Raw genomic sequence first — 144179 nt, forward strand, 5'->3', positions numbered from 1 at the left:
GACAGAGAAAGTTATGTTGAAGAAAGAAACAAAGCCAAACAGATAATTGCAGCATCCAAGAAGAAATCGTGGGAAGACTTTGGAAACAGGTTGGAGACTATAGGTCAAGCTGCTGGAAAACCATTTTGTAGTGTAATTAGCAGTCTTCGAAATGGAGGTAAGAAAGAAATGACAAGTATTTTGGACAGGTCAGGAAAACTGCTGGTGAATCCTGTCGATGCCTTGGGCAGATGGAGGGAGTATTTTGAAGATTTGCTCAATGTAGGTGAAAATGCGATCAGTAATGTTTCAGATTTCGAGGTAGAATGGGATAGGAATGAGGATGGAAATAGGATCACATTTGAGGAAGTGGTGAAAATGGTCAATAGATTGCAGTGCAATAAAGCGGCTGGGTTGGATGAAATTAAGTCGGAACTCATCAAATACAGTGGAATGTCAGGTCTTAAATGGCTACACACGATAATTGACATGGCCTGGGAGTCGGGACAGGTTCCATCAGACTGGACAAAAGCAGTAATCACACCAATCTTTAAACATGGAAACAGAAAAGAGTGTAACAACTACAGAGGTATCTCTTTAATCAGCGTTTTGGGTAAAATCTTCGCAGGTATTGTTGAAAGGAAAGTACGACTATTAGTTGAGGACCAATTGGATGAAAATCAGTGTGGGTTTAGGCCTCTTAGAGGTTGTCAGGACCAGATCTTTAGCTTACGGCAAATAATGGAGAAGTGTTACGAGTGGAACTGGGAATTGTATCTATGCTTTATAGATCTAGAAAAGGCATATGACCGGGTTCCTAGGAGGAAGTTATTGTCTGTTCTACAAGATTATGGAATAGGAGGCAAACTTTTGCAAGCAATTAAAGGTCTTTACATGGGTAGTCAGGCAGCAGTTAGAGTTGATGGTAAATTGAGTTCATGGTTCAGAGTAGTTTCAGGGGTAAGACAAGGCTGCAATCTGTCTCCACTGTTGTTCATATTATTTATGGATCATATGTTGAAAACAATAGACTGGCTGGGTGGGATTAAGGTATGTGAATACAAAATAAGCAATCTTGCATATGCGGATGATTTAGTTGTGATGGCAGATTCGATTGAAAGTTTTCAAAGTAATATTTCAGAGCTAGATCAGAAATGTAAGGACTATGGTATGAAGATTAGAATCTCCAAAACGAAAGTAATGTCAGTGGGAAAGAAATATAAACGGATTGAGTGCCAAATAGGAGGAACAAAGTTAGAACAGGTGGACGGCTTCAAGTACTTAGGATGCATATTCTCACAGGATGGCAACATAGTGAAAGAACTGGAAGCGAGGTGTAGCAAAGCTAATGCAGTGAGCGCTCAGCTACGATCTACTCTTTTCTGCAAGAAGGAAGTCAGTACCAAGACCAAGTTATCTGTGCACCGTTCAATCTTTCGACCAACTTTGTTGTATGGGAGCGAAAGCTGGGCGGATTCAGGACATCTTATCAATAAGGTTGAATTAACTGATATGAAAGTAGCTAGGATGATTGGAGGTACTAGTAGGTGGGATTAATGGCAGGAGGGTGTCCACAATGAGGAAATAAAAGAAAAACTGGGAGTGAACTCTATAGATGTAGCAGTCAGGGCGAACAGGCTTAGATGGTGGGGTCATGTTACACGCATGGGAGAAGCAAGGTTACACAAGAGACTCATGGGTTCAGCAGTAGAGGATAGGAGGAGTCGGGGCAGACCGAGGAGAAGGTACCTGGATTCAGTTACGAATGATTTTGAAGTAATAGGTTTAACATCAGAAGAGGCACCAATGTTAGCACTGAATAGAGGATCATGGAGGAACTGTATAAGGGGGGCTATGCTCCAGACTGAACGCTGAAAGGCATAATCAGTCTTAAATGATGATGATGATGATGATGATGCAGGCCCCTATGATCAGAGGTTGACAAGTAAGAATAATTAACATCAAGAAGTAAAACAACTCAAATAAAATTTCAGGAAATGTTATGAACTGCAAGCCGTCATTGCCCCCTTTTTTTATTGGTTTTATTCCTAAATTTTCACTCTTCGTACTTGACAAGCCCTGATCATGGAAGCCAGCATATTTTGTAATATATACGGTGACGTGCTCTGACAGCATATTTTCATTGGACAACTGTCACATCAATTTGTTATTTGGTGTTTTTCTAAAGTGGAACTTTGGTACATCAGGTTCCTTTCCATCCAGAAGGCTGTTACACTCAGCGACTGTTATATTGACTTGTAAATAATAGATTTCAGCTATCAGTCACCAATTTTAACTTTTTTTATTGGCAGATCTACATTTCCGATAGAAATTAGCCCTTCTCAATGCTAAGAATACAAGAGGTACATAGTTAGATAATGTCATAAAAAGTTGCAATTAATGGCTTAATTCATATGGTTTGTGTATTGCATACCACTATCATTTTTGATCAAGGCATGTAATGCCTGTTGGTTGGACTTTATCCACAGTTCATTGAATGCTAATGTTTGTGGAAGGCAGGGTGTATGGAGATCACATCGGTTGGATGCATGGCTCCATCTATGTGAACTACGTATAAACCTCAAAAGAAGTAAACCACTTCAAATTTAACTGCACAAAATGAAACATAAATAAAATTCCTAAATTGTCCTCCGACTTATTTCATATTTATCATAAAGTAATAAAATTTCCATGTTCACTCCTTGTGAGTCCGTTATTGCTATTAAAACGTTTTAATTACGTCAGGTGGATGAACCTTTTTTAAATTAAAAAAAATTTTAATTTATAAAACACTACAAGACACGTGCTGTATACACCTATTAGTTGATATAGTTTAAATATATTTCTCTTTAGATTATGTCTCCCTTTATTAAAACACAATAAGTATATTGTTCATCATATTTACTAAATATTTCATAGGTGGTGCCACTTATCAGTCAGATGCATGGTTATTACAATTTGGCTATTCCGCTATAGATATAGAGGGTGCTAAACTCTTTCTCCCGATTTCCCTTGTAAATGCAAACCAACCAAAATAATGAATTGCTGTTAATAATATTGTTTATACATCTGACCTATCATATTATGGAAGAAGTTCTGTTGGTTCATCATCTAACTATGTACCTCTTGTATTTGTACCATTGAAAATGGCTAGTTTCTAGCTGAAATCGAGATCTGCCAATAAAAATGTTAAAAAGGATAACTGATAGCTGAAATCTATTATTATCTTAGGTACAGGTTTTCCTGAAGGAATAACATTCATCGAAACCATGGTAAAAGACTGAATAAAACCATGTTTCGCTACAACTGGTTGGCTGCTTTGGTTCATTCACTGATTTATAACCGTTGTTTAAGTGCAGTCATGTTCAAAATATTTCTTAAAAATATTAAAATATTCTCGATCGTAATAATACATAAATTTACAATTTCTTGTTTTTGGTTACTAGACTACCATCTTCAGATCTGTAAAAATAACAAGGAACAGAAAATTGTCCTTAAATGAATCTTCAAGTTTTCCCAGATAATATATTGTATATAGTCTGCACGGGTTTGCCGCCGATGAGATAGTGCATATCCCACAATATTTCCTCGGAGCAACTGTCTGGCATCTTCTGCAGGTGTCAACTCTCTGGCATCTTCTGAATGTGTCAGACAGTCACTCCGAAGAAATGTTGTGGAATTTGCACATCCTCATCCGGCAGCAAACTCATGAAGACTATTTATAATTTCCCTTAAGTTAAAATTAAAGTGCATTATTATAGCACACATGTAATTTCGAAGTGATGAACCGTAAAAGAGTGAACCAAATCGATCTTACTACTGACTCAGTATATATATACATAAAGGATAAAACTGTGTTGTCAGTAGGTGCACCTCAGAACTACGTGCAGAAACGGAATATTCCTATCAGTTAAAGAGAACAGTTAATCTCTAAGACAAACATTAGTTAATTGGTATTACAGCGTAAAAATAGTAAAAACGTGCGATGCTATACAAAGAATCAAGCTTTAAATACACTTTCGCTATTGGACACTGCGGAGAGAAGCTGAAAATCATCTTTCAGTAAAGGTAAAAAATTAACCACCTTTAAAAATCAACCATTTATAAAAGCATCAATATATGAAAAAGCGAAATACAATATATATAAACAATGGTTGCCAAGAACTGTTTCCTCGAGAACAATAACGAACAGACGGCATAGAAGTACACACAGTTACAGTTTTCGGAAACAAATACAATACACATTAGCGCAATGATTACTTTATAAAAAAATTGAGATAATAAGAAACTGTACATCAAAAATGCTTACCATATACACAGCAAATTCACAATAGCTTTGCTAAGAATATGCAAATTCAAACAGTAACTATCAGAAGGGAACTATTGTATTAAACAAGAATTAAAACCAAAAACTGTAATACCCATAGGTTAAATCAAATCAGTTCTAGTAAGGAAGTGCTGTACTCCAATATTAACCCAATAGTGGGGTTTCCTAGAATTTTTAGGCTAGTAAGAAGTAGCACACCTCATCTAGTCTTTATATACTTCGAATCGTTTTTAACACGGAGCTTAGTGATTTAATCAACTGCAAGTCATTACTACAGGTTAACCTTATTGTATATTATTAATATACAATGACAACAATACTACGGAATTTTATTTATTTATTATTAGTAACACAGAAGTTAAAAATACTGAGTCACAGAACACTTAATTAATGTTTCCCGTCTGTAACTATTGTACTGAAATAACGGAGGTTAGTCAGCAAATTAATATCAAAGTATAGACAGTACCACAATACATTCACTACACAAAAAAGATTCTAATGATTTATTGTTCAATTTCTCCATAATGACAATTCTTTTCTCCGTTGCGTCGTTGAATCTTTTCCCAGATAATATTCATTCTTCTCATCTCCTTCCGGTACTAACGTGTCGCGATCATTGACAATAACAGCATCTTCTTGATTTACAACATTAGAATCAACTGACTGTTTATCAAGTGCATCATCAATGGATGCTCACTCTTTGGTCACTTCACGCCCATAAGGATCCTGCACTAGGAATATTGGCTCTCAACTGTATAATCAAATATAAATTCTTGTGTAAAAACACGCGCAAAAATTCAATGAATCTTGATGTTTTCGTATTGCAGCAGGAGAGTGGTTTGTCAGGGTTTCACCAACCCAGCAAGTCAAAACTTGTTTCAACATCACTAACTCCTAAGCACAAATAATATTAAAATCACTCGCCTGTACCATCGTCTGAAATCACGTAGCAGCTACCTGGAACTAAAAGGTAATGTGACATGTCATTAAGCAATTATATAAATCAGTTATAAGGAGGGTAATATAAGAAGGGTTAATATAGCGGCCACTGTCACCTCCCATCGTGCGTATGCGTGCACACCATGGTCCATGAGGAAGACGGCTGTTCCATGTTGGCAATTCTCTGTGCAGAACACATTCATATACCAGTCGATCGGTAACATTGCACTTCTGAAACAGCCATGGAAAATATTAAGATAACACTTCTGGTTAAATTCGCGTTTCTCATTGATTATTTGTTCAGCATATTTCTTTCTCCTTTCTACTAAAAATTTCTGTTTCTTCTGGTACCAGTATATCCAGCAACGTCCCCTTGGGTGCAGTACGCAATACCTCCCAACTAAGTCTAATATTATCTTGCACAACTTTGCAGCAATCTGCATAATGGAAGCTATCGTATCCTGGGAATAAGTGTGCTCCCTCAGACTTGTAGCGGCCCATCTACCCAATATAATACTGGTCACAGTCATTGGACTTAAGTTTTCAAACTACTGAAATAATAAATCTTTTGCATTTGGCACCAATTTTATACCGCAAACGTGATTGTCAAGTGTTTGTCGTTTGGAATCATATTTTGACGTTAGCTTTGTGAAATGTTTCTCAGTTTTGACTGATGTATGTGGCAGAAACATACTTTGTTTATAGCTTTCCTTTACTGTCTTACTCAAGGGACTATTAACATTTTTAGAGAGCTTCTGTCTTTAAGTGAATTTAGTAATAAGAACTGTAAATTAAGTAATTTAAGATATTATTGTGATCACAACAAAAAATGTTAATTTTGTTAACGAAATAAATAAAACTCTGAAGTTATTCTGCAGCGATTTTGACACTTTACGACTAATATTGTACATATCCCTTAATGTGTTTTTAATCTTCTTCTCACATATTTCTGATACTGATACCATGAGATACCAAATTGAAAACTTGCGGAACGATGTTCGTTGGCAGTTCATGTCCTGCTTCAATGAGGATCTTCCTGCCACTAATACTAAACCAGATTTCACGAGTCCTCAATATTAAATCCGATGACATCACTACCCGAAGCATGTCACAGACGTAATGAGTAAAAAATGCTTTCAGTCATTTAGATGGCACTATTCATGAGTTTACTTGATTTTTTTTAGACTATAAGTAAAATATGGACAACACATTCGCAATGTTGCCTTCCTGAATTTTATATTTCACATTATTTTTCTGCCTATATACAACAAAGGACACAAACAAAGCATTGCAAGAATAAGAAGAAATAGTTCTGAAACAATGTCTCTGGAGTTGCCAAACAAAACACAATTGTCGAGACTCTTGCAACCTTCCCATTTCATCGTGTATACAATATAATCAACAGTAATAAATGTAACGTAATTCGACGGAAAGCCCTTGTTTCAGGAGCAAATTGAATGGAATGAAGTGAAAATGTGTTTAAATCATCTATATGGAACTGAATAAACTGTCTTAATAAAAGCCGAGTGTAAATTCATGTAATTATAAAGATAAATTTACAGTGGTTAATGGAATTCAGTATTAGTTAAATTTAGCATTTTAGTGAAATTCCTATCATGGAATGAAACAACCAGTCGTCAGTCCTGAATCGGACAGTTTATTTATAAAACCAATTGATTATAGCACATTTTAGTTTGCATAACAATCAGTAAAACGCGTATTAATGATGCTGGTCATCACTTGTGCACGAGTAAATCTTCGTATTAAAGCGATCACAAAATTTTTAAGTCAAAAATTCATGCTGAAACTTTAGAATTATGTGCACAAATGATAAGAGGAATGAAATCTAAAAGGATCGGAGTAGGACATGACATAATAACAATCATGGAGCGTAACATCACTACAGTCTTCACTATTAAGAATTATGATAGATCAACTTTTACAAATACTTGAAACTCACTCTCAGTATTGCTTCACTTTAACTTCAATCACGTCAAAGTGACAATAAAAGATAGTGGTCACACTCGTAAACGGCAGATAATACATCGATGCAGAAAAGAAACCAAAATCACAGAAAGTCAATAAATACCGTTACACAAAAACTACAAAAAGCACTATAATTTGCAAGATTCAGTGCCTTCAACAGTTATCTTAAATGTTATCTTCAAATGGTAGTCATTACGTTGTGGCTCAAACTTTATTTAATGACTTCAGCTGATCAGCAACATTATGAACGTTGTAACTCAAGAAAAACTGTGTTTGACTTTCTGTCAAAAGTATTATTTTCAAATTATTATTCTCAATCACACTGCTTCACTCGCAACATGGGACAACATGACTTGGGTCCTGTTGCTGTTAATTAACAGTTACATTTTGCGAATAACTCAAAATGCTCTCTAGACTTTTGCAAAGCTGAAAATCTGTAGTGCTTCGATCGTGGAGTTTGGGATGCTGTAGGCCTGAAATAGTAGCTCAGCGGCATCCATGTTTCATAATTCCAATGTATATCTTATATCCTGACGCAGATTCTCATACATCTAGTGGCCTTACGTAGCTCTTGAAGCCTCTTTATAAGCACTGGTAACTAATGTACTACATGCCCATCCAACTTACCGTTGCCTGTCGAAGGAGCGGCACATTGCTGTACACATATTAACTGCGCCTTAACCACTTCAAATGGGAAAAAAATCACTTGTGTCCTTAAGTACTCGCATCTACAATGGTTCTCCTCGTAAGACCAGCTGCCGTCAAAGGCACCCCACATTCCCATAAATTTTGTTTCAATCACTCACACAGCTACAGCTCCGCTACTAACTGCACATAGCAGCTATAATTAGGAACATAGCGTTCATCGTACATCGCCAGCAGTGAGACTAACGTGGCCTACACAGAAGAGCTTGTACCACAACGAATATCTTCAGTTACGTAACCTTTCCATTCTTATGAATAATGAACCCAGCTAATCATCGCGTGCAGTTCGTGTTATAGAAGGAGGACACCGGTCACCAAACATCTTCTCCTTGCTTCCCATGGTACAGCTCTACAGAGACAAAGATTCGAAACAACACAAAGTTCCTTGCTTTACTAATATTTCTGCTTCAAAAATTTTTCAGAATACGTTATTGGATCTTTCAGATAATATTTCATTTGTGAAAAATGCATTTCTCATATTTAGCATACAATAGTGAAACTCATCATACCTAAGGTAGAAAGAAGAAAAGCGATCATAGTCGTGAAAGGAATACTGTTAACTGTAATGCTGTGATAGAGTGGGGCTTAATGTATTGTAGTTTCACACTCAGAGTAGCTATTTTTATGTAATCAGTAGGTCCCCTTCATGTACGAAGAACATTATACAACCATATATTCGTTTTCTCTTCGCTACTGACATCACGACCAAATCAAAAATCCTACGAACTAGAAGACCTACAGCAAATATCAGCTTTTTCCCTGTGCGTCATTCAGAGAGAAGACGTTTGGAGGAAGCTCCGCTCTACCGAGCAGAATATCTCAATTTACAGTGTGAGCAACACTGTTCTGTATGCAAGTAGTTAAAATTCCATATCAGCTAATTTCTCCACAGTCGCAGTTACCCTGTGGAGAGGGGAAACATCAGATTGCTTCCCCGTTTTGTGCAGCAGGTCCTGGTGTTTCATACGGCAGTTAGCAGGAACAATCATACACACACACAAACTCTCACACAAAAAACACACACACTTTACGTTACGATGAAATTTGCTGCGGTCACAGCGCACGCTCTGTTAGTGCGAGATGCGGCCAGATTTAATCGCGATTTGCGAAATGGTACAACGGGAAACTTTTGCAGGAAGTGCACGTCGCCCGTCCGCTGAAATTCATTTTCTCTTGTCCGAGTATCTTTCATCTCACTTCATGTACCCTCGCCCCACCCTCAACATCCTTTCATTTCTTCTACTCTCTTTCTCTCTCTCTCTCTCTCTCTCTCTCTCTCTCTCTCTCTCTAAAACCGTCTCTTTCTGTCAGCACAACTTCTTCCGTCCCCATCGTACACATTCCTCTGTACCTGTGAATGCACCCACACATCTCTAGGTAAGTGGCAGAGTGCGCTGGGGAAGCGATGGCTTTTGTAAGAGGGAGGAATGTATGGGTGGGCTGGGATAGTCGGAATAGTGGAAGCAGTGGAATCATTTCCTTGGATGGGAGAGCGAGTAGGGAAGCGTATTGTGAACAACAGTGCACACACACACACACACACACACACACACACACACACACACACACACAAACACACACACATGCACGCACGCACAGACACAGACACACGATAACAAAAGAGGTGAGGATCTCTGTTCTTTATTCCTACGCAGACGCGGATGAATATTCATCAGTGGCTTAATATGCGTTCGGCGACGGTTAAAAATTAATTATAAGACTTATTCAATGAATATAAAACGACCCCGCTTTAAAATCCATTTTGGGTAACGTGTGGGCGAAATGAACGAAACGCGCGTTGTATCTAAACCTAGCAAAAACTCTGCCGCTTTAATGTTGCTGTCGGAAGTTGGACGACGAGTCAAACACGAATATTTAAGACGTAAGTGCTCACAATGCCACGTGAAGTCAAAATTAAACTCCTTCTCATTTCATTTCATGGGAGAAAGCAGTAGACAGCTTTCGCAATTCTAGTGGCACAACTACTTTAGAGTAAAATTACAGATACAAAAATAGGAAAACACTCGCACAAACTCATTGGCGATACGAAATAAAGCGATCACCAAGATCATATGCAACAGTATTTATTCCTGATTATCGGTTTCAACAGTTAAGATTTTCACTTATGATTATCAAAAAAATTTTGCTTTTAATATCAGAATATGACAGTCATAACTGTTGAAAGCCGTTATCTGGAATAAATACTACTGAATGCGATCATGTCTAGTGAAAGTTTCATCAAAGGCAATACAGGTCGCTCATTCCCACCTCTAATTATAATAAAATGTCAATCCAACAATGATTCAGAAGCGATATTTTTACTCCAACCAAAAGAGAACCTGAACAGTAGCACTGCTTAAAGACTGGACTGGTTCATGAAAAACTCATGCTTCAAAATAAAACGACTTTATCGCTTGTAAAATGACTCATTTCTGAATTAGTCATTTTGAGGTATGTGTGAAAAGTAGTAAAGGTTAGTGGAAATTACAAAACAGAATCAAAATAGTGAAATACGAGAGCAAATTTGAGTTGCACACTTACCTACTTCAGGCAAAAATATACATAGAACAACAAGCTGCACGTACATATGAATGTTACAAGACGCGTACGTAGCAACCATAATCAGATTAGTGAAAAAAATCTTAACGTGAAACTTAGACGTGAACCTTGGAGATACTTAGCAGTATAGATGGTGGCGTCATGTTTCGTTGTAATTGACAACATAGGAGAAAAAAATTAATCATAAAACTACAATAGTGAAATATACTTGATAAAATTACGACAGTAAGAATAATTGCAAGAAAATGTCTGACTTTAAAAGAAGAACGAGAAAAATTAAAGCCGCATGGCTATCGTCAGGTAGTAAAGTAGTACTAGATGTGGCACCTACGCAGTCTATACTGATAGTTACTTCTAATTTATGAAGAACAATAGACACCATAACATAATAAAATTTCAACAACAAAATACTTACAATATTTAAAACTTGAAATAGAAACCTACAAACGAAGCCGTAAGACTGCCATCAGGTGGCCGAATAGTAGCACCATTTGCTGCGTTGATCATCGCAACGGACAAATGTATATAACAAAAACTAAACAATAAAATAATATACAATTACGATGAAAATAGGAAATGTAAACTCCGTTCAAACAGGCCTTGGAAGACCCAACGGTACCGACAGGCCGCCGTGTTATCCTCAGCCCACAGGCGTCACTCGATACGGATATAGAGGGGCACGTGGTCAGCACACCGCTCTCCCGGCCGTATGTCAGTTTACGAGACCGGAGCCGCTACTTCTCAATCAAGTAGCTCCTCCGTTTGCCTCACAATGGCTGAGTGCATCCCGCTTCACAACAACGCTCGGCAGATTGGATGGTCACCCATCCAACTGCTAGCCCAGCCCGACAGCGCTTAATTTCGGTGGTCAGACGGGAACCGGTGTTACCACGGCGGCAAGGTCGTTGGCTACGAAATGTGAAGCTTTTATTATATCTACTGTCAATTCCGACAAGGCACGGCACCAATGGTGCTACTATTCTGCATGTGATGGTACCCATGAAGCATGCTGATTTTTTCTTTGCTGTTCTTGTATTAAACTAAAAATATTTTGCAGTCTTTCTCACGGTTATAATTATATCATGTGCATTTCACTACTGTATTTTTATGAATTTGCATTTTGGACTATGTTGTCAATTATGACAAAAGTATGGCGCCATCATCACTACCTTACTGCTGTCTGGCGTCAATTTTCACCTCTAAGCTTCATGTTAAGGTTTTTTCTCTAGTCTGTTTACGACTGTTATGCACACATCTTGTAACTTTTAACTCTACGTGCAGCAAGTGGCTCCTAGGTATGTTTTCGCCTGTAGTACCTTGTGTGTAAAACTGAGAGTTGCTCTTGTATTTCAGATTGTTTTGTGCCGACCATTGTAGCCGAGCGGTTCTAGGCGCTTCAGTCTGGAACCGCGCTGCTACTACGGTCACAGGTTCGAATCCTGCCTCGGGCATGGATGTGTGTGATGTCCTTAGGTTTAAGCAGTTCTCAGTCTAGGGGACTGATGACCTCAGATGTTGAGTCCCATAGTGCCTAGAGCCATTCTGCTTTGTAGTTTCCACGTGTCTTTACTACTTGGTAACAGGTATCTGAAGATGGCTAAGACCGAAAGGCATCATATTACGAGTAACAGTGTCATTCTATTTTTGAAGCATGACTTTTCGATTAGCGACGATTCCAGCCTTTATGCAGTACTACTGTGCATTTTTATCGTGGTAAGCTGCCTCCTATGCGACTTCATGTCGCAACTGTGTTGCAAAATCGAAACGTCTAGCTAATGCATAAAAACACTGTAATATAATTTGCCCTTAAATAAAATTAGCACGCCTAAGAAGTAAAATCAGACCCGCCAGGATAGCCGCGCGCGTTGTTCAGCCACTTCCGGGGTTTAGGAAGTCGCGCCGGACCCGCATCGAATTTGCACGGGCGTACTGACGAAGAGTGCCAACATGCACGTCAGCCTGGATGAAGTTTTTAGGCTGTTGCTGTTCAAATGTGTGTGAATTTCTAAGGGACCAAACTGCTGAGGTCATCTGTCCCTAGACTTACACACTACTTAAACTACACTCCTGGAAATGGAAAAAAGAACACATTGACACCGGTGTGTCAGACCCATCATACTTGCTCCGGACACTGCTAGAGGGCTGTACAAGCAATGATCACACCCACGGCACAGCGGACACACCAGGAACCGCGGTGTTGGCCGTCGAATGGCGCTAGCTGCGCAGCATTTGTGCACCGCCGCCGTCAGTGTCAGCCAGTTTGCCGTGGCATACGGAGCTCCATCGCAGTCTTTAACACTGGTAGCATGCCGCGACAGCGTGGACGTGAACCGTATGTGCAGTTGACGGACTTTGAGCGAGGGCGTATAGTGGGCATGCGGGAGGCCGGGTGGACGTACCGCCGAATTGCTCAACACGTGGGGCGTGAGGTCTCCACAGTACATCGATGTTGTCGCCAGTGGTCGGCGTAAGGTGCACGTGCCCGTCGACCTGGGACCGGACCGCAGCGACGCACGGATGCACGCCAAGACCGTAGGATCCTACGCAGTGCCGTAGGGGACCGCACCGCCACTTCCCAGCAAATTAGGGACACTGTTGCTCCTGGGGTATCGGCGAGGACCATTCGCAACCGTCTCCATGAAGCTGGGCTACGGTCCCGCACACCGTTAGGCCGTCTTCCGCTCACGCCCCAACATCGTGCAGCCCGCCTCCAGTGGTGTCGCGACAGGCGTGAATGGAGGGACGAATGGAGACGTGTCGTCTTCAGCGATGAGAGTCGCTTCTGCCTTGGTGCCAGTGATGGTCGTATGCGTGTTTGGCGCCGTGCAGGTGAGCGCCACAATCAGGACTGCATACGACCGAGGCACACAGGGCCAACACCCGGCATCATGGTGTGGGGAGCGATCTCCTACACTGGCCGTACACCACTGGTGATCGTCGATGGGACACTGAATAGTGCACGGTACATCCAAACCGTCATCGAACCCATCGTTCTACCATTCCTAGACCGGCAAGGGAACTTGCTGTTCCAACAGGACAATGCACGTCCGCATGTATCCCGTGCCACCCAACGTGCTCTAGAAGGTGTAAGTCAACTACCCTGGCCAGCAAGATCTCCGGATCTGTCCCCCATTGAGCATGTTTGGGACTGGATGAAGCGTCGTCTCACGCGGTCTGCACGTCCAGCACGAACGCTGGTCCAACAGAGGCGCCAGGTGGAAATGGCATGGCAAGCCGTTCCACAGGACTACATCCAGCATCTCTACGATCGTCTCCATGGGAGAATAGCAGCCTGCATTGCTGCGAAAGGTGGATATACACTGTACTAGTGCCGATATTGTGCATGCTCTGTTGCCTGTGTCTATGTGCCTGTGGTTCTGTCAGTGTGATCATGTGATGTATCTGACCCCAGGAACGTGTCAATAAAGTTTCCCCTTCCTGGGACAATGAATTCACGGTGTTCTTATTTCAATTTCCAGGAGTGTATATTAAACTAACCTATGCTACGAAAAACACACCCACCCATGCTCGACGGAGGACTCGAACCTGCGGCGGGAGCGGCCGCGCAATCCGTGACACTGCGCCTCTAACAGAGCGGCTACTCCGCACGGCTAAGCGGTTGCTCACATCCGTCTCTAAGTCAATACCGAACTGGTTATCCATGTCGCGTCTCGGTTATAAAATTCGCAGACGTTTCCCAAAAGTTCTCTCACATGGGAAAACGCTACAGACAAGCGGATGAGTTACTCAGATTCTTTTCTGGGCAGAAAGGGCAGAAAGGAGTGGCGACAGGAAGGCCTTCGACCACACCCTACCAACAACTTTGCTAAGTCCAGATGAACACGCTAGCACCATGAAAATACGAGATAATAAGGAGAAGAAGAAGAACGAGAAGAAAAGAGTACCTCACAGTAAATTATTAATAGTCTGTCTTTTCGAAAATGGACAAGCCAACCACTGTTATCACGATAACCGCGGCACAATTATAGCAACTCGTACATCATGTTCAATGTGGAAAAATGAAAGATACGTTGAGATGATGATGGCGGTTCATTGTATTCGAACCCAGTAGTAATTGTTCGTCATTACGAACATGGCTTTCCTGATTTATCTTTTTGTGGTTTGGCCTTATTTTTTCCACTCTGAACATTGTTTCATTATTTTTTCAAGTAATTACTGAATTAAAGAGAATTCTCTGAACATTTGGAACATAAGACAACGAAAGAAAATTAGCAGTTTATTTAACTAAGCAATAGGAAAAGCACTAGCGCGACTATGTCTGTCAGATTTCATTTTAGCATGATTGATTCCTGATGATCTGCAACATCTTTGACATTTTGAGAGACACTAGTTAATGAAACATTCTTCTTATTTTACTGTAATTTGATAGAGATGCCAGCAAAACAATATACGGTTTGCAATTTACGTTTTATTGCGGATGAATGTAATGATCGGTATAAATTGATAACGTTTGTAACACAAATACAGTTTGCGAAAGAGTTTGGAACAGTTCTTTCCCTTCGCAAGGCAGACGTACTGCTTGCGTTTTATGCTCTTACAGTTCTTATATTCCAAAGCTGATACTGATATGTTGGTGGGACAAAACTCATCCTCTGTGGGTCAGTTATCAGATCCCCTGTGTAGCTTTTACAGACCCGAATTATAATGAGGTTCGTATATTTTTGCCTTTTTAGGCTTTTGTAAGTTCTCTTTTAAGGGTGACTCCTACTTTTTTTTCATTTTTGCGAACTGAACATTGGCCAGGTGTGAGTAGGACTAGCGCACTAAGGGTTTCATACAACCTTAATTATGTACATAGAGAGTTCATCTATCCCAGTAATCGAGAGCCTCTACGATTTGTTCCTGTTGTCCCCGGAATTCCAATACTTTCGAGAATGTTTTAATTTCAACTGTGAAGTCGCATAACAAAGAAAAAAAATTATTTTTTTGACCGATTTTATCAGAAATTAACAATTTTTTGGTTTTTTCTTTACTTATATTGTGAAAACTAGCTTCTCGCTGAATTTCGTGATTCTAGGTCAACGGGAAGTTGACCTAGATGATGTTTTGATGAGTGAATTTGGGAGTATCAAAAAATTTGACATAGATGACCGTAAATTCTGATTGCATTGACTTAGAAGTCTAACGTTTTTACACCACCAAGAGACCATTGACTTCAGTGTGTGACGTAGATTTTAGCTCGATACGTCAACCCGTCCCTGAGAAAAAGGGATTTAAATAGTCATAGTGACAGACAGGCAGACATACGGCCAACAAAGTGATCGTGTAAGGCTTTCGTTTTTACCGAATGAGGTACAAAATTCAAATAACTACTCAAATATGTGTGTGGCTATCGCCATTTCCAATATGATTTTTTTTTAAATCAGTTGACTCGGAAGGTATGATACACGGCGAAAGAATCTAACAACATGTTGCACCCTGGGAAGAAAAGTGACCCAAGTAACGGAAAAATACGTGAAATGTCTCAACGTACACGAAAAACGTCACATCTCTATTTCACAGTCTGTCCACTCGACAGCAGTTGTGTCAGTTTCGTTGTAGTCTACTTTATTTCGCCACCGTTAGAACAGTGGCACTTCAGTTTTGCTGTTGGGATGTGTGCATGACTCATTCAAGAAGAGCCGCACGTCTGAATTGTGGACCTTTTCGTGTACAAGGTAGGTTGAATCTAATTTTTAGTACCATTGATTATTACAATATCCGTGTATATAATTTGTCTATATCTCAGAGTACAGCGTCCTTCAGACATCCGTGCATATGTAAAGGGACGGACACTGTTTTCAGTATTATAGCTGTTCTAAATATCACGAAATGTCGTGCGTTGCTACAGACAAGAAAAAAACAGGAAAGGAAACTTCTGCTATTAATAAAGTTTTTATTAAATCGCTTTTGTCGGCGAAAAGTATTCTTGCTCTACATACTCCCATTTACGATTCCATGTTTCCATAAATTGTGTTCCTTAAATTGTACCTGCTTGATGTTTCTCATTAAATTGTACTAACTTTTGCATTTGAATTTTTCTAATACTTCACTTGCAGCTTGTTTTCCATTTTTTATTTTAACTTGCGGGCTAATTTTGAGCGATGGAGGTTAAAACGTCGTATTACAGCAAGTATAACGAATATATATAATGTGAGGTGGAAAAAATGGAAAAATATTACATGATGGGTCTTAAAAAACAGTTCTTAGTAAATAAAAAAAGTAATACAACTCAAAGAACTAATTAACAATTACCTGATAACACTGCACAATCGATAAGCACACAACGACAACACTTCACAATCGATAAGTACAGAACGACATGTCCATATTACTGCTGAAAAAACTATAACAAAATTTTCTACAACTACTTACTTGAAATATAAAGCACTGTTTACACCATTTACATATAAGATTTACGGAATTCTTTAAGTCGCTCTATCTCAAGTACTGCATTTCTGAGTTGAGTCACTGTTCTTGCCGGGATGCGATGTTATATTTAGAAATAACTTGTAAGTCTGTCATAGCTGTGCCTGTATGTGACTGATAGTCAGGCTCCTCCTCAAGCTTCCTTTTCATGAAATTGGTGAGCAGCGCGCAACGTCCATGGTCTGAGAGGAGCAAAATGAAAATACTTGAGACTGAAACTCAAGTGTTCCCTTCGATGTTAAAGAGAAAACCAGATGGAGTCGCGAATAAATATTGCTCGCTGATGCGGAAAGAAAGCAGGCAAACTCCTTTTCCTCCACTTGTTGGCTCTTCCGTACTGTGCAGCATCTGGGACGTCTTTGAGTGGCTGCAAATGGTAAGTTCCACTGTTTGCACTGGAACAGCGAAATTTTCTCTCCCCGTCTGCTTGCTTGCAAAATCGCTATTTACAGGCGAAAGAAAGCAATTCACGCGTATTGGTTTGGAAGCTACAATCGTGTCGTAAGACAATTTCTCATATCATTTGCTTGATTGAATACATCATTCCGAGAGGTAATTCTTCTCTTGTAGTTCTCTGTCTTCACTGGAGGAAGTTTCCACTAACACAGAGTTATTTGCTTACGTTTCACAGTTACAGTTTTCCTTACATAGATCTAATGGATATTAATAATAGCTATACCGACTTGCTACCCACATTCCTGTCTGATATTTCAGGGGAAGGTAATGGCAACTTGCAGTGTCTTCTGTCTTCTGACCAACAGAGTGTGCGCCACTCCAAAGCTATTCGTATTACCTGATGGAAACAAAAATGTGTGAGACGAGGGTTTTGCCCCAAATAATATTGACTGATAGTTTTACCCGTGGTCTAGGGGTCAGTTGGTCTTCAGCTGTGGTGAGGCGCACACGCCTTGTTTGTGTCTCTCCTGTTGTGCTGCTTGCGAATTTAGTTACTTCCGCGTAGAGAGTCCGTCTTCGTTAACCATCATGGCGTTTTCTAACCGGTACGCCACAATTAAATTACTTTTCCATTAGATCACGAACGACCGAAGGAGTAAGAAATTGAACGTTTTATACTGGATGAAATGCGTCTCCCGCCACAAGACATTCTCGGAATACATTTTTCAGCCCTACTTTGTACACAAGGCTCGCGAATGACGATCTGTGCTCCGGCGTTGTGTGGCACCACGCTAACGACATCAAGTTTCGATACTTTGACGGACATATAGGGACTGTCGTGGTTGATTACGCTGGTTTTGCCCTCCGAACGTTGCGGGTTTTCGAACGGTCTGAAATACTGTCGGTCACTGTGGTGGCCCTGTTAAACCTTACGACAACGTCGTCAGTCACGTGTCTCAAACGTGGAAGATGTTTGAAACATACCATGTCCTCAGTGTAGTCCACCAGAAGAACACTGAACTACGGAAACACGTACATATTTATTGCAGGCTGCAGGGCTGTAGCCATGTACGATGGTCAGCCTCACACCTGTTGAGGTTGTGGCCAGGAAGGCCGTTCTGAATACCTCCGACGTAGACTAGTTCAGACGCTGATCGGAGACGTCACTCCTCCTACAGGCACTCACTGTGTTACCTCTGCCTTAAGCGTATGCGGCGGTGATGCCTGCTACGCCCCCTCTGAATCAGTCGGTACCCATGTCGGCTCCTCTCGACGACGCGATAGACATTTCGCCTGTGTCTCCTACTCCCCTGCCGAAGAGGACGACCGTCACATCGTGCAACCTGTGTGTCCCGACCCCACGGTTGTAGATAACGGAGCTGTACCTACCTCTGCCTTTCTGCCATCTGGTCCCATGTCGGACGATAACCGCTCTCCCTCCCCTCCCCCCCCCCCCACCCCCCGTCACCCATCCGACACCGAACAGCGTGTTAGGAAGCTACAGCTACGGTCTCCGAAGAAACGGAAGAGACCACACCGAACCTCTTCTGATGACTGAGTCGATGAGATGTGTGCACAGGATGACGAGCTTGCTAGTGATGGGGTGCTGTCCTCTGACGCCCTGACATCTCACGACGCGACGTCCTTCCCTGCCTACTTCTCAAGTCAGCGTCCGCCTGCGTCTGATGCGGTTGCATCACTTTCTATGTCTGACGCTACCTGTGCGCGCGCCTCTGATAATGATTCATTGAACCTGCTCGGTGACACGTATGTCTCCTGGGCGGACGACATGGATGCTAAGGATGGACATTCTAGAGGTGTGCAGAACGATGGACCCCTCTTGGGGGGGGGGGCGGGTAGGCTGCAGTGATGTACTCTTCCGTGTGGGCCTAACAGGGAGTTCCTTGTGCTTTCCCCGTGTCTGAATCGCCCGTCCTCCTCGCGAAGGCAGCTTTCCAGACTTATCGCATAGCCACAGTCAATGTCATCAATATTCACGTCCGCCACAAACTGGCTTTACTCCATGACATGCTGTATGCCGCGGACGTAGACGTATCTCTCCTTTAGGAGCTGCATGTTGCAGCGATCTGAGCTTCCCATGGTATTAAAGCACATGTCTCTCATGCTTTCCCTACTCGTAATGGGGTGGCGATTCTCTTACGTGACGGTATCCTCACTGATGCAGTTGCCTATCTCCGTGATGCCAGAGGTATGGCTCTCACGCTTAGTGGCGTCAGGATCGTTAATGTCTACGCATCATCTGGTTCGGGTAGCCGCCGTCAACATTCCATCTTATTCTCAGAGACAGTCGCGCCTGTCCTCCTGTGTTGGCAGAATGCACTGATCATGGGAGGTGATTTCAACTGCACCCAGGCTCCCAAAGACCAACAACCACGCAACTCTCCGTGCGCGGCGCTAGCGACAATTCTCTTGCACCTCAGCCTAGTGGATTCTTGGGAACATATTCATGGCGATCGTCTAGGGTTTACACATTTCACTAGCCATTCTTCCAGCCGACTCGACATCTCGCGCGACATTGGCAGTGGGGTGCAGGCTGCTGAAGTCCGACTCACTGCGTTCTCTGACCATGACGCACATACCTGCGCCTTCAATCTCTGCTAACAAAGACTTTACAGAAGTCTAACAAAAACTTTACAGAAGTTTGGAAGGTAGGAGACGAGGTTCAAAAATGGTTCAAATGGCTCTGAGCACTATGGGACTCAACATCTTAGGTCATAAGTCCCCTAGAACTTAGAACTACTTAAATCTAACTAACCTAAGGACATCACACACACCCATGCCCAAGGCAGGATTCGAACCTGCGACCGTAGCAGTCCCGCGGTTCCGGACTGCAGCGCCAGAACCGCTTTTTTTTTCAAAAGAAAACAAAGACTCCAATTATACTGGTTTCTCCTTCCAGTAAACAAAAATGAGTCTCCTTCGTCTTGTTGGCGAAGAAGCAATCTTGTGGAACAAAAAAAGTTTCTCAAATTCAAAATCAAATTTCTTGTTCCTTTAAGAACAAACTATGAAGAATAAATAAGAAAAGGCGTTTTAAGTCGTCGTGCGACTTGTAGTTAAAGTCCAGTTCTTACAGGAGCTCCTGAAGTGTATCCGCCTACAGCATGCCAGCTCGTCCAAACGTGTCTTCTCATGGCGTAGGCGTGGGTTATGGGTAGCAGATCTATTCAGGTCGGTTCGTTTTATACAGTTTTCAGCTTCTCATGGCTTGGACGTTCCAGCTACGAGGTGGGTCATCGAAAGTGCTCCGTAAGAAATTGGAAAAATATTGTTTATAGCGTGGGTTGCTTATCAGGACGCAGTGTCGTTCGTTGAGATAAGTCCAATATCCTAGCGTAGACTTGTCGCCAGAAGTAAAAAGATAGCGGATCGTGTGGCCACAGATCCAATTCACAGAGTTAGTTTTGGCGGAGGGGTAGAAAGTCTTATCGGGGTGCAAAAGCATGTGGACGTCGATCTGAGCCGGTGTCTGGCGAGTAAGAAACGCCAAAATTCGCCGCGCAAGTGTCCAGACGTCTAGCGCTGTGCCACAGTAGAACCGGTGGACATCCGTGTCATCTACTCCAGAGTGGGTGCAGAGGGATGAATCGGCGAGATGGATGCGGTGCAGACGATCTCGGTTAACTTGTTTGCCATTCACGGTGATGTACCACGCTGATTGAACGTCTGATTCGAGAAAACGCGCATGGATCGCCTTCCATATGTGTCTCCACACGTACTGTGGATACTTACGTTCGATGGGGTTGGACGGGCGGCACTGTTGTAACAATTCGGAGACTGTTTTCGTGAGGTACAAACGTGTAAGTGGTAAGGACCGGTAGATATAACTGAACTCCAGGAAAAATCGTTGGATGTAATAAAAGGGGGTTGGAATGGTCGATACCAGTACTGGGGCGGACAAGGAGGCTGGTGCAAAGTTGTGAAGCAGGAGGCTAGTAAGGCTCTGCGGGCAACGATGCCAAAGTTTTAGTTGGGAGCTGACGTATAGTGCCTTGACACGAGTCGGCACGTGGATGAGTCCCAAACCGCCACGATCTCGTGGCAGTGCAAGGGATTCATACTGCACCTTGAATAACATCCCCGAGCTGACGAAGGAGCCGAAAGCCATCAACAGTCGTCGCGCCAGGAGATTTGGGACTGGTAGTACTTGAGCCACGTGTGGTATACGGGAAGCATGATACATGTTCACGTATTGCGCGCGTTGGATAATGTCGAGAGCTCGTAGCCGGTGATCTGCGAGATTTGCTCTGATTGTCTGTAGCAAGCGTCTACCATTGATAGTCGCTGAGCGGCGCAGGTCTGCTGTGAAATCAAGTCCAAGACACCGTATGGTGGCGGAGACACTAAGCGGGGCAGCGCATCTCTCCGGCAAGCCCTCACCAATGAGCAGGACCTTGGATTTTGACACGTTGAGGCAGCTCCCCGACGCTTCGCCGTAAGTCGCCACCCATGCCAGTGCTGCTCGTACTTCATCTTCACTGCGCAGATATAGTACTATGTCGTCTGCGTAGGCTGTACAACAAAAACGGTGGCCTTGCACAGCCATGCCTTCCAAACGTTGGCGCATGCCCTGGAGCAGGGGTTCCAAGGCGAAAGCATACAAAATCGTGGAAAGAGGGCATCTTTGTCGTACTGATCGTGCGATGACCAGGGACGGTGTAAGACGACCATTGTACATGATTTTGGAGGTTGCACTACTCAACAGGCGCATAATCACCGTTACAATACCGCCAGGAAAACCCATATGCTGAAGAACTGTCCGTAAATAGAAGTGGTCAACACGGTCGAAAGCCTGGCTAAAGTCCAGTGAAGCCAAGGCGCCAGGGAGACGCTGATGATGCGCTAATGCTATCATGTCTCTGTAACGGCAAAGGGCCGTACGGATGTTGTTGTCGCCTCCTAGGGAAGTCTGGTCGCAGGATGTGACGTAACGTGCCACCTTCTTGAGACGCGATGCCAGTAGCCGTGTGAATATTTTCATGTCGCTGTTGAGCAAAGTAATTGGTCGATAGTCCTGGACCCTCGATAACCCACGCGGTTTATGTACGGGGATAATAATTCCTTCTAGAAAGGCGCTCGGGACCACTGTCATCGGTGACATCAGCTCTTGTGCGATTGCCGTCCACGTGGAAGCCAACAAATAGTGAAAACTTTTATAAAATTCGATGGGGATACCGTCAGGTCCAGGAGATCTGTTATCGGAACCCGCCTTGATAGCGTCTAGCACTTCATCGGTGGTTACGTCGTCTTGGAGGTCATGCACTGCATCCTCTGGAAGAGTGTTCGTAGTAAGCTGAGCGACTTCGGTGATCAGTGCTGCAGAATGCGGTACGGCTGCGTATAGCCCGGCAAAATGAGCATGGAGAGCACGACCGATGCTTTGTTGGGTGTCGTGCCGGCGCCCTTCCACATCAGTGAGGACTTGGATCAGAGCTCGTCGTCGTCGTTGTCTTTCCTGAAGGAGGTGGTACATCGACGGACGCTCTTGAGGGATTCGATTAGAAGCTCGAGAACGGACTACAGTGCCTTCCAAGTTACGCCGCATGATCATGGAGATCTGCGCCTTCGTGCGATGGACCATCGACTGCCGGGCTGGCGAGAAAGGCATCGTCGTACAGTCACGTAGAATGGTGTAGTAGAAGTGCAGGGTATTAGTTTGCCACGCCTTTAATTCCTTCCCATAACTCATCAGAGTCTTCCGGAGGGTCGGCTTTGCACAGGAGATCCACCATGATAAGGTGGAGGCATAGGCTTCGCGACGATGGTGGCAGCGTGCCCACGCTTCTGCGACCATACGGCGACAGTCTGAGGAGGTCAGGTGAGCGACATTGAGTTTCCACAGACCACGACTATGCCACACTTGCTGTCGGGCGAGAGTGACGTCACAGATGTACGCATCATGGTCTGAAAAGGCCAAGGGCCAGATTTCCGCATGACGTGTGCCATCAGCAAGGGAGCGGGTAACGTAGATGCGATCTATGCGGCTTGACGAGTGAGAGGTGTAGAATGTATAGCCCGGTTGAAGTCCGTGGAGCTTCCGCCATGTGTCAACAAGTCGGAGACGGTCGATGACCACTGAGAGAGATGCACAAGGGGAATGTCGCGGGAGTTGGTCCGCGGGCTCCTGTGTCGAGTTAAAATCCCCACCGAGTACCAAATCGTCCTGCGGACCAGTGAAAAGGGGCGTGACGCTTTCGGCAAAAAAAGTTTGTCGGTCATGACGGCGGCCAGTGCCGGACGGAGCGTAGATATTAATAATACGCACGCCGAACAGTGTGAGGGCCATACCTCGCGCAGTGGGGAGGTAGATGTCCTCTGCAGGGAGGCCGTCGCGTAGCAGGATGGCGACGCCGCTACCGGTATCGGATGCGGGGGAAACATGGGCGTTGTATCCGGTGGGAACTAGGAAGTCAGCCACAAACACCTCTTGTAAGAGTGCTATATCCACATCCGCAGAGTAAATAGTCTCTCTGAACATGGCCAGTTTATGGGGGGCACGAATGGTGGCAAGATTCATCGTGGCGATACGATATTTCTGTGTGCGGCCATCCTCAGTATTTGCAGAACGTGCGGTAGAAGTAGCCGGCAGGTGGAGACCCGCCGGTGGTCCCGCAGTGGTGATAATTACTGGCGGGGTGCCAGCCCCAGTGTCGCCGAGGTGGACTCCTGTGCAGACACGCTGGCAGTCTGTTCCGCTTCTTCGTCAACGTCATCGGCCCAGGAAGCTGACTACGTGGACATGTGACGGTCACGTACTTCCGGAACGGGTGTTGTGGATTCCGCAACATGAGTGGCAGGGGGATCGCCGTCATCATTCGTTGACAACGGCGAGGACACGTCCCTGGCCGGGAGAGTAGGCGTCACAGGAGGGGCGCCTGTTGCTGCCACATCGCGTGACTGGACGCAATGTGGGAGATCACCGTCAGACATCAGGTCGACATCTCGTGGGGCCGTCTGAGAGAGGGCGTCATCGGAAGGCGTTCGTCGTCGTTTCCTGTGTTTGCGAGGCGACCGCTGTTTCCTGATGTGGCCTTCTGAATCAGAATGTGGTCGCCCGTCGTCTGACGCCGAACCCGTCTGGACAAAGGCAGACGTCGGCACGACACCGAGGTCGACGTCCATGGTTCCAACAGGAACATCGGTTTCGGTCTGCAAACCGGACGGTCCTGAAGCGAGCACTGGAGGCGACGCCGTGCTTGTGTCCTCGGCGCGTTGTGCTGCGGCGGGTGGCGTTGACGAAGCTGCTGGCGCAATCGAGATTGGTACGACGGGGTCCTGTGCAACCTTGGCGTAGGTGATGGGTAAGGACGTGACCGTCGAAGCCTGGGTCTCTTCACGTAACGGCGTCTGTATTAAACGGCGGTGTAAGCATTCGGAACGTACATGTCCCTCCTGGCCACATCCTGCGCACGTTCGTGGCTGTCCATCATACATGACGATGGCCCTCACACCGCCAATCAGCAGGTACGATGGGACATGTTTCGTCAGCTCAATTTTTATTTGCCGGACGCCATTTAATACGGGGTAGGTCGTAAATGTTTGCCACTTCTCCGCGACGTGACCTAAGACGGTGCCATATGGTTGGAAAGCGGCAATGACCACATCCTGCGGCACCTCGAACGGGAGCTCAAACACCCGCAATGTCCGGAGACCGAATCCAGCATGAGCCACTGTCACAGCACCCATATGTCCATCAGAGTGTTTGAATTTTTGTCCGGTGGCATGACGGTGAATTATGTCATTGCAAATTTCCTCCGTCGACATCTTAATGTAGACAACACTTCCAGTGATGGAAAAATGTATGCCGATTACGTCCTGGGGGTTCAAACGTAGATCCTCACGTATAAACTGTTCGACTTCGAAAGCCTTGGGTCGTGGATGTTCGGCCTGAAACGTTACTTTGATCGTTGCACGGCGGTACGAGTGCGCCATGGTGTACGTTAGTACTGGACTCGATAGACACAAACACCGCGACGCGGAAGTAAACACCACCGAGAGCGGAGCGTCGGACGGCGCGCGGAGCAGCTCCGCACGCTAGCACGGCTGAGAGCCGACTGTGCCGACTGTGAACCGCTAGACCACCGCGGCCGGCGGAGACGAGGTACTGACAGAAGTAAAGCTGTGAGTACCGGGCGTGAGTCGTGCTTCGGTAGCTCAGATGGTAGAGCATTTGCCCGCGAAATGCAAAGGTCCCGACTTCGAGTCTCGGTCGGGCACACAGTTTTAATCTGCCAGGAAGTTTCATATCAGCGCACACTCCGCTGCAGAGTAAAAATCTCGTTCTGAAAAGCAATGGTGGTAACATTAAGAGTGCAACGGCAATTCCATTGTTACACGCAGAGGAGAGAGCGGATAGGTAGAAGGAGTATACAGAAGGCCCACATTAGGGGAACATTTTCCTGACGTGGTAAAAGAAGCAGGGGTCCATTTAGAAGAGATAGCTGATCCAGAATTAGAATCAACATTTAAGAGAGCTTTGGAGGACTTAACATCAAATAAGGCAGAAAGGATAGATAAAATTCGATCAAAATTTCTAAAATCATTAGGGAAAGTGACAACAAAACGGCTATTCACGTTGATGTGTAGAATGTATGCGTCTTGCAATATACCATCAGTCTGTCGGAAAAATATCATGCACACAATTACGAAGACAGCAAAAACAGAAAAGTACGAGAATTATAATACAATCAGCTTAACAGCTTATACATCCAAGTTACTGACAAGAAAATTATACAGAGGAATATAAGAGAGAATTGAGGATGTGCTAAAAAAACGATCAGCTTGACTTTAGGAAAGGTAAAGGCACGAGAGAAACGATTCTGACGTCGCCGTTGATAATGGAAGAAAGACTAAAGAAAAATCAAGAGACGTTCATAGGATTTGTCGAAGTGGAAAAAGCGATCGACAATGTAAAAGGTGCAAGATGTTCGAAATTCTGAGAAAAATAGGGCTGATCTATAGGGAAAGACGGGTAGTACACAATATGTACAAGAATCTACTCTGAGTTGAAGTGGTTGGCACAGAAATTCGTGGCGGACCGCATGAAACCAGTCAGAAGACTGATGACTAAAAAAATAAACGGGACTGAGTTATAACATAGACAGAGCGAAATATGTAAGGAAGTGGTCGTATCCAGTATTATTATCTATTGTAACATTCCCAGAACTTAACAACGGACAGTTAAAAAATTTTATGATGATTTGCGTCTACGCATTGCAGAAGCCACAACACAGTGTGTCAGGATGGAAAGTACACGCTTTGATGAGGGCAGTATTAGCGATTCCGAACAAGAAACGTCATATAAACGCACGTCCTTTTCTTCACAGTTTACGAGGAAACTAATTTAAACACCGGTGAAGAGGACGAAAGAAAGTGACTTTAAATGAAACATTTCGATCTAATGTTTCGTTTAATTGTTTACATTTCCTCACCAGACTTGGCAAAAAAGTACACCGTAAACTGCAATGTAGGTATTTTGCTGGTCTTGTAGACAGGTGCTGTGTTGGTGATACGAGCTCATTCATACAGTCGTACAGTCCTTTATGTGAGCATACGCATGTCAGATCTGAGCGAGAAGTGCACACTGAAATATTCAGTAAAAATTGTGCTAAAGAAAATCCTACGTAGCCGAACGTCGCATTTGTTGCAGTTGCATGTGAGTGGTGGTGAAGAACGACATGCAAATGACGCCCGTGATTTTCGAACAGCTGTATGTCGGATACGGTTAACAAAATGCCATATGTTGATTTCAAGTTCTTTGTTCAGAATGAGTCACCAATCTGTCACCCCACGAATCATGTACCATTCCTACTAAATCAACCCGTAAATCACGGTGGAGTGCGCATCCCACCAAAACCATCGATTTCCTCTCCTATTCCACTTGCATACTGAGTTATGGGTGTCTCTACATCACTTTACGTGCCCTAATTTCTCTTCATTCTCGAGATCCCAGCGTTAGAATACAGATTCTCTAAATTTAACGAACAGGGTTTTGTGAGAAGTACGTTATCTTCCCTGCAAGAATTCCACTAAAGTTCACCAAGCACCTATGTTACACTTTGGTATTGGCTATAACGATTTATTAGATTCCATCAGAGCATCATTGACTTCGTTCGATGTCTGTCGTGATGTCTACGTGTTAAGGACTCCAAAGACTGGAACGATAGAATCTACCGCACTAGTATCTTGTATTTGTTTTACGTGAAGGACGTATTACTTTTTTTAGAACCGTTTCGATAAATCTAAATTTCCTTTCCCCTTCTCTAATAATGACTTTATTGTTAATATTAGCCATAAATACTTATAGCATGTTTACATTGCACGATGTTCGCCACTAATTTTGTTATCACTACTGTCATGTTATTTCTCTTAGTCACAGACATTGTGTTACATACATTCAGCAGCGAAAGAAGCTCCTGTCGGAGTACAAAAAAGGCGAATATGTTCGTCATTAATACACTGACAGGAAAGCAGGGAACCAGCTGCGTAAACCTCATTCCGCAACCCTCACCAAAAATTTGGCATTTGAACATACTAGTGCTAGTTTTCCACAGAACATTCTTAATTTTTTTTACCGAATGTCTTTTTGTTGTTAAGACTTCATTTTCAGCATCTCCTTCTCACGGTCACTGTCTGCATATGAAACTTCCTGGCAGATTAAAACTGTGCCGGACCGAGGCTCGAACTCGTGACCTTTGCCTTTCGCGGGCACGACTCACGCCCCGTCCTCACAGCCTTTCTTCTGCCAGTACCTCGTCTCCTACCATCCAAACTTTACAGAAGCTATCCATTCCGGTTTTACTAGATCAACTTTGAAAGTAGCAGCTTCTGTAAAGTTTGGAAGGTAGGAGACGAGGTACTGGCAGAAGTAAAGCTGTGAGGACGGGGCGTGAGTCGTGCTTGGGTAGCTCAGATGGTATAGCCCTTGCCCGCGAAAGGCAAATGTTACCGAGTTCGAGTTTTGGTCCGGCACACAGTTTTAATCTGCGAGGAAGTTTCACATCAGTACACACTCAGCTGCAGAGTGAAAATCTCATACTGTCTATATATGTTTCTCTCCCACTGTCCCGCATTTCTTCCATTAATTTACAGCATATTCCACTGCCACTGTCTCCTCCCTGACTTCCACTGGCGTTTTTTGTATCTCTTTCCCACCGCCACTGTCTGCTCCATACCATGGCATCTCTAAAACTCTGTGTGGCATAAGCAATTTTTGGCTCTACAGCCACGATTTAAAATTTTCACCTGAAGTGCGATTCCTTTACCTAAGAGTTAAAGTTCGCCAATCTGTGAGGGACCAGATCCCACCCCCAGCTTATTTCTTGTCTCACTTATCCTTTTTTATTTCCACTACCTTCTCACTCTTTTGCTCCAATTGCTTCTATCTCCATCCATCTTGAGCCCGATCTCTGATTTCCATGAGCGATCGGAAGTTAATTGTCAGCGAGGTTAGTGAGCGCAGGGGGAGATTCTTTGGAGGAATGTGCACTGGAGAGTCGCGCCATGGTTGGCAATGGGAAAAGTGATGCAATGAGTTTTGGACTGGCTTGGCACGTGATGGAGTGTACCGAGCCGCCATGGCGTTATCATATCGACGAGCCACAATGAAAATAACGTTCAACGCATCTTATGCAAGACCGAAGGCCCATGAAATAGACGTCATGCTCACAGAACCACAAGAACCGATAGGCATCCATTTGTGTATTGTATCCAGCACAGTTTACCCCAAACTGACTGACGAAGGGGCCTCTAACAGACCTTTCCAACGATCTACAAACGGCCTCCGCTTCTGCCTCGTTGACGGTAATGGCAGCATGGTAGCAGTTGACCTTGCTGGTCTGTAAGTGCGTACCATGCGCATTTTTGAACTGTCGTTCGAAGTTCCTGCCAATCTTGTCATATGACACAGTTTTGACCTCACAGAGGGGAATTGAAATACATTTGAAATGTACCATATACGTAATGAGATACGCCAAGTGCGCATAGGACTTAAGAACACGTTACATCTTACGCTTTCGTTGGAGGCTGCCACGAAATTGTTGTATATGATGGCCAACAGAGGACCTGTTCGGGTGCGGCAAGGAGGGTCATGTCCGAAATGAATGTCTGCAGCACCGTCTTGTTCAGGTGTCCCATAATGAACTTCCCAGCGATCCACGATAACCTCTCTCCCGCTTGAGTATGTGGAGGCGGCACGACACGATGTGACGGATGATCAGAACTTCATGCTTCCTCAAGCCGCTACAAGTTCCGTTGGAGAGTCGGTGCCACCGCAGCCAAATGGTGCAGAAGTTCCTGCGGCCTCTGCGCATCGCGGCTTCGTGGGAACCCGGCCGCCTTCACTGTCGGGACCGGACACAGGGATTCCGAGGACTGTGTCGAGCCCCACCCACCTCTGGATATCGAGTCTCGGACCCGCCCAATAATAGCCCACACAGCACGAGAAGAGGTGATTGTCAGCTGAAGAAGGGGACAGGCATGTGAAGCAAGTGGAAGACATCGACTCTGTTGCAGCACTTACAGTTGCAACCGGTTGCAGCGGGCTCATTCACCAGAAGGCGCCTGACGGAATGGAATACTCGCCTCCTCCTGGTGGCCCTGAAAACGAGGCGCATCAGGTCGACTTCCAGAATGTGGGCCACTGTGCAAATGGCTAACCACCACTGACCTCCCAATCATCTCTTGGTGATTGGGCAGATGACATGGAGGCAGTTGATGATGCACAGGACACATCGATAACTCATTCGGTGCCCGCGGCTGGCACTTAAGCCGAAGGGGCCCCTTCCCATCAGGGGATCATATGGCACAATAATGATCGTCATGCGGCCAGACGGCTGTGTGGTGCTCGACCTCACCATGGGCTTGCACCCGTGCACTTCCTCCACCACTTGATATATCTCAGTCCCAGAATGTGGGAACAGCCAATGTCAATGGTGTCCAATTTTGTCTGCTCCACTCTCAAGTCCCGCATGTAATATGACATGATCAGAACGGCAGACTTGGACATTGCCCTTCTCCAGGAGGTCCAACCAGAGCTGCGTTTAGACCTTTATGCCTACACTACCTGCAGCCTGCCATCTGCTGATGGCATGGAAGTGATGGACGTGACATACTTGCTGAATGCAGGAGGCATCGCATTCACACTTGGCACAATCCGCCTCTTTAACGCTTACGTGCCCTCCGGCACTTCACACCATGCTGTCATGTCATCTATTCGGAGGAGGTCGCTCTACTTTTTCAAAGAAATATGGACCATTACATAGTGGGCGGCGATTTTAACAGTGTTCTGCGGCCCAAGAATCAGATACCGCATTACGTCCCATGCCCGGCTCTACACGCACTGGTGCGTGTCCTCGCACTGCACGACACATAGCACTTACATCATGGGGACCAGTGCGGATGTATGCACTTTACCGATCACTCTGCCAGTCGTCTGGACCGGATATATATCTCACGTGGCCTTCGCATAGCGATCCGTGATGCAGGAATCGAGCCGATGGCCTTCACGGATCATCACTCGTGTATATGCACCTTACCCCAACAACTCACCAGAAGCAACAGAGGCCGATGTACTTTAAACGTCACTCTCCGTTGCGAGATAAGATGTCGACAAGCAATTACTGACACGTGGAACCATTCTTCAAATGTTCAAATGTGTGTGAGTTCTTAAGGGATCAAATTGCAGAGGTCATCGGTCCCTAGACTTACACACGTAAACTAACTTAAACTAACCTATGCAAAGCACAACACACACACACCCATGCCCGAGGGGGGACTCGAACCTCCGGCGGGAGGGGCCGCGCAGTCAGTGACTTGGCGCCTCTAATCACGCGGCCACTCGGCACGGCGGACCATTGATTCAGGCGCCTGCCCATGCACGCTTCCACGTTCCTGTAGTGGCTAGGATTTGTCAGACCTGCTCTCAGATAGACCCTGATGGCCCACGGGCGCGACAGATCGAGCTGGCAAACGATGACTTCGGAATTTTACTATAAGAGTTACTGGTGCTGGCAAAGCAACCGCCGTCTCCGGAACGTCAAATGTACGTACAACGCATCAAAGCTCATCTACTATGCTTCAGGGCAGAGCAGGTAGAAGATGTCCGCATTCGTGCGAGAGTGCAAGACTGCATCCCCAACGAAACGATATCAGCCTACCATACTGTGCGTGCGAGATGCCACCGAAAACGTCAGCTCATCGCGGCGATAAAGATGGAAGTGAGTGGCCGCGCAATGACACACGTTCGCCCGGCACTGTTGGACCTTGTACGTGGAAGATCGGCGAAAGCTAAGTGATTATGACGAGGGGCAGTATGACTTTACTGCCTCTAGGAACGTGGCATCTGATGATACCTTGCTGTTCCCCATCACATCCGACGAGCTGACATCGGCCGTGGCACGTGGAGCACCGAAAAAATCGCTAGGTCTGGACGGTTTACCCCTGGAATTCTACCGAACTTCTTATGACCTTATGGGCGCCAAGTGGTTCAAAATATTTCAACAACTGGTAAATCCTCATTTCACTGTCCCCACGGAATTCACAGAGGGAATCTTGATCTCAATACCGAAAGCGACACTCTTCCACAACGATTACAAGATGTTCGATCGCTTCCTCTGCGTGTGTCTTGACCCCGCAATCGTGAAAGCCATCCGCACCGATCAGACATGTTTGGGTGGTGTCAGCAACATTCACACAGTGTTAGGAGCATACCGCGACGTAATAGCTCTGACGGCGGCTTGCAAAATACGAGGCGTCCTTGTCGCCGTGGATTTTGACAACGCGTTCGAACGCGTCGGTCACTGCATCCTACGCGCTGTTTTGGAATACATGGGCCTCTCTCCAGAGTCTGCACAGGTTGTCCTTCGATTTATCGACGGAGGGCGTTCCTGCATAATGGTGAACGGTTGCCAGTCTGGTCACATCTTTGTTGGACGGTCAGTGCGACAAGGATGCCCCTTGTCTGGCACATTACTTGTGGCAGCGCTTGAGCCAGCTTTGCGTGGTCTACAACGGCGATTAGCAGGCATCTGCATAAGGGTGAGACCTTTCGTTGTGGTGCATTCACCGATGATGTGGTGTTCCTACCCAGATCAGAGGATGAAATACACATGGCGCTTCAGTGGCTACGCTATTATGGGACGGTCGCTGGGAGTGTCATCAACGTGAAGACGACAAAATACGTGGATGTCGGAGGGGGGGGGGGGGGGGTAGGGGCTTTGCTTCGCAACGATGGTGCCCATTGACAAGGTTTCTGTCCTCAAATGTTTAGGGAAGCCGTTCTACAGCAATGTTTGCCGCACGGCAGCAGCTACGTACCGTCGGCTACTACACCAGACACGTGCTCTGATACAGGCAACACAATGCGTCGAATTGACATGCTTCTACGAAGATGGTACGTCAACACGTATCTTGTCTCCAAGTTGAACTATTTTGCGCGTGTCCTTCCCTTGGCGGTTACGATGGACGATAAATTTCAAGCAGCACAGGGACATTTCGTGAGCACCGTTCTTGTTTTTAAAGTTCTATACGTCACCCCGACCCTGCCGCAGCCAGCGGCGGCATCAGTTTAATTTTTGTCTATAACAGTACGCGTTCGCTCTATCTCAACTCTATGTGGCACACGTGGAACTCTGCCCACACCACTCTGACGGGCACCCTGATAGCTGATGTGGCTCCACGCTCTCTGCACCCACTGGTTTCTGTGGGACACATTTCACCGGCACTCGCTCACATCAGAGAGTTCTTGATTGATCTTACCTACCTACGATCAGACCTTCCAAAAACATGGATGCCCAGCACGAAAGACTATTATCTTCTTTACTAATAGCAGCAACCTGTCAATACGGACGCTCACCAGCATCCCGAAGTTGGCTGGAACACGGTGTGGCGAGAGGTGCACACACCGTTTCTACCTACCACAGCTCTTTCATTGTGGTACGTGGTTGTGATCGGGAAGTTCGCTACTCGTCAGAGACTACATTCCATTCATCTGACGGACGACCCCTTGTGTCCGACATGCTCAATCGCTGATTCGGATGCACACCGCCTGACTTGTGCCGTGACCAGCGAGTGCTGGTTTTTCATGGAGCGCATGCTGGCATTACTCTTGTGGCGACTGGCAGAATCTGTCACCCATAATGATAATTTTTGACCCGACGGCATAAAATTTCCACCAAACAGGACGTTAGCTAGCTAAAAGGCATGAATCTGTACTACATATTCCGTCTTGCTCACAAAGAAAAACTCCACTTTCGGTCCCTACTGATGACGACACACGTAGCTTTCAGCCGCCACCTGATATACAGGACATACTACGCTAATTATGTAGGTTCATCATTTGCGGACCCTCCTGCTCGCTGGGACGTTCCGGGTAGGAGACGCTGTACCTGAAGAATAATCTTGGAGCACATTGATTCACTACGGACGGAATATGGACAAGCCGCTGCCAACAGACGAGAAGACGACACGGACGCTCGGCATCGGCAGTTGTAGGACCTTATTTTAATTAAAAAAACTCAATTCAATAAATAAATCAATAAATACAAAGAAAACGGAATCAATAAATAAACATAGACATACCCGCTAAATCCTCTCCCTGAACCTTTGACCCCAGAAAACGTTGCTTGGGCATGGCGAGGGGATGGCCAGGCATCGGGTGTCGCCCCATGCCCTACCCGTCGTCCTGGTCTTGCAACGGTTCAGATGGTTCAAATGGCTCTAAGCACTATGGGACTTAACATCGGAGGTCATCAGTTCCCTAGACTTATAGCTACTTAAACCTAACTAACATAATGTCATCACACACATCCATGCCCGAGGCAAGATTCGAACCTTAGACCGTAGCGGCAGCGCGGCTCCAGACTGAAGCTCCTAGAACCGCTCGGCCACAGCGACCGGCTGCAACGGTTCCTCAGATATCCTTAAAAAAAGGGGGGGGCTTACGTCTATGATTAGTTGTCAAAACGTCCTCGGTCCCGGGTTCAAACCATCCCACTGCTTCAATATCGAACTAAACAGAAAAAGTAACTAGAGTAGGCTACTTAGCCACGAAGGGCAAAGCCCCGAGTTCGAGTCTCGGCCAGGCACATAGTTTTGAACTGTCAGAAAGATTCGTATCAGCGTACACTCCGTTGCAGAATGAAAAGTTCATTCAGAGAATATTTCTGTTGTTTCAGAGTAAAAAAAAAAAATTGACCAACTAACGTGTCTTCATGACAGATCACGTCACAAACCGCTACCGCAAATTCTTATAATGACACTGATGTTCGTAATTTCTCGTTGTCATCTTTGTTAACGACAGCCTCTCATACCTCGGCGGATGATATTATTTATGCCAAATAAACGGCAACGTTACAGAAGTTATGCAATAACTTTAAAATTAAAAGCGCTTTAAAATTTTTCGCACTATAACTGGGTCTAAACAGTACGCAGTTAATAACTGTTTGAAAGGCGTCAGATGGTTTTGCCTTTCCAACTTCGACAGAGTATGCTTACAACTAGGCAAATTAAGGTGGAGGGTCTTGGTGCAGCTTTGCAGTAGCAGCCTGTGCTGGCAGTTGAACGTCAGCTCCGGTGGCGTCAAGTTGGCGCGACTCTGTGTCGACTGACATGGCCCCGAGTCTCTAGGCTTGTGGCTGCGTGGTTAGCTGTTTCGTGTCAAAGTGTTGGGACGCCCTCTTCAAAATTTAAGTCTTTGAACGGAATGGAAAATTTTAGGCCGAGAGAAGCTGGCGTTTTCTCTACTTTCTTCTGATTTGAAGAAACTTCTGCTGTTTCCAAAGGAAAGTCTGTCCTAATTGTGTACTAACAACGTTTACAGATTTTAGTAATGTAGTTAAAAAGTTGTATGCATCATACTTAATGAGTAACCTGTCCTAGTGGAGCTCTCAGTTCACTGTCATGTACTAAAAACGTACTTATATGCTGTCGCTTTATGTTAAAAATCTTAAAAGGAATTTGACTGCTGCGAACATCAGCAGCGTTAAAAATCCCTCTTGCGTACTAACGGATTTAAAGAACAATACTGAAATAATTCTCATTAGAAACTTCCTAAGCATTACACATATAACTTTAAACAGGATGTCTTCGCATTGGAATCCCATTGAAATTAAGAAAATGTTATTATCATAAAATTTTAAAAGAACTCGCCTGGCCATAGCGCCTGTAGCGTTAATAATACTCCGTACACGGATTAAAATATCGTACTGAAATACTTCAGACATAAACATTCGAAGGTATTACACAAAAATGTGTTAATATTGATATCATGTTTTTCTGATAGGGAAACGTAAATAACTTCTAAAGGGCCACGCTGAGCTTTCCTCTGTCGTATCAAATTCGCCGCTGCAGAAGTTTGGCAGAGCGTCCGATCTAGAGTTGCGTTCTATCAAAACTACGGTTCGGTAGTTTTGTTACAGTACATAAATGACTTTGTAAATGGTAGGATTATCGATAGTATTGGTAGCATCAGTGGAGAAATAAACATAAATGAATATGTAAGAGAGAAACTGCGAGCCGACGACTTCTTGTTTGTTTGGTAGGTTGCTTTGCACATGATGAGAACCGCACATCATTCAGTGTTAGTCCATTGTGTATTTTATATCCTCACAGAATAAAGATTGCTTTTTTATAGCTATAAATATTAACTGATCACTTAACTTCTGCGCTTCTATGTAACAAAAGCAACTGTTTTTGGTGCAAGTACAGTTTATTCCCACAAACATAAAAAAATCTATATAATTATAATGGTTATTTTATACACTGTGGAACGTTCTTCATTATCGAAGGCAGGAGTTCACTGTTATTGCTGATAAAGACGGAAGTTGTTTACGAATAACAGAAACATGTTTTATATAAGCTCGATGAAACACTGAAGCGATATTTGATGTATTTTTTGCATTTTCTTCTAATTTTAGCTTCTTTTTGAGAAAAGTACGTCTAACCGCGCTATATGATGTAACTGTACTCTTTGTTTTATTTTCGCTGCAATGTCACTCCATTTTCCGTTACAAATCAATAATTTTCGAATAAAAGCTGAATTAAACATTGACAATTTCAATCTTGCTGACAGGACGATGACTATGTGGAGCAGAAATGTCCTGTAAGCTATACGGTCCTTTATATGTCCTCACTCAGTTTCCAAACAGTTCACTGTTTCTGTTTCTGGAGGAATCTAGTAGCCACTGGTTACATATGTAAGGAAAGCGCTCGATAAGAGGTAACGCGCGATAGGCATGCAATACAAATAAAGTATGGGTTACGGGGTTATGATCTTAACTTGCCAAGATTACTAGGGAAACGAATGCAGTCAACGCTTACTTATAATAATCGACGGAAGCATATGGTAGTTTTACATCTAGTAGCATTCCATCCCTCCGCTCAGAATGAAGCAGTGTTCGAGATGCGCAGCAATGTTGCGGTGTGCTCGCGTCCGTCATTAAAAATGAAAAACGAGAAACGCCATCCAAGCAGAGCAGCGCACAAACGATCTACAGACTCTGCGCGGAACTTGTTCGTTGTTTCGCAGAGCGGCGGTGAGTGGAGAGAGTTGACGTCCACACCAGAGGCAGCACGTTGCCTTGAACCTGTTTCTCTATTCTTTTTTCCGGCGCAGTGCCTCCGGTGTTAAAGCGGCTTAGCTGCTAAGGCTGTAAACTATGTCTTTAAAAATTTCATAATGATTGTTGAGTGCAAAATCACTTTGTTGTTTCAGTAGTTTTTCTGTTGTTTTTTTTAATTGATAATAAACTTTCGGATAAAGAAAGAAATTAGAGTGGAGAGCTTATTTAGGACTATAACGTAATGAAAATAGTCGGGAGATGTACCCAGGAGGACATGCGGTAGATGGAGTAACGACGATCACTTCTGTTTCACAAGAGATAAGGGAAGACCGAAACGAAGTGCGAAAGGAATATACGATGGAAGCCATCAGGAAACTTACAGGGACGACATAGAGGCGTAAGGTTTAGTGAAGCCTAGAAGAGCTCGTAATCCAGAAGTTGGTGCCAAATCGTAATAGCGTAGGCAATAACCTTTCTCAAAGTTACAATGAAGGGCACTCAAATCGCTGATAAGAATTTGGCAATATATACTAACACTGACATCAGACTTTCCCAAATAAACACCTAATAAAGACCTACAAATAATCGATAGGAATTCGGCTGTATATAATAAAATCATCCTACACCAATAAAGAGAAAAATAATGGCACGAGTAATCTCACTGTGGAAGTAAAACAATGAGATAGCGCAATTCGTTGATAATTAAGTCACGAAATACAAAAGGCGTCCTACTAAATTAAATACTACCAATGTAATGGACAAATTATTTGTCTAAATTCGTAAGGAGCAAATCTGTTAATGTTACTGTACGATAAGAAAGAAATTCTGACAGATATAGTTTGTCCATTCATTCAAGTGATTATACATTCTTAAAAGAATGTACTCATTACAGCCAGCCGCGGTGACCGAGCGGTTCCAGGCGCTCAGTCCGGAACCTCGCGACTGCTACGGTCGCAGGTTCGAATCCTGCCCCGGGCATGGATGTGTGTGATCACCTTAGGATAGTTAGGTTTAAGTAGTTCTAAGTTCTAGGGGACTGATTACCTCAGATGTTAAGTCGCATAATGCTCAGAGTCATTTGAACTATTTACTCATTACTTGGTGGCCGCAACATCTTTTCATATGGAAGTTCCTATAAATTCACGCTTGATAGTTGATTATAGTAATAATGCAGTGTATTGTACAAAATTAGAGAACACCATACTGCTATTATTTTCAGTTTATGTGGATGCAACAAAAAAACTCTTTCCATTCCATCGGCGTCCTCCAGTAGTCAAACTAGAACATGCTACAACTAGCAGACAGTAGTAATACTTCTAGGAATATGCGCAGCGCATGTAAACTGACCGTTAGATTTCACATAAATCTGGTAACAACATTTTCAGAAAATATATTTAGTTCATCAGTTTCTTTGTTCACAAGTTCATGTGAACTGTTCACAGAACTGAATCCCACAGTGAAATAACCATACCCGTTTTAAGTTTTACAACAGTTTCACTAAAATGAGACTACACTTCTTTCTACTTTAATCTGTCTTGGAATAGCAGATTTTAATGCATTTCTGTAACTGATACTTTTAGTCTTGCTTGAAATTTGTTGTGTCGTTAGTAAGGCATCGAAGAATCTTCATACCAAGAAAGTGTCAACATCCGTAGTGCACATTTCACCTCGACGTTCACACCCAGGTGCATATTTAAAAGCTTCTTGCGACACGACGAAGACACGTTTGAAGGAGGATTCGATTTCACGCGTCGTGAACGGTGAAATTATTAGATACTCGAAAAAAAATGAGCAAATTCTTCGAGAATATGAACCTGTCTCTAAACTAAAGACTCATTACTTCTTGCCATCTCTCTCCAGATGTCTGATGCTGTATGCTACAACTACATCCTAATTAACAATGCACCGATTGTCAAATTCAACTTGAATAATCTAAAATTAAAATATTACTACCCAAAACAACTTTTGCGTAAACTGGATATTGACACCAATATTAGAGAAGTTAATATGTCTTGCTTGTAGCTGATTAAATGCAGAATGTAGTTATTTTTTCTTTAAAATATAATTTATTGAACCCAATGCAAAAGTTTTATACCACTACCTCAGAGTTTCATTATGTACACCATATACGTAGACTCTGGTTATAAAATATGGTGAGAGAAAACTGATTGCTTTGAGGAATTGTAGAGAAAAGCTTCAATAAGACCCCGTAAATAAAATATTTTTAGTATATCTATTGCGGGTTTAAGTTCAGGTAAGTCATTGTTTCCAAATATTTGTAGAGCAACGACGTATTTTTAAAATCGCAACTTCTGTCCAAAATTTCAGTCTTAAAAATACGTCACTGGGTACTTACCCTTATTTACTTGCAAACTGAGTGCACTTGGCACTACCATCGACTTAGCGCTGACAAACTGCTGCAAGAGTTTGCGGTGCATTGCTACGACACCCTTCAAAATTAAATATTTGAAAGGTTGAAATTGTGTCTGTTAATGGTACTAATATTTGCGTTACCAGTTTTTGAAATAAAGAAGTACAACAATCTCAGAATTGATCTATGATTCGGCACAATATAAAATTGATTTTATTGTCGTCGTATACAGCACGTAAACAATGACAAGTGTTTACACTAACGTTTCTGCGACAAAACTGTCAAGTAAATTCACGTAAACAGTAATAGGGGACACAATTTAACAATGTTTAGTTCCTTAAAGAATTATTCACATTTATCTGATTAGCATCAACTTCAGAAGCGTATGTGCTTTCAGGAACACATTTTGGATGTTTATCTGAGTGGTAGGTATCCACATCATCCTTCTATTTAGACAAATCATCCCTGAAAAGCATGACCGCCGCTCGTGTTACTACAACTAGCAGCCATGGTATTGGTACCCGCTACAGTTTACATGTACGCATCCTGAGAAAGCTGCCATTCGTGAGAATATAAAATTAGAGATACAGCTGCTATTTCGCAGTTTATCTTGGAACTATTATCTAATAAGAAAAAAATTCATCAGGTACCATGTTGTACGCGGAATAACTGCTTTTCATCAACTTTCCTTTATCGTTGTTTACAGGCGAGTTCTTCATATGTTTGCAAGAGACGCTGTAAAGAAACTGTTGAAAGTAGAATCAAAAATAGTTTTCGGAATATGTGTTGCTTTATTGTGGTGGCTCGTAGTTGGTCCTTACAGCAACAATATATAATGACCCATTCCGTGGTTAATCAAGTGAATACTAATAATATAAAGTATATTTTAATTAATTAATACAAACATATCAATATGTATAAAAAATTGTAGCAATGGGAGTCGAATACATCTCACTAAGATTACACGTTTCATAATATACCAGCTCTATAAACAATTTATGAATCCAGTCGAATACTATAATTGCGAAAGTAATTATGTCAGTGAGATTTTCGCGACTAAATCGCTGAACCCGACTTTGATGAAATTTGGTATGGAGGCAGCTTGAAGCCCATAGAGCAACGTATGCTTCATTAAAAAGTAAAAAAAAGAAAGAAAACTGTACGTAGGAGGAGGGTGCAGGGAATAGGACATCACTTTTACACCAGTGAACGCAAATCGTAGCAAAAATTCAGCTTACGGCGCCGTCGTGCGTTGGAGTACGTGATAGGTTGATGCCGTCGGTGAACCATGTCACGAGCTATGCCTACTCGAGCAAGCAGACACCTTTGAATTGAAGCTGACGTTATTGTACTTACAACAGCTTACTCGCCATCACTCGTCGTAACAAAAATACTGATATGCGAGCACAGACGCGGGTAACAGCTGGTACGTACAACATTCTTATGGTAAGTTAGTAATTAATAAAATTGTTTTCCATTCTAATGAAATCTGTAGATTTCAAATGTTGGCATCTTTCAGGCGAAGAGAGAATCCTGATAGGCAAACTGCTATTGGCATACGTTGATATGTATCATTACCTAGAAGTGAACGATGACTGGGGTGGCGTAAGAGGTTGCAAAGATTGTTTGATATTCCGGTACAGTAATAGGCTGCGAGGTGATGATATAGGCGACATTGTCATCTAAGTCGAAGCGTGTCAGCTTACAAACACGTAGGACTGTTGTAACTGTTTCGTCCATACTTAAGTTTCTGGTGAAAAATAACTGTATCTGGCCTTCTCTTGTAACACGGATATCATCTTCCTACCTCCGTTTTTAATCGCTACCATATTCCAAAAGATTTTATTAAAAGTCCCAGAGTTTTCTCTGATAATGAGCAGTTCTTCCTGTCAATCCATACGCTCGTAATGACTGTACCAATGACGAATACGAATCGCACATATCCTTCCACTTATTCTTTTCTCCCCAACGGTCACCTTCCCCTTTCACAGACTTGTTTCGATTGTTACACTTTATGGAACTGTGCCCTCCTGAAAGATTAATTGGACAACCAATTCAGTCTCAAGAGGTTCGACTATTTATGCCAGTGGCCATCTCTCTGTTGAGATTCTGAACAAAGAAAGGAGCCAGAGTTAGTATAATGTGTACGAAATTGACTCCAGTGCAAGTCATGCAGCAACCCGGTAATCTCAAAGAGAAGCGAACGAGATCGAGCAGACAAGAATACATATCACTCTGATTAACATTCCTTTAGACACTACCAGTAGTTCGAAAATTCGAAGATATTCATAAAACGCTCTAACAGTTGCACATGCGATAACACTAGACGCAGACAGATGGGGTACACACATTCCGTTTCGGGCACTGAGTCACACACTGCCGCTAACCATGCAAAATCCGAAGAAAAGCCGTTCCGTTTCTATGGAGACTCGCGATGAGGTAAGGAAGGAAACGAACAGTCGTATACTTAAATATTCTTACTATCGTACTCAGGTGGAAGAATGCCAAATGTGAGGTTAAACTGCAACAGCAGCAAGAACATTAACTTCCTCCTCTTCTGCCAGCTAGTAGGCCTTCTGTTACATTATCTAGGTGTTACACCACAACTTACACATAACTAACTGAAGAGGTTGATAAATAATTGGCGAGAATGTTGACGTCTACTGAGATATCTTGCCGCGTATACAGTACAAGAACGAGCTGAATTCTTCCTACACTCTCCATACACCATGATAATGTCGGCTTTTTCTGCATTGGTAAACCTCACCATCCACTCACGACCTACTGCTTCGACTGTCATATACTAACTGACTAGTAAGTCAGTGTACTCATGGTACACACAAGCACAAAGTAAACAAACGTAACATTAACGTACCTAGCAACTACATAGGTTGCATTACACAAACAGGAGTCGGTATGGGAACTTTTCAAAATAAGATATCTCCTAAACGACTCGCACTACTGCACTACAATAAACACGACTGACATTCTAATTTACCCTACTTTTAGTTTTTTAATGTCAGTAGGTGTTATTACATTTTAAAAAGTAGGTTTCCACAAGAAAATCTTCTCTAAGATTATTACGATCTGTTTCTTAGCTGAGAATACAACCCCCTTACTGTCAATCTATTTTGTGGAAACCACACGTCACTATCACATTTCCGAAATATTTGAGGTGCAGGGTTTAGATGACTCACCCTGTATACGCATACCTTCCGAGATTTGAACTCATCTTCACACGACAGGCTCAGAGACGTCACGCTAGGAATATGAATCAACAGAGCGTGCTGATGTCTTTCTGTATGGCAAAACACTCGGTACACAACACTTCGTACTTTTGGCAGTCTGCAGTCACATTTGTGGTTCAAGTTCTGTTGAACTATAGCGTCAATTATGTTTGCCACTTTATGTGTGTGTAGTGGTATCTTAAGTACTTAAACATAATCCTTTACTTTTGTGTTTGGTATTATTATACTGTTAATATTTAAGAATGCTTCAGAGAATTTTACTCTCTCTTTTCCACGACGTATTCAGAAGTAATATGGTGGATACGATTGTCTGTTATAGGTTATCTAATGGAGGTAACTTCTAACGAAGCTGACCACTTTGCAGAGAACGATCGGATCAGCTGTTTCAGTTTTTCCAGCGTACTAGACCATATATTATCTCGCACCCGGAAAGGTAAAAACTAGAAGGCATCAGTCATTTTGTACGGCTGAATAGAGAAGGGTGTCGTTCAATTTAGTGGGAAATATTCCAGGAACCGATGGTCGAATACTTGCCGCAGCGGAAGACTTGTATCGCTCTCCTGTCTGGACTCTACTTCATTTACAACTGCTGTCCTTCGAAGAGAACGCGAGTCCTTACGTTGCCACAGAAGGACATCACGCTGAATACCTCCCATGAAAAATGAGCTCATCTCATGAACAAGTATCCATTTTTCGGAAAATATGCTTATTTAAAGTCACATTTCTGGGACTTTTTTCTCGTTTCCAGCACTATTACCACACCTCAAAATAATCAACATTTTTTAAAACATATTTTATCGTTTACGTAAGTCCAAGTGTTCAAAAATTCAAATAGCTTTGAGCACTATGGGACTTAACTTCTGAGATCATCAGTCCCCTAGAACTTAGAACCACTTAAACCTAACTAATCGAAGGACATCACACACATCCATGCCCGAGGCAGGATTCGAACCTGCGACTGTAGCGGTCGCGCAGTTCCAGACTGTAGCGCCTAGAACCGCTCGGCCACCTCGGCCGGCTAAGTCCAGGTTTATTTCAAAGGCAACCCTGTTATACTAGAGACTACATACAGTCCATAAGGTAATGAAGCCTTTATTGGGAATTTGCTCACAAAATGCAAAACTGGAGTCTGGTGGAAGCATTTTGTGGTTCGCGAAACAAAGTTCTCATACTCTACTTGTTTGACGCATAATTAAAAATTATTTCATATTTTTGGGTAAAAGAGGTGTTGAACGGAAATCAATCTCTTGGCATATGACCATACACTGATAACAGTTCTACTCCTCTTCGCAAGCTATTGTAACATACATTAATTTAATCTGAACTAGTTCATCATTTGTAAATATCAGTTTCCGCGTAAATTATGTTTCTCAATTAATAACTAGTTTTAGTTGTGAATATTTTCAAAAGAATCTATGATGAATTAACTTCGGTTTATCTCACAGCAAACTTGTTTTGTTTAGATATTTGATTTTGCCCTGTACTTCTTGTAATCCTTCCCAGGCCAATACAAACCTGATTAGGCACGTCGCTGTTGTATACAGGGTGTTTAAAAGTCTCTGCATCAACCCTTTAGGGGTAACAGATCACTCCAAGGAGAACAAAGTTTGTTAGAGGCAGAATGTTCGCTGACACTTCCCTGCGCCGCTAGGCATCTGTTGTTTGCGTATGCTCCTGGAGGCAAGAGGCTGTAGGCAGCTGCGGCGTTCGTATGAAGTGCGTGTTGCCTATAATCCTGTGATCTGCTCCGCGCGAATACTGGTAGGCTGCCCTTCTAAACTATCTCTATACGCTTAGAAATACTCATTCCTAAAGTTCTGTTGTTGAAAATCTGTCAATTTACTGGTGCAGTTACTATGCAGATGCATTGACAGTACATTCTAATAAATACAGACGCACTGTCTGGTGTGAAAGTCGTAACCGTTTGGAAGCTGGAGCGACACGAGCGCTCCAAGCGGTGACAGAGCAGACAGTGACAGGAGTCGAAAGATAATGTGTGTTTTATTTATTTTTCTGACCAAATAACAAATTAATTGTTATATTTTTGAGTTCCATGCTTGACGAAATTTCCAAGCGACATGAAGGACATGAAGTATCGTGAAATAAATCTAAGAGCAGCCGAATTTCGCTGATTCAGTGACGTAAGCTACAACTAATTCGTGAAGAAACACTTTATAATTTATGAATAACTGTAGCTTTCTCCACTGATAGCAAGAGAATATAAATACGAATGTCATGCACGAGAAGGTTATATTTATGTCGTTGTCTCTTCTTGTTATGATGGCACTTCCCTTAACACGTAAAAGAAATTATGGAATCTAATGTGTCGCCCATTCTTCTTTCGATTTTCTGAAACATTAATATTTTTGTAAATGTAATTACTTTTACTTAAAAAGCGAATATGTTGAAAAATATTGCCGTTTGTGGCTCAGATGTAGCAACAATTGTGGAACTGGTTTCTTCCCTGCTGTGAAACAGCTTTATTGCTTTTTGAAGCTTTAGTATGACGTCTGTGGGGTTTCTCTTCAGACAGATGTGCGGTGGCTTACTTGGTACGTTAAACAACGTAGGTATTACATTCCATACCGGTTTCCTACGTTTCACATCACTGATTAGGCTGGAAGTGTAACGAACCAAGCCGGCCGAAGTGGCCGTGCGGTTAAAGGCGTTGCAGTCTAGAACCGCAAGACCGCTACGGTCGCAGGTTCGAATCCTGCCTCGGGCATGGACGTTTGTGATGTCCTTGGGTTAGTTAGGTTTAAGTAGTTCTAAGTTCTAGGGGACTAATGACCTCACCAGTTGAGTCCCATAGTGCTCAGAGCCATTTGAACCATTTTTTTTTTTTTTTTTTGTAACGAACCAAACTTCGCGTTGCTGGGTAGATACATGACGCCTTTCTCTAAAAGATCAGACCTTCTGGTGTTCACTGGCAGTTCTTTTTGTTTATTGAAGGAAACTGACATTATACAGTAAGCATCGAGACGTTATAATAAAATAGTAAGGAAAGTGTCCTGTAATCTACAATTTCATAACTCTCAGGGTCCTTAGAAAACTAAAAAGTGACAAATATAGTGTAACGTTTTAGTTATTGTTGATGCTTATGGCACTAAATACGCTCTCTATTGTAAAAACTATGTTATAACTCATTCAATATCCGTCTATTGATGGCAGCTTGGCGTGCTGCTATCGCATCGGGAAACGGAAACGAGACAGAGTTCAGCGACTGTTATGTTACACTGTGGTGATAGTTTGTTGAAGTATCGTCATTTCAGGATCAGAGAATTCAATAATGCGTCGGTGAACATTTTGACTCCAACAAAAGTTGTTCCCCATACTGAAATCTATCACCTTTAGGTTTTGACAACTACTGTATGTGCGTTGAAAGTGCCATACTTTTCCGAGCGAGTCCTCTTTATACAACAATAAAATCTAAATCTGAATGCAGTTTATTCATTTATGCTAAAGCCTATGTCTTGGAAAAGTTATTGCATTTGAGTTTTCTTATCGACGGCTTCTATTTGGAACTGAGAACACAGCTTATACCGGGGCATTTCAGTGCAGACTATGAATGCCGCAGAAACTTTTCTCTGAAGCAGTATTGGCTAACATTAAAAAAATAGCTGTGCTATTCCGGTTGCCTGTTTCATTTTCTTCAAAGTGTATTGAAGGTGGGAGCATTATATGCTCTGTGGCTACGTGGTAAATATAAGAATTTCATCGTTTTTATTCATTTTTTTGTCTTAATAAATTCTCCATTACCTGTTTGTTGTGCTGATATTTATCAATGAATAATACGAACATATTTATTGGCAGATAAAAATTGTTCTTCGCTGGCTATAAATCACCTTCGGAGATTTATGTGATATCCATGTTTGTCTGTTTAATAGCCTGGCGACTGAGTATTGTGATGTACATCGCATTACAACAGTGAGAGTTATTTGAGTCGTACCTACAGCACTACGAGAAGATTTCACTTTACACTGAGCTTATACCGCTATCACCGATCTGCAGGAAGGCAGAGAATTACCGGCGGGATCAGCTGCTGTGAGTTTCGGACGAGAGATGGCACGCCGATCGGGAACTGGATCAGTCCCGGGCGCAACAGGTGTGCCTTATTTACGCCCGGTCCGGGTGGCCTCGCCAAATCGCCGTACCACGAGCAACCCCACCCACGCACGAGAGCCCGACCTGTAATTAGTAATTAACTATGGGTGCCGCCGACTGTTCCCGACCCTCTGATGGTCGCCATCGAGATCAAAGCTTAGGGTTGGTTTGCCTTCCCTGCCGCCGTTGGATAAGCAGCTGCAGCAGCAAGTCGTATACTCCTAGCTCACTCATTTGTTACATAGTTTAATTCTTAATTTCTTTGCGTGTTTTTGGTACTTGCATTGTTTAATTCATAAATTTCGGGCGTATTATAGTATTTGAGAGTTGTAGCATCGCGTTTTAGTACCTGAATAGTGTAAATTCGCGTAGTCGTCTGTCTTCTGTTTTTGTTTTGAACGGCCAGTGTCGGTTGGTCACAGTCAGTGTGCTCCCTGCCGCCGTTGGATAAGCAGCTGCAGCAGCAAGTCGTATACTCCTAGCTCACTCATTTGTTACATAGTTTAATTCTTAATTTCTTTGCGTGTTTTTGGTACTTGCATTGTTTAATTCATAAATTTCGGGCGTATTATAGTATTTGAGAGTTGTAGCATCGCGTTTTAGTACTCGAATAGTGTTAAATCGCGTAGTCTCCTTCCGCCGCCGAGCAGTGTGTCAGCAGTGCACAAGTGGCAGCATTACTGCATTTACTAGGCAATCTTGTATTTTAATAACCGTTTCAATTTTGTGTCGTTTTGTTTGCGCTCCCTGTAGATTAGTTCAGACGTTCTTTGCACAGCAGTTTTTAGCATGGATAGGGACTGCAACTGCTGTGTTCGGATGCAGGCTGAGTTGGCATCCCTTCGCTCCCAGCTTCAGGCAGTGTTGGCTTCGGTCACACAGCTTGAGGCTGTTGCCAATGGGCATCACTGTGGGGGTCCGGATGGGGGTTTCTCGGGGACGGCCAGCTCGTCCCACGCATCCCCCGATCGGACTACGACTGTGGTTGCCCGGGATACTGCCCACATTGAGGCTGATCCCTCACCTGTGGTAGGTGTGGCAGGGGGCGAAAGACATTCCGGAGGGCTGAACGGAAGGCCTCTCAGGTTTGTCTGACGAACCGGTTTCAGGCTCTGTGTCAGGCTGATACTGATCTTCGGCCTGACATGGCTGCTTGTCCTGTTCCAGAGGTTGCCCCTCAGTCTGCAAGATCCGGGCAGTCGCAGAGGGTGGCCTTACTGGTAGTTGGGAGCTCCAACGTGAGGCGCATAATGGGGCCCCTTAGGGATATGGCAGCAAGGGAGGGGAAGAAAACCAAAGTGCACTCCGTGTGCATACCGGGGGGAGTCATTCCAGATGTGGAAAGGGTCCTTCCGGATGCCATGAAGGGTACAGGGTGCACCCATCTGCAGGTGGTCGCTCATGTCGGCACCAATGATGTGTGTCGCTATGGATCGGAGGAAATCCTCTCTGGCTTCCGGCGGCTATCTGATTTGGTGAAGACTGCCAGTCTCGCTAGCGGGATGAAAGCAGAGCTCACCATCTGCAGCATCGTCGACAGGACTGACTGCGGACCTTTGGTACAGAGCCGAGTGGAGGGTCTGAATCAGAGGCTGAGACGGTTCTGCGACCGTGTGGGCTGCAGATTCCTCGACTTGCGCCATAGGGTGGTGGGGTTTCGGGTTCCGCTGGATAGGTCAGGAGTCCACTACACGCAACAAGCGGCTACACGGGTAGCAGGGGTTGTGTGGCGTGGGCTGGGCGGTTTTTTTAGGTTAGATGGCCTCGGGCAAGTGCAGAAAGGGCAACAGCCTCAACGGGTGCGGGGCAAAGTCAGGACATGCGGGGACCAAGCAGCAATCGGTATTGTAATTGTAAACTGTCGAAGCTGCGTTGGTAAAGTACCGGAACTTCAAGCGCTGATAGAAAGCACCGAAGCTGAAATCGTTATAGGTACAGAAAGCTGGCTGAAGCCAGAGATAAATTCTGCCGAAATATTTACAAAGGCACAGACGGTGTTTAGAAAGGATAGATTGCATGCAACCGGTGGTGGAGTGTTCGTCGCTGTTAGTAGTAGTTTATCCTGTAGTGAAGTAGAAGTGGATAGTTCCTGTGAATTATTATGGGTGGAGGTTACACTCGACAACCGAGCTAGGTTAATAATTGGCTCCTTTTACCGACCCCCCGACTCAGCAGCATTAATGGCAGAACAACTGAGAGAAAATTTGGAATACATTTCAAATAAATTTTCTCAGTATGTTATGGTCTTAGGTGGAGATTTCAATTTACCAGATATAGACTGGGACACTCAGATGTTTAGGACGGGTGGTAGGGACAGAGCATCGAGTGACATTATACTGAGTGCACTATCCGAAAATTACCTCGAGCAATTAAACAGAGAACCGACTCGTGGAGATAACATCTTGGACCTACTGATAACAAACAGACCCGAACTTTTCGACTCTGTAAGTGCAGAACAGGGAATCAGTGATCATAAGGCCGTTGCAGCATCCCTGAATATGGAAGTTAATAGGAATATAAAAAAAGGGAGGAAGGTTTATCTGTTTAACAAGAGTAATAGAAGGCAGATTTCAGACTACCTGACAGATCAAAACGAAAATTTCTGTTCCGACACTGACAATGTTGAGTGTTTATGGAAAAAGTTCAAGGCAATCGTAAAATGCGTTTTAGACAGGTACGTGCCGAGTAAAACTGTGAGGGACGGGAAAAACCCACCGTGGTACAACAACAAAGTTAGGAAACTACTGCGAAAGCAAAGAGAGCTTCACTCCAAGTTTAAACGCAGCCAAAACCTCTCAGACAAACAGAAGCTAAACGTTGTCAAAGTTAGCGTAAGGAGGGCTATGCGTGAAGCGTTTAGTGAATTCGAAAGTAAAATACTAGGTACCGACTTGACAGAAAATCCTAGGAAGTTCTGGTCTTACGTTAAAGCAGTAAGTGGCTCGAAACATCATGTCCAGACACTCCGGGATGATGATGGCATTGAAACAGAGGATGACAAGCGTAAAGCTGAAATACTAAACACCTTTTTCCAAAGCTGTTTCACAGAGGAAGACCGCACTGCAGTTCCTTCTCTAAATCCTCGCACCAACGAAAAAATGGCTGACATCGAAATAAGTGTCCAAGGAATAGAAAAGCAACTGGAATCACTCAACAGAGGAAAGTCCACTGGACCTGACGGGATACCAATTCGATTCTACACAGAGTACGCGAAAGAACTTGCCCCCCTTCTAACAGCCGTGTACCGCAAGTCTCTAGAGGAACAGAAGGTTCCAAATGATTGGAAAAGAGCACAGGTAGTCCCAGTCTTCAAGAAGGGTCGTCGAGCAGATGCGCAAAACTATAGACCTATCTCTCTGACGTCGATCTGTTGTAGAATTTTAGAACATGTCTTTTGCTCGAGTATCATGTCGTTTTTGGAAACTCAGAATCTACTATGTAGGAATCAACATGGATTCCGGAAACAGCGATCGTGTGAAACCCAACTCGCTTTATTTGTTCATGAGACCCATAAAATATTAGATACAGGCTCCCAGGTAGATGCTATTTTTCTTGACTTCCGGAAGGCGTTCTATACAGTTCCGCACTGTCGCCTGATAAACAAAGTAAGAGCCTACGGAATATCAGACCAGCTGTGTGGCTGGATTGAAGAGTTTTTAGCAAACAGAACACAGCATGTTGTTATCAACGGAGAGACGTCTACAGACATTAAAGTAACCTCTGGCGTGCCACAGGGGAGTGTTATGGGACCATTGCTTTTCACAATATATATAAATGACCTAGTAGATAGTGTCGGAAGTTCCATGCGGCTTTTCGCGGATGATGCTGTAGTATACAGAGAAGTTGCAGCATTAGAAAATTGTAGCGAAATGCAGGAAGATCTGCAGCGGATAAGCACTTGGTGCAGGGAGTGGCAACTGACCCTTAACATAGACAAATGTAATGTATTGCGAATACATAGAAAGAAGGATCCTTTATTGTATGATTATATGATAGCGGAACAAACACTGGTAGCAGTTACTTCTGTAAAATATCTGGGAGTATGCGTGCGGAACGATTTGAAGTGGAATGATCATATAAAATTAATTGTTGGTAAGGCGGGTACCAGGTTGAGATTCATTGGGAGAGTCCTTAGAAAATGTAGTCCATCAACAAAGGAGGTGGCTTACAAAACACTTGTTCGACCTATACTTGAGTATTGCTCATCAGTGTGGGATCCGTATCAGATCGGGTTGACGGAGGAGATAGAGAAGATCCAAAGAAGAGCGGCGCGTTTCGTCACAGGGTTATTTGGTAACCGTGATAGCGTTACGGAGATGTTTAACAAACTCAAGTGGCAGTCTCTGCAAGAGAGGCGCTCTGCATCGCGGTGTAGCTTGCTCGCCAGGTTTCGAGAGGGTGCGTTTCTGGATGAGGTATCGAATATATTGCTTCCCCCTACTTATACCTCCCGAGGAGATCACGAATGTAAAATTAGAGAGATTAGAGCGCGCACAGAGGCTTTCAGACAGTCGTTCTTCCCGCGAACCATACGCGACTGGAACAGGAAAGGGAGATAATGACAGTGGTACGTAAAGTGCCCTCCGCCACACACCGTTGGGTGGCTTGCGGAGTATAAATGTAGATGTAGATGTAGAACATTATTGGTTGCCACCTGTAAAATATTCTACTACCTACGAGCAAAACAGTACACTTTGCATGGTTTTCCGAGATAGAGATCCAATTTACTATCCACCTCTACCGACGTCACTCAGTGTGACGATATGACACTTTCACTGCTGTCCGAGTTCCCCGAACCCTCATGTATCGATCAGTTGCGTGAAAGATCATCAAAATGATTCATAACGGACCTTTTCTGAAAGTTCGGAAACAGGGTGTAAGCCATGTATCGCGTCGTGTGGCACGCAGTACCTTTGATCGCATATATATTGTGCTATAAATGAGAAATTTTATGTGTGACTATGTTTGTTTGTTACTCCTTCAAGCTGAAACGGCAGGACGGATTTTGAAGAAATATGGAATGGTATCAGCTTATACTCTGCGTTAACACGTAGATTACTTTTAACAGCGTGTACTACTAATTGCTTATTGACTTGTAGATTATAACGCGAAATGTAGACAATAATTATCCCCGGAAAAAGCTATTTACTCTTTCCCTTTTGAACTCTTAACATATTTGTGAGAATGCATTTATTGTTCAATTTGTCCTACGTAGTACAATTCGATGTAATGAACGGAATGTTTATTCAATCCTCAAAATGTTTAATCCGTATTTCCATATAAGCCCTTTCACATTTTTTTTTCGCTGAGCGTCAGGCCTATCTCTATAACTTTGGAGACGCTTGCAGAGTCACAACGATGGTGTCATTTAAATATTGTATGACAGAGAGACTTCGTGCCTTTACACGTAAAACGTGGTAGGCTTTAAGCGAAGTTGGATTTGTGAAATGAGAGCATATCCCCGGGTAACAGGCAAACACATGAGGGCAGATAACATTGTTGCACATACAAATATTATAAAATTTGTACTGCAGCGAAATAAAAATTGCTTCTTTTCTTCTTCGTCGAGTTAGTATATTTGTTACTCCTTCACATGAAGCGGCTGATCAGATTTGAACATTGGAGTGGAGATAACTCGTATTAACTCGTAGGCTGATTTTTATTCCGAAAAAATACTGTTTCCGTAAGATCGTAAATGTGACTACTGTTATCGTGAGATGGGTAAGGTGACTACAAAGTCATTCATGGAAGTTAACTATGAATTGAATGCTCTCCGTTTTGCCTGGAGATAAGTTCTTAACTGTCTTGACAAATGAAATTATTGGTAACACGTATTTCTATCATCCCAACAAACTTGCCTTTCCGGATCAAACCGTTGCAGTTCCCTTTGAAAGTGGTTTTCTCGATCATTATAAAAACGGAAGGACAAACGCTGAAAGAGGAAGCTATCCGTGTGGGCACACTATTGTTTTTCGGACGGCAGCTCTACGCCGGCAGCTCCCGTGCGTCGATTGGTTCAAATGGCTCTGAGCACTATGGGACTCAACTGCTGTGGTCATCAGTTCAAAATTGGCTCTGAGCACTATGGGACTTAACATCTATGGTCATCAGTCCCCTAGAACGTAGAACTACTTAAACCTAACTAACCTAAGGACATCACACACACCCAAGCCCGAGGCAGGATTCGAACCTGCGACCGTAGCAACAGCGCGGCTCCGGACTGGAGCGCCTAGAACCGCACGGCCACCGCGGCCGGCCCCGTGCGTCGAGAACCAAGATGTCTCTGTACTTACAAAGACGTACTACTGAGCCAAGAAGTCTCGGAGCGTTGTTTACAGAGTCGTATTACAGAAAATTTCTAGTTCTCCACAAATACTTAGACAAATGTGATGTTTTTCGTGCAAAGTATGTCGCAAACAGTCGTCAAACTATTTATTTCCTTTCGTAGCACGTTTTGTAATTCGCTACACGGTCGCGTAAGAATGTTTTCCTTGAGTAAACGAGTGTGAGTTTCGAGCGACATGTATTTTGTCATCTGCTCCCATCGTGTAATTGTTTTCCAATGTCGCGAGGTTTGCTGGGCAGGAACTGGCTCGCGCAACAATACGCTCACGAGATAACTCTTGTGATGCTGCCGCATACGAGTGGATAAAGAGTTCCGGCATTAATATTTCTTTACATACACTACTGGCCATTAAAATTGCTACACCAAGAAGAAATCCAGATGATAAATGGGTATTCATTGAATATATTATACTAGAACTGACATGTGAGTACATTTTCACGCAATTTAGGTGCATAGATCCTGAGAAATCCGTACCCAGAACAACCACCTCTGGCCGTAATAACGGCCTTCATATGCCTGGACATTGAGTCAAACAGAGATTGGATGGCGTGTACAGGTACAGCTGCCCATGCAGCTTCAACACGATACCACAGTTCATCAAGAGTAGTGACTGGCGTATTGTGACGAGCCAGTTGCTCGGCCACCATTGACTAGACGTTTTCAGTTTGTGAGAGATCTGGAGAACGTGCTGGTCAGGGCAGCAGTCGAACATTTTCTGTATCCAGAAAGGCCTGTACAGGACCTGCAACATGCGGTCATACATTATCCTGCTGAAATGTATGGTTTCGCAGGGATCGAGTGAAGGGTATAGCCACAGGTCGAAACACATCTGAAATGTAACGTCCACTGTTCAAAGTGCCGTCAATACGAACAAGAGGTGAACGAGACGTGTAACCAATAGCACCCCATACCATCACACCGGTTGACGCATACACGCTTCCAATGTGCGTTCACTGCGATAACACCAAACAAGGATGCGACCATCATAATGCTGTAAACAGAACCTGGATTCGACTGAACAAATTACGTTTTGCCATTCGTGCTCCCAGGTTCGTCGCTGACTACACCAACGCAGGCGCTCCTGTCTGTGATGCAGCGTCAAGGGTAACCGCAGCCATGGTCTCCGAGCTGATAGTCCGTGCTGCTGCAAACGTCGTCGAAATGTTCGTGCAGATGGTTGTTGTCTTGCAAACGCCCCCATCTGTTGACTCAGGGATCGAGACGTGGCTGCACGATCCGTTACAGCCATGCGGATGAGATGCCTGCCATCTCGACTGCTAGTGATACGAGGCCGTTGGGATCCAGCACGGCGTTCCGTATTACCCTCCTGAACCCAACGATTCCATGTTCTGCTAACAGTCATTGGATCTCGACCAACGCGAGCAGAAATGTTGCGATACGATAAACAGCACTCGCGGTAGGCTACAATCCGACCTTTATCAAAGTCGGAAACGTGATGATACGCATTTCTCCTCCTTACACGAGGCATCACAACAACGTTTCACCAGGCAACATCGGTCAACAGCTGTTTGTGTATGAGAAATCGGTTGGAAACTTTCCTCATGTCAGCACTTTGTAGGTGTCGTCACTGGCGCCAACCTTGTGTGAATGCTCTGAAAAGTTAATCATTTGCATATCAGAGCATCGTCTTCCTGTCGGTTAAATTTCGCGTCTGTAGTACGTCATCTTCGTGGTGTAGCAATTTTAATGGCCATTAGTGTATATACGTTTAAGGGCGAATAACACAGCCGGACGCGGGTAGTATACAATAAGGACCAGAGAAAAGAGTTGGAAAAACGCTGATACTACAGTTCACTTCAGTAGCGAACTATGAGTGCGCTACGTCTCTTGCGCCTATGAAATGGAACAATATGTTATCGGGATCGTGGTGTGAACATCGAATTTCTGAGATTGCAAAATGAGGCGATTGAGATAAACGGCGGATACTTTGATCTACAGAGACAGAAGCTAATGCTTAGCAAACAATGGTATCAGATGCACAATATGCGTAGATTATATCGTGATCATTTGCATTAATTTAGAGTTTTACTCGCGAGTACGTAGTTAGCAAGGGAATCGATTAGGAAGAACTGACGGCTTAGATAATAGCAAGAATAATTGCTTGAGAAACTAGTAGTAATGAACGAAAGGTAAAGATATTAAAATTAAAGCAAAGTGGACCCGTAGAATGTCTGTATCTAGAAATAAATTAAATCACGTTAGTCCGATGTGGGAAACACTTCCGTCGGAAACTGAATTTGAATACCATTCCTGGTGCCGTGAAATAATCTCTGTTCCAAAGGATGATGCACAATCTGTTCAATTTAGAAAATTGCCAATTTGGAGCCTTTAAGCCAGGGGCTCTAAGCCTGTCTAGGTTTAGGCTTAAAATAATCCAGTTGGGAATGACAGGCGGTGCAATAAAAAAGTTGATTGGAATTCAGGCAGCGAGCAGTCGAGATCAGCGTTCGATATATTCAAGCACGGCAGGGAAGCTGCGGAAATATCGTTCTGCCTGTTAATCTTACACCATTACAGCTGTTCAGAAAACATTTTTCATTTGTACATTTAACTGTATCTATTTAAATATCTAGACGTAACTTAACAAAGCAATAAGAAATATAGCTAGCACGTAAAATCGGTAGAATGTGTGACCAATAGCAACTGCTCTGTCATTTATTGTTTAGAAAATATCAGCGCAGAAAAATACCTGAGCTATGGACATCAAGAAAAAAAGGACAAAAATGAGAAACTTCTTGTTACAAACCGATATTAAGCCCCAAGGATGTGTGATAACTCCGCTCTTGTTCTCTGCACACATAAATGATCTGAGGATACGCTGAGCAGCAATGAGATCTATCCAGTGTATCTTTATTCTGTGGTAAATTCTGTCCTAATGTTTTTGTCACAAGGTGGTACACTAAAACATGTAATGGTATCAAAACAGTCAACAAAGATTTATAATCAATCGAGATGTGATAGATTAAGAACCTGACTTGTGATTATCATTGGTTGGTGCTAATTCTGCAACCGGTTGTGTACTAGAAAACGGGCTCATAGCCCGAAACCTGCTTTTTAAATTCATTACGCCTCTTTATGGTAATGCTACTGTCAGCCTCTATTTCACATTCTTGTTCATCATCGTTTTCCTTTCTACCTTTGGACGTCTTCTGCGTCACACTGGTTTTGATCTAGAATTGGCACGTGCTGAACCGACAGCTAAGGATATGAGCTGGTGGAAACGGGTGGTAGTGAAGGGAGTGTTGGGAGGAAGTTTGGGTGTGGCGGTATGCGGGGGTGGGGGGGGGGGGTGTCGGAGGTGATCGTATACGATTAATTGAAGTACGCGAGTCTTTTCGCCACATGATGTACGTTTCTGCTCCAGGCACTATTGATGTGGCAACGGCGTCAAGTTGTTCACCAATATTATGATGGTAAGATATATTTCACTACAACTCATCCCATGTTAATTAACACTATAATGTTTTACCATGTTATATGGTGACCTATTTTTGGGCATATCCGAGTCGCTTGGATTATATTCCCAAATATATTCATTGTGATGTGTGTGGTATTATCACGGAGCTAAAACTCGAACGGAAACAGGTGTCATTCGGTGTTGGTTGAAGAGTGGTCCATGGTCAGCAACGGCGAGTCCCCCTGTGCGCGCAACGGGAGCAGAAATTTGAAGTGGGCCTGCAGGAGAGGGGGATGAAAACTGTGGACTCCATGCTGGTGTCGATAGCGCCTCTCTTGTGTGCCAAGAATGGCATATGGATTGAATGTGTCCTTTGTTGATGAAGAAAACAGGAACTGGTTCTCGACTAAGGTGGATTGATGTACGGTATTTCGACCTTTGAAACTTCTGAGTCATGTGACCGTTAGAACGAAGTGTTCTGGGTATAAGTCCCACCAAAGGAAATGAGCATCTTGAATAACACAGTAGAACTGTCATACATACATGTTTTTGTTAGAGGCGTGATGGAATATTGAAACGCCCTTGACCGAAAGACTTCAGGAGAAAGGTGTTCCAAGGAACTTTGCTACCCATAACTTTCAATCTAATGACACTTCGAGGTAAGACTAGCTGACTTCTATCTTGTGGTGTGTTCGTGACGCTGACAGCAGACACAGATGGAATGAATAATTTGAACAACTGACCGTTCCGAGCGGCTGGTAAATGTTAAGGAATAGTTTGTTTGTCCCAGATAGAATGCGATAAAAGTCGTGGAGCATGCAAAAGGAGAAAGTAAAAAGCTGTGTATGTAGCTGCAAATTTGTTCAATGAGTTTCACGACAGTGAAATTTTCTAAAGTGAATTTGCAGATCCTTCTTCCATAGTTGGGTGTAGTCACAGTAAATGTGGATGTGATGTTGTACATAGGAAGAAATGTATAACAATTTTCAAACAGCAACTGTAGTAGGTTTTGCTTGAAAGCTACCTTAATTATTATTTCCCTTCATCGCAAGGATATTTAAAATGTTTACATGTAGAGAGGATATAAAATGTAGACTGGCAATGGCAAGGAAAGCGTTTCTGAAGAAGAGACATTTGTTAACATCGAGTATTGATTTAAGTGTCAGGAATTCGTTTCTGAAAGTGTTTGTAAGTGTTTGTATGGAGTGTAGCCATGTATGGAAGTGAAACATGGACGATAAATCGTTTAGACAAGAAGAGAATAGAAGCTTTCGAAATGTGGTGCTACAGAAGAATGCTGAAGATTAGATAGGTAGATCACATACCTAATGAGGAGGTATTGAATAGGATTGGTGAGAAGAGAAGTTTGTGGCACGACTTGACTAGAGGGAGGGATCGATTGGTAGGACCAGTTCTGAGACGTCAAGGGATCACCAATTAAGTGTTGGAGGGCAGCGTGGAGGGTAAAAATCGTAGAGGGAGACCAAGCGATGAATACACCAAGCCCGGAACCGCGGGACTGCTACGGTCGCAGGTTCGAATCCTGCCTCGGGCATGGGTGTGTGTGATGTCCTTAGGTTAGTTAGGTTTGAGTAGTTCTAAGTTATAGGGGACTTGTGACCTAAGATGTTGAGTCCCATAGTGCTCAGAGCCAGCCAATACACCAAGCAGATTCAGAAGGATGTAGGTTGCAGTGGGTACTGGGAGATGAAGATGCTTGCACAGGATAGGACTGAAGACCACAACAACAACAACATGTATAAAAGGATGAATATATTGAGCAGCTAAGATGGTAATGGACATTATCAGTAAGTTTTATATTCATGTTTTTTAATTGATAGTGGAAGGTTTCATATGTGCATCTGTTCGAAATTTTGAAGGTCTTGACATCAAATTATTGTCTGACGCTCAAAGCCGCCAAGTCTTGGATACGTAATTCGACAATGGAAACCCTGTTAACATTATGAGTAAAACTAGTTTCATAATACCTTTTAACTGATTTTGGGAAGTTCTCTGAAATTATGTCTCTGAAATGCTTTTTTCTTAAATTATCATTGTCGGTTATCTTGGTGGAGCACAGTGAGTGTCCAGCCTATGTCCTTTCCTTGTGATAGGTCACCGAGTGTCAATCAAGTGTCAGAGTTTCCACTTGGTTTTCAGTGCGTCACTACTTCACTGCACTCTGCACAAACCCGTGTCTCTGTTTTATCAAATGTCTCATATTCAACGCGAAAAAAGTCTCAACTTGATTTCATAAGCTGTCCCAAAGGAGATTACCTTATATTTGAATAATTTTAAGTAACATTGTTTCTTTAATTTGTAACTATCGTTTTTGAACAATTTTCCAAACAAACGAAAATTACCTGTAAAAAGAAGGACATCGCTTACAGTTGGGCTATACTGAGTTATAGATTGTTATCCCAAGTTCTAGCACACACCACTGTTCCTCGGAGTTACGGTATGTTACAAGTAAGGCTCTACACTCTGCACAGTGACTTTCTATCATCCATATTACGTTTTCTTACTACTCGATATCCCTTTTCCGGGTCAGAAACAGATATATCAAAGGGAGAATAAAATTTTAACACATGCATGCAACAAATTACTTAGTGATTCACGTTGTACTTAGTCAAAGTAGGAAAACAGCCGTATCTTGTCAGCGATAATTCAACTATTGCCGCCACGCGATGCAATAGATAGAGATAATACCTATGAGCATGGAGACCTAAGAAGCGGCTGATAAGCAACGCTCTCAGATGTAGAGCACGTGGTTATAAGTAAACTTTCACTTTTTGAAAGCGGACCATGAAAAACAAGTGATCGTTAAACATTGAAACACTGGGGAAACATTTGTAAGGAGTACTGGAAGAGAAATAACAAATAAACCACTGAAAGCAATACATTTGAATTTCACCCTACGAGTGTGACATTTGTTAATTGCGTACCCTTGTAAGATTGTTACTTTTATTTGGTATGCTGATGTGTAACGTTGTTACTTTAATTTGGTATGCTGAAATCGGTGCTAATTGACAATGAAAGTGGGTTAAAAGCCGTGATCTGTCTGGGGACATTAACCGTGGATTACTGGGCAACTGTTTCATCAGATATTTTGCAGACTAACACTAATGATAATCTTTTAATAGTCATACAAAACCGGTAAAATATATATATAAAAAGGAGAATTTAAATAAAAAGAAAGAAATCAGTTTATACTTGGAAATTTATTTTAAGATTGTTCATTGAAATTTCAGCATATTATACATGAGTTATAACTGAGCTGGTGCCTTATTTACGATTGAAAAGAATGTGAGATTGTAATCTTACGGAACACATAAAATATGGAGCCAAGATTTGGGAAACTGCATACAACACTCCATTCATAAAATAACACACGAAGAACATTGAAACATAAGCAAGAAGAAATTAACCACAACCAACAGATTCAGTTTTTACCCAAAGAAATTACGTTCATATCACAATCCTGTCCGTCATGTAATTACCACACACTGGTATACTAAATTCATATTAACTCTTTGTGAAGTCTTCGCAAAAAGAATAGCTGAGGGCTACTTTGATGATTACACCACATGCTCCACGTGGTCAACTTGGTTTACACAAAGCGTACAACTCCACAATAATTTTGATAATTAAAATACATTAGATAGAAAAGCAATTGACAAAAGAAAAACCTTGAACTGGTTACTAACGTCTTACTATTAACCTGATGGGTCAAACAGTTATATAAGCACGTGGTACTGGTCTCGCAAAGTACACCCCACGTGGGTTGAACATAAAGAAAAGCATAAAGAAAAGTTGCTATATTAAAAAAATATTCTCAAGACGAGACGTTATAATCTCACGCACATTCGGATTTAAGATTGATGAACTTAGTTAGAGTTACTGATCAACACGTGGTTCCACTTTACTCACAAAGTAGTAACAAAGCAACTACCGAAAAATAATCTGAACTTCACACGATAATTACACTGCGCTGCAATTTAAGATAACATCGGATATTTTAGACCTAAATCCGAAATCAAAGTGATTAAATTTTCAGTTAGGCCGAACTTAAGAAATCCATTGTCCTACGGACTTAACAGACACGCGCTTAGCCAGAGATCTTACCACTTCAGACGCTCGCCACGGCCACCCTGCAACTGCCCTACTTCCGAGCGTGCTTCCTGAGGGGTGGCTCACAAAGACCAACGGAAGTGGCCAGAGGGGCAGCTTCCTATACCAACATGACAACGGACGGACAGGACCATACTAAGGATAGAAACCTCTTTGCTTTTAGGAAGCGTAGCTACCTGTTCCGACGTTGGTCCTACTGTTCTCTAGCAGACAGCCTTGTCTGCTACCCTCAAGCATGCAACTAGAAATGCATATGCTCATTCATCCTCTCACACAAAAGGGAAGGGGGATGACAGTATCTTATCATATACAGTATATAAAAGAAAGCGGATGTAGGTTCCGTATGAGACTGTGAAATGAATTACATATAAGAATCACATATAAACTGTGCTTCAAAGTGTAGTAGTGTGACAGATCGTTCTTGTTTATGTGTAAAAGTAACACGTTCCACTGCTCAGTCTCCTCCCAGATAGTCAGAAACGCCACAGTACATTTAGAAGAGGAATTTATTCCATAAATGGCAACAGATTTAAGAAATTAAACATGAAAGGAATCCAACAGAGACCTTTCATAACCCCAACGCTCCGGGAAAAGACTGTGCAGGGAATTTTCTAGCCATGCTAGGACATTCCCAAGCAGGCTTCTCACACCCTACTTAAACCAAAAGTGTAAAAGAAAAGGCAAAAGGACACCAGCTACTTGCTAAAACACAATAATTTCAACACATCTTTAGAATCTACCAATTTCAAACAGAAAAAAAAGAACACAATCTGTGACACCTATTTAAAAGGTAGTGTAGACCTAATTCGGTCAGCAAGTAAAAACAATGGTTCCTGTGTCATTAATATGAAAACAATTTCTGGTTGTTACCCTTATGGAGTTCACCAGTATTTGCTCACTGCAAGAGCCAACTGATCACAGGAAAATTTATGACTGTTTATTAACAAGCAAAATTTATGAAAATAGCAAAGGTGCCACAGCAATTAAAAAAAGAGCATCAAATAACATCGGTATTAAAAAGCAGAACATAACAATGCACAATCTGCAAAAGCAACAAAATGATAAGGGAAAAAACATGTTTTACAAAGTGGTTATCGCAAAAAAATTCTATATCATATAAAACTAATAATTTGTAGAATTAAAATAACTATGTGGCACTCATTTAATCACTCTACTATATTTCAATTAGCTAGCAAACAATGAGCACTGTGTCATTATACTGAAACTACAATAATTATGTGATTGTTACCCTTAAGGGGTTCCTCACAGTAAATATGCCCCATGCAAAGGCTAATCGATCACAGGTCAATGAGAATAAAAAGCTATCTGACTGATAAACGAAGCAATGCCACAGCAATGAATTTACGAAACAAAATATCACAAATCTAATACATCACACAAAAACAAACATTGATAAATAAAACAGTACAATAGTCAACATCTAAAACAAAACAAAAAAAACACCTATAAATAAAACACCTGCAAAATACAAGAGTCAAAGTCTAAAAAGGATAAATAGAACACCTGCAAAATACAAGAGTCAGTCTAATAAACACCAATAAATCGAACTCCTGCAAAACACACGAGTCAGAGTTTCTCTGACAGAAACACACGTATATGCACTGGTTTAAGAACCGTATAATCACTGTTCACTGACACACTCAGTACTTCCACTGTTCCGAGGCACAATATAGGGGAAAGAGGGGGGGTTCGTCGCCGCAGCTACAGTAGGGATTTTTTTTGTCCATCTGTTGCGTATGATCCCGCCGTCTCTGCCCTCTCATGAAGTTTCTCCCGTGTCACGTCATCTCGATTTGGTTCCATGTTTGTGTTGTCAAATTCGTGCGGTATCCTCGTTTGACACGCCAGGTTGATATTCCTGGGCAAGGATGACACTTAATGGCTCTTCTTTTGTGCCACCCTTAGCGACCAGAGAACATCGAACCATGATTTACTGTCGCTTGACAGTAGGCATCCATCAGGAAATGTCGATAGGCGTCGTTGACGTCTGCAAGTTTCTCTGGGCAGTACCTATCAAAAGGCTCCACGCCCCTTGTGTTGTTTCACCGCGGCCGTCTCGTCACGGTCGCGTGCGTGTGGTGCGTTGCCAGCAGATGGATTTCCGCGCGGTGGACCGCTCGCCCATCTCAGGTCATCGCCTCGAGGAAGGGTCGCGCGGGGCGGCCGCCCATTAGCTCCAGGTACAAGGGAAAGTGTTTGCCGCGTACCCTCTTTTGTTGTCGGCCGCGCTCCCAAAGTGGCGTGGCTGACAGCGTGTCCTGCTGGGAAACCCGCCAGTTTACAACTAGTCCGGCTGCTCCCGCTGTCTCTTAAGAGTTTTGCCGGTTCGCTTTCAGGTTCTCAACTGCATTCACAGAAATTTTTCATCATCCTTATGTGATTACACAATGTCATACATAATACCACTTAGTATTGTCTTTCACAATTTTTAAGAACAAAGTGAGACTTAATATTTTTTTTAAATAAAAAAATTAGATGAATCGACAATATAAAATAAAATTTAAATGACTTGACAATGTAAAAAAAATAAAAGTGAAATGACTTGACAGTATAAAAATAAAAATTTAAATGAACTGACAATATAATATTTAAATCCACATCACTAATGTGGTTCACTTACGTTTTAATAAATCAAATGCTATTTATTAATTCACTAAAATGAATAGGATTATGCCTTGTGCAAGTATAGGTCAGGACAGCATAGGGTTCACATGTTATTTACACACACATACATGCACACCTGTTGTCTATTCTACAAACTAACTACCCATAAACATGCATTACTCAATATTCTACTTCTATCCACTACTAGTTAACCCAATAAGCTACTTCAATGCTATTTCAACACCGTGTATATACCACTACAACATTCTTCTTGACGCTCGCGGCATACGTCTTGTCACATGATAAATATGGAGAACTTTCCTTAAACATACACATTAAAAAGAACAATGGTTATTTACACGCCAAAACATTTATACCAGTTCGCACACCTGAAAAGAGACTCGCAATTATACATTTATCATACTCATATATTCACACATAAAACAGTAAGAAAATTTCACCTAAAATTACGTTATCACAACAATTAATCACGCAGATGACTCTGAGAAGGTTAAAAATATTTGCATTATACAGGTTATATTACATTTTCTTACCCATTTTGCTGCGATTTCGTTCCTTCTTTACGTTACCTTTCGCTTCCAAATCAGTTATTTCGCCTGTGGTGGTTATTCTGGATTCATTTCTCATGAATGGCAAAATTGTGGTCACCTCTATTCTGTAAAACAGTATCATCTTAACATATTGAACTTACAACAGACACAAAAGATCCGAATCCTCCTGTAGTTTAAATGACAAATGTTTTGCTTTATCCTTATTACCTTAAACCAAGCTTTCCTTCGTTCCCATAATCAAAATTATTTAATCATCCTCTACCTTCAAGAGGGAAATTTCCTCAGTACAAATCATATAGGCTGCAGTGCATCCCGCACCAGCGAAAACAGTAAGCTGTAATGCTCACAGCATCAGCAAAACACATAAACGTCGCTTTTCCAGGACAAGTATTAACGCAGAATAATTTTTTTTTAGGCTTTGGCTCAACATCAATCAAGACTACAAAAAGGATCCATATTTCCGTTCCATTCTCCATTAGCTGAGAAGCTGCTCGTATTTGACTACCACAATAATATTTCAGAGCCCCGTAAATTACACAAACCACAATTCTTCTTTCACCTTGAAGGGGTGATGATGATGATGTTTGGTTTTGTGGGGCGCTCAACTGCGTGGTTATCAGCGCCCCACCTTGAAGGGAATCAATATACTTACGAAATCCACAGACAGCACTTTACGTACTCAGCTATAAAGAACAAAAAAGACATATATCATCAATATTAACATATCATCGCATATTGGAAGCCAATGGTTCAACAATCGTATTATCGCATCCTGTTTTCAAGATTCCAAACTTACTCATTCCTTTCTCAGAGTTCTCCTATCTTAAAATATTCATACAGCACGCATACTATAGTAAGAGATCCTCATTTATACTGACAGATATAGAATAGTAATAGGTAGATAGTAGCACTGAAAGCAGAAAATCGGAAACAAGGCTACTAACAGCTGGGGACCTGGGTTTGCCAGACCCATAATACCCACAGATCGGATATTCCCCTGAGTTTATGCACTAATTCAGCAACGATCTTGCTTTCCTCAGGAGCGACTCTTTTCAATTTACACACAAAAAAAACATAAAGAGCAATTTACTCGTTCACAAAGAAACCTTTTATCTTCACGTTTGAATCAAACTAAATCCTAATTGCACAAGGAAAGAAAAAAATTAAAACATCACTTCAATCCATCACATAGAAACATCTTTATCATTAATTTTTTTACCAACATATTATTCAAAATGCATACGTCACAAATTTAAACTAATCAATTCTTTCTCCTCACTGTCCTCTCTACTTCTCACTGTCGTTTCTAGTCATTTGCCATGTCGCTCATTTGTTCCGATTGGGCGCCTTCTGCGCTGATCGTTTGTCATTGCCGGTTTCGTTCATTTCCATTTGCTGGATTATGTCTAGGGTTAGCCGGCCGAATTTCGACATCATGAGGTGCTCCGCCTACAGTCCTATTCCCACCGTATTCATCATATCGATTCTGGTTGCCGTACCTGTAGCGTTCACGATCCTGTCCACGTCCCCGATCATTTCCGTTGTTCCACCTGTGTTCGCGACTGTTACCCCAGTTTCTATACGGTCGGTCCCGATTATTGTTCCGTTCGCGTCGCGACGACCAGTCACGCCGTTCATTAGTAATACGGCCACGACTGCGGTCGCGCTGCTGTGCCCCGTAATAACTTTGTGCCTGATTAGGCGGGCATTCTCCTGTATTGTATTCCAACTCTTGGAGAAGCGTCTTAAACGTTTCCACGTCCTCTTTGCAACGTCCCGCAAGAATGACGTGCCGCAAGTGCATCGGCAATTTGGTGATGCATATCCTAATTAGTTCCGCAGGCCCGTATGGGTCGTATAGGAATTGATTTGCCTGCAGCATGTGGTCGAATAGGCGTGCAGGGCTGCCGAAACCAGACTGGTTCAAATTTGGCAGCATAATTATGCCATGTTTGACCCTATTTTGTGCCGCTTCCGACCAATAGGCGGACAGAAAGGCTTGTCGAAACTCCCGAGTGGAGTTGCAGTGACGCGCTGCCGACCTCATGCGAATCGCCGGTTCGCCTTCCAAATAGCCACACATATATTCTATCTTATGTGAACTTGCCCAGTCGGGAGGAAGACAGAACTCAAATTGCTCGAGCCATGCTCGTGGATGTATTCCTTTTTGCGAATTTCGAAATATCTCAAACTTTCTTACCGTAAGGAAATGTTTGAAATCAAATCCCCGCATTTCCTCCTGGCGAGGCCCTTGAATGTTTCTGTTTCTCTCATGTCTGCCCCTTAAATTACATTCTTCCCTGTCGTCAAAATCTCCCTCGTGGCCGGAGTCCCTCTCTGCACTGTTCGTACGGCTATTTTTAGTGCTATTGGCGAGTTCGGAATCACACGCCATGCGGTTTTCCAGATGCGCCACGCGTTCTTGTAATTCGCCTGTTACAGCTTTGTGTTGTCTGTTCACTTCAAACTGTCCCTTCTGAAATCTAAGAAGCGAACGCACTTCTTCGGTCTCTGCGGCCGCTACCGGTGTAGTATTGTTCTCGCTTTCCGTCAGCTTCATCGTGCCTACAGTGTCCGCTAATGCCGCAATCTTATCATCAATTTGTCTCTTGTCCTCCGCCCCAGTCTGCTTCAATTGTTCTATTTGCTGTTCCAACGCGTGGATCGCTAAACTGTTGTCCGCTATTGTGTTGCTAACGGACGTGGGACAATGAGTTTCCGCCTCTTCGATGCTCGAGATTACCAGCTGGTGTTCCCTTTGGCATTCTTCCCTCAGCTCTTGGAAATTCCTAAGTAGCCGTTCTTCGCTTTCTTTAGATTCGGTATCGCCCCTCCGCTTGCTCTGTTCTAAAGCTTGCAGCCGATCATCGATTTGTTCAAATGTACGGCCTAATTCTTCCATAATATCACTTTTTATCTCACTTGCCAGATTGTTTATTCTTTGTGAGATATCATCGGACACTCTCTGCATCGACTTGTCGACTTTATTTGTCTGCTGGATTAGTTTTTCGTCTATTTGTTCGCCTAGCTCTCGGATCGATTTTTCAGATTTCTGCGTCATTTGTTCGCCTAGCTCTCGGATCGATTTCTCAGTTTTTTGTGTCATTTGTTCGCCTAGCTCGCGGATCGATTTTAACACATGCATGCAACAAATTACTTAGTGATTCACGTTGTACTTAGTCAAAGTAGGAAAACAGCCGTATCTTGTCAGCGATAATTCAACTATTGCCGCCACGCGATGCAATAGATAGAGATAATACCTATGAGCATGGAGACCTAAGAAGCGGCTGATAAGCAACGCTCTCAGATGTAGAGCACGTGGTTATAAGTAAACTTTCACTTTTTGAAAGCGGACCATGAAAAACAAGTGATCGTTAAACATTGAAACACTGGGGAAACATTTGTAAGGAGTACTGGAAGAGAAATAACAAATAAACCACTGAAAGCAATACATTTGAATTTCACCCTACGAGTGTGACATTTGTTAATTGCGTACCCTTGTAAGATTGTTACTTTTATTTGGTATGCTGATGTGTAACGTTGTTACTTTAATTTGGTATGCTGAAATCGGTGCTAATTGACAATGAAAGTGGGTTAAAAGCCGTGATCTGTCTGGGGACATTAACTGTGGATTACTGGGCAACTGTTTCATCAGATATTTAGCAGACTAACACTAATGATAATCTTTTAATAGTCATACAAAACCGGTAAAATATATATATAAAAAGGAGAATTTAAATAAAAAGAAAGAAATCAGTTTATACTTGGAAATTTATTTTAAGATTGTTCATTGAAATTTCAGCATATTATACGTGAGTTATAACTGAGCTGGTGCCTTATTTACGATTGAAAAGAATGTGAGATTGTAATCTTACGGAACACATAAAATATGGAGCCAAGATTTGGGAAACTGCATACAACACTCCATTCATAAAATAACACACGAAGAACATTGAAACATAAGCAAGAAGAAATTAACCACAACCAACAGATTCAGTTTTTACCCAAAGAAATTACGTTCATATCACAATCCTGTCCGTCATGTAATTACCACACACTGGTATACTAAATTCATATTAACTCTTTGTGAAGTCTTCGCAAAAAGAATAGCTGAGGGCTACTTTGATGATTACACCACATGCTCCACGTGGTCAACTTGGTTTACACAAAGCGTACAACTCCACAATAATTTTGATAATTAAAATACATTAGATAGAAAAGCAATTGACAAAAGAAAAACCTTGAACTGGTTACTAACGTCTTACTATTAACCTGATGGGTCAAACAGTTATATAAGCACGTGGTACTGGTCTCGCAAAGTACACCCCACGTGGGTTGAACATAAAGAAAAGCATAAAGAAAAGTTGCTATATTAAAAAAATATTCTCAAGACGAGACGTTATAATCTCACGCACATTCGGATTTAAGATTGATGAACTTAGTTAGAGTTACTGATCAACACGTGGTTCCACTTTACTCACAAAGTAGTAACAAAGCAACTACCGAAAAATAATCTGAACTTCACACGATAATTACACTGCGCTGCAATTTAAGATAACATCGGATATTTTAGACCTAAACCCGAAATCAAAGTGATTAAATTTTCAGTTAGGCCGAACTTAAGAAATCCATTGTCCTACGGACTTAACAGACACGCGCTTAGCCGGAGATCTTACCACTTCAGACGCTCGCCACGGCCACCCTGCAACTGCCCTACTTCCGAGCGTGCTTCCTGAGGGGTGGCTCACAAAGACCAACGGAAGTGGCCAGAGGGGCAGCTTCCTATACCAACATGACAACGGACGGACAGGACCATACTAAGGATAGAAACCTCTTTGCTTTTAGGAAGCGTAGCTACCTGTTCCGACGTTGGTCCTACTGTTCTCTAGCAGACAGCCTTGTCTGCTACCCTCAAGCATGCAACTAGAAATGCATATGCTCATTCATCCTCTCACACAAAAGGGAAGGGGGATGACAGTATCTTATCATATACAGTATATAAAAGAAAGCGGATGTAGGTTTCGTATGAGACTGTGTGACATGAATTACATATAAGAATCACATATAAACTGTGCTTCAAAGTGTAGTAGTGTGACAGATCGTTCTTGTTTATGTGTAAAAGTAACACGTTCCACTGCTCAGTCTCCTCCCAGATAGTCAGAAACGCCACAGTACATTTAGAAGAGGAATTTATTCCATAAATGGCAACAGATTTAAGAAATTAAACATGAAAGGAATCCAACAGAGACCTTTCACCCTGTTTGCGCTACAGTTTCGACAGATGCTCAGTATGATGACCAACTTCATCCACGGAAACCTGGAACCGAACTACAGATTTCTCTACCGCTGCACGAAACAGATGTTTGCATCACTTTCCGAATGGTGGACCATGGTAAGTTCAGTAGTAGCGAAACAGCTCGAGCACTCTTGATGATCGCACATTGTCTGCAGCATTCTTAGCCATGGTCTCTATCGGTCTCTCTAAGGAGTTATTCCCAAATCACCAGTTAATTCGAACTTCCGAATCACGTTGTTCAATCGTAGTGCGCAAACTGATTCTCGAGGAAGGTTTGCGTATATAATCTACACTGATGACGAAAACATTATGACCACCTGCTTAACAGCTTATTTGTCCATCTCTGGAATGAAATAAATCACTCATTCTGCGTTCAAAGAATTTTGGTAGGTTTGTGGAGATATGTGGCATTAGATGTTACGCACAGGTCACGTAATCCGCGTAAATAACTGGCTTATCGATGTATTACCGTTAGCGTTGGCAAGTCGGCCGACCTTACGTAATGCGTACTACTTTAACAAAGCTAGGGTTGTCGGTAGCTGTATTATTAAAACTCTGTGCCTGGAAAACAATAGTTTTGGATTTGCTTCTTCGTACAGTGCATTGATAAATGTATGACGCAGCTCACTTTCTAGACTGTTGTTTATGTTCACTATGGTTACAGCTGAGCTGCTCACGCTCGCCAATCTGAACTTTTAGGTGGGCGTTTTAAGGTGGCACTAAACTGGGAACGAGAACCTTACTCGCGGCATAATAAATACACTCCTGGAAATGGAAAAAAGAACACATTGACACCGGTGTGTCAGACCCACCATACTTGCTCCGGACACTGCGAGAGGGCTGTACAAGCAATGATCACACGCACGGCACAGCGGACACACCAGGAACCGCGGTGTTGGCCGTCGAATGGCGCTAGCTGCGCAGCATTTGTGCACCGCCGCCGTCAGTGTCAGCCAGTTTGCCGTGGCATACGGAGCTCCATCGCAGTCTTTAACACTGGTAGCATGCCGCGACAGCGTGGACGTGAACCGTATGTGCAGTTGACGGACTTTGAGCGAGGGCGTATAGTGGGCATGCGGGAGGCCGGGTGGACGTACCGCCGAATTGCTCAACACGTGGGGCGTGAGGTCTCCACAGTACATCGATGTTGTCGCCAGTGGTCGGCGGAAGGTGCACGTGACCGTCGACCTGGGACCGGACCGCAGCGACGCACGGATGCACGCCAAGACCGTAGGATCCTACGCAGTGCCGTAGGGGACCGCACCGCCACTTCCCAGCAAATTAGGGACACTGTTGCTCCTGGGGTATCGGCGAGGACCATTCGCAACCGTCTCCATGAAGCTGGGCTACGGTCCCGCACACCGTTAGGCCGTCTTCCGCTCACGCCCCAACATCGTGCAGCCCGCCTCCAGTGGTGTCGCGACAGGCGTGAATGGAGGGACGAATGGAGACGTGTCGTCTTCAGCGATGAGAGTCGCTTCTGCCTTGGTGCCAATGATGGTCGTATGCGTGTTTGGCGCCGTGCAGGTGAGCGCCACAATCAGGACTGCATACGACCGAGGCACACAGGGCCAACACCCGGCATCATGGTGTGGGGAGCGATCTCCTACACTGGCCGTACACCACTGGTGATCGTCGAGGGGACACTGAATAGTGCACGGTACATCCAAACCATCATCGAACCCATCGTTCTACCATTCCTAGACCGGCAAGGGAACTTGCTGTTCCAACAGGACAATACACGTCCGCATGTATCCCGTGCCACCCAACGTGCTCTAGAAGGTGTAAGTCAACTACCCTGGCCAGCAAGATCTCCGGATCTGTCCCCCATTGAGCATGTTTGGGACTGGATGAAGCGTCGTCTCACGCGGTCTGCACGTCCAGCACGAACGCTGGTCCAACTGAGGCGCCAGGTGGAAATGGCATGGCAAGCCGTTCCACAGGACTACATGCAGCATCTCTACGATCGTCTCCATGGGAGAATAGCAGCCTGCATTGCTGCGAAAGGTGGATATACACTGTACTAGTGCCGACATTGTGCATGCTCTGTTGCCTGTGTCTATGTGCCTGTGGTTCTGTCAGTGTGATCATGTGATGTATCTGACCCCAGGAATGTGTCAATAAAGTTTCCCCTTCCTGGGACAATGAATTCACGGTGTTCTTATTTCAATTTCCAGGAGTGTACATCTGAATATTACATTAACGATTTATGCTGCAGTTAACCTTACATCAACAATAACAGCAACTGTAATAGCAACAGTAGCAGCAACAGTAGCATATACAAACAGCAACTATAACAACAACACCATTAGCACAGTGACTTGCTACAGCTGCTTGTCAAACAGAAGACAAGCTCCCATCAGTACCTCCACATGCAGAATTTACATGATTTAAGGATGCAAATGAAACATTTCTCATTTTCCCTTCATTTCATGGCAAGTAAATTTCGGATACCGAATGTCAAAGTGCCTTCTTATTCTCTTGAAAGAGTCTGGTCCCCAATAGCGACCAAATGTCCCACCTACTAATCTTCCATTTGAGGGATTATGGGACTTGTCGACTGACCATTGCACAACAAAATTACAATATTGCTGCAAGACTGACATTTAATTAGAGTGCAAAGAAAGGGTAATCAATCAAACGCGGCGTGGGTCGCAGATTTGCAAGGCCTCTTTTCGTGCAAATCTTGTAAAGCATAATGTGCCGAGTCACTAGTCGCAGAGTTATTTGTCAGGTCGGTCCCAATACGGAAGTTAAGACTAGGATATTGGTATCGTCAGACCGAATCCTTAATGATATTCTACAAATAACATCCTAGATGCAGCAGCTGCTCGATGACCACTTAGTGCTGGCGCAAATGGCGGTAAAACAGCGTAGTAATTGGCTTTCATATAACGAAATTTTGCTGTCATCACCTTCTGATTCACCACCGCCTGCCAGAACAATTACAGCGGGTAGCAAAGTAGTTTCATTATTAGCTACATAACAGTGCCGTTCGTCGTCGGTAGACGCTCAGAAATTTAGCTTAGAGTACGAGGCCGATGTCGTCCACCATATGCGGCAGCAGATAGAAGCCGCCCTCGACACTGTTGCTGTCTACCAAACACAGCTGTTTAGTGCCCCAGCCATCGTGTCCAGATTACCATCGCACGCAAGCTAGCATCGGTGTTAGTTTCCTTAGTTTCCTGGTGCAACGTACTATGCCTGCCAGAGAAAAGTGCACGTACCGAACATCTGTACAGGACACCGAGTGGTTCCGCCGCCCTCTGGGGACAATATCATCGCATCACAACAGTATATGCGTCAAAAATGGTTCAAATGCCTCGAGCGCTATGGGACTTAACATCTGAGGTCATCAGTCCTCTAGAACTTAGAATTACTTAAACATAACTAACCTAAGGACATCACACACATCCGTGCCCGAGGCAGGATTTGAACCTGCGACCGTAGCGGTCGCGCGGTTCCAGACTGCAGCGCCTAGAACCGCTCGGCCACTCAGGCCGACAGTATATGCGTCAACCGGAAGAACTCTGGCCATGCTGATCACCTCAGTCACACAAATCACCGAGGTAATTACACTCCTGGAAATTGAAATAAGAACACCGTGAATTCATTGTCCCAGGAAGGGGAAACTTTATTGACACATTCCTGGGGTCAGATACATCACATGATCACACTGACAGAACCACAGGCACATAGACACAGGCAACAGAGCATGCACAATGTCGGCACTAGTACAGTGTATATCGACCTTTCGCAGCAAAGCAGGCTGCTATTCTCCCATGGAGACGATCGTAGAGATGCTGGATGTAGTCCTGTGGAACGGCTTGCCATGCCATTTCCACCTGGCGCCTCAGTTGGACCAGCGTTCGTGCTGGACGTGCAGACCGCGTGAGACGACGCTTCATCCAGTCCCAAACATGCTCAATGGGGGACAGATCCGGAGATCTTGCTGGCCAGGGTAGTTGACTTACACCTTCTAGAGCACGTTGGGTGGCACGGGATACATGCGGACGTGCATTGTCCTGTTGGAACAGGAAGTTCCCTTGCCGGTCTAGGAATGGTAGAACGATGGGTTCGATAACGGTTTGGATGTACCGTGCACTATTCAGTGTCTCCTCGACGATCACCAGTGGTGTACGGCCAGTGTAGGAGATCGCTCCCCACACCATGATGCCGGGTGTTGGCCCTGTGTGCCTCGGTCGTATGCAGTCCTGATTGTGGCGCTCACCTGCACGGCGCCAAACACGCATACGACCATCATTGGCACCAAGGCAGAAGCGACTCTCATCGCTGAAGACGACACGTCTCCATTCGTCCCTCCATTCACGCCTGTCGCGACACCACTGGAGGCGGGCTGCACGATGTTGGGGCGTGAGCGGAAGACGGCCTAACGGTGTGCGGGACCGTAGCCCAGCTTCATGGAGACGGTTGCGAATGGTCCTCGCCGATACCCCAGGAGCAACAGTGTCCCTAATTTGCTGGGAAGTGGCGGTGCGGTCCGCTACGGCACTGCGTAGGATCCTAAGGTCTTGGCGTGCATCCGTGCGTCGCTGCGGTCCGGTCCCAGGTCGACGGGCACGTGCACCTTCCGCCGACCACTGGCGACAACATCGATGTACTGTGGAGACCTCACGCCCCACGTGTTGAGCAATTCGCCGGTACGTCCACCCGGCCTCCCGCATGCCCACTATACGCCCTCGCTCAAAGTCCGTCAACTGCACGTACGGTTCACGTCCACGCTGTCGCGGCATGCTACCAGTGTTAAAGACTGCGATGGAGCTCCGTATGCCACGGCAAACTGGCTGACACTGACGGCGGCGGTGCACAAATGCTGCACAGCTAGCGCCATTCGACGGCCAACACCGCGGTTCCTGGTGTGTCCGCTGTGCCGTGCGTGTGATCGTTGCTTGTACAGCCCTCTCGCAGTGTCCGGAGCAAGTATGGTGGGTCTGACACACCGGTGTGAATGTGTTCTTTTTTCCATTTCCAGGAGTGTATTTCAGGACGATACTGGTGCTGCCGTAAGTCTGATCAACTTGTATAGATGAATTCATCGTCGCTACACACGGAACAGCAGCAAGTACTGAATAATAAACATCAAAACATTCCCTTAAACCATCAGCTATAATGTAAGCCAGGAAGCAGTATTTCTAACCTACTGTTGAAACTATACATCGAAGAAGCAATCTCGGAAATAAAATGAAAGGTCCAAGAGTGGGATTAAGATTCAGAAGCAAAAGATATCCATTATAGTATTCGCTGATAACACTGCTTTTCTTAGTGACTGAAGACGAATTGAAAGATCTGTTGGACTGAACCAACAGACTAACGAATTTAGAATATGGACTGAGGGTAAAACCCGAAAGGGCAAAGGTAATGAGATGGCGCAGAAATATGAGTACCGAGAAACATAACATCAAAATTGGATGATAACGAAGTACACGGAGTTAAGGAATTCTGCTGGCTTGAAGCAAAATAACCCATGGCGGACGGAGCAGAAAGGATGTAAAAAGCAGACTAGCGCGGGCAAAGTGGGCACTCCAGTACCAAGAGGAGTCTATTGATAACAAACACAAGCCTTAATTTGATGACAAAATTTCTGAGAAAGTACGTTTGGCGCACAATACTGCGCGATAGTGAATTATGGACAGTTGGAAAACCAGAACAGAAGAGAATCTAAGGGTGTGAAATGTGATGCTATAGGGAAGAATGTTGAAAATTGGGTGGAATGGTAAACTAAAGAATGAGGGTGTTCTCCGAAGAATCGGCGAAGAGAGGAAGGTATGACACTGACATGCAGAAGGGACCGGATGATAGGACATGTGTTACGACATCCGACAATAGCCGCTGTGGTACGAGAGTGAGCTGCAGAGGGCAAAAACAGTCGGGTCAGGCAGAGAATTGAATACATCTAACAAGTAATTGAGGACTTAAGATTGCAAGTAATACACCGAAATGAAGGGTAAACGCAGGGGAGGAATTCGTGAAAGGTTGCATCAAACCTGTCAGAAGACTAATGAGTAAAAAAAGCTATGATTACCAGATAATTACGAAACTGTAGTTCGAAATGTAGAATTTAAGGAGTTACCTCACAATTAGCAACTTACATTTTTGGAATGGATGCATTTTCTTTGTTTGCTTTTGGCAGGGGAGCGGGAGCAAGTCCATCTAATGTCAGCTTGTATACCGTTTAAAGACATAGATAAGGTGTGTGATGATATTAAGGAAGTTTCACTTCTTCACTCTGTTGTGCTAAGACAGGGAAGCAACACCGTTTTGGTCGTACAATACAATACCATTTAGAATCTGCGGTGTAATTAAATACTGGTTTGACAGTTTGTGAGATTTAGGGGTCATTTTGCTCACATCCACAAGTCGATGAGCAACCCCAATGATTGTCATCCTTTTTCTAGTGGCAGTTCAAGGCAAGTAATGACGCCCAATCAAATACAAATGTCTATCCTATTCCGCGTACGGAAGAACTGGTGGCATCGTTTGCAGGGGATCAGTTCTTCTTTAACTCAGACTTATCGAACGGTTTTTTACTGTTACCGGTGGGCGCATAAAGAAAGGAAAACAAAGCTGTTTAACACCTGTTTGGAGTTGTATTGTATTGTATGTTAACCGTGGACCTAGAAACGACGGAGAGGCTCCTTCCCCGCCGCAGCCGCAGTGGTCCGCAACCCCACGACGACTACTGCAGTCCACTTCAGCATTTCACCGCCCCACACCGAAACCAGGGTTATTACGCGGTTCGGCCCCCGGTGGACCACCCAGGGAATGTCTCACACCAGACTAGTGTAGCCCCTATGTTTGCGTGGTAGAGTAATCGTGGTGTACGCGTACGTAGAGAACTTGTTTGCGCAGCAATCGCCGACATAGTGTAACTGAGGCGGAATAAGGGCAACCAGCCCGGATTCGCCAAGGCAGATGGAAAACCTGAAACGTCCCCTTAGAAAAATTTATACACGACTGTGCTTAACCTGACACACAATATTTTTAGCGCAACACAATCTGACTATCAAAGATCCCTGCAAAAGAATGGCCTTAAACTATACCTTTCAGAAATCACTTACCTCACAAAAATCTTTATTACTCGAACTACTGCAATACAGCGAGCGCCACTACTGCCAGCTAAATAGTCATAATATATATAGCAGTTCATGACAAATTACAAAACTCCGCCATCCCTCTCCCCACATCCACCACTGCTGGCGGCTCACCTCCAACTGCGCAACGCTACGTGCTGGTAACATCCAGCTGCCCAACACTACACTGGCAGACAACAATGCAAACTAGCCGCAGACTGCACACAGCACAGCCAGTGATTTTCATACAGAGCGCTACGTGGCGTTGCCAATAAGAAAACATAAACAGCCTTCTTACATAAAGAAAACATAAACAGCCTACTTACATAGCCCCCATGCTCCCCACAAAAATTTTTACAAAATATTTTTGGGCAGTGGCCAATAATGATTTGATACAATTTTTCATAATTACAATAACAAAGATATCAAATGCACACACTTATTGATATAATGTTGGTCAAAAGCTAAAATTTTCTCACAGTCCATAAAGATAGTCCTGATCATTCATCATAATAGTAATTACAGTTTTTTTTTCACAAAGTCTCATTAGTAAAAGAAATTGCACACGGAAGTAGTGGATTTCCATGCAGTCTTGAAGTAGTAGTGTTGTCCTTCCAACGGAAAGACAGTGCTGACTCTTGACATGCAGACAGGTAATGGGCCACAACAGAGCAAACCCACAGCAGAGTCAGTCGAAGTTTTGAAGAATATTGGTAGATAGGTCATCACAGAGCAGACCCACTGTAGTCCTGGTAGAGATTGTGGTATTGGTGGGCCACCAGAGGTGCAGACCCACTGCAGTCCTTGTAGAAATAATGGTATTGGTGAGTCAGCAAAGGTGTAGACCCACTGTAGTCCTTGTAGAGATAATGGTATTGGTGGGTCATCAAAGGTGTAGACCCACTGTAGTCCTCGTAGAGATGGCCAGCAGCCATCTGCTGCGACTGTGCAGGTGCACAATCACCATCGAAGAGTCTTGCAGAGAAGATAGCAAGTCCATAAACCACCACTTGTGCACTCACAAAGTTTTATATTTTTTATATTTTTTATATTTGCTGCTGCTGTTTGCCAGGCATAGTGCTACTGAATTTTAAATTTTGTTACTCTTCTAAGCTAGTTTTACTACTGATTTTTTTTTTTTTTGTTGCTGCCCATTGGCTCATATTAGTTGTAATGTTGCATTGCTTGGTAATTTAGATTTACTGAAGCTTGCTTTGCAATTTTCCATTTTTTTTTTTGCATTGCTGTTTGTGTTAATTTGTTATATGCTGCTGCATTGCCTCGCCCCTTAGTTTAGCATCTGAGCTCAGTAGATTTAAGTTAGCTTAAGAGGGGTAGACTATATAAGAAACTAACTATGATGACTTGGAAGAAATGTATTGAGAAGCTATATGAAAATGGTTTGGGCAAAAAAAAAAAAAAAAAAAAAAAAGGATACTGTACAGTGGAGAAAAACTATATTGACAGAGGATGTGAACAGAATACAGAAAGCAAGCTTAAATAGGACTTTTGGGAATAATGATGAACGAAGGGAGATCTCCATGCAAAATACTGCAGTAAAACAAACCCTGTCTTTTCCTTTTGTGTCATCCCTCTATATGTTTGTGTACCCTTGTGTATTTGTGTTTTTCCTGTCTTTATGAGTTTAGCTGATGAGAGCTATGTTGTAGACATTTTCTAATACTCTGTTATTTACTTTGTAAAGATCTTTAGACATTATTTATACTGTTTGGTTGCTCACATGTGAAGGTGATGTTTCAAACGTTCTTCTGATCTTTTATGTATCTACTTATCTCATAATTCCTGTAACATTGATGTATATGTTTATTTCTATTCTGTTGTAAAGCCTGTACTACATATATTATCTGTATTGTTATGTTCTTTAATAATGTATTTTGTACCTTTGTTATTGTATTCTTATGTTATAAAATTGTAATTGACACCAGTTCATCATATTATTAACTTGTAAGTTCCATTTCACTGCACACGTTTCTGTTGGTCATAGTATATGGACAATATGTGAGAAGCAGAGACTGTTAGTGTTTGCACGTGTGTTAATAATTCAGCAAGGGACTGGATAACAGCATTGCTGGTTCTAAGGACAATTCAAAAAACTTTGTGAGTGCACGAGTGGTGGTTTATGGACTTGCTATATTATCCGCAAGACTCTTCACTGGTGATTGTGCACCCGCACAGTCACAACAGACGGCTGCTGGTCATCTCTACCAGGACTACAGTGGGCCTGTCCACAATTTCTACAAGGACTGCAGTGGGTCTGCACCTCTGGTGGCCCACCAATACCACAATCTCTACCAGGATTACAGTGGGTCTACTCTGTGATGACCTACCTACCAATATTGTTCAAACCATCAAATGACTCTGCTGTGGGTTTGCTCTGTTCTGGCCCATTACCTGTCTGCATGTCAAGAGTCAGCACTGTCTTTCCGTTGGAAGGACAACACTACTTCTTCAAGACTGCATGGAAATCCACTACTTCCGTGTGCATTGTTTTTTACTGCTCAGACTTTGAAAAAAAAAAAAAAAAAACACAGAAATTTTACTGTGATGTACAATCTGGACTGTCTTTATGGACTGTGAGATAATTTTAGCTTTTGACCAACATTGTATCAATAAGTGTGTGCATTTGATATCTTTGTTATTGTAATTATAAAAAAAAGTTATCAAATCATTATTGGCCACTGCCCAAAAATATTTTGTAAAATTTTTTGTGGGGAGCATGGGGGCTATGTAAGTAGGCTGTTTAAGTTTTCTTATTGGCAACGTTACGTAGCGCTCTGTATGAAAATCACTGGCTGTGCTGTGTGCAGCCTGTGGCTAGTTTGCATTGTTGTCTGCCATTGTAGTGTTAGGCAGCGGCAGCTGGATGTGAACATGAAACGTCCCCTTAGAAAAATTTATACACGACTGTGCTTAACCTGACACACAATATTTTTAGCGCAACGCAATCTGACTATCAAAGATCCCTGCAAAAGAATGGCCCTGAGTAACATTAAACTATACCTTTCAGAAATCACTTACCTCACAAAAATCTTCATTACTCGAACTACTGCAATACAGCGAGCGCCACTACTGCCAGCTAAATAGTCATAATATATATAGCAGTTCATGACAAATTACAAAACTCCGCCATCTCTCTCCCCACATCCACCACTGCTGGCGGCTCACCTCCAACTGCACAACGCTACGCGCTGGTAACATCCAGCTGCCCAACACTACAATGGCAGACAACAATGCAAACTAGCCGCAGACTGCACACAGCACAGCCAGTGATTTTCATACAGAGCGCTACGTGGCGTTGCCAATAAGAAAACATAAACAGCCTTCTTACATAAAGAAAACATAAACAGCCTACTTAGAAACCGCCTAAAAACCATCCACAGACTGGCCGGTTCACCGGACCTCAACGCAAATCCGCCGGGTGGATTCGTTCCGGGGACCAGGCGCTCCTTCCCGCCCGGAAAGCCATGCGTTAGACCGCACGGCCAACCGGGCGGGTCTCTTTTGCGTTAGTAGCAATGCAACACTGCTCCGTTTTGTGTGGATATCATCCCAAAAATATTTCAACCAGTTCATCCTGGCCATACTTCGCATTGCTAACTACCTGCACAGCATTATCTTTACAGAAGCAACATCAAATAAACACCTAGCAGATCTGATACTCCGATTTGAGAGGCTGAAAACAAATAGTTTGCGTTGCCAAATGGACAACTACAGAATCTTGCAACCTAGCGTAAAGGTCCTGGGCAATATTTTAAGGAGGAACGCATTGAAACCTGTCACGCCATACTTCACCTTCGTGCCGCTACAACATAAGGATCTTCATGCTGTCGCGGGTAGAATTAACTACTACGCCGTTTGTTCAGAAGGTAGCATAAATAGCGTGCCCAATAATTCAGCTCCACAAATGAGAGATTGAGTTCGTACTGTCAGGAGCGTTCCAGGAAGAGTCAGTTAATGTTAATAAATGCTTAAGTCTAGTTCCCCTCAGGCTAATTTTACACCAGGTAAACACATCGTGTTTCTGTCGGACGTATCACAGTACACGATAGGTGCTGTGCTGTCACATGCAAACCTTGATGGCATGGAGTAACCACTTCCTTTTGACACCTAGACACGTTCAGCACCACACTTAAATTGTTCACCGGTGGAAAAAAGGCCCTGGCAATGTTCACCGGTGGAAAAATCCCCTGCCAGTACTTTATGGGGTAAAATGTACTAATTACTTCATATTTGGTGCCAAATTTCACCTGATAGTTGACCAAAAGCTGCTAATTATGTGGTACCTGATCTAGAGAGCACTTAAAATTTTTCAGCCAAGTCAAATATTAAAATGGTAATCGGATATCACACAGATGTTATATCAGCTAAATGCAATATCAGCCAGATGCAAACCAAAACTCATGCGGGTTTTACTGGGTTCTAAATTTCACACTTCTTTATCACCTTCAGATTTAAGAATCTGTTCTTGATGAAGTACTTTACCAGTAGATAAAGTACTGTACCGGCATGTTGCGTAAATTTTCATTACTTATTATTCTCTCTGTTAGTACAGTTTTAATGGCCAGAATTGTATGTGGTAGAATGGGACGTCAGCCTTGACATTTACTTTGATATAGGCAGATAGACTTTGTTTCCAGAATTAATTCTCACTCTGCAGCAGTACATGTGCTGATCTGAAACTTCCCGGCAGATTAAAACTGTGTGCCCGATTGGGACCCGGGTAGTGGCGGAAGTAAGGCTATGAGGTTGGAATAGGTCAGTCTGAATGCGTCAGAATGTTCCAGAGTGGCTTTGTACTGCGACGGTGTTTATTCACTGACCCTCAACAATGTGCAGTGCTAAAATCTACCTGCGCTCATAACTATAATATACAATAAGATGTAAAAAGTCATGGCATACCTCCCAATATCGTGTCAGACCTCCTTCGGCACGGTCCAGACCAGCAACTCAACGTGGCACGGCCTCTAGAAACCGTCGGAAGCCACCTGCAGAAATATTCAATCATTCTGCCTCTGTAACTGTCCTTAATTGCGAAAGCATGGTCGGTGCAGGATTTTATGCACGAATTGACCTCTCGATTATGTCCCACAACTGTTCGATGGGATTCGCGTCAAGCGATCCGGATGCCCAGATCGTTAGTTCGACCTGTCCGGAATGTTCTTCAAACACGTCGCGAACAACTGTGGTCCAGTGACATGGCGCATTGTCATCCATAAAAATCCCACCTTTAGCTGGGAACATGGAATAGTCTCAAACTAGCCGAACATAAACATTTAGACTCAATGATCGGTTCAGTTGGGCCAGAGGGTCCAGTCCATTCCATGTAAACATAGCCCACACCATTATGCAGCCACCTCATCCCTGCACAGTGCATTGTTGACAACTTGGGTCCATGGCTCCGTGTGGTCTGCACCACACACGAAACCATCAGCTCCTAACAACTGAAACTGGGAGCCATCTAACCGGAGCACGGTTTTCTAGTCGTCTAGAGTCCCACCAATATGGTCACAAGCCTAGAAGAGTCACTGCAGGCTATGTCGTGCTGTTAGCAGACGCACTCGCTTCGGTCGTCTGCTGCAATACTCAATTAACACCAAATTTCGCTGCACTGTCCCAACGGATATGTTCGTCGTACATCCCACATTGATTTCTCCTGTTTCTTGATGCAGTGCTGCTTGTCTGTTAGCGATGAGACTCTACCAATGGTTCTAGGCGCGCAGTCCGGAACTGTGCGACTTCTACGGTCGCAGGTTCGAATCCTGCCTCGGGCATGGATGTGTGTGATGTCCTTAAGTTAGTTATTTTTAAGTAGTTCTAAGTTCTAGGGGACTGATGACCACAGCTGTTAAGTCCCATAGTGCTCAGAGCCATTTGAACTCTACCAAAGTGCCGCTGCTCTCGGTCACTAAATGAAGTCCGTGAGCTACTGCGTTGTCCGTGGTTCCAGGTACTGATGAAATTTCATATTTTCGGCACGCTCTTGACGCTCTGGGTCACGGATTATTGAATTCCGTAATGATTTCTTAAATGGAATGCCCCATGCATTTAGCTCCAGATACCCTTCGGCGTTCGAAGTCTGTTAATTCCCGTCATGCGGCCATGATCACATCGGGAAACTTTACACACTAATAACTTGAGCGTAAATGACAGCTCCGCCATTGCTTTCCTTTGTTATACCTCGTGTACGTGACACTTCCGCCATCTGTATGTGTGCAGATTCCATGACTTTTGTCACCTCAGTTTATATTAAACGGTAGCATTGAGAACACAACTCGATAGTAGTCTGCCTAATCTGCCAATAAAGAATATTTAAACAGTGAAATGTCTGAACGTCTCCCGATATTTTCCAGTGAAGATGACGTGATCTCAAGACTTGAATAACTGCCGTTGCTTGGATGAACAAAAATAGTACGTCGGAGCACCAACTGCTTTCACAACCAAATTACTGATAAACGAGAGACTGCTCATTTTTATGACACCCTGCAAAAAAGCTCTTATAATTACTTATGCGGAGTCAAATACCTCGTCTCTGGCTTATCCATTTCCAATGGTGAGTATCACTGTGTTACACAGTGGACCCGTTCTAGATTTTCACTTTGCGGGCCTATATGTAGTTTCTCTTCGATTACTCGTGTAGCTTGTGGAACAAGAGATTCTTAACAACTGAAGCTTTGTTCTTTATTTGCTCTTGATGTTGGCGAACATAGTGATCGTCGCTAGCCCTACTCAAACTTATTCTTTATCTTACATTTTTCCTTAATATAACCCTCTGACTATGGCCCCATCAATAAAATGGTTCCCTGTGTGATGCTAACATTTCACTTTTATTGTCCCTGTCGGAGGTTACAGACTTCTTATAGAACGTTCATCAGCAAGCAGATTCCATAATTTTACTTCCGAAACAGCAAAAAATTACAATCTCGCTTAGTAGGAAAATTTATTTGTGATGAGAACTGCCGCCACACAAAACGTAATTTAAAGACGCATCAACAGTTCCCATCAACAAAAAGTGAAATTATTTGCACTAAAAATCACAAACTGGAAATTACGTGCAGATGGTGAAGCACACAAGAAGCATGAGCCGCAGAGGTATTCTGAAAGACAGGGAAGGCGGGATACGTGTCCTGTAACGAACTTAGTACTGGAGGTGCCCACTACTGTTCAACAACTGCAGTAAACGTCATTATTGAGCTATTAACAACTGATAAGCTAGGTAGTCCACCTAAAAAGGCGGTTTCGCACAGTAGCCGCAGGTAAACAGGGGCTAGGTGTAAAAAAGAAGTCCCTGTTATTGGAGTTACGTATCTATAGAACTTAGTGGTTACTCTAAGGAGTTTGGTAACACACCATTTCGCACAACCATTACCGATCACAATTTTTCACAGTTGAAAATAAGAAGAAGTGAATTGGGTTTTCTTGTAAGAGATAATACTCTCGACAAACATGAAATAAATTGGGGGTTGTTAATACAGTTTTATCATCACTTGAAATAAATGAAGCTGCTTATCCATAGGTGCATCTCTGCAGTCCTAGTAAACAATTAAGCCCCATCTACGGTATCGTAGGAAGCCATTATAGTAGATGAAAGAAAATGGCGCTGCCTATGGTTAAGGAGAAGAATCGTGCTGTAATTAGTTTTCTGATTTTGAAGGGGAATATGGGTCCAACAAGGAACATTTCATTCTCAGTTTGCGGAAGTATACAGCGGCACTGACACTATACTGATGTGGCACGTCAGTTTCCAGTGTTGTCATACTAGTTTGAAAATGAAGAACGAATTGATTAAGCACTTATCGGTGGCAAACGGTGAATCCTAAGGGAAATCGAGAACCTTGTGCTATAAAACCGTTGTAATATAATCTAGGTGATAGCGGGAACAGTAAAAATCTGTCATGAATCTGTTTTCAGCACGTTTCTCGACGTTTTGATCAAGAAAATTGCCACTGATTTCTGGGTTCCGCAACTGCTTTTATCCACTAAAGAAGCATGCCTAACTCAGACAGCAACGGAAATATGACAGCTCCATTAAGCCAACATAGATTTATTTTGCTGCGTAGTCATCATGGCAACGGCCTTGCCGCAGTGGGTACACCGGTTGCGTGAGATCACCGAAGTTAAGCGCTGTCGGGCGTGGTCGGCACTTAGATGGGTGACCATATAGGCCGCCATGCGTGGTTGCCATATTTTGGGCTGCACTTACCCTCGTGATGCCAATTGACGATATACTCGACCGAATAGTAGCGGCTTCGGTCAATAATACCATCATAACGACTGGGAGAGCGGTGAGCTGACCCCACGCCCCTCCTATCCGCATCCTCCACTGAGGAGGACACGGCGGTCGGATGGTCCCGGTAGGCCACTCGTGGCCTGACGTCGGAGTTCGTAGTCATCATGGATGAGTACTACGTTTATCACTAGTACCCTGAGACAAGGGAGCAAAGCTAACAGCAAAACATGTGGATCCACCACCACGAAAAAGTGTGAAGAAGCTCTTTTCATCCTATAAGGTGATGCGGAGTATTTGTTTGGACTGTAACAGAGTGGTTCCAACAGACTACGCTCTTAAGGGGCAAACTGTCACAGAAGCATATGTAAGTAGGCTGTTTATGTTTTCTTATCGGCAACGTTACGTAGCGCTCGGTATGAAAATCACTGGCTGTGCTGTGTGCAGTCTGTGGCTAGTTTGCATTGTTGTCAGACATTGTAGTGTTGGGCAGCTGGATGTGAACAGCGCGTAGCGTTGCGCAGTTAGAGGTGAGCCGCCAGCAGTGGTGGATGTGAGGAGAGAGATGGCGGAGTTTTGAAATTACATATATTATGACTTTTGATGATATTAAGGTAAATACATTGTTTGTTCTCTATTAAAATCTTTCATTTGCTAACTATCCCTATCAGTAGTTAGTGCCTTCCGTAGTTTGAATCTTTTATTTAGCTGGCAGTAGTGGCGCTCGCTGTATTGCAGTAGTTCGAGTAAGGAAGATTTTTGGTGAGGTAAGTGTTTTGTGAAACGTATAGATTAATGTTAGTCAGGGCCATCCTTTTGTAGGGATTTTTGAAAGGCAGATTGCGTTGCGCTAAAAATATTGTGTCAGTCTAAGCACAGTCGTGTATAATTTGTTCTAAGGGGACGTTTCACATACTACCGAAATCTGACGAAGTCACCGAAGTCTGTCAAATGGGGTGGTTTTTCTTGACGATTGTCTGTACAAATACAGTTATAAATGTTGCTTCTGAGAGCTATCAATTCAGCACACCCTGAATTCTCCTGATATGGAGCTAGTAACTACCTTCCTCGTATGAAGAAACTATTGCGTGCGGGCATTTACCAAATGGGTCGGAACGTCTCCTGTGAAGTGGTAGGAAGGTGGTAGGACGGGTCGTAAGGTTCTGGGCCAACAAGCCCATATAAAATTTTAACAGTTAATTACATTAAGAGTCACCAAATACACAATAATAACCACTTAATGTGGAAGCTCTTATGGTTCTGGACAAAGCGCCTTGCAAGGTGCAATAAATAAATACAGCGATTCACCAACGAGAAAGAAATTTAGAAAGACAGTTGGTTACTATTCTTATAGAATCACAGAAAAATATAAGCTTAATAATAGCTTGAAAAGCTCTTGGCGAAACTAAAAAAATAAATAAATAACAATAACACAATTCCAATAGTTTAAAAATACTAAAGGTCTTCTCCCAAATGAAAAAGTAGTGATTGACAGAAATGATAGTTACTAGCAGCGGACACTTACAAGTTTACAGTAAGTGAGGTGTGGCCCGTATTTAGGCCTGTATCGATTATAGTCCGTCGATCGCATCTCTGGTTCGTTTCCCCTCTGGTCGCCGGGCGGTCGTCTTGCGCTGCGTCTTTCGGTTCCAAATGCTTGCGAGGCGGACGAATGCTCGACGAACAGTCACCCAGGGGCGAGGAGGAAGGAAGCTGGCTGGAACAAACGTGTGTTGTCATGCGTCGGTGATCGGTGCCTTGGCCGATTCGCTCTGAGGGAAGCGTTGCAACGGGAACGACTCTATAGTTAGTTGATTCCGGCGCTCTGAAAGGGCAGTTATTTCCCGGTGTCGGACCGTATTGTGTGATCAAGTTCGGCTGCGTTAGCGTACTCTGTTGTTACTGCCCTACCCTTTGTGATACTTGCCTGAGTTATGAACTGATGCCTTCCGGGAAGGTCGTAGTGTGGTCTGTGTCGCTTATAGAAACTGTTTGATCCCGCCCACATCTGTGTTCACTGAGCGCCCTGTGTTGCGTTCCTGTATCTTATTTTCAATTCCCGGATGTGACGAATGTAGTGGTAATTCTTTTGCTTTGGTTTTAATGGTGTTTCTTCTTTCCCAGTGACGCCTAATATTATTAATGTCACCGACTGTGCAAGCGGTTGGTGTTTCACGGCGGTCGCTGGCGCTACTGGTGCTGTTTTGAACATTTTTATCAGTGAGATCTTTTAATAATGGTTTAGATTCTGATCTGGCCAGGTCTATTAGTATGCCAGGTGCACTGCCGGAGAGGTGTTTTGGCACCCTTGGGTGTTTTAATGTGAGATTCCTTACTTGATTCTTGGAACTGATTGGGTTTGCGAGCGGATTGTACTGGTATCTAACGATTATGTTATTAATAGAACCACGATTCAAGAACGTTGCTTAAAAACCTCTTGAACTATGTTTGTAGCTTAGTTAAGTTAGTACACTTATTTTTGGTTCTCGATAGTGCTTAAATTGTATTATTCTTGAAATTCTTAGTTTAGTCTGTTAATTGGCGTTTACCGGCTGTTGTTGTACCTTATTCTGGATTACTTGTTCAGGCAGCTATTTGCTGAAAGTGTGTTATTGTACTAATTGACCTGTTGGCGTTTGTAGGAAGCCTCTCGTCGCATGGCGCTTATTTTACGGGCGTCCTGCTGTGGCCTGATTGGACAGCTATTGTTTCCGCAGTCTGTGTCTGCAATTGTCCTCGCCTTACATGGGTGAGCCCACCGGCGGTACCGATACTGCAGGAGAGCATTTGGGATTCGCCCCTGCCGTTGCCCAGTGCGGAGCAGCTCTACGGCACGGTGACTGCTGCTTCTCTGTTTCGCGCGGGCCTACATCTTCCCAGAGTCCCCTTATTTTTGTCTTTTGCGTTGGATACAGTTTTGTACCGTGCCCTCTCTGTATCAAGTTTTCCTTAGTCAGGCGCGCCATATGTTGGCCCTTGTATCGCCTAAATTTTTCAGCCAATTCCAAGGACCGTGATTATTTTGATTTGTATTTTTAAAATCATTCTGTTAGCTTGGGACATTTAAATTGTCTAACCACTTTACCGGTTGCAAAAATTGCGCTAGTCTTTGTTACGATTGACCTTCAAAATTTTTCTTCTTTAAATTTGTCAGGTATTTTAAAGGACCATATTATGCTTCGTGTCTGTAACTGAAACTATTGTTAGCCTGGTATCATTTTGCTATTACTTTTGTCTTTTTAAATTGTTTGAGGAATATGCATCACTTGGCAACTATTGAATGATGTCATAATTTGGGGTATAGCTCTTCCATGAATTCCTGCTTCCTGGTTCTCTGGAGCGCAGTGTGCCTCTAAAGTGTACCTAACATACATAGAAAGGCAGACTGAAATATAGAAGAGGTAAACAGAATAAGAAAAATAATATTGAGTTACAATTCGCTGACATTTCATTTCGTTTCTTTTGGTGCGTATTTGATATCTTCTGCCTATTTTGAAAAGTTGGTTTTTATTTTACAGTTTTATATTTTACAGTACATTGTTCTACATTTCTAACAACATCTGTTTTGAGAAATAAAACAAAAGTAGTAATAATCAGTTAATATTGGTATAACATGAACATAATTTGCGGAAAAGAGAACAGAAACCTTTTTTTTTTTTTATATTTAAGAGGAAGCTAACGGATGATAGGAGTGGGTTTTACTAGACGAAGGTATCCCAAATGGGAGAGCACTGTAACAAATTCGAGTCAGTCGCAGAGCGAGCAGCAATTTTCCTACATCTAAGTACAAATTGTATTGAATTATGGGTTACTTACACTGTTTCATAATAAGTAACATTCTGGTATAGATTTCTCATACCAATTTTACTGTAATAGTGCAATTTCTACTAATGAATTATGGGAAATGATCTATTACGGGAAATTTACAGCTTAGATGGCATTAGGCACTGGTATGACATTCTAGAATAATTACTGGCCATGACATGGCTTTTCCTGTGGGAGAGGAATCAAAGAATTTCGTCGAGCCTCGCCTCCCCAGTAAATTATAGCTCAGTGTTCTTCTGTAACATAATCCATTATGAAATTAAACTTAGCAATTATTTACGTGTTATTCAACTATAGTTACAATCCTAATACATTTTTTCTATCGTAGGCTTAGATTCTATACATACTTTTATTTTCTCGTTGTTCTATTACGCTGAAGAGCCAAAGAAATTGGTACACCTGCCTAATATCGTGTATATTCCCCGTGAGCACGCAAAAGTGCTGCAACACGATGTGGCATGGACTCGACTAATGTCTGAAGTACTGCTAGAGAGAGCTGACAACGTGAGTCCTGCAAGGCTGTCCATAAATCCGTAAGAGTACGAGAGGATCGAGATCCCTTATGAACAGCATGTTGCAAGGCGTCCCACATATTCTCAATAATGTTCATGTCTAAAGAGTTCGGTGGCCAACAGATGTCTTTAAACTCAAAAGAGTGTTCCTGGAGCCACTCTGTAGCAATTTTTGTGTGTGGGGTGTCGCACTGTCCTGCAGGAATTCCCCAAGTCCTTTGGAATGCACGATGGACATGAATGGATGAAGGTGATCAGACAAGATGCTTACATACATGTCACCTTTCAGAGACGTATTTAGACGTGTCAGGGGCCTCATGTCACTCAAACTGCGAGTTCTGCAGGTTAATCGGATGTGGCATGTTAATTTTAAGGGGTGGCTGGATGCCTCTCCTGTCGCCAAACCTTACCTCCAGAAAGGAAGTAGTGTACCCCAAGTGTCTTGTGTAATCCCGGGAATAGTACGAAAGTGTTCAGATGTCTGCAAGCCGTGTAACTGAGACGGAACGTGGTGGGGGGGGGGGCATCCCGGCATTCACCTAGCGGGATGTGGAAAACCGCCTAAAAACCACAACCAGGCTGGCCGGCACACCGGCCCTCGTTGTTAATCCGCGCAGCCGGCGCCCTACCCGACTCCCAGGAAACAGGGCGTTAGCGCTCTCGGCTACCCTGGTGGGTTAAAATTTCAACACAACGAAAAAATTTAATTTAATAAGCTTTTTTCACATAATTTTTTTTATTATCGTAGTAAGCAACGAATACAAAAAGAAATTTGCAGAAGTAATTGTTTTTCGAAGGAGGATATACTTTGTAATTTACTCAAGACTTTCATTATCATAGTAAGCAAAGAGTACAACATCAAACTGGCCAACGGTAAACAGTCAGTTGTTTTAAAGAGATGGTTTCACTTTGGTACCACCCATCATGTCATGCGCCATACACGGAAGAAAATTTTGACATCCCGAAGCATTCATGAACGCACAAAGCCTAAAACAAATTACAGAACTCAGTAACAAGCAAAAATTGGCTTTAAACTTTGTATCACAACCACATTCAGCCCCTGTGGTTTCATTTACATAATGCTCATGAAAGCAGTAGTGCAAACTCAAATTTACATTACAATTACTGGTGTAGGCATGCGTATTCAAATACAGAGATATGATAACAGACAGAATACGGCGTTGCAGTCGGCGACGCCTACATACTCGTAAAACAACAAGTGTCTGGCCCACTTATTAGATCGGTTACTGATGTTACAATGGCAGGTTGTCAAGAGTTAAATGAGTCAGACGTGGTGTTATAGTCGGCGTACGAACGATGGGACACAGCATCTCCGAAGTAGCGATGGAGTGGTGATTTTCTCGTACGACCATTTCAAGAGTGCACCGTGAACATCAGAAATCTGGTAAAACAGCAAATCTCCGATATTGCTGCGGCCGAAAAAAGATCCTGCAACAACGGGGCCAACGAAGGCTGAAGAGAATCGTTCAACGTGACGGAGGTGCAACTCTTCCGGAAACTCCTGGAGATTTCAGTGCTGGGCCATCAACAAGTGTCAGCGTGCGAAACATTCAACGAAACATCATCAATATGAATTTTTGGAGCCGAAGGCTCACCGGTGTACCCTTGATGACTGCACAACACAGAGCTTTATGGCTCTCCTGCACTGTTGATGACTGGAAACATGGCCTGGTCGGTCTAGTCTCGTATCAATTTGTATCGAGCGGATGGACGTGTAGGGGTATGGAGACAACCTGATGAATCCATGTACCTTGCATGTCAGCAGGTGACTGCTCAACCTGGTCGAGGCTTTGTAATGGTGTGGGGCGTGTAAGTCACCGTCCTCTGTCTCAGATGTCACGCACGGTCGACGCTGCCCTGGTCTTCGGGATACAGCTTCGGTCTCCATAAATTGGTTCGGTCTATAAATTGTCGCCACACCCGAGAAGCAACAGAGCGATTCACAGTAAGCCGCGAGCCACATCAGCTTGCGACTGACCTGCCTCCATTCTTCCTATGGCTCTCCACCGTAGAGAATCTGATAGGCGTCTTCTCTGTGCCATACTGCCCCACCTGTGACTACGTACACACTATCCGATAAACACTACTCTGTTTGGTAGGTGCCCTGACGTCATCGTTGGCGTGGTTGTCCATTGTCTGGAATGCCATCTTCCATGTATAACGCGTTCATACCAACATGGGTTGATAATTTCTATGATCATATCCTGAATTAGACGCAGGACGGTGAAATAGCGGTTTGTTGCTTTAATGTTGGACACCAGTGTATGTACATCCCACTTACCATTTTCTCCGCGCCGACTGTTGCTTTGAACGCTATGAGTAAATGCTGCAATGCACTACAGTCGTAGATGTACCTCAGTGCGCCATTAGAAGTCTCTGCCTTGCAATACCATCTACGGGTTCACGAGGAAGACACTGGTGTTCCAAATTTTTTTTTCGTGGTTTCGGACAGAGATAGTGCTCTGAGCACTATAGGAGCCACACCGGCCATTGTACATTGTAGATCAGTTTCCAAGACTGAAATACATTTTAACAAAGTAATCATTTTTTTTCAGTTCTATCGCTCTGACACTACTACTCGAATTATAAGTGAGCCGCGCGGTATTAGCCGAGCGGGTCTAGGGCGCTGCAGTCATGGACTCTGCGGCTGGTCCCGGAGGAGATTCGATTCCTCCTTCGGGCATGGGTGTGTGTTTTTCCTTAGGATAGTTTAGGTTAAGTAGTGTGTAAACTTAGGGACTGATGACCTTAGCAGTTAAGTCCCATTAGATTTCCCACACACAATTATAAGTGAGGGAGACTGTGCTGAAATGAATAATGGTCGTGATTATTCCCTGTATTTGTGACCCAGTATTCACACATGGAGCAGAATTCGTTTTCTGACTCTCTTATAATTTGTAGAAATTTCATACTCCACGACTTACTAATTTATGCCATAGTACCGGCCTCATAGGACTGACTCACTGGACTTTCATAGAGATGACTCCGCATACAGAAAATTCAAAACACCCTTCCCTGAAATTAAAAGTAACAGCGGTAATACGAAGAGAATTCTATTGATATATGCAGAGGAGAGAATGGCTAGATGGAAAGAGTACATTGAAGGTCTCTATTAGGAGGGGACTTGTCAGATGGCGTGACAGAAGAAGAAAATGAGTCGACAGGGGAGAGATAGGGATCCAGTACTAGAGTCAGAATTTAAAAGCTCATGGACGACTTAGTATGAGGCAGTGGGGACAGATAACATTCCATCGGATATTCTAAAATCATTGGAGGGAAGTGGCACAAAAATTACTATTCACGTTGGTTTGCGAATATATGAGACCGGCGATATGTAATCAGAAGTCGTCCACATTGTTCGGAAGATAGCTGGAGCCGACAAGTGAGAGAATTTTCGAACAATCTGTTTAAAAGCGCCTGCACCCAAGTTGTTGAGAAGAATAATGCACGCAAGAACTGAAATGAATATTGAGGATCTGTTAGATGACGATAAGTTTGTCTTTAGGCAAGTTAAAGTTACCAAACAGCAGTTCTCACGTTGCGGTGATAACTGAAGCAAGACAAGAAAAATAAACATTGTTCATGGGATTTGTGACCTGGAGAAAGCTTTCGACACTGTAAAATGGTGCAAAATTTTCGAAATTCTGAGAAAAATAGGAGTAAGCTATAGGGAAAAACGGGTAATATACAATATGCTCAAGAGCCAAGAGGGGACAATAAGCGTGGAAGAAAGAAGTGCTCGGATTAAAAAGAGCGTGAGACAGGGATGCAGTCTTCCGCCTCTACTGTTCAATCTATTCAGCGAAGGAGCAATGGCGTAAATAAAAGAAAGGTTCAAGAGCGGTATTAAAATTCAGCATGAAAGGATATAAATGATCAGATTCGCTGACAACAGCTCTATGTTCAGTGAAAGTAAAAAAGAATTACAGGATGTTTTGAAGACAATGGACAGTCTAATGCGTACGGAATATGGACTGAGAGTTAATCTTAGAAAGACGATAGCAATCAGAAGAGGCAGAAATGGTAACAGCGAAAAAATTTTCATCATTGCGAAGAAGATGAAGTTGAGTAAACATGCTACCTAGGCTCCAAAATAATCCGTGATGGGCAAAGCAACGATGACAATAAAGCAGGCTGCCACTCTCAAAGAAGCCATTTCAGGCCAGAAGTTCACTAGTATCAAACTCAGGTCTTAATTTGAGGGAGGAATTTCTGAGGTTGTACGTTGGAGCGCAGCAGTGTATGGAAGCGAAACATGGACTGTGCGAGACAGAATTGAAGCATTTGAATCGTAATGCTACAGAAGAATGTTGAAAATCAGGCGGACTCTCTGCAGAATCAGCGAGTAATTACCGAAATGAACAACAAGAATTGGTTCAAGTGGCTCTGAGCACTATGGGACTTAACTTCTGAGGTAATCAATCCCCTAGAACTTAGAATTACGTAAAGCTAACTAACCTAAGGACATCACACACATCAATGACCGAGGCAGGATTCGAACCTGCGACCGCAGCGGTCGCGCGGTTCCAGACTGTAGCGCCTAGAACCGCTCAGCCACCCCGGCCGGCAATGAAGAAGAGACAGGATGATAAGACATCAGGGAATAACTTCCATGGCGCTAGAAGGAGCCGTAGAGAATAAAAGGATTTCGTCTAGTAAAAAAAAATTATATTGTTCTAAGCGATGTGAGTGAATGAAGCAGAATCTCCGTTTTCATATTGCATTACTAAACTCGTGGTGCAGTGTTCTTACACGTAATTTAAAATTAGCCACAATCAATATGATTTCCATTTAACAAAGCGGCATGACACAATCGCGAGATACTGAGTGTTAATTCCGTTAATGGGCGTCAATAAATTGGAAGGTCTAAATCAGCAATTTCATTAGCATTCGCGGCATGCGCGCACACATTGTTACAGTGATCTGATTGCAATGGCCCAATAAGGTGCACCGTTGAGCTTCATCACAATCATGATCAGCTATGACAACCTTTAAATCGTATTTATGTCCCAGTGTAGTACGAGCTAATCAGTCACTCGGACGTCGGAATTCTGTGTGTCCGTCAGGATTGTTGCAGTGTGTGTTGCAGAACGAACGGCCGATATGGTGACAGTGATGCAAATTGGCAAAGAGTTATCAGCGAATGCAATGTGAATGTGTATGTGATCGGCGACAGTCGATTATCAGTTGACACTTTGCATATCAATTTTTATCAGTTTGCTACGCTTATCTGTATTATGTAAATAAGTTTTAATGCCACAAGACCGCCGTACGGTTTATATCCAGTATTTTAATTCTTCCGTGATAAATGTCGTTTAGATTCTGGTTCTGTCACATGAGCGATAGTAACAATTTAGTATGAGGAATGACATCTCTGAGTTTAGTGTTATCAGTCAGCAGCTACGCTACTGATTATTACTGTCAATATATTGCGACTAATTTAACGATAGTGTTATCCTGAGAAATTCTGTTGACGTCTTATTGTCCTGCAGAGCAGAAGTCGAGATATGTAAGCATGAATGTTAAATTTAAGCAATTCTTCGTCTTTTCTTATTCCTCCTGCAATAATAAAACATATGCTGACTTAATGAGCAGTTTGGTTCACAAAACGTTCGGAAATATTTCAGGAGAAGCGTCTGAACGTTTTGATACGATTCCCTAATTATATTACACTTTTCGCACATCATAAACTGCGGTATTTGTCTATTGAGCCTTCACAAAATTTCTTCTACCAATTTCTCTTCCTTGTTTCAATATACCTTTGTTTTTGCTTGAACTCATCCAAGACTAACGTAAATATCTTCCATGGCGTTCCTTCTGTACTATTCCATTACTTCACGACATTCTTTTACCAGAGACGAACAATCTTCATCCTTGCATATTGGAGGACTCTTGAGAGGCAAATTCTCAGCTATTGTCCTTGCTGTTTTTGCATGTATAAACGTTCTCATATTTATTAGCATCATTGGCTAATTCACCTGTCTTTTGAATTTCGAGAACAGAATCGGTTCATATTTCTCCCAGACAGCATTTTACAGATTCCACTGATACCACAGGGAAAGAGCTATATTTGATATTTCAGCTGCTTGATTTTGCTTTATTGTGGGAAGATTATCTGAACCGAGTGGCTCTGTTACAAGCTCCGATGCATGTCTGCGTGGAGGTTAGATGATAAAAAAGTATATCTTGGTTAGATCTGTTATCCTCGTAGACAACAGTCATTTAGTAGAACAAGATATTATGGTCGTAAGATTTCTGCTGTGATTATCCGAAAACAGTCCTTCCTGTATGGTGTCCCAATTGAAATGGTGAGCTTTAAAATCTCCCATTATCAATTCATAGTAGCTTCAGGGATTCACTAACCTGCAGAGTTCTCTTATTTGTCATATGATCATTTGTTGACATATTACATCACCTTATTTCGCACCCTTTGACACTAAACTACTGTTATTACCGCAGCTACGTCTCATTAATAGCCCTAATTTTATTTAATGTTCAGTGGTGAATTTAACGAGATGTCCTATTCTGTACCTTACTCATTAAGTGTACCATAAAATAATACTGACATTAATACCTGCCATTCAAATTTCGTAGAGCTGATTTCAGCTTGATTGAAAATCTTATACCAAACTCGCGTTAGAATTTCACTTATAAGGGTCTAAATTTCAATAACCTGAATGTGACCGATAATATGATGTGCTTTCTGTGTGCGGGTGTAAGTAGTGGAGATGAATTTAAACACATTGTTTTATTTAATTCCGTTTTTCTTGTGTAGACTGTGCGGCTGGTACCGGCGGAGGTTCGAGTCCTCCCTCTGGCATGGGTGTGTGTGTTCGTCCTTAGGATAATTTAGGTTAAGTAGTGTGTAAGCTTAGGGACTGATGACCTTAGCAGTTAAGTCCCATAAGATTTCACACACATTTGAACATTTTTCTTGTGTATTTATGTGATACTAGTGTAAGTAAGTGTTGGTGCGACACTGGTGCAGCATGAGTGGTTACGTCACAATGCTGGTAAAATAATCTAATACTGGTCACGTTGTAAGTAGGCTGTTTAGGTTTTCATATTGGTAACGCCACGTAGCGCTCTGCATGAAAATCACTGGCTGTGCTGTGTGCAGTCTGTGGCTAGTTTTCATTGTTGTCTGCCATTGTAGTGTTGGGCAGCTGGATGTTAACAGCGCGTAGCGTTGCGCAGTTGGAGGCGAGCCGCCAGCAGTGGTGGATGTGGGGAAGTGAGATAGCCGATTTTTGAGAATGGATAATCTGGAGGTGTGTCCATCAGAAACAGTACATTTGTAAGAATGGATGTCATGAACTGCTATATATATTACGACTATTAAGGTAAATACATTGTTTGTTCTCTATTAAAATCTTTCATTTGCTAACTATGCCTATCAGTAGTTAGTGCCTTCCTTCTTCTTCTTTCGATTTCGGCCATCTTTGGACCACGTTCAACAATTCACTTGCCCGGCTTTTTGATCTTTTTTTCTCTCTTCCCAATATTTCCTCATCATTTTCGAGTGGTTCCTCCTCCGCTCTTCCGACCATTTCCTGTTATTATTCTTTAGTTTCGTTTTTTCTGGAAAACACTTAATTTCGTTCACTATTTGTCTAAACTTTTCCCTGTCCCTGATTGACTCACGGGTGACATTAAAATAGGCCAAATCCTTTTTCACCATCTGTATCCATTTATTGTTGGTTTTTTCGTTCCTGTTACTATGTTCAAACACTTTTCTTGTTAGTCTGTTTCCATCCATCCTCGACAGGTGACCATAAAACGTTAGTCTGCGTTTACGCATTGCCTCACTCACTTTCTCAATAGTTTTGTATATTTCCTTATTACTCTTTAGCTTGTACTCTTCTCCAATCTTTCTCGGTCCTAATATTTTTCTCAAAATTTTCCTTTCTTTCTTTTCCATGTTTTCTATTTCCCCCTTTTTGTTAAGAGTTAGGCACTCCGATGCATACAGGCATTCTGGTCTAATGACAGTTTTATAATGTCTTAATTTAGCTTGAATCGAAATGGTTTTTTTGTTATATATGTCTTTGGTTTTTTGAAAAGCAAATTCCATTTTCCTTGCTCTCGCCTGGTTTGCACTCTTGTCTAAACCATTCACTTGAATTATTTCACCTAAATACTTAAATTTTTCTACTCTCTTAATATTGCCGTATTTAGTAATAAGATTTTTCTTGTTATTTCTATGATTAGACATATACACGGATTCCGTAGTTAGAATCTTTTATTTAGCTGGCAGTAGTAGCGCTCGCTGTATTCCAGTAGTTCGAGTAACGAAGATTTTTGTGAGGTAAGTGATTTGTGAAACGTATAGGTTAATTTAGTCAGGGCCATTCTCTTGTAGGGATTACTGAAAGTCAGACTGCGTTGCGCTAAAAAAATATTGTGTGTCAGTTTAAGCACAGTCATGTATAATTTTTCTAAGGGGACGTTTCATAACGTGTGACCAGCTATTGTAGACAATATATTTTCAGCATGTTTGTAGTTTGTGTTTTAACAGCAATCCGTTTCATGTGTTGTCTCGGGGACTTCCTGAATGCCCATCGCTTCCCCGGGTCTTCTATGCTGGACGGCTATATTGTACTGCTGCAGGTACGTAGAATTTTCGGTAGCATGGCAGCCAGCTAGGCGCGCTACGCGTGCTGTTTTGCCAATTGGTAGCAGTAGAGTTGTAGCACTGGCCGGCCCGAATGTCCGATGCAGCATGTTTTGCAAGTTTCCTTCTCAAGAAAAGTCCCTGATTCGTGATAAGACAATTCGCTCAAATTCGTTGCTCTATTAATCTCGTTTTGCCTACTGAACTCTGAGCAAATCCAGCTCATAGCTTTATAGAGTCCTAAGCAGTGGATACGTAGCACATGATTTAGTTTTTCACAGTGTTTAGCCTTTTGGGACCAGCATAGGAAGAAAATCCCAGCAGAGGGATCGAAGCGTAAATTGTATAAGAAGAAGGTAAAGAAGAAATGACGCGGACCAACAGCCTAGTGCATTTTACCTTGAATGAATCTGCACGGTTGCAAGATCTTTGATGGCTCAGACAGTGGTTGCTACCTGACATGTTGCACCATGCACGGAGACAATTTCCCTTATGACTTAAAAGTGATTACACAAAAAAAAATGGTTCAAACGGCTCTGAGCACTATGGGACTTAACATCTGAGGTCATCAGTCCCCAAGAACTTAGAACTACTTAAACCTTACTAACCTAAGGACATCACACACATCCATGCCCGAGGCAGGAATCGAACCTGCGATTGTAGCAGTGATTACACATATCGGAAGTAGTTGAGCTTCCACCCTATCATAATGTACATATTATCTGACAAACATCTGCACTTTTATTACGGGAGCGTTATGAGATTGTACTAGCAAATAGTCTTCCTCAGAAAACATTGTCACTGTTTAGCAGATGATACCTTGCGTAGTTATCATAAATGTCGGAATTTATGTTTCCGGGTGATGTATGACAGTACAATATTAACCATTTATTTAATGCAGACTTGACTTTCGCTCGGCAGTTATTTCCCCAATAAATCAGAGAATGTTTGTCCTACGCTCATTTTTTAAATTGAGTAAATATTGCGAATATCGTGCTAAGACCATAAATTGACATTCGAGATGACATAGTTGCGCTTACCGAAGCTGATATGCTTTCAGGATTTTTCACACAATATTTCCTCTCCCATAGCTTCCTGTACGTTTAATACACGTAAAGGCCGAATTTTTTTTTTTTTTTTTTTTTTTGACGTTCATTATCTGTATCAGTAACGGGACAAGCAGAAGCTAATTATTTATCGTCGTTCACTACGTGACGGGCCTCTCGCACAATTGTACTAAGACTTTCACTAGGTACTGCGAAACTGTTTTCACTCATTACCTATATGTTCAATCCATATTTCCGTTGAAACAGTAGTCAGTCTGTACAGAGGCGATTGTTAAGTATTATTACATTTTTTTAATCGATTCTTAGCGAAATGTCTTAAGGTTACAAGATATAGTGATACCTTTTTTCCTTCAAATCTGTAACATGTCCTTCAATGAGTCTGAGTTTCATAGAATCAATTCACCTAAGCCTACAGGTAGCACCTTTGAGTGCGAATTTGTACGTTGCGGGTCCTGTGTTCAAACCCAGTCCCTGGTTAAATCAGAATAAAAAGCATGAGCAATACTGTCGAAGTTTTCCATCACATGGAGTCATTCTCGTTCTGCCAATGGCCTTGTCATGACGGTGCAAGAGCGCTCAGAGAGGGACAGCTGCCAGTAACACGCGGATGCATCAGTAATAATCAACGGCGTAAGGATGCAGAAGGCCATGGAAATTACTACACTAACGGCAGAGGGTGTGCATCCAAAGAACATATGACCTGAAACTTCCTGGCTGATTAAAACTGTGTGCCCGACCGAGACTCGAACTCGGGACCTTTGCCTTTCGCGGGCAAGTGCTCTACCATCTGAGCTACCGAAGCACGACTCACGCCCGGTTCTCACAGCTTTACTTCTGCCAGTACCTCGTCTCCTACCTTCCAAACTTTACAGAGGCTCTGGCAGAAGTAACGCTGTGAGTACCGGGCCTGAGTCGTGCTTCGGTAGCTCAGATGGTAGAGCACTTCCCCGCGAAAGGCAAAGGTCCCGAGTTCGAGTCTCGGTCGGGCACACAGTTTTAATCTGCCAGGAAGTTTCATATCAGCGCACACTCCACTGCAGAGTGAAACTCTCATTCTGGAACATATGACCTGTAACTGTAAATATGTCATGATGATGTCCCCAATGGAAAAGGAACCAAAATTAGTTTCTTATGCGGAGGATGATAGTAACGATGTTTGGTTTGAGGGGCGCTCAACTGCGCGGTTACCAGCACCCTACAAAGTTCCAATCTTTACACAGTCCAATCTCACCACGTTTACGAATGATGATGAAATGATGAGTCCCCGGGCAGAGAAAACCCCCAACCTGGCCGGGAATCGAACCAGGGACCACCTGATCCAAAGGCAGCAATTCTAGGCAGAAGACCACGAGCTGCCGACATACACGAAGGAAGAAACATTGGAAGTAAGTAAGATTACCGATTAAAATTTCCATCGACAATGACGTCATCACAGACAGATAACAAGCTCGCATTGTTTATTTGTCTGCTTTCTGTAAGAAACACCTCTTGCCATATAAGGGTACGTGATGCACCGAGGAATAATATCTACATCTACATGTGCAGGCATACAAAATTACTAACGACGTGACATGGGTATTACTTCACACTTCGCGTTAATAGGCTCTTGGAAATTAAGCAGAATACAAAATGGTTTTAGCCGGCCGTTGTGGCCGAGCGGTTCTAGGCGCTTCAGTCCAGAACCGCGCGACTGCTGCGGTCGCAGGTTCGAATCCTGCCTTGGGCATGGATGTGTGTGATGTCTTTAGGTAAGTAAGGTTTAAGTAATTCTAAGTTCTAGGGGATTGATGACCTCAGTTGTTAAGTTTCATAGTGCTTAGAGCCATTTGAATTTTTGAACAAAATGGTTTTGCCACAGAACAGTCAAAACGGGTCTCACACCTAACAACATGGTCTATCTCAGATTGATATATGAAGGCTTACCAGATCCAACGCAGGCCTGATTCGCAGTTGAGATGGCCGCAGATATCCAGTGAATACGCTTCAGCAGCCTGCAACCAAGTTTGAACCTTGCCCGCCAGAATTCTTCAATGCAAACAGCGCAACAAGCTGCCTGACGACAGTGCTCGATGACATCACTTCTCACGGCGCAACTCACCCCAGTAAACATCCCTATGCAACCCGTCCACGTCTATGACAAATTATCCTTCGATAAAAAGTGCAATTACGCGCACTCAAATAAAGTTGATCTCTTCAGCTATACTAAATACTTTAACAAAAGCGAAAGTTCGCATACAAAATATTGTAAACAATGATTCCGGACCGTTTCGGTAGTAGTTTTAAGTCGATGTACGTCATTACATCGATTAGAATGTCGTAAACAAACCTTCTGGAGTGCCAATCATTTTATTTTACCCTGAAAACCAGGCGAGATCGCTGTCATATATTAAATGGGCCGCAGAAAGAAAATCTGAAAAATGTGTCGTTGTCCGATTCACTGTACACCGGTGACTGTAACGGTACGTATCGTATCGATTTGTGACTGGCACACCACCGCAGAATTAGACAGGCATGCAGCAGTGTAATCTACACAAGATTTCACAACACTTAATTCGCAACCCATACTTTTTGTCTTTTTCTATTTAGTCCAGAATTAACCCACTATGCAGCGTACCAAGCGTGAGCTCTAGCGTGAGACCCTGGCTAACAAGACCTCTCTCTATCTCTGCCGTGATGCGCTAAATCCTCAATTTTCTTTTTGGGGCGCCTCCTTATCGGGCCGTGGCAGAGACAATGGGGGCGGGGTGCAGCAATACGATCTTTGACTACTGTCGTCAGGTAACGATTGGAGCCTGTACTGCGCCTGCTCTACCGTCGACAATTTCTTTTTTGACTTCTTCCACCGGCCGGTGTGGCCGTGCGGTTGTAGGCGCTTCAGCCTGGAACCGTGTGACCGCTACGGTCGTAGGTTCGAATCCTGCCTCGGGCATGGATGTGTGTGATGTCCTTAGGTTAGTTAGGTTTAATTAGTTCTAAGTTCTAGGCGACTGATGACCTCAGAAGTTAAGTCACATAGTGCTCAGAGCCATTTGAACCATTTTTGGCTTCTTCCCATTTTTCCTGCAGGCATATGGTCTTGCTTTCCCTACACTTCCTATTTATTTCAGTTCTAGCTGATTTATATTGAAACTTTTCCCTAAACATTCTTATACTTCCATTTTCTAACCACCTTCTCTTCTGTAACACTAGGTGAAGCAACCTAGAAAACTATCATGTACGTATTTTTGTCCAACTTCTGTGGTTACCAGTTTAAAGATGTCCATTTCTTTTCAACTGAACTGAATACTGTGGCATTCGGTATCGCGATATCTACAGACACAGAGAACTCAGTCGCTCCTCATTTTTCCTTAGTACTCAGTACACAACCTCCTTCTACACTGATGCTCGCGGACGATGCTCTTGAATTTAACTCTTATCTTCATCATTACTTCATTGTGATCATTATCTATATCTACTCTGGAGTACTCTTGACAATCCCATTTGCTTTCCGAATCCCTGTCTCTGATATAATCCAGCTAGGATTCGAGTCTCCGGGCATTTTGCAAGTGTACCTCCTCCTGTTGTGACTTTTAAGCAATGTACTCACTATTACAGGCTGAAACGAATTGCAGAAGTCAACTAGTCTTTCTCCTCGCTCATCCCTAGTACTAAATCAATATTCTTGTGTACCTGTAGATTTCTATTCCTTCCATTACTTCCGTTGCAGTCACCCATGATTATTAGATTATCATATTCCTTTACATACTGAATTACCTTTTGTTTTCTCGTTTACTGTCTCTACCTTTTCTTTTTCCCTTGATGACTTCAGCACGTACGTTTGAAATGTTGTTTGAGTAGTTTTATTGTCGATTCTGATGATAACAGACCTATCACTGAAAATAGCACAGTAAATTGCTCCCTGCCGAACCTTATCATTCATAATGAATCCTGTTCCAAAAAAAATTGCTCTGAGCAGTACGGGACTTAACAGCGGAGGTCAACACTCCCCTAGAACTTAGAACAACTTAAACCTAACTAACCTAAGGTCATCACACACGTCCATGCCCGAGGCAGGATTTGAACCTGTGACCGTAGTGGAATCCTGTTTCCTTTATTCGATATCTACTCGTATTACTCGGTAGAAATACTTATGTTCATTCCATTTCACTTCAATGACCCCAACTATTATGTAAAGAGCCTAAAATTCACTTCGCTTTTCAGATTTTCTACCTTCCCTACCACATTCAGACATACGACATTCCACACTCCGACTTGTAGAGTCCCATTCGTTGGTTATGCAACATTGTTCCGCTGATCAGTAGCCAATCTGCGGTCCGGACCCGGTGATCCGAATGGGGGAATAATCCAGAATATTTTCTGCTTCAGGCCACATACCCTGTGGGTACACATTCATTTTATCTCAGTTCTTTCCATTGCCTTCTGCACCTTCACACGATTATTACTGTTTATTCCGCCTATGGAGGGTAGTTATCCATCCCGAGGACAACAGTGTGCCCTTAGCCTCTTTCCGCTCCTCTGGTCCCATTTACAAGGCTGTAGCCAGAACAAAGGTGACACATTATGCCGGGTATCTTCGGCCGCCACTAATTATGAGTGTTATTTAAAATTTGACCAGGCCTGGATTCGAACCCGAGACCCAGGACATTTGAATATGTGGTCAAGGATGTTACCTCTTGACCGCAGGACCCGCTTATCCACACATTTCTGTTTTAGAAATGTGGTTGCTGACATACGGACCACGTTGTAGTTTTACAAGCCATAAGCAAGCTGCAGTACAGTTACTAAAGAACATTTGTAAAAGATGCAGTAAGATGTATAATTGTGCTACAAGTTTCCTGTTTCCAGTTTTAGGGTCGAGTGTGTTAATGACCACCTCCCCGTTTCCCCTCCCCAGCCCCATCTCGCGCTGAAATGCCCCTGATATCTTGATTGTGGTTGCAGACCAATCTGAAGAGTAACCCTGGGTCCAAGCAAGGTTAAAAGGTGGCTGAAGCAATCAGCAACGCTAAATAAATGTGGCCGGCCGCGGTGGTCTCGCGGTTCTAGGCGCGCAGTCCGGAACCGCGCGACTGCTACGGTCGCAGGTTCGAATCCTGCCTCGGGCATGGATGTGTGTGATGCCCTTAGGTTAGTTAGGTTTAAGTAGTTCTAAGTTCTAGGGGACTGATGACCACAGCTGTTAAGTCCCATAGTACTCAGAGCCATTGAGCCATAGCCAATAAATGTTGTGGTAACAGTCTGACCTGTAACGTAGGCTAATATTTACATCTCTGCAATTTTTAAATGCTCTTTCCCTTTTTAATGCACTAGTCGTCATAAAAATTGAATTGTGCAATGTAAATCCAGAAATGGGTATTAAGTAATGGACAAACCTCCAACGTGTATTCTGGTCCATATTATGCACGTATATCGTAATACGATAGAAAGGGGGACTACTATGCAACTTTTACCCAGCTTTGCGTCTCAACACCGATTCGATATCAAATGTAAAAGAGTCTTAATATCTTAGTAACACCGTTATGATCTTGGAGACGGCAACCCTCGGTCTGAAAATAATGCACACTATGTGTTATGCGAAAGTAATATTTTCACCTCTCAAACAATCCTCAGTACGTTCACAGGTAATTCAAATTAGTTAAGAAGGATTGACGCATGCACACATAATAGTATCATCGAAGACACTAGTTGTCATGTCATTAACTAAATTTATGTCACGTATACCACACCCATTCTACGTAACACTTCCTCATCTTGGTTGGCTACAGCTAGGGTTATGTCTACCACGAATTTTATAAACTGTTACCCTTGAACTTTTATTCTCATTATAATATTTTGTTTTCTTTACTCCTTCAAACAGCCTCACTGTAAACAAGTTCCTTTATTTGCAAGTGTAATGCCTCCCATTTGCAATTTATTGATACTCGGCATTAAAATTCCATTGTTTCTCACATACAGTGTGATTCCATGATTACGTTACATAATTTCGGGAGTGATGGAGAAGGGTAAATGTACTAATTTGAGGTAAGGGACCATATTCCGGAAACGACCGACACGAAAGTTATAAGCGAAATCGCTCTGACACCTCTGAAGTGTACCGCTACTGCTGTTCCTAAGATTTTAATGCAACTTTCAGAAGTGGTAGTATGGACCAAAACGAGAAAAAAATGTTGAGTAAACATGGGATCTCAAATGCATACCTTCAGAGCTATGCGCAGAAGTACAGCATCGTGGCTGAACAAGTGCACATAGCTCTTAAGGCATTCAGTTTAGTGCCAATGTTTACCAGATCATTTTTTCTTGTTTTGGTCGATACTACCACCTCTGAAAGTTGCCTACCCTATAATCGTAGCAACAACGGTACCAGTGCATGTATTCCTCTGTCAGAGGCATCGGAGAGATTTTCATTTAATACCTCCGACGGTCGTTTCCTGATCAGGGTCTCTTACCGCAAATTGATCATTTACCCTTCTCCATCATTCCTGAAAACTTGTAGCACGATCACGGAATTACCCTGTAGTAACTCCTAAATTTTACGTAATCTTATGCTGTCATAATCCTTCTGTTTGTGGTATGAGTGCATCAACTCATTCTTGATTCTTTTTCACAGTCCAGAGGTCTATGTTAGAAATATGTTTTTATATATAACTGTCAGCAAAAATTTTCAAGCATTAAACATCATGCTCATTGTCCGACAGATTTACCCGCTAACTGCACATGTTTTCAGTAGCATTGTAAAAATTTACCTGGGCCTCGGTCAGCATATTTTATCCATGCATTTTAAATTGCACTGTTCTGATGACACCATCCCATACTGATGACATCTACGTTACTGACGCGATGGTAGTGAATGTATAACATGTAAGCGCCACGATGTGCGAAATGTAAATAATAAATTTTAAGTATAGCAGCAACAGCGATTAGCTACCTACTACTTATTGGAAAATGGACTAACAGAAACTCTTTCTCTGCGAGAAAATCAGTGACACTATTTTCAGACCCACGTAATTAACACATCGTTCGTTGCTGTTTAATTGCTTGTATGAAGAGATTTCCGTCCCATATTCCAGTGTTATCTTCCGTGCGCCGTGTTACAGATGACCAACGGACACACTGTACGATCATAAATACAGCGCTTCTGTATGTGTGAGAGTGTTCCGGCAGGATAACACGGCTTACCGCATTACAATACTCCTGCCATGAAGCTGTTTATAGTCTGTCCTACACAATCAGCAGCGTACGGCATGACAAAGGGGATGTTCGTTCAGCCGATTCCAGTTTTTCGAGCCTCTCCAGTGCGTCAGTAAGAGTAGCAACGTTTCCAAAGTAATCTGTCGAAAAAGGTCACATATCTTAACTACATCCCGATTTCTTCACTGCTGTCGAGGTTTATAATTTAAATTGACTGAAGAGATTGTGACTCAATATTCGACCTGAGCGTGAACAACCCTGTGTAACATGTGGGACAGAGAATGAAAAGTACGAGGGATGTCCTATTAAGTAATGCAACAAATTTTTTCTTGGCCAATTTCGGTTCAAAAAATGCGGAATTTGTTGTGTGTCGTTGTGGAATATTGTCACTTCAGCCCCTATAGCTTCACGACGTTGCGATTGATGGAGGCGCTTTACCTAGCCGCCAAAATGGCGTCTGTAATTGAGGTGCGTTCCAAGTGGACAAATTTCACTCATTTTCTTTTCGAGGAAAATCAGAGCATCACTGATATTTATAGGCGCTTGCGCAGTACCTACAGAGACCTGGCAGTGATCTTAACCATGGTGAATCGTTGGGCGAGGCGTCTGTCGTCATCGCAACAAGGTCGTGCAAAACTGTCCGCCGCACAAACAGCCCTGACTCCTACAGTGTTGGAATGTGCGGACTCTCGCTTTCGAGGTGACTGATGGATTACAGTCAAACACTGCCCAGCTGGACGTCTATGTCGGTAGGGCGGACACACGCGTTCACCAGCTGGGGTACTTGAAGTATGGAAGGGAAAAATAGAGCAGCTAAAACCGGTACTGGTATTGCAGTTCAGAATAACCGGTATTCTTCCGAATTTAATTGGTCTCGGCTATAAAGGTATTGTAATTTTTTTACTAGTAAACTGTTAATAAAACTATTATCAATTTGCCACAGCAGCACTGCTAAAATTTTTGGTTTTTAAATGAGACATTTTTAATAAAAGAGTGATGTTTGCTTATAAAATTCCCATTACTTTGAGATATTGGTTCAGTATAGAAATTGGGAAAAGCAGCCAGCACTATTTTGATAACGTCTACAGTTAGGAACTAGCAAGAGGCACACGACATAAGAATCGGTACAGCATTGCAGAGACAATAGCGTACCTGTTGCCGTATGGCGTGCATGGTTTCCAGGTCCGAAAACAGAAAAGCCTGACATGGCTTTATGTTTAGCTGGACCTTTTGACCCTTAAGCCCAGACTACCTATTTTAAATAGAAAAAGCCAGCTCTTAATAATCAAATACAGTCAGTCTCTTGCAAGACCAGTCTCTTACGTGCTTCAAAAAATATTCGTAAACATCTTTCTAATTTGGTAGTTATGATAGCAAAGAAGTTCTGTCTTCATAGTTGCTGTCTTCTTCGTAATATAATCTTATGTCAGAATAAACTAAACGTTCAACAGTAAGAAAAATAAACAATGTACGTTCTCCTTCGTCAAAAAGTGAAACTATGTTCAACAAAGGTCATTTCAATTAGACTTATAAACAAATGACAACAATAGGTATTTAACTACTAATATTTCTCATTTGAACCCCCTTCACTAAGAACATTATTTTTCTTGCATATCATTTCGTGGGACTCTTGACAGGAAAATTTTAAATCGCACAAAAACAAGAAAAATGAGAACAATACCATCTTTTTGATTGTGCCGGTTTGTTATTTATTGCGTTCCTGTGTCCACCGGGCGATTAAGAAACAGAACACCTATTTGACATTAGCGTTATGGTCTCGAATTGCAAGGTAATCTTCTGCCAGTTTCAATGATTACAAGTAAAATTATTCGTTATGGACTTGCTGGGCTCTATATGGGTAGGGGCGAGTGGCGACTGTGGTGGGGCGGGACGAATTGACACCATATGATGGGCACCCTTTGCCTTGACCCGCCCGGCTGGCCTCGCGGTCTAAGGCTAGGCGCAAATTGAGAAGCGTATAGCACGTGTGACGTGACACGACACTACATATGATATGCACACGCTGTAAACTTGGAATAATAACTGAACCCTTAATTCTATGGTCCTTCATGGTGTAAAATTCACGCTGGAGAGAGGTCATCAACTTTTGACCTTTAGCTCTCGCTGTCGCGTTGCGCCCGTCTCATTCACAATCGCAATCTTTGTCGGAAACAATGTGACCGATTTCCGTCGCAGCCAGCGCCTCATTTATATCGTGACTCTCACTTCTTCATTTTTATTACAATTTTTATTACAATTAGAAATAATCTGTGCTATCAATAAGCATTAATTTAAATATATTAAAAATCTAAGTAGATGTGATCTAAGTGGCAGAAATAATTCACTCGTTCAGCTGCTTCCGCGTATGTTTACGAACATTCGACCTTCAGCAGAGATTAGTTTCATCTGTTTCTGCCAACATAACGACGCTAAAGTCCATCTGGCCCGATGCAAGAAGACTGTGTGTTGCCAGGCAGCAACATCACGCATGTACGAGTGGTTTCTCTAAAAGTATATTTAAATTTACGGTTTGTTGCAAATGGCAACAGCTTGCAATAGAGGGTTAAAAGTGCTGATGCCAGCATCCCGACTGTTAACGAAAACGCTGTTTCTTTAGTCTCCGTTCACTGTTTATTCAGGTGAAAACAGATCAGAAAATTCCTTAAGGGTTTAGAAGTAGCTTAAAGTGAAAAAAAAAAGTTAGGCGCTTCTCCCTCTACATTGAATCACATATTCGTCCAATTTCTGTTTTATGTTAATTCATCATTTTATGTGAAATCAGATGTTATATTACAGTTTATGGCTTTATACGTGTGGCTGAGGAAACACTTATCTTTTCCCATTGGCTAAATGTTTCATTCCCCCAGATCCAGTACTTCACAAACGAAAATGAATACAAACGAAATACGCTTGCAGCGTACACAAACAAAATCTCCTGAATGAGAAAATCTACAATAGTTTTCCCTGACGGGTATGCCATACGCCCTAAGCGCTGACGGTATCTTTTCTATTCCGCTCTGCCCGTGCACCGCTGCCGTCGCGTTCGTTATACGCAGGAGAAGGGCTTACACAATACCGGCGAACTTGCCTGCTGTGAGATGAATACAGCGAGAGCGCTGGCTGAGGGGCTATTTGCATACGAATGTAGGCGAAGCGCTGCACCGCAAACTGTGCAGTTCCTGTCCGCGCTTTGCAAAGTCAAAGTGCATTTGCCTGTACCACAGCGCATCACCAAAATGAAGACGTTTAGCAGGGCGAGAGGAAAAGTCCGCAGACTGATACTAATTTTAGTAAGAAATACAGGAGGCTAGACTAAAGTATAACACTGTAAAATCACAACACATTACCATGCGTAATATGCTGTAGGAAATTGTTTGGCATTCAAAGGTCCTGTTTGGTTTTCTAGGGAGTCTTGTATCCATTCTTTCTGCGAAATAGTGGCAAGTTCAGGCAACGATGATGTGGGTGACAAAGGTCCGGTTTTAGTGGTGGATAACGATAACGCGCACTTGTCTGCACAGTAGATAACAAAGGCTCAATTATATTGAGGTTGGGTGATTGTGATGGCCATGGGAGATGAGCTATATCATCCTCGTGCTCACAAAACCAGTTACGGACGATGTGTGAACAGCGAGCTGTGCCGGCTCATATCGATATCGTTCTCTGGAAGTTCTATGTGCCGTACACATTTATGTGGTGTCTGTTCTTTCGAACAGACGCCACATACATACGGCGATGACGGCCAAAGATCCCTTCAGCGTAGATGCAAACCAGTCTCCAACTCTTACGGGAATCGTAAAGATGACGCGAGTAATGAGGCTAATGAGTAGGCGCACTACAGAACATCAGCAGCGTGGTATAAGTTGAGAACTGTGGGTCTGACGAGAAGTGTGCTCGGGTAGTCCGTGCGGATGTGCCGACCACTGTGTCAGGATTTGCCTATTAATCAGGAGAGATGGGTTTAATTCCTTTGTGTCTTTTTTTATGCTAGTCGCACAGCAACGGGTTCGGGAGGGCCTCCTGAGAGGGCGCGGATTGTCTGCCTGCGAAACGTGAAGGTACTTTCCGTCCTCACTAAACGGAGTGTGTTTCCGGCTTCACATTGGATCATATGCAAGAGTGAATCCTGGCCAAACATGCCGCACTGTGGCGCTGCCGAACTATTAGACGAATCGAGCGTGTTGTTTGGAGACTTGCTTACTTCAGCACGCAGCGGGCTAAGTGACACGATCGGTTGCAAGCTCTCGTTGGATTCACTGGCGCACTGGCTGTGGAAGTGTGCAGGGTCCACCTTATTTAACCCTGACCGATAAAAAGAGCAAGTGAATTTGGTGAGCGCCTCTGTGACCATTTGCCCATTTGTGTGTTCTGCGAAGCATGTCTGAGGCTGCACGAGTTTGTTTGATGCTCTCGGAGCCGCCGTGAGTAATTCTCCCAAACTGGCCATCCCGGATTTTGAGCGCCTTTTCGTAACTCAAACGGATGCCTCACATTCCAGCTTCCTTCAGCAGCAAGAAGGTGACAAGTGACAGGATGGATAAGCTTCTAGTGCCCGCAACTTAATTAAGTGTTTGGTATATGAATTGCAGGCGTTGGCGGTCTTGTTCGTGTTAGACAAATTCAAAAAAAAAAAAAATGGTTCAAATGGCTTTGAGCACTATGGGACTCAACTGCTGTGGTCATCAGTCCCCTAGAACTTAGAACTACTTAAACCTAACTAACCTAAGGACATCACATACACCCATGCCCGAGGCAGGATTCGAACCTGCGGCCGTAGCAACAGCGCGGCTCCGGAGTGGAGCGCCTAGAACCACACGGCCACCGCGGCCGGCAGACAAATTCAAAATCTGTTTAGAAATTGTTGAATATTTACTAGAAACAGACTATCAGGTGTTGAGCTGTGTGCTTGTTCGGCCGCGGAAAAGTGGGTGAATTACGCAATGGGCCGTGCCCATTCTCGCTTTCCGGCTTTCCGTGAAACATATACCAAGATCAGAAAACCAAGCTGCAGACCCTTGGAAGCGTGCTGGCCCACAACCCAGAGATCAGAGGATTGAAACCACGCTCTGCTACCACTGGAAGGTAGAGAGCAAGCAGAGGGCAGCGGGAGTGACAGGCAATCATATGAAGATCGTTTACAACGAGGTGAAAATTTCATTCATTTAGGTCAGGACTGCGTTAATTTAATTACCTGCTCAAATAACCCAAGTAATTGGTAAAAAATACACGCTAATTTGAAGATGCTAAACGAACCAAACGGGTCCTTCAAAATAAGCTAATAATGCAAGAAGTCGGCACTGGCCACCAGCACTGGATGTGACTTCCAATACAATTTCCATCTAATTTCACGTAGCCGCTGGGCATACTACATCGTCCACAAGCCGCTCTTTACAGTTTCAAGTGAACCCCAATGAAGAACAAAGTAAAAATAGCTGGAAACATCGGTAATACGTGCAACGAATAGTACAGTGTGGTAATTACTACAACAAAAAGAAACAATTGTCCTCAAAACACGTTAATATGAAGAATAAACTTATTTTATACAGATCAAATAGGTAAACTAGATACTTGTAATGATCCAAGAACCTTGTCAAAACCATAAAGAAGTTTACTTAAAGTCGGGAAAAAGGCTAGCAAAGATCCTCAACAATAACATTCTGAAGATCTTGGGTACGGATCCGGCAATCTTATTCACAGGAATTCACAAAGCAAGGTAGAATAAATTGAAGTCGGGAAAAAGGCTAGCAAAGATCCTCAACAATAACATTCTGAAGATCTTGGGTACAGATCCGGCAATCTTATTCACAGGAATTCACAAAGCAAGGTAGAATAAATTGAAGTCGGGAAAAAGGCTAGCAAAGATCCTCAACAATAACATTCTGAAGATCTTGGGTACGGATCCGGCAATCTTATTGACAGGAATTCACAAAGCAAGGTAGAGTAAATTTAAAGGAGTCATTAAACATAAAGATAAATAATTTAACTCGTAAATTTTTAAGCGACAAACAAATTGACAGCAAATTCCATTTCTCAGTTTTGCTGTGTCACAAAAGTAAGGCAAAAAAATATCTGCAACGGTCCCCGCTTAAACTTGCTGTAATAAGGAGCCCAACAAACTCGCGCAGCCACAAGCATACCTCCCAAAACACTCGAAAGTCGTAGGTAAGTATTCAGAAAGTTTCTAATCAAGTCGCGAGGGGTAACCACGCGGTCTTGAGCGCTTTGGCACGGTACGCGCGGCTTCCCCCCGTCGGAGGAGGTTCGAGTCTTCCCTCGGCCATGGGTGTGTGTGTGTTGTTCTTAGTGTAAGTTAGTTTAAGTTAGATGTAGTAGTGTGAAAGCATAGGGACCGATGACATCGGCTGTTTGGTCCCATAGGAACTTACCACAAATTTCCAAAAGAATCTCTAATCAAATTCACTTGCTCCTGGCCAGGTTAACCTAGGTGGGCCCTGCACGCTTCCACAGCCAGTACACAAGCACCTCCAAGTACTCTTTCGATGTATCGTACACTTAATCAAAAACGGTTCAAATGGCTCTGAGCACTATGGGACTCAACTGCTGAGGTCATAAGTCCCCTAGAACTTAAAACTACTTAAACCTAACTAACCTAGGACATCACAAACATCCATGCCCGAGGCAGGATTCGAACCTGCGACCGTAGCGGTCGCGCGGTTCCAGACTGTAGCGCCTAGAACCGCTCGGCCACTCCGGCCGGCGTACTTTTAATCCACTAAGTATTACCACAAGAAAGCCTGCAACGAGGAAGCTCACTCCCCCTTGCATTCCGGCACTGCCACAGTACACCGCGTTGGGCCAGCGCTGGGCCAGGTTTCATACTAGCAGACGCTTCAGTGTGAGATCAAAAATAGGCTCATTTCAACGGGCACAGCAAGCGCCTTCAAGCTTCACGGGCGGAGACGCCGCACCACCTCTGGAGACGCTTCCAAGCCCACTGTTGGGCGACCATCACTCAAATATTTTTTGCAGTAAGTGCAAATCTGTAAGAATAAACTTATTCAAAAGTCCACGAATTCGTTTTTGTTTCGTACATCTACATTTTGGTTATTCTACTAGTTTTGACAATTTCCGATTTGGCGTCCTACAAAATTGCCAGTTTTACCAATTTCTGATTTGGCAAACAATTTGACAGTTATACAGTCAGTTTACCGATTTCAGAATTTGGGGTCCTACCAAACTGCCCATTTTACAAGCCATTTTACCAGTTTCTAGATTTAGCGTCCTCTCGGTGTACCAGTTATACAGTCAATATATCAGTTACCAGATTTGTCGTCCTACCAAATTGCCAATTTTACAATCAAGGTGATCGACACAGAAGAGAATTCTAGGGACATGTTTGCTGTGCAGTCTCAATATTTGCGACGTCTTACAGAAGTATGCACATACTTTGCTACTAGATAGGAAAGCCATTAATTATGGCAATATTGCCCACCATTTTTGAGTAGAATATTCGCAAATCGCACTCAAAATTTCATAAAGGAGTCGGTAAACTAGTACTGAAAATATAAAGAGTAGTGTACTGGTACCACTCAACTGAGGATAGGACCGAAACAGTACTAGTTTACACACAAGCCGGCCTGTGTGGCCGTGCGGTTCTAGGTGCTTCAGTCTGGAACCGAGTGACCGCTACGGTCGCAGGTTCAAATCCTGCCTCGGGCATGGATGTGTGTGATATCCTTAGGTTAGTTAGGACTGATGATCACAGAAGTTAAGTCCCATAGTGCTCAGAGCCATTTGAACCATTTACACACTATAAACGGAATGTACATCTGCAGCTAGTTTTAAAAAGCTGTGCTTTCAACACAAATGTGTGTATCGGGACAGGCTGAGACAATAGTCTAAAATACGCGATCACTAATGCATATCAACACCTCCCGAATATTTAAAGTATGTGCATTACACAGTCTCGTACTTGCTGCGAATATTTGCGGATTGCTTACAGAAAATGTCCAGTACTTTACTGCTAATTGTGTTTATTAACAAATGAAAACCAGTACTTTCGGTAATACCTACCACGATTCTCTTTTTCGCTGACACCTTCTAATCTCAAAGCATCTCACCTCGCCAGTTATTTAACTCTAATTCTCACTAAAGCATCTGATCGATGAATAATTCATATATTTTTGAGCACTAAATTAACTGTGGATCTCAGCAGTGAATGACGACGTTGCCTTAACGCAACGCCGATGTGACATCGCAGTGATGCCAGCTTGACACCGGTGTTACGTCGGTGTAACTCTGGTGCCACGTTGGCGTGTACGCCACCGTTACACCAGATACGTCATGTACACGCAGGTTCTACGCTGTCAGATCGGTTGGGTACTTTAGTGTACAGGTTCTCTCCCTGCATTTCGTTCCGCTCAACTAACATTTTGAAAACTTTGCTATGACGTCATTCATTATGGCGTGTGATTCTGACTACAGTGTCGCTTAACTGGACTAACAGTAAAAAATAAAATTTGTTTATCAAATACCTGATTTTTGAGATAGAACGGAGAGCGTATTGCTCGAGCGCAGTGGCAGAGCCATCATCGGCATTCAGACGAAAACTAATAATAATGTTGGACATTCTTCTTTGTCAAACTGTTGTTATGAGATCGATAACACGATTTATAATTGTAATTTTTGTCATAAATGTATAACATATTTTATTAAAAAAGACTGTGAATATTACAATCGATATAGTTTCAGTTAAATATCCAACATCGTAACTAAATTAAATGATAAAAACGTGTGGACCATCTTGCTCCAAGTAGTGTGTCAACTTGCACCGTGAGGTTAGTTGGCCCGAATGATATTAGTGTGCCAAATATTATTTTATGAACAGATTTATCGTGGGAAGCCTTAATTACTTGGTTGTAAAGTTGCGGATACGGTATACCAATGTTTACAGCCGGCCGTAGTGGCCGTGCGGTTCTAGGCGCTACAGTCTGGAACCAAGAGACCGCTACGGTCGCAGGTTCGAATCCTGCCTCGGGCATGAATGTGTGTGATGTCCTTAGGTTAGTTAGGTTTAATAAGTTCTAAGTTGTAGGCGACTGATGACCTCAGAAGTTAAGTCGCATAGTGCTCAGAGCCATTTGAACCAATGTTTCCACATATAATGATGAATGGAAACATGTAAAATATAAGCTTGATAGGTCTCTTCTAAGGCCGGAGAAATCGAAAGACGTGTATCGTATTTAAACCTAATATTTCCTGAGGCAGCAGTACTTTTCCAAACCTGACACGTGACAAGTTTAAAGAAATTAAACTTGATCACAGGTAATATTGTCACATTATAAGCATTTCATAGAAGCAAATTTTTCCTAAAATGAACGATAGGTTTTCATGAATTGAGCGAAAGAGGGTAGTAACTTCACGAACATAGTACAGCCTAGGAGCCTAGTCTGGACATAACGTTGGACAACGTTGTCGATTAAATGGGACAAACTGTTACATCTGTGTAAGCTTCGCGCAGGCCTCTTCGGGAATTTAAGCGCTCTTTCCTCTTCCAGTCACAGGCGGAGTTTACGTATTACACTGCCTGACAAAGAAAGCGAAGACACGATCTGATTTCCGTGCAAATTCGCAACGTAAATACTAGCGGTGGATTTGTAAATGCAATTACAGTTCTCTGTGACAGGCTGGACGGCCCCAGAGTGCAGTTCGTTCTCATTGTTGATACCAGCCCAGGTGGGATATGTACGGAGCTTCAGACGTTGAATGATCTCTGTGAAGGTCACGGAAACACCCTTATTAACACTTGAAATAGTCTGAAATGAGGCCCGTTGTCAGTCTCAATTTGGTCCTTCGGTCAAATCGTGCAGTAACCATATTTGTGGGGCAGTCCGATTTGACACTGGACCGATACTGAACTGCATAGAAGGTCGTTTTCTACATTCCGGTCGGCCGCGTGTCATCATCACAAGTGAGGAACAACATCCTGTGCTTTAAGCATTTGAACTTCATACAGTGTAAGCTTGCATGGCTGGTACTGACATCCCCTGAAACGTGCGGACTAGTAGCCCGCAGTTGATGTATAATACTCTCTCCTAAGGTTTCCTTTCCGGCTGCGGGAAACGTCTTCAAAGGTAAAGTAGCCAACTGCAGCGCCGAATATATGGACAATGTGGAGGGCAGCAAAGTCCTCCATTTGACGTCGTTTATCTCTGGTAGTGCCAACATTCTCGACTGAAAGTTATCGAACGACATTCTTACACTGAAATGTTGACACCTAAATTTTATCTAATTTAACACCATCCTGTATTCTGTTGAAATTATTATGTTGTTTATAAAGCTCATAGCTTCTCAACACACAGGAGCTAATAAGCCGTGGTCGATGCATAAAACTTTCTCCTAACTTTTCTCTATAGCCGGCCACGCTGGTCGAGAGGTTCTAGGCGCTTCAGTCCGGAACCACGCTACTGCTACCGTCGCAGATTCGAATCCTGCCTCGGGCACGGATGTGTGGGATGTCCTTAGGTTAGTTAACTTTGAGTAGTTCTAAGTTCTAGGGGACTGATATCGTCCGATGTTAAGTCCCATAGTGCTCAGAGCTATTTGAACCATTTTTTTCACTAAGGCCTCTCCACACAGGGCCATGATGAGGCGTTGTTTTCGATATGACAATTCTCAGAGAATTGTATTTCATGACCTCCCTCTTGGTAAAGGTGTTCCGCTGCTGTCGACTTATCCATATCTCCCAGGCAGCAATTCCTCTTGCATTCAACCACACGGGTGTTAACACTGTTTTTTATATCTATGTAAATCAGACCACAACTACAACGAATCTTATATACACCCGGTGCAGCCAAAGGATGTAGTATATCGGTTGCCGATCTTAAACATTCCTTTATCTTCTAGGTGGTTCTAAAGGTAGTTTCCACACCATACCTATTCCACACTTTTCCAATGCGATGTGTAATCTTTTCCTTTAAGCAGCCGTCGCTCCTCGTCGACCCTCATTCTTTCGTCGCCCAAGCAAAAGGTTATCATTTAAATGAATCCATGGAGTTTGTTTCTTCGCTCTGCTGTGAAACACTCTCATATAAATGGAAAGGGGGATCACTGCTGTCGGCTGCAGCGGAACATTAAGCGGAATCAGCGGCGACAAGCGAAAATATGTACAGGACGCGGATTCGAACCCGGGACCTCCTACTTACTAGGCTGGTGCAAAACCTAAACCAGGATGGCCGGATGTAGGTTTGAACCGCTGTCCTTCCGAATGCAAGTCCAATGTGCTGACCACTGCGCCACCTCGGTCGGTGCGCCCTGCGGGACACAGCGGTAACGCCACTGCACGGATTATCTCGACACGCCTCAGGGCGGATCCACACTCCCACCGGGCGCCACCTACCCGCAGTCCCTGTCCATTATGCTCCCGTTCGCTACTCACAGATTCCCACTGAATGTCGGACGACTTTCCTGGATTTGCACTGAAGAAAGTGGATCCATTTCCAAAGAGGCTTATCAATTATATGGCTGCGTGGTGTCTGTTTCTTCGAAAGAACACACTCCATGCAGGTCCCGCAGCTAAGAAAGGTTTTCCTTCCGTTCATCAGTAGGATTACAGATCTCATTGAAAATGTGTTGAGCAGGTATGGTGTGGAAACTATCTTCATACCCACCAAGAAGAAAAAAGAATTTTTGTACTTTCAACATTGCAGCCCAGTCAGCAATCTTTGAGAAACTCTTACCCTCGATTGTGGTAATGAAATCAACCTTTACCTAGGTTTCAGACCAAATAATTGAGCCTTCTTCAGAAGATATACCTCAGTCTATAATTTGTCTAAGAGGGAATGGTCTTTTCAGGCTGTTTTAGTTTTATTTCTAGGCCACGCCCTCTTAGGCAAATTATAGATTCAGGTATATCTTCTGAAGAAGGCCCAATTATTTGGGCTGAAACCTAGGCAAATATTGGTTTCACTACCGCAGTCGAGGCTGATAGTTTCTTATAAATTAGATAAAAGAATGTCTATTTAAGATCTGCAAAACTTATGCGACATCCTTCGGCTGCATAAAATTCCTCTTAGTTGTGGACTAGTTTATATAAGCACCACAAAAGAAGAAACACCCGTCTGGTTCAACACAAGAGAATTGTCTCCTGGGAGAAATGGATAAATCAGCCTTAGCAGAACATCTTTCCAAAGAGGGTGGTCCCGAAAAAAAAAATTCGCTGAGATGAGTGTCATATAGAAAACAACGCATTATCACGCCTCTGTGTGGAGATAAGCCTTTGAGAAAAATTAGGAGAAAGTTTTGTACATCGACCACGGTTTATTAGCGCGGAGGTCTTAAGTAATATCATGTTGTAGCTCTTTCACATCCGTAAACCAGCAAAGAACTCCTGGCGTCTTGGCGTGGGGAGTTTTGGTGTATGACATTAGGTAATGGCTGACAGTTATAGAACTTCGACGACACAGCGGAATGTCACAGAAATCCTTCATCCTCATGTGTTACCCTCGCATGCGATAGTATCGTGATCCCATTTTTCAACAGGTATTTAGAGGTACTTCCCTGGCGCAATGGTAATACTCAGCGAATGAAGACTGACCTATAACACAGGCGAGATATCATCGTGAGAGGATGTAAGTCATCGGGCCTCAGGAGAGGACATAACGGCGTGACGACACCTTTTTCGTCCAAGTCAGAGACGGTGTAATGTGACACTCATACGTAGGCTCATATTGCGAACTGATACTGCAGTTCCCAGAATGATTTCCACTCTGCAGCGGAGTGTGCGCTGATATGAGACTACCTTGCAGATTAAAACTGTATCCCGGACCGAGACTCGAACTCCGGAACTCTGCCTTTCGCGGGGAAGTGCTCTACCATCTGAGCTACCCAAGCACGACTCACGCCCCGTCCTCACAGCTTTACTTACGCCAGTACCTCGTCTCCTACTTTCCAAAGTTCACAGAAGCTCTCCTGTGAACCTTGCAGAACTAGCACCCCTGCAAGAAAGGATATTGCGCAGACATAGCTTAGCCACAGCCTAGGGCTTATTTCCAGAAAGCAAATTGAGTATAGCAAATGTCGCTAGCGAGAGGCGCCTGAAAACAGTACCGTCTGATAGAGAAGCACTAAACACTTTGCAGACTAGGCCGATCTAACAAGGGAACCTCCCCATCGAACCCCCCTCAGATTTAATTATAAGTTGGCACAGTGGATAGGCCTTGAAAAACTAAACACAGATCAATCGAGAAAACAGGAAGTTATGTAGAACTACGAGAAAAAATAAGCAAAATGTACAAACTGAGTAGTCCATATGCAACATAGGCAACTTCAAGGACAGCGTGAGCTCAGGAACGCCGTGGTCCCGTGGTTAGCGTGAGCAGCTGCGGAACGAGAGGTTCTAGGTTCAGGTCCTCCCTCGAGTGAAAAGTTTACTTTCTTTAATTTCGTCAAGTTATGATCTGTCCGTTCGTTCATTGACGTCTCTGTCCACTGTATTAAATTTAGTGTCTGTCTTTTGCGACCGCACCGCAAAACCGTGCGATTAGTAGACGAAAGGACGTGCCTCTCCAATGGAAACCGAAAACATTTGATCGCAAGGTCATAGGTCAACCGATTCCTCCACAGGGAGACACGTCTGATATATTCTATACGACTCTGGTGACGGCATGTGCGTCCCATGACAGGAATATGTTTTCGACCAACCTAACTTGTACACTTGGCGAATGGGTAAAATGATGCTTCTACCTTGACCAATTTAGGTTTTCTTGTGGATGTGATAATCACTCCCAAAAAAGTGATGAAAACATAAGAGTTTGTCACATAAACTGCAACAAATGAATGCAACAGTTTCACAGTCGCACAGTTTTCCCTGTGCTCTGTCAAAACATTTGTTTTTAACGTTTTCAGATTTCTCCGTGTGTACACCGTCAAATCACGCATATGTCCAAGCAGATCTGAACATGCCCTGGAATTTTGGAGAGGGAAGTTGATTATATAAAAATTAAACTTGTCACTCGAGGGAAAACTTGAACAAAGGACCTCTCGTTCCTCAGCTGCTCATGCTAACCACGGGACCACATCGCCGCTGTGCTCACACTATCCTTGATGATGCCTGTTTTGCCCGTGGACTAGTCAGTTTGTATATTTTGCTTATTTTTTTCATACTTCCACACAACTTCTTCCTGTTTTCTCGATTTATCTGTGTTCAGTTTTTCAAGGCCTATCCACTGTGCCAACTTATAACTAAATCTGAGAGGGGTGCGATAGGGAGGTTCCCTTGTAAGCAGTCGACGCTGGCCGGAGCTGCGTTTATATGCCCTTGCCGCAGGGGACTCGCCTTGAGCGGCGTGGTCCGATTCCGCGCACCATTGGCCGCCATTTCTTCACAGCTTCCTCTGCTCTTGCATGCCGTCTCTTCGTTCCGGCGTTTGTGGCTACGCCGGAAAGTTCCTCTTCCCCAAAGCGACGGACTGTCGTCGTGTATGGAGTACAACAACGGTGGGGGATGCAAGAAGGTGAACGCTCTGATGGGCCGAAAGCTGCAGCTGCAGGGGACGACCAGCTTCCGGCCGTTCCCCGCCATCCGGCCTGCGCTCTGGCGGAAACGTTCCCCGGAAGAAGACCAGAAAGGTACGCGACCACCCCCTGCTGCCATGAACCAGATGAAGAAGGCTGCGACAGCTGCCATGGGTAGGACGAGAGGAGGCGGAGGAGTAGAAGGCTCTGTCTCCATCGGGTCATCCCGTGGTGTCCTGTTGACACCCTCTTGCGGCTGCTGCGACCGAGCTGTCCTCTGGACCCGTGACTCTGGGGGGAAGTCAGACTGAAAGAATGGGCATTGTGTACGTGACAGTGGCGAAGTTGATTTTGATGACGGCGCTGCAAACCATCTGGAGCTGAAACAAGATACATGCAAGCACCTTGTCGACGGACGACCTCTCTCGCGCCCACCGTCTGCTGCCGCTAAAACACTGTAAAAGACAATATCATGCGGCGCGAAGCGATGCCTGCGGCCTTCCTGCGCGCCGGATGTTGAGGAGGGTGGAGCAGCGTGCGATGGCGGCAGCCGTGAAGCAATTGCGCCGGCGATGGTCCACCTCGCGGGTTCGAACGATACTAGGCGAGAAACAGTGGCAATGCTTGATCCATGGTGTGTGCGGAGCGAAGTTCGGCCATTGCTGCTTCAATGTTCTGACAAAACGTTCCTCTTCGCCGTTTGACTGTGCATGGTACGGTGCACTAGTTAGATGCTGTATGCCATTGTGTTCACAGAATGAGTGAAATTCATGTGACGTGAACTCAGGTCCGTTGTCTGACACTATTACTTCAGTTAAACCTTCTAGGCAAAACATCGATGACAAACACCTTAATTGTGCTACGTCATTTCGTTGAGTTCACTGGCACAGCAAAGTCAACCACAGTTAACCAGCGAGTGTACCAAAAAGGTCCCACAAAGTCTATGTGCGCACGTTGCTATGGTGATTGCAACTTGGGCCAAACAGATAACTCTTGTGGCGGAGCGGACTGATTTTCCGCTCATGTGTGACATGGTGACGTCATCTGTTCTATGTGGGCGTCCATGCCCCACCAAGTACAGTGTCGACGCGCTAACTGTTTCGTACGAAAAATGCCCCAGTGTCCTTGATAAAGTAACTGCAACATTTGTTTTTGCAAAACTTCAGGGATCAATACGCGTGACTGTCCATTGTCATTTTGAACAGGAATGACCTTTGTGTACAGGAGGCTACACCGAAGTGCAAAGTATCGGCACACTAGAGAGTTCTTTAGGCTATTCAAGGACTGAGTCCAAGATTTGCGGATATAATTGAGCAAAATGTTCAAATCTGGGTCAGCTTCTGTGGCCTGTGCAATTTTCTTATAGTTCAGCGGAAAGACTGAAGCAATTCAGAGTCTTGAACATGAATGTGATAAAAAGATGCAGTAGAAGCGTCAAAGTCTGTGTCAGGGCCAATTGGAAGACGTGAAAGCACGTGCCCATTACCATGTTTAGCTGTCTGACGATACACAATCTCTTACTGGTATTGAGACAACAAGAAAGCCCAACTCTGCAATTTTTGGACAGTTCGTACAGGAACCGGTTTCCTCGGAAGAAACAAAGACTGCAAAGGCTTGTGATGCGATACCAAGTAGAATTCTCTGCCATATAAATAGTGGTGGAATTTGGTGACACCATACACAAAAGCCAATGCCTCGTTTTCAATTTGTGAGTAGTTACACTGAGATTTGGATAACACTTTTGATGCGAAAGCAATAGATCTGTTTTTACAATGAAATGAACACCCTTATCTGTTTGCAGGCGTTGACATACGTCAACGGGGACAGATGAAAATGTGTGCCCCGACCGGGACTCGAACTCGGGATCTCCTGCTTACATGGCAGACGCTCTAGCCATCTTTTTTTTTCTTTTTTTTCCGGACCTCTTCGACTTCAGGCGTAGGCCCCTATCACCCATATCACCCCCAAAATCCTATCTAACCTAAAATTAAAAAAATAAATAAATAAAAAATAAAAATAAAAAGAACAATCTTTTGTCACCGCCACTTTCACCCTAACTTAACCTAATTATTTTATTTCTATTTTTTAATAATATGTAAAGAAACTGAATAAATCTTCTTTCCGTGACAAACTGTCCGATACCCGTAAGACAGAAGAACACGAAATCAATCAAGCACTTCTGATTTGTTTTATGTTACGGCTTCTGGCAAAATTAGTTTTCCTGAGGCATTTTGACTTCCCGTACTATAAAAACAAATAAATAAATGAATGCCAACTTAATTATAATGAAGCAAAATTAATATCGACTCGCTGTAGTGTTGTGCACCAACCAAAAGAATTACCGCTTCATTATGGCAAAGTGTGAAGTAAGAAATTTTTAAACAAAGCTTTGTATTTCCGACTCGTTTTAAGGTTGTGGTGCTCTTCCAATATATACTGTATGTACTCGTCTATAATCGCATGTGTATTCGTAACTGCAAAATATGCAAACTGGCCGTTAATCCAAGTATAGCTATTGTGCTTTGCTGCAGGAAAGAAATGCCAGTCTCGTTGAAGTACATCTTTAAGTGTTATAGCAGAGTCTGTGGTTCTAGTAATTACTGCGAGTTTTTTTCTAGTCCAGTTCCATATGTGGAATTGGTCTCGGCAGATGAGAATGTGTGCCAAGGTATCTATAGTATGGTAATGGTCGCAGTACGGACTCCGCTTCATTTTAATATTGTGCAGCTTTTCACCTGTGGGCACCTTCTCGTTTATAATGTCATACCACGTGGACACTACTTTGGAGTGGGGGATGGGATTGTTAATGTTTTTCCAGACGTTACTCCAGTTGACCGCTGGATATTTCGCTTCCATTGGGTTTTGCCTATGGTGTCTCGTAAGGTAGTAACAGGTCCTTCTGGTGTTAAGCAGCTGTGAAATATCTTGAATATAGCTCATTTCCAGGTAGTAAGTCCGGACGTGTTCGAGTTGAGCGCTGATGCGACCAACATCGACCGGGGCCTTTTTGCTCGTTGGGGCTAACCTGTTGAATAACGTTTTCGTAATTGTCGGATGGGGTGACTGCAGTATTTTGCGGATTCGGTCCATATAAACTGCAGTGCATTGGTTCTTGATGTCTTTGAGGCCCAAACCACCAGTGGCGCGGGTTAACACTATGGTTGGCATGGTGGCTTTAAAGATGTTTCCGCTCTATATGAACCAATACGCTGCAGCTAAAAGCTTTTGCGCTGTATCCTTGGGTACTGGTAACACTGCTGCGATGTGATATATTTTGCTTAGCGCATAACTGTTAATCAATAGAGCTCTCTGTATCCGATTGAGCGTTCTAGTTTTGTGCTCACGGAGAGTAGCCCTGAATATATGTAGTTTATGTCCCAGTTGGCTACTGTCTTCTCTCTTGGGTCGGCCATTAGAATCATACCTAAGTAGTTCGTCTTCTCTGTCCTTTGTAGCCATGTTCTTTGAATGGTCTCCTAATGGGGTCCGACAAGTAAAATTTTCGACTTTTGTTCATTGAGTTTGGCTCCGGAAGAAGTGGCGTAAGTGTGGATTATTTGTTGAACGACTTCCATTTCTGAGTGCGTGTTAACTACTACACTGACGTCATCAGCATAAGCGTGACACACGGTTTTTGTACCCAACACCTGTAGACCTAGTAACCTGTGATGCAGGTTTAACAGTAACGGTTCTACGGCGATTGCGTATAGTGCCATAGAAAGGGGGCAGCCTTGTCTCACTGATTGCTTGATCGGGACTGGTGAACTTAGCTGACCATTAATTTTGATTCGAGAGGGAGTGCCGACTATACATTTGCGTATGATCTGAATAAAATGAGCACTGAATCCCATCCGTTGCATTACAGTTAGTAGAAAGTGGTGGTTGATGCGGTCCAAAGCCTTATCGAAGTCTAAAAACATGAGACCAATATTGCATTTACATAGTCACGACAAATATATTATGTCTCTATATTCACATAATGCATTCGACATTGATCTCCCTGGGACAGCACTCATTTGATAAGGGCCAAGTACTTTCGGCAGTACCGTCTTCAGTCTACAGTTTATTAGTCGGGTGAAGATTTTATAGTCGGAATTTAGCAGTGTTAGTGATCGAAAATCCTTCAGCGTAGTGCTACGTGGTTTTTTGGGGATCAGTATAATCATTCCTACGGTGCACTGAGATGGCATCTGCACGTCTCCCAATAATTCATTGAATATTTTGGTGAATTCCGGTCCTATGATGTGCCAAAAACAAGCATAAAATTCTATGGGTAGGCCATCTAAACCAGCAGATTTCTTTGTAGGCGAATCTTTGATTATGGCACATAGTTCTTCCTCAGTTATGTGGGCTACAAGGTCGGCGTTGTCAGTCGGGTGGACAGTGGATTGAATGTTGGATAAAAGCGGCTCACTTGCCGTCGCATCAGTCGCCGATGCAGAGTAAAAATCTGTATAATGTTGCACCACGTAGTTTTTTACTGTGACTTGTTGATCGTATTCGTTCCCTTATTCATCACTGAGAGTGAAGATTAACTTTTGTTTACCTCTCTTGGCTTCCCGTATCACGTGATATACAGACGTATTCTCCTGCGTCAGTTCAATCGGAGGACGCGATCGAACTTTTTTCCCCTCTAGTGATTGTCGTACCAACGCCATTATTCTTGCTTTAGTGCGTTTTATTCTAGAGCTGTTTGCTACTAATCCCATGGGGTCATCATATAGTTCGCGGAGGCAAAGAGTGATACTCCAAGGTGCGTTTTCGCCAGTACGCTTTCATGCGACCATATCGTGCGATGCATTTTTTTATCTGCGGTTTCGCAGACTGTAGCCACCACAAGATGCGTGTTGGATATCTGGATTGCATCCGAAGACAACGCTGCCATGTATCATGGATCTCCTGTTTCAGTAATGCGTCCTCCAACAGTGACACGTTTAGCTGCCATACGTCCCGAGAGGGCTGTACAAGCAATGATCACACGCACGGCACAGCGGACACACCAGGAACCGCGGTGTTGGCCGTCGAATGGCGCTAGCTGCGCAGCATTTGTGCACCGCCGCCGTCAGTGTCAGCCAGTTTGCCGTGGCATACGGAGCTCCATCGCAGTCTTTAACACTGGTAGCATGCCGCGACAGCGTGGACGTGAACCGTATGTGCAGTTGACGGACTTTGAGCGAGGGCGTATAGTGGGCATGCGGGAGGCCGGGTGGACGTACCGCCGAATTGCTCAACACGTGGGGCGTGAGGTCTCCACAGTACATCGATGTTGTCGCCAGTGGTCGGCGGAAGGTGCACGTGCCCATCGACCTGGGACCGGACCGCAGCGACGCACGGATGCACGCCAAGACCGTAGGATCCTACGCAGTGCCGTAGGGGACCGCACCGCCACTTCCCAGCAAATTAGGGACACTGTTGCTCCTGGGGTATCGGCGAGGACCATTCGCAACCGTCTCCATGAAGCTGGGCTACGGTCCCGCACACCGTTAGGCCGTCTTCCGCTCACGCCCCAACATCGTGCAGCCCGCCTCCAGTGGTGTCGCGACAGGCGTGAATGGAGGGACTAATGGAGACGTGTCGTCTTCAGCGATGAGAGTCGCTTCTGCCTTGGTGCCAATGATGGTCGTATGCGTGTTTGGCGCCGTGCTGGTGAGCGCCACAATCAGGACTGCATACAACCGAGGCACACAGGGCCAACACCCGGCATCATGGTGTGGGGAGCGATCTCCTACACTGGCCGTACACCACTGGTGATCGTCGAGGGGACACTGAATAGTGCACGGTACATCCAAACCGTCATCGAACCCATCGTTCTACCATTCCTAGACCGGCAAGGGAACTTGCTGTTCCAACAGGACAATGCACGTCCGCATGTATTATAACGATATGTTTACGTAATGTGTATACATAAACATACAGTTATAAATGTCCCCGTTCGTCGTCTGATCAGTCGGAAGTTGCATTGCATAGGAGAGTAAATGCCTATTCAAAATATAATTATTTTGGATAGCTCAACATGAATTTCCTAAGGGACCGTAGTTTATCATGCATTTACCAGTAGAATATGGCGCGGAGAAAGTATTTCGCCGCATGCAACTTCCGTCCGAACTCGACGAAAGAATTCGTGACTGTGAACTTTCTATTTGGCAGAAACATAAAGAAAATTAAATAACTTCATGAAGGAGTGAGACATAGATTCTATATTAAATAAATAGTCCATACACCAGTTCCATTTAAGTCTGAATTTATGGCAATTAATAGACGAACTTACACTGCAATGAAGGATTTAACATGGATGTCGTTTTGACTGGCACTTCTCTTAATGAAAACAATTCCTTCGACGTTTTCACATACACGTCGCACAATAAATCTACTGCTAGGCACTTTTAGTATTACACATTCACTTTTCACTAAAACAATATTATTTTTAACGATAATAATACGGCGGCAAAACATGCGCGTCCGACACAAGAGACAAGAGAAGAATGAGTAAGTGTTCATCGAGAATATCTCGTACCTCCAAAAAAAAATGTGTAAAAGTGTTCTTCTTCTGTCCGTTTTTCGCGCCGCGGTTTTCAAAGTCAGTAACTCACTGCATCTCTGACGGCGCTTCGACAATAAACAAGTTACGTCACAGGTCGTTCACCTTTTACATTCTCGCAACATTATTTGCTAACTGTAGCTGTTGCCGAGCGACTGCTCGATTAGTGAATGATTTAAAATGATAAGACAATCACATAATGTTACATTGCCTTCCATGGGAATCTTGGAAATCAAGGAGATTACCAAGATTCACATGTCGCCGTTAACATTATGGGATTGAGTACTTTACAGATTTACATTGATCAAACACAGTATTCCTGTCATTTGATTATTAGGATTACACAAATATGGTGATCTCTCATTCATAGACAAAGACAGTTCTTAAGGTAAAGATACACAAAAAAATTTAAAAACTAAGACAGTAAATCTACGAAGTTTACAATGGACATTATACATTATACTCATTACAGTCCTTATTTTACAGAGTTCATACCGACCATCTTTGAGGCCTCAAGTTATTGTCCAGAGCTCATAGGCTCTTTGCTCCTCAAAGAAAACACATAGGATTCATCTTTTTATACGCACATAATTCTCACACATGGAATTTCTCACACGTGTCCATTTTTATACACATATAATTCTCACACATGGAATTTCTCACACGTGTCCATTTTCCATTGCTCACTAGTTGTCGATTTTTACGCTTTCCTTGTTTGTGTATTGACAGGTAAGTTAAAATTTGATTCTTCTCCAGGTGAAGCTTATGCCTTGAGAAGTTGGATCGCTACTTTGCGGTCTCCGAGTAGAAAACTTTTCATCAACTCTGGCGGGCGAGTCTCACTCGCACGTTACGTACACACGTTACATGTAACAAAAGAAATATAAATACCCATTAGTCTAAAAACAAAGCTTAAATCTAATTTTAGGACTTGGGATTCATAGGAATTTGACTTTGTCACTATTCGCGTGTGGTTTGGCTGTTCACATTTCATCCACGGGATATAACATTAGCATAGTATGTGATATGTTGTGAACTCATATAAAAGTCTTTTATTTTGGGAGCGGCTTTCATGGAAAGTCCGTTTCGTCGAACTGCAACGGGAGTGCTGTGCTAGTACATCACTTTAAATTTAACGCGTTTGTTGCGTCGATGTACGTTGACACAGGCTGATTGTTAGAGCTGAATCGCAACTCGAGGCGCTCACTAGCCTCCACGCGGTACTTCAGCTTTTCCGCGCACGCAGTGAACACGTTGCGTCGATGGTGTTGTGGTATTTTGTGGTTTGCTGAGGCTGATGAGGAGGGACGAGGATTACCAGGGACAGAGGCTCCATTGAAACCATCTCTGTCTCCACATTTTCCAGCCGATTTTGAAGATTTTAAGGTAGGCTAGTGCTCGCACTTTGCAAAGCAGCTAACACACTTGGTTTCCGATGCACTGCACGTAATCACATCACCGCCTTCGGTTACACAACCGGACTATCATTGTCCGTCGGCCTATCTGCACGTTTAACACTTTTTATCTTCATCGTGAATGAAATTATCACTTACTTATAACAACGATGCATTGCTTCGTGTCTGTGGCAGACTTCCACACCATTTTAAGCCTTCACTTATACCCTACTATGTACACAATTTTTTTACAGTTTATAATCAAATAGTTTGTCTCACTTTGAAGCTTGCTAAGTGAGAGCTTTGATTATCGTGTCCATTTCAATTTCTGTTGCTTTGTTGGTAACTACCTTAACATTTAGCTTTACATTGTTCCTCATCTTTCTCTAAGACTAATTATGTTTTTAGTTCACAGTCACAATACATTAGTTTCTCCGATCTGTTAGCAATTATTATTATTTTAATTCATTTCAATCGTTCTTCCTATTTATTAGATTCATTAAAGTTATCACTGTCATGTCAACAAAAATTCTCTTTTTACTAGATGTGAGGATCAATCAGTCACATTTGATTGCCCTCTCTCATGAGAACAGAACACCATTCAAGAAAATTTCAAATTCCTTATCGCGATCTCGGTTTGCGTCTCGGATTGACTTTAAAAGGAAAAATAAAGACATTTCAAAACTAGCTTTTCCCGATTTCGTTCACGCGCTTCCTTTTGAAAATCGTATGCCAAACCAGCCTTCCACGTCAACCGCATTTCTCAATCTGTGACGTCAAGTCTACGGGACGGGTTTAGGCGGGTTAGGATATTTACACAAATTCAGAAGAAAGACATAGATATAATAGTACATAGAAGAAGAAATCTAGCAAACAACTCCTTGTTCCTTATGACTTAGAAATTAATTTTCCTTTGCGCCGTACGTCTGCGTACACGCTCCAGTTACCAACTAGCTACTTTGTTTTGCCGGCGGTTTCATTGTCATTTTATTCTCGCCTTGACGCCTGCTTGCACTACACTGCATTGGCCTCTATATATGACCTTAAGTCATAATTGCTTTGTCCTTGCCACTTACACTCTTATACTTGGTATTTATTTCACTTATGGCTTTGAATGTATCTGTCCTGCGTATTGCAATTACAATTAATGCTACTTTGTTTATCTAGCTGAAGGATAGCGCTTTCGTGGTCATGTTGGTACTTACAAGTAACTCACATGCTTCGTAAACATTACGTTATTTTAATGCAGAGATGAACCTGTTCCAGATTTCTATGTACATTGGAACTTAATCTAGACATAGCTGACTTAGAAACTAGTTACATGTTTTCCTTTTTAGTGGGATCAGGAACCAATAATTGTCAAGCGACCCTTGTCCTTGACGAAAATAAATTTCGTTTCTGGATCATTGCTCCTTGAACTTAAAAAATTCTTACATACTATGTTTTATTTTCACTTCTTTAGCATTTCATATCGCAGAAGCCGGCTTGTTAGGCACATCCTTCGCTTTATATTTCATTTCTCTCTCTTAAATATTATCTCCTTAAAACTAAATCTTAAAACTAGAGTTCTTGGAGTTGATCACTTTCTTTGTTAAACAAGAATTTTTTTTATAGTTTATAATCAGCTTGTCTGTACTTAAATTATGGCTCAAGATAACATATTTTAAATTGTCTGCTGTATAGGAAGATAGACTCACTGTCGTGTAATATATTCTAAGCATTTTTTTTTTTTAACGAAGTCAAATCAGTTGTCACTTAGTCACTAGCGGCTAACCTTCTCTTGTCATTATAAAGCTTTCCTTTTGACTTATTCTGTAGCATGATATTTTTTAAGATCAGAGTGATGGTATAATCCTTTTATTTTTCCATTTGCGGGATCAGAAATCAGATAACAACCTGTATGCGGTATACGAAGGATCTCGTAAGGTCCCTCAAAAAGACTTTGCCATTTTCGATTTTTGTGTAAGAGCAACGATGGTTTAAAGTGTGTTTTTAGCAAGACCTTTTCGCCTACTTTATAAGTTAACACCTTATTAATATGTTTGTCATACGCCTTCTTGCGTAAATTGGCTTGGGTGGTCAACGTTGTTAGAGCTTGTCTTATTCTGGCGTCTAAACTAGCACTTGCGTTGTTACACTTAGGAATTGAATTGACCCATTCATTTTTCTCTTGGTCAGAAGACATCAACTCACTCGGAGTGAAACCAGTAGACAGGTGTGGTAGATTATTCACAATTTCCTCGAAAGGTGACACAAAGTCAACCCAGCGAGTCTGCTGATTTGGTATATAAGTACGAATAAAACGATTAAACTCCTTGAACACCCGCTCAGTCGGGTTCGACTGCGGTCTAAACTTGGAGATAAGGATTTGCCTAATTTGATGACTAGCAAGGAAAAGTTTCCATCTTTTGCAGACAAAGTTAGACCCATTGTCTGAGAGAATTGATTCAGGTTTTCCGAATCTAGGAAAGTAGTCACGTTCTAAACGATTGATGATTAGTTGAGTATTTGCAGATCTCATAGCGTACAATCTCAAATGTTTGGTAAAGAGATCAATGACAGCTACAAGGTATCTTAGTCCTCCACGACCTCGTGGGAGGGGTCCTGCCAAATCTATGCCTAGGGTTTGTCTATGTTTTTCTGTGATAATAGGATTCAAAGGCAGTATATTCGAAAGATTAAAAGGTTTTGCCTTTTGACAAATGATACAGTGTTTCAAAAGCTTGTGAATTCTGCTATGAAGGTTAGGGATGTAGCAGTACTTTGCTATTTTACGCTTACACTTTTCTGGACCAAAGTGTCCCCACGAAATATGTGTATACCAGAGTAAGTGTTCTACATATTCCTGCGGAATGCATACTAGCCAATTTTCTGATGACAGTGATGTTCGATGGAAAAGAACTTGATTATGCAATTTGTAATATTTGCACATGCGATGGGTAGGATTAGTTTCGAGGATCTGTTTCACACCTCTCCATTTTGGATCAGTTTCCTGCAATTGGACAATCTGGTCACAAAGATCAAGAAAATATTTCCGATGTATTGGATCCTTCATCAATAAAATTCTGTAATTTGACATTTGTTCCAAAAGTTCAGTACTGTCCGAAGAGCCTTCAGGCATGCGAGATAGAGCATCCGCAATAATGTTATCTTTGCCTTTTATGTAGATTATTTCGAAGTCATATTCCTGTAAGAAAAGACACCACCTCGTTAAGCGAGGATGTAGGAGTTTACACGTCAGAAGAAAACTAAGAGCCTGATGATCAGAATAGACTTTGATTTTCTTGCCATTAATGTAGTAGTTGAATCTCTTGAAAGCCCAAACTACTGCAAGAGCTTCCAACTCAGTAACAGAATAGGATCGTTCAGTTTCTGTAAGAACCCTACTAGCAAAACTAATTACTCTGATGTCTGGTTTTCCATTGGTTTCATGGATCTGGAAGAGACATGCACCTAATCCCTGAAAACTTGCATCAGATGACACACAAAATTCCTTATCCATATCTGGATGATAAAGAATGTTGCTATTTAGCAAAGCTTCTTTGATATCGAGGAATGCCTTTTGACAGTCGTCAGTCCAATTCCACTGAGTATTTTTCTTTAACAATTTCAATAAATCAGGGTTGTTCATTACTTGCTTTGGTAAAAATCTTCTGAAGAATGAAGCGAGTCCAAGATAACCTTTAAGTTGTCGTTTTGAAGATGAGACAGGAAAATTTTTAATTGCACTTAGCTTAGCCGGATCAGGACGGATTCCGTCAGATGAAATGACGTGTCCTAAGAATTTGATTTCGGCTCGGCCAAAGTGTGATTTTTGCAAGTTGGCAGTGACTCCGTATTCCAGGAATCGCTGAAACACTTTCTGTATTAATTCAACGTGGCCTTCCCAGGTTTTAGTAGCAATTAAAAGATCATCAACGTAGAGAGTGACTTCATCAATAAGATCTGGACCAAGAATATGATCTAAGGCGGAGATGAATACTCCAGAACTAACATTCAATCCAAAAGGCATGACCTGAAATTGATAGGATCTGCCGGCGAAGATAAATGCCGTATATTTTCGTGAGTTAGGATTTAGTCTCACTTGCCAAAATGACATTTTCAAATCTATGCTACTCAAATATTTAACTCCATAAAATCTCTGGAGGTGTTCTTCAATCGCTTCAGGTCTCGTTCGTACTGGCACAACAATTTTATTTATGTTTCGTGCGTCAAGTACGAGTCGTACGGTGTTATCCTGTTTCAAAATCGTCAACAACGGGCTACTATATGGTGAATTAGAATACTCTATGGCTTTCCAGTTCAACATTTTCTTAATTTCATTACGAACTGCTTCCCTTCTTGCATACGGTATGGGATATGTCGTGCGACAGAAAGTTTGGTGCGGCTCCACTTCCATAGTATATTCATAGTCTTTTATAATACCGGGTCGTTTTGAAAACACGTTGATATAGTGTGACAACAAACTGAATAATTCCTGTCGCTGAGGTTCGGATAACTCTGTTGATTCTGTAGTGTTATTAGTTATTTCCTGCTGAGAGGGTAAGTCACTGACTGTTATTGTATCATTAAATGTATCACAGTTACCATAAAACAAATTGAAATGATTACGACAAGGTTTTCTGCCTATCCTTTGTAATCTAATGCTATTACAAGTGCCAAAGTTTTTTACTCTTTCTCTTGTAATAATTCTTGTCTCATGTCAATCCCGTCATTGTATCTCAGTACAAGTACGTCATGGTTAGTCTCTCCGTCGAAGTGGTAGCCCCTATTCTGTCTCACAGCATCACTTAGGGAGCTTTCAGATGCTGGACTTAGTTTTCCTGTTTGTGTGGTTTTGATTAGCCTTCATCATTAGAAAGTTCGACCAATCTGACATTATGAGAACACTGAGGAACAAAATTACTGTTATGCACAAACCTCGTGTCAAAATGTAGCTGCGTTTGTTCTGGTGTCCAATACGTGTTACTGTCTTCCGCGTTTGCGAAAAATACAGGGGGATTGTAATGTCTTCGCGGGGTCTGATGATTTTTATTACTATTATGATTTCCGGAATTGTTACTGTGAAATCCACCTTCACACTGTGGTTTGCCGTTAAACTGTGTGTTTCTGTGCATTCCCTGCGCTTGATTTTTACTAGGCGCGGAGTTGTATTGGTATGAGTGGGCGTTATCAGCTGTTTGTTGCTGCCCGTAATCTGAGTGTTGGCTGCGCGAGTACGGTGCATTCCATTGCGATCCGCTCTGCTGTTGCCAACCTTTTTGACTGAAACCGTTTCCAAACTTCTGCTTGTACGATTGATTGCCGTACTGGTTACCAGTCGTGTTATAAACGGGATTGAATCGGTTGTGTTGATTATGTCTATTCCTTTTGTGCGGATACCCACTGCCTTTATTTCCGTTTTGCCAATCGTTACTATTTTTTGAACCGTTCCCTGGCTTTTCATAGCCGTTACTGTCGTAATGTTGTGGCCAAGAATTGTGCGGAGTATTCCGCGGTTTGTTAGCTCTCATGTCCTCATAGATCAGGTCTAGGGAATCTAATATCGACAGAAAGGTATCTGGATCATCATCTGGTATGGCTATCAGCTTTTCACGAATCGAAATGGGTAATTTAGACTTGAGAATCATAATTACATCTTTACTATTGATGGGGTTATCCCAATACCTAATTTTGCCAAGATATTTTTCGAAGTACTTTCTCAGGCTACTATTCCTGGGGTCAAATTGTTCTGCATTATAGACTTCTTTACGAAGGCGCTTCTGAACACCTTCGCTCCAAAATTTGCTGAGGAAACAGTGCTCAAACTCTTCATATGTTCGACACTTATCAACCATTTCTGTTCCCCATATTGCCGATTCGCCACCTATATATCCGGTAACAAATTGGATACGCTGTCTATCAGTCCACGAATTTGGAAAAATCCCGGAGAATCCACGAAGAAAGACAATTGGGTGGATATTTCGTTTTTCTGGGTTAAAGGTTTGAAAAACTCGATGCTTTATCATGCTTTCTTCCTTCATCATTTTTACTACTGAGTCAGATTCATGATTTCGGTGACTAACTGGAATATGTGGTGGTGAAGTATGTTCATTAGATACAACAGGTATTCGGAATTGCCGAAATAATTCATCTTCTTCCTCTGAGGCTAAAGAGTTAGGATAATTCGGTCTCTGTATTCGGGAACTACTACTCACTTGTGCCTTCAGGTTATTTAGCTGTTCCGTTACCTCTTGCTTCCAATTTGGTAATTCTTGCTGAAGAGTACGCCTAATGCTACCGAGTTCAGACATTACGGTATCTCCGGAGCTTCCAGGAGCTGACAAGATACCAAGAGTGGTTGCTTTCACAGTCTCTACTAGGTCTTTGTTAATTTTATCTTCGACAAATTTGTCCTTTCCAGCAAACCATTTCTCATACTTTTCTCTAAATTCTCTCTCATGACTATCTAGCCTCTCCTTTACTTTCGTTTCCGTTTCCAGAGTCAAATTTGACATTCCCTCAGTTAGTTTTTCTACCTGCGTAGTTACTCTGTCTAATCTGTGATTAACCGTGGTTACGGTGGAGTCAAGATTCTTGGTTGCGTTTCGGATGTCAGCTGTCTCGTTTTGCATGGTATCTAAAGTGTCATTCAGTTCGAAAATTATTCCACTTCGCATTTGAGAAACAGCATCCTTAACTTGCTTTGCTACTTCTTTGGCTACGTTGTCTCTAACAGTTTTTATTTCTTCGCTTACTGTAGAAAATTTATCTTCAATTACTGTAGAAAGTTTATCTTCAAGTGAGGCTAACATTTGTCTATTTTCGTCTTTCAAATCATCTTCAAGTGAGGCTAACATTTGTCTATTTTCGTCTTTCAAATCATTTTTAATGGAATTCACCATTTGGCGATTTCCGTCCTGCATCATTTGACTTATTTGACTCAGTAGCTGTTTGAATACATCGTCTGTCACTACCCCTGAATTGCTTTCACCTGCCTCCCGTGTAACCGGTATATGGCTACGACTACTAGTGGCAGAAACTATGTTGGCATTGTCTAGTTCAGTACCGGTAACATTATGGTGTGAGGCACCAAAGTCCGTAAGATTTCCCACTTTACTTTCTACAATTGTTTCAATTGGTGTCTCAGCCCTACTAATTACCGTGCGGGACCGTAAGCGACGCGACACTTCACTCGTTTCATTCCGTTCATTTGAATCTAGTGATGACATTTTATCGTCTGCCATAGCTCACTTATTTACAAACAGTAAGTCAATGAAGTTCGTTTGAGCTACGGCCGTCAGCTGTCGACAGAGATGTATTTTATCGGTTGCGAGTCGGTTGTCACTTCTACGTCACAAGATCGGAATGTCGGGAGATGCACGTCACGAGAACAAGAGACTATTCTGGACCGTAAAGAAAGTATGGCTGCACACTGTTCAAAATAAATGAAAACTAAGGCTGGTCAGCTCCGTGAACAGGCAGCGGACATTTAAAAAACAAATGATATGCAATACACAACAATGGAATTTAAACAATACTTGAAGAAATTACTAATCTACTAAATGCAATCTACTGAATTCAAAGCAAATTTTACTGCAACTAATAAAGATCGTCGCAAATTGATTAATGTCGGCTGAAATGAAGGAAGCTTGGCTACGGCTAACAAAATTTTAACTTACGTTACTGATGACTTGGGCGTTGCAACTAGATTTTCGCACAAATTCTGTTCCAAAAAAAAATCTCTCTTCCATAATTTTCTCTGAATATCTCGTTTCTTTCGCTCAATGGAAATTTTATTGGATGGCGTTTGAGGTCATGTAACAAATAAAAAGCACAAGATTAGCTACAATTATTTATGAATATTCCCACAATGCGTATCTTATATAAATTTTTATTCCTTTGAGTATATTTTTTAAATTCAAGTCCCTGTTCGGGCGCCAATTATAACGATATGTTTACGTAATGTGTATACATAAACATACAGTTATAAATGTCCCCGTTCGTCGTCTGATCAGTCGGAAGTTGCATTGCATAGGAGAGTAAATGCCTATTCAAAATATAATTATTTTGGATAGCTCAACATGAATTTCCTAAGGGACCGTAGTTTATCATGCATTTACCAGTAGAATATGGCGCGGAGAAAGTATTTCGCCGCATGCAACTTCCGTCCGAACTCGACGAAAGAATTCGTGACTGTGAACTTTCTATTTGGCAGAAACATAAAGAAAATTAAATAACTTCATGAAGGAGTGAGACATAGATTCTATATTAAATAAATAGTCCATACACCAGTTCCATTTAAGTCTGAATTTATGGCAATTAATAGACGAACTTACACTGCAATGAAGGATTTAACATGGATGTCGTTTTGACTGGCACTTCTCTTAATGAAAACAATTCCTTCGACGTTTTCACATACACGTCGCACAATAAATCTACTGCTAGGCACTTTTAGTATTACACATTCACTTTTCACTAAAACAATATTATTTTTAACGATAATAATACGGCGGCAAGACATGCGCGTCCGACACAAGAGACAAGAGAAGAATGAGTAAGTGTTCATCGAGAATATCTCGTACCTCCAAAAAAAAAAAATGTGTAAAAGTGTTCTTCCTCTGTCCGTTTTTCGCGCCGCGGTTTTCAAAGTCAATAACTCACTGCATCTCTGACGGCGCTTCGACAATAAACAAGTTACGTCACAGGTCGTTCACCTTTTACATTCTCGCAACATTATTTGCTAACTGTAGCTGTTGCCGAGCGACTGCTCGATTAGTGAATGATTTAAAATGATAAGACAATCACATAATGTTACAGTATCCCGTGCCACCCAACGTGCTCTAGAAGGTGTAAGTCAACTACCCTGGCCAGCAAGATCTCCGGATCTGTCCCCCATTGAGCATGTTTGGAACTGGATGAAGCGTCGTCTCACGCGGTCTGCACGTCCAGCACGAACGCTGATCCAACTGAGGCGCCAGGTGGAAATGGCATGGCAAGCCGTTCCACAGGACTACATCCAGCATCTCTACGATCGTCTCCATGGGAGAATAGCAGCCTGCATTGCTGCGAAAGGTGGATATACACTGTACAAGTGCCGACATTGTGCATGCTCTGTTGCCTGTGTAAATGTGCCTGTGGTTCTGTCAGTGTGATCATGTGATGCATCTGACCCCAGGAATGTGTCAATAAAGTTTCCCCTTCGTGGGACAATGAATTCACGGTGTTCTTATTTCAATTTCCAGGAGTGTATTTCGTAAACCACATCAGATACTGACGAACTGATTCCACAGACCGAACGTGAGGAGAGGGGCTAGTGTAATTGTTTAATAGAAACCATACAAAAATGCACGGAAGTATGTTTTTTTAACAGAAACCTACGTTTTTTAAATGGAACCACGTTAGTTTTGTTAGCACATCTGAACATATAAACAAATACCTAATCAGTGACGTTTGTTGCATTGTAAAATGTTAATTACATACGGAGATATTGTAACCTAAAGTTGACGCTTGAGTACCACTCCTCCGCTGTTCGATCGTGTGTATCGGAGAGCACCGAATTACGTAGGGATCCAAAGGGAACGGTGATGGACCTTAGGTACAGAAGAGACTGGAACAGCACATTACGTCCACATGCTAACACCTTTTTATTTTTCTTCTTCACTGACGCACATGTACATTACCATGGGGGGTGAGGTACATGTACACACGTGGTTTCCGTTTTCAATTACGGAGTGGAATAGTGTGTGTCCCGACATGTTAGGCCAATAGATGTTCAATGTGGTGGCCATCATTTGCTGCATACAATTGCAATCTCTGGCGTAATGAATGCCGTACACGCCGCAGTACATCTGGTGTAATGTCGCCGCAGGCTGCCACAATACGTTGTTTCATATCCTCTGGGGTTGTAGGCACATCACGGTACACATTCTCCTTTAACGAACCCCACAGAAAGAAGTCCAGAGGTGTAAGATCAGGAGAACGGGCTGGCCAATTTATGCGTCCTCCACGTCCTATGAAACGCCCGTCGAACATCCTGTCTAGGGTCAGCCTAATGTTAATAGCGGAATGTGCAGGTGCATCATCATGCTGATACCACATACGTCGATGCGTTTCCAGTGGGACATTTTCGAGCAACGTTGGCTGATCATTCTGTAGAAACGCGAAGTATGTTGCAGTGCTCTCCGATACACACGATCGAATAGCGGAGGAGTGGTACTCAAGCGTCAACTTCAGGTTACAATATCTCCGGATGTAATTAACATTTTACAATGCAACAAACGGCACTGATTACGTATTTGTTTATATGTTCAGATGTGCTAACAAAACTAACGTGGTTCCATTTAAAAAAACGTAGGTTTCTGTTAAAAAACATACTTCAGTGCATTTTTGTATGGTTTGTATTAAACAATTACACTAGCCCCTCTCCCCACGTTCGGTCAGTGGAATCGGTTCGTCAGTATTTGATGTGGTTTACGAAATATATCCAGCGGTAACGTTAGGTGACTCACCCTGTATATTAACAAGAAGTAGATCATATATTTGTGCAGTTAGGCCTCGTCCAGATTCAACTATTGCCTTTGCTGTACATGGTATGCCGTGTTTGAACAATATTCCTGTTCGACATTCATTGCCTATGTTTAAGATCGCCTCATATCCGTACACATCCGCTATTTTGGTCGTAACTACCTCTTGTAACATCGCAATGTCAATGTCGGCGGCATATAAGTAATCCTTCACAGATTGTAACTTTACGTCCGAAACTATTCTGTTTACATTGAGCGTGGCGATTTTATACGCCTGCGTTATTCAGTAGTCCTACTAAGCGCATTCAGTGTCGTCAGACCATGCTGTCCCCGTATCAGTTCCGCAGCGGTCAACAGTGTCCATTGGATTTTCAATTGGAGGGGCGAGGTTCATCTGTACGTCCTCATTCGGGTTGGGGATGTCTGGTTTTCCGATGTCTACCACGCCTTGCTTTCCGCTTCGTTCTGTTTTAAGAATTTTTTTGGTACGGTAGAGTTTTTTTTTCCAGTTCTTGAATCTCTTCAGGGCTCTGTTTCCGTGTTTGCCGTTTAGGTTTCACCGGCTGCTGTCTGATGTTGTCTTCCTCAGCATTCTTCAAATCTTCTAAGCGGGTGGTGTTTCGAGCCAAATTGTCGACTGTGCTCTTGGTGGATGATGGTATCAATAGAGAAATGGGTTCACTATCAGGTTTCTCATTCCTGGATGGTTTTTGAATGTCAGTCTCAACAGCGGAGGAATCGGAGAATTTGCTGTGGCTCCCAATATCTTTCGGTGTCTCTTGTGTTGAAACCGTTACAGCTGTCACGATTTCCTTAGGTTCGGGTGGTCTAGCTTCTGTTGTGTCAGTGGTGGCAATCTGGGCTTCTTCTCGGATTGGATGGTTCTCCGTGTTCACATCAGGGCTTGGGGTCAGCACTTGGCCGCGGGCAGCCGTAGCGTAAGTCGCTGGCAGCGCAGTCATAGCAGGCGGTCGCGGCGCTTCGCCAGCCGGCAGCTGCACCACTCGCCGCTGTAAACACTCGGCGCGGACGTGGCCGGGAGAGCTGCACGTAGCGCACGTCCTCTGCTTGCCGTCGTATATCACGATACCTCGGTATCCACAGACGCTGATGTATGACGGTTCATGCTTGTGCACATCGACCTTTAATTGTCTCACTCCGTTGAGAACTTGGAATTTGCGTGCGTGGGACCACCGTTCGGCAACATTGCTGAGAACTTTACCGTACGGCGCTATCACTGCGTTTATTTGTTCCGCCGGTACTTCGAATGGTAGTTCGAATATCCTGATCGTTCATATCCCAAACCCTGCATGTGTTACGGTGACTTCGCCTACGTTTTCATCACAATGTTTAAACTTCATAATTCCTCCGCAGGACTCAACTATTTTGTCACATAAGTTAGCATTCCTCAATTTCACAAATACAACGCTGCTCACTATCGAAAGATGCATTCCAATGACATCCTCTGAATCAACTTTCACTTCGTATTCCAACCAATCTTCGATTTCGTGTAGTTTAGGTCGGGCGTAATTACGATCAAACGAGAATTTCAATGTATCTGGTCTGTTCAAGTGAGCCATCACGGATTCATATTTCAAATTTCAATATATGTAGAATTTCTGCAACGGTGCAAGAAGCACTGCGACTTACCACGCCGAATCACAGCAGACCGCGGCGCACGAAACTCAGCACACGTCCGCACAGCACGGCTGACGCGGCGAGGTGAGCCACCGAGGACACAGAGGATGGCGCGACTGCGAGGGATTTCTCTCTGGCACGTCTCCCACGAAACCCACATTCTCAACGTATTGGACATGTCCGAAAGAACAGATACCATCTTAGTATATAGATCTGTCTTTATCTCCAATTCGATGCGAAAGCACTACACCGATTCCGTAAGAGGAAGCGTTAATTTGCAATATAACTGGTTTTTCAGGAACAAAGTGAACTATGCATCGATCACTGAGCAATGGATCTTTAAGTTTTTGAAAATCTACTTGGTTCTCATCTGTCCAAACAAAGGGGACATTCTTGCGACGAAGCGCTGCAATGGAGCCGCGATTTTTGCAGCATATAGTAGTTCTTTTTCCCTAAAACTGACTGCAATTCTTTGATATTACGAGGAACTGGCAAGTCTCGTATAGCTAACAAATGCGACTGCAGAGGATGTACGCCTTGACTGTTTACGAAATGACCAAGATACTGCAACTCAGGTTTTAAAAGTCACACTTGTCCAGTCTACAGTTTAGTCCTGCATCAGATAAGACACGAAAGAAAGCACGTAAATTTGCAGTATGTTTTTCATGTGTTCGACCTGCTACTACAATATCGTCCAAATAATTTGAACAGTTTGGCATTTGTGCAGTCAGCTGTTCCAAATTCCGTTGAAAAATGGCGGGTGCGGAAGCACTGGCAAAATGCAAACTCAAATATTTAAACAAGCCCAAGTGAGTATTAACTGAACACACTTTTTGAGATTTATCGAGCAGTATTTAAAGATACGTGTCGCGCAAACCAATTTTTGAAAAATAGCGTCCAGCGCCTAATTTGTCTAGAAGGCGGTGGCAATAGACATGTATCAATGATTGTTCGTGAGCTGACTGTAGACTCAAAGTAAACACAAAGGCGAATGCGACCTGAAGGTTTGGGGAGCAAAACCAGTGAACTTGCCCACTGACTAGCTGAGATGGGTGGATATAACTCTGTTATCCTACAGTTCTTTAAAATCAGTATCGACTTTGTCCAATAATGCAAAGGAAACAGTTCTGATCCAGCAAAATTTCAGCTAAGCATTGTATTTCAGCGTAATATTTGTAACAATATATTTAGCTTTGCCTAAACCTCCAGAAGAGAGTTCCGGGAATTCTTTGGGAAAGCTAGCTACACTGTCTTTTGAAATGAACGCAGGCTCTGAAAACACATTGCTCTGAATGTCAAAGCCAAACAAGTCAAAAGAATAAAGACCAAATGTGTTCTGACACTCGCGTGATTGTAGCACTGTAAATGTCACTGTTCGAGTATGCGGCGATACATGGCAGCAAAAGTACATGTTCCGAGAACAGGAATGTCTTGTCCACTATAAGCCGTCAGTTGCGTGCTAGATGTAGGCAGGCTGGGGAGCCTAACAGTTCATATGTGTGAGGATTGAACAATGTGATGGAGGCACCTGCGTTCAACTGAAAGTATACACGTTTTCCACAAATCAATAAATGAACAAAAAGTTCGTTTGACTGATGTGTCACTGACGGAACAGCACGCTTGCTAGTTGCGGCCTTAGAATATACAGCATTAATGACATGGGCCTTGTGAAGAGAGTTTCGAGTGGGCTGAATGTTTATATTTGTTCCATTGCAAACATACGGATTGCACATGTCCTTTGCTACCCCAAGTGTAAAACTGAGCTTGTCAGGAGGGGCAGTCTTGGCATTTATGCCGTATATAAGGGATGACGAGACACGCTTGAAGTTCGCTAATGCCATAGTAGAGTGTTAAGGAATAGCTCGGTAGGGAGTACATTTGAAGAGGAATGGACGTCTCTAAAAAGAGCAATCACAGAAATTGGAAAGAAAAACATAGGTACAAAGAAGGTAACTGCTAAGAAACCATGGGTAACAGAAGAAATACGTTTGCTGATCGATGAGAGAAGGAAGTACAGAACTTTTCAGGGAAATTCAGTACTACTGAAATGTAAGTCGCTGAGCAATGAAAGAAACAACAAGTGTAGAGAAGCTAAGACGAAGTAGCTGCATGAAATATGTGAAAAAATCGAAATAGAAATGATTGTCGGAAGGACTGACTCAGCATATAGTAGAGTCAAAACAACCTTCGGTGACATTAAAAGCAATGGAGGTAACATTAAAAACTGCAACGGAAGTTCCACTGTTCAATGCAGAGGAGAGAGCGGATAGGTGTAAAGAGTACATTGGAGCAGCAACCAAACGATTATTCACGTTGTTGTGTAGAGTGTGTGTGTTTGGTGACTTACTATCTGACTTTCGGAAAAAATATCATCCACACAAATTGAAGGCCGCAAGAGCTGACAAGTGCGAGAATTATAGCGAGAATTAGCAAGCTCTTGCATTCAAAATGCTGTCAATAATAATATACAGGATAATGGAAACGAAAATTGAGGATGTGCTAGATGACGATTAGTTTGAATTTAGAAAAGGTAAGGGCGCTAGAGACGGAATTCTGACGTTGTGGTTGATAATGGAAGAGCGACTAAAGAAAAATCAAGACACGTCCATAGGACTTGTCGACCTGGAAAAAGTGTTCGGAAATGTGAAATGGTGCAAGATGTTTGAAATTCTGAGAAATATAGGGGTAAGCTATAGGGAGAGAGGGGCAACATACAATACGTACAAGAGCCAAGATAGAATAATAAGAGTGGACAACCAAGAGAAGGAGGAGATGATCAGTGTTTAACGTCCCGTCGACATCGTGGTTATTACACACGGAGGACCAGCTCGAATTAGGGAAGGAACCATCCCGGTATTTGCCTGAAGCGATTTACACAAATCACGGAAAATCTAAATCTGCATGGTCGGAAGCCAGTTTGAACCATCATCCTCCCGAATGGGAGTGCAGTGTGCTAACCACTGCCCCACCTCGCTCTCTGACGACCAAGAGCTAGGTGTTTGCATTAAAAAGTGTGTAAGACACCAACATAGTTCAACCTGTACATCGAAGAAGCAATGATGGAAATAAAATTAAGTTTCAGGAATGGAATTAAAACTCAAGGGGAAAGATATCAGTGATAAAATTCGTTGATGACACAGGTATCCTGAATGAAAGTGAAGAAGAATCACTTGATATGCTGAATGGAATGAACAATCTAATGAGTATAGAATATGGACTGAGAGTAAAACGTAGAAAGACAAAAGTAATGAGAAGTGGTAGAAATGAGAACAGAAAGAAACTTAACATTAGGATTGATGGCCACAAAGTAGATGAAGTTAAAGAATTCTACTACCTATGCAGCAAAGTAACCAATGACGGACGGAGCAAGAAGGACATAAAAAACAGACTAGCACTGGCAAAAAGTGCATTCCTGGCCAAGAGAAGTCTACTAGTATCAAACATAGGTCTTAATTTGAGGAAGAAATTTCTGAGAATGTACGTTTGGAGCAGAGCATTGTATGGTAGTGATACATGGACTGTGGGAAAATCGGAACAGAAGAGAATCGAAGCATTTGAGATGTGGTTCTACTGGCGAATTTTGCAAATTAGGTAGACTGATAAGGTGAGGTATGAGGAGGTTCTGCGCAGAATCGCACAGCATAGGAATATGTGGGAAACACTGACAAGGAGAGGGGGCAAGATGATAAGATCATCTGTTAAGACATCAGGGAATAACTTCCATGGGACTAGCGGGAGCTGTAGAGAGCTAAAACTGTAGAAAAAGACAGAGACTGGTATATGTCCAGCAAATAATTGAGGTCGTATGTTGCAAGTCCTACTCTGATATGAAAAAGTTGGCAAAGGAGAGAAATTCGTCGGAGGTCGCATCAAACCACTCAGAAGAAACAGTGCTGCGTGGCCGTCCGGAGCCCAGTCATCCTGCGACCATACGTTCCCGTGACTACCGCTGCTAGCAATCATGTACAGTGGCTAAGTCTTCCTGCAATATCGCAGAAGGAACTTCCAGCTTCTCGTACCCTATTGTACGACTTCGTTCAAACCCACTGAGGTGC

Source organism: Schistocerca cancellata, chromosome 3 (genome assembly GCF_023864275.1).
Source record: "Schistocerca cancellata isolate TAMUIC-IGC-003103 chromosome 3, iqSchCanc2.1, whole genome shotgun sequence".
NCBI lineage: Eukaryota > Metazoa > Arthropoda > Insecta > Orthoptera > Acrididae > Schistocerca > Schistocerca cancellata.